The 105,791-nt window shown below is 44.8% G+C and overlaps 3 protein-coding genes across 7 annotated transcripts in view; 2 read left to right on the top strand and 1 right to left on the bottom strand.

The window, feature by feature from the left end:
* The first annotated feature begins 367 nt into the window (after window positions 1–367).
* On the top strand, window positions 368–17,318 carry LOC106588316 (centrosomal protein of 95 kDa). Of its 2 annotated transcripts, none has more exons than XM_045706031.1 (21): window positions 368–1,036; window positions 4,670–4,798; window positions 5,100–5,207; window positions 6,000–6,113; window positions 7,435–7,552; window positions 8,257–8,378; window positions 10,133–10,368; window positions 12,060–12,126; window positions 12,234–12,301; window positions 12,483–12,655; window positions 12,854–12,983; window positions 13,347–13,464; window positions 13,758–13,948; window positions 14,078–14,167; window positions 14,336–14,489; window positions 14,789–14,967; window positions 15,210–15,284; window positions 15,443–15,595; window positions 15,828–15,974; window positions 16,148–16,219; window positions 16,399–17,318. In XM_045706031.1, exons 1-21 carry the CDS (start codon window positions 1,012–1,014, stop codon window positions 16,573–16,575), a joined length of 2,646 nt encoding a protein of 881 aa, XP_045561987.1. In that variant the 5' UTR covers window positions 368–1,011; the 3' UTR covers window positions 16,576–17,318. The 2 variants fall into 2 exon arrangements, with proteins under 2 accessions (XP_045561987.1, XP_014032663.1); XM_014177188.2 differs by having other exon boundaries at window positions 369–1,036; window positions 12,851–12,983.
* A 1,622-nt stretch (window positions 17,319–18,940) lies between these two features.
* On the bottom strand, window positions 18,941–88,596 carry LOC106588327 (E3 ubiquitin-protein ligase SMURF2). Of its 4 annotated transcripts, none has more exons than XM_014177201.2 (20): window positions 88,166–88,596; window positions 60,642–60,680; window positions 57,573–57,720; window positions 52,582–52,715; window positions 49,660–49,725; window positions 49,053–49,137; window positions 48,387–48,470; window positions 47,148–47,365; window positions 41,536–41,620; window positions 39,446–39,604; window positions 39,064–39,147; window positions 32,558–32,774; window positions 30,384–30,487; window positions 29,930–30,044; window positions 29,386–29,564; window positions 27,603–27,740; window positions 24,924–25,044; window positions 24,466–24,667; window positions 22,123–22,198; window positions 18,941–21,649 (listed from the first exon to the last, which is right to left on the bottom strand). In XM_014177201.2, the coding sequence occupies exons 1-20, from the start codon at window positions 88,215–88,217 to the stop codon at window positions 21,550–21,552; spliced, it is 2,406 nt and encodes an 801-aa protein (XP_014032676.1). In that variant the 5' UTR covers window positions 88,218–88,596; the 3' UTR covers window positions 18,941–21,549. The 4 variants fall into 4 exon arrangements, with proteins under 4 accessions (XP_014032676.1, XP_014032685.1, XP_014032690.1 ...); XM_014177210.2 differs by having other exon boundaries at window positions 32,558–32,771; XM_014177215.2 differs by having other exon boundaries at window positions 57,573–57,681.
* A 14,225-nt stretch (window positions 88,597–102,821) lies between these two features.
* LOC106588356 (zinc finger protein 382) overlaps window positions 102,822–105,791 on the top strand; it is an 8,908-nt gene continuing 5,938 nt past the window's right edge. Inside the window, exon 1 of the mRNA XM_014177249.2 lies at window positions 102,822–103,078. Within this exon, the coding sequence (XP_014032724.1) occupies window positions 102,922–103,078 (157 nt within the window). The 5' untranslated portion in view covers window positions 102,822–102,921. The remainder of the gene's footprint in view (window positions 103,079–105,791) is intronic.

Genomic DNA, 105,791 nt, shown 5'->3' with positions numbered 1-105,791 from the left:
CATGTTGTTAAAAACAATAGAAACAACCATGAATAAAATTACTTTTCCTCGTAAAAACATCAAATCTGTAAAAGCCATTTAAACTGTGTACAAATTATTTAACAAAAGTAAAACATTTTTAAGACACGAAAACATCTAAAAAAAAAGTTACTTTGTTAGCAGGCAATTGTCGCATCTATTTTCTATGCGAACTTTCTGAATATCGACAAAAAAATCCCTGTAGTGTAGAATTTAATTTCTTCTCAAACCCCAAACCCAGTCCTGGTCTGCTTCGCTAGCCATCCCGGAAGTCTCGCGATGTTGGGCCTCTGGGCTTAGAAACTCTGGGAACTACTTTAAGACAGATACTCGGAAGAACACCCTGTCTACCGTGTGATATTTAAAAAATATATGGTTAATTTATTAAATGTCTGTCCGGGCTATCTTATAAAATAACAGAAGAGTCAACTGGACTAACTAGAAGAAAGAAAAAAAGAGGACAAGGAACCAATTTTCTCGATCGTTTATACGCTACTTCCGGAAACAAAGTACCAGTTTACCATGGTCGTCACTAGTTACCACAGCCACAAAGTCATAAACCCCGCCTATTTCTACAATGTATTTTCTTAAAATGTGATTTTAAACCTAACCCTAACATTGACCACACTGCTAAGCTCACGACCAACTCCAACCTTAAATGAAGGCCAAAAAGCAAATTTTAGTTTTCATGAATTTTTACAATATATCCATTTTGACTTTGTGTTTTGGGTAACTAGTGGAAACCGTTTACCACCCAATCAGAAAACACTTGCATTTTAAAATGTCGATTACTTTCTGGTTGGCAGCCGGCACCCTTTTTAATTTCTGTTCTCATGATGAAGGTTTATCAGTGAGTGACTAACCTCGACATTTGGAATACGTACTGCTGCTAGCTAGCAATGCGAGTAACTATTTTCAGAGGTCAAGGGAGCCAGTATTGTTGTCAGCTCGACTGATTACCACACAGCTAGCTAGCTCGCTAGTTAATGCCTAATGGGAACCCAAGAAGATGAGAGAGGTAAGCTAACGACGGTTAATTTACTAGCTAACTAAGAAGAAATAGCACCTAACTTGGTGGTTACTGTATTTAGTACCTAGCAATATCAATCAGGAGAAAAACTACATAGTAGGCTATTTAAGGAGTTATCCAGTACTTTTCTTGAAACTAGCTATCTAGTTACTATAACATACATAGCCAGTTTGCTAACTACAGTAGTGTTCTTTGCGTTAGTATTAGCTGGTTTACCACACTGTAGTTGGTGTTGCTAACATATCTAAACTTAGCTACTGTCAAGTTAGCTAGCATACTGTGCCTGCCAGCCCATGCCCACAAATTAGCCGCCAATATGTCAACAATCATGTTGGGATGGTTGCCACCAACTGAGCAGTTTTGTTGTGCATTGTCAACAAACTGAATCCAATCACATGCATTTATAAAGTCCTTTTTGCATCAGCAGATGTCACAAAGTGCTTATACAGAAACCCAGCCCAAAACCCTAAACAGCAAGCAATGCAGATGTAGAAGCACAGTGGCAAGGAAAAACTCCCTAGAAAGGCAGAAACCTAGGAAGAAACCTAGAGAGGAACCAGGCTCTGAGGGGTGGCCAGTCTTCTTCTGGCTGTTCAGGGTGGAGATTATAAGAGTACACGGCCATTAAGGCCAGATTGTTCTACAAGATGTTCATAGATGACCAGCATGGTCAAATAATAATACAAGTGGTTGTAGAGGGTGCAACAGGTCAGCACCCGAGGAGTAAATGTAATTTGGCTTTTCATAGCCAAGCATTCAGCAGGTGCGGTAGAGAGGGATTGGGAGAGAGAAAGGGTCAAAAACAGCAGTTCTGGGAGAAGGTAGCACGTGAAGTGAACAGATCAGGGATCCATAGCCGCAGGCAGAACAGTTGAAACTGGAGCAGCAGCACGACCAGGTGGACTGGGGACGGCGACAGCCAGGAGTCGTCAGGCCAGGTAGTCTTGAGGCAGTGTCCTAGGGCTCAGGTCGTCAGGGAGGGGAGAGGGAGATGACTTAAATTCACACAGAACACCAGATAAGACAGGAAAATTTCACCAGATAGGACAGACTGACACTAGCCCCCAGCACATAGACTATTGCAGCATAGATAATGGAGGCTGAGACAGGGGGGGTCGGAGGACACTGGACATGATACCCCCGGACAGGGCAGGGCCAACCAGGCAGGATATAATCCCACCCGCTTTGCCAAAGCACAGCCCCCACACCACTAGAGGGATATCAACAGACCACTAGCTTACTACCCTGAGACGAGGCCGAGTATAGCCCACGAAGATCTCCTCCACAGCACAAGCCCGTGGGGGCGCAAAACCGGACAGGAAGGTCATGTCAGTGACTCAACCCACTCAAGTCGAGTATAGCGGAAAAAAACCTGGCACAACGTGACGCACCCCTCCTAGGGACAGCATGGAAGAGCACTAGTAAGCCAGTGACTCAGCCCCCAATAGGTTCAGAGGCAGAGAATCCCAGTGGAGAGATGGGAGCCAGCCAGGCATAGACAGCAAGGCGGTTCGTCACTCCAGTGCCTTGCCGTTCACCTTCGCACCCCTGGGCCAGACTACACTCAATCATAGGACCTACTGAAGAGATGAGCCTTCAGTAAAGACTTAAAGGTTGAGACCGAGTCTGCGTCTCTCACAATGAGCTCAAATTGAGCTCAAAAGGAGAAAGACCTGCCTCCAGCTGTTTGAATCGAAATTCTAGGGACAATAAAAAGGCCTGTGACTTTTGACCATAGGTAGGAGCAAGTCGATATAGCAAGTCCATGTAATGCTTTGTAGGTTAGCAGTAAAACCTTGAAATCAGCCCTAGCCTTAACAGGAAGCCAGTGTAGAGAGGCTAGGAAGTTGAATAATATGATCACATTTTTTGGTTCTAGTCAAGATTCTAGCAGCTGTATTTAACATTAACTGAAGTTTTATTTAGTGCTTTATCGGGTTAGTCGGAGAGTAGAGCATTGTAGTAGTCTAAGCTGGAAGTGACAAAAGCATGGATTAGCTTCTCTGCATAATTTGGGGACAAAAAGATAGATTTTTGCAATGTTATGAAGATGGAAAAAAGCTGCCCTTAAATATTCTTGATATGTTCATCAAAAGAGAGATCGGTGTCCAGAGTAATGCAGAGGTCCTTCACAGTTTTATTTGAGACGACTGTACAACCATCAAGATAAATTGTAAAATCAAACAGCAGATCTCTTTGTTTCTTGGGACCTAGAACTAGCATCTCTGTTTTGTCCAAGTTTATTTTAATTTTTTTATTTAACCAGGTAGGCCAGTTGAGAACAAGTTCTCATTTACAACTGTGACCTGGCCAAGATAAAGCAGATTTAAAAGTAAAACATTTGCCGCCATCCACTTCCTTGTATCTGAAACAAACAAAGAAAGAATATATAATGAAAACAATAGTGGTTCTAAAACAGAACCTTGAGGAACACCAATACTTACCATTGATTTGTCAGAGGACAAACCATCCACAGAGATGAACAGATATCTTTCCAACAGATAAGATCTAAACCAGGCACAAACTTGTCCGTGTAGACCAGGTATTCCCAAACTGGGGTACGCGTACCCCTACCATCTTGGGTACGCCAAATAGAAATGTGATTAACATAAAAAAATTCTTCACATTTTCAAACAGCACAGAATTTAATCAGAAGCCACTGCCAGATTTCTGAATAGGGCTGCGCTCAGTTTCTTGCCTTGGCAAATTGCACTGTTAAGACACTGATGCTCTTTGTAACCACGTACCTATGCAAGAGTGGATTCTCGGCCCTCACTAGCATGAAACTAAATACAGGCACAGACTGTGTGTAGAAAATGATTTAAGACTGAGACTCTCTCCAATACAACATTACAGAGTTATGTGCATCCTTTCAAGCACACCCTTCTCATTAACCCGTGGTGAGTTATTCACCATTTTTGATGAACAAATAAGGTTTTATATGTAAGATGACTAAATAAAGAGCACAATTATTGACAATTATTATTTGTGCCCTGGTCCTATAAGAGCTCTTTGTCACTTCCCACGAGCCGGGTTGTGATGACTACTCACACTCATTCTTATGTTTAATAAATGTTTCTTATAGTGTGTGTGTGGCAGGCTTACAATGATGGCAAAAAACAACATTTGAGAGTGCGATGACCCTGGTGCTAGAGGGGGTACGCAGCTGTAGGTTGAATGTTTGATGGGGTACGGGACTATAAAAAGTTTGGGAACCATTAAGGTTTCCAATCTCTCCAAAAGAATGTGGTGATCGATGGTGTCACAAGCAGCACTAAGGTCTAGGAGCACGAGGACAGATACTTGGTCTGAAGCCATTAAAAGGTCATTTACCACCAGACTGGAGCATTTTGTATACATTATCTGGCTTCGGGAAGGCAGCGAGTTTCTGCTTAACAGCTTTGTCAAAACATTTTGAGAGGAATGGGAGGTTCGATGGAGGCCGGTAGTTTTAAACATTTTCCAGGTTAAGATTTGGCTTTTTCAGGAGAGGCTTTATTACTGCCACTTTTAGTTATAACGTAGTCTAGTTCATAACTGCTCCAAGAAGTATGATCTACACTATGCACTTTATTCATAAATTCAAGGTCTGCATTTAGTGTGTAATGGCCCTTTTTACAGATTGGGTGGACGTGGCGAATGATATCCTTAGCAAGTGTCACATTAACCTGAGACTGAGGAAGGTGACGGACTGTAATGCCAATGTTTTTGTCGCCCTGTATGAGGCCATCTTGGGGGAGAAAGTCCCAGGTAAGTTTACACCAAACATGACACAATAAACATGCCCACCAAAAGAGCAATATGTGTATTTTGAGACCTAATCAACCGTCTCATGTTAGTTCGTTTTTAAATTTTTATTCTGCGCTGCGTGCTAAGGCCAAGAATTGAGTGCTTTAGAGGAGAGTATTCTTACAATTTCAAGAATGCCACACAGTGCTACTTATGATCGTCAAACCTGTCAACACAAGACTGTGTTTGTCAATGAGCTAGTAAGTGGCCAAAGTGCACAAGAGGCTGTGATTTGGAACTGTGTGTGTGTGTGTGTGTGTAGACTACATCACCGCCCCGGGCAGTCAGGAGGATGATGTCCACAACATCCAGTCTGTGATCGACTCTCTGGCTCTAGATTACCTTCAGATCAGCCTTTCACACATCTCAGGTGAGCGGCTCTTACTCTTTATTCACTATTCACTAGTTAATTAACTAGTAACTACTCCTATATTCCCTAGGTATTCACTAGCTATTCAGTCAATCATCTGACCAAATCAAACGTTATTTGTCACATGCTTCGTAAACAGGTGTAGACTAACCATGAAAGGCTTACTTCCAAACAATGTAGAGAGAAATAAAATAAAAATAATGAGGAATAAATACAAAATGAGTAATAATAACTTGGCTATATACACGGGGTACCAGTACTGAGTCGTTGTGCAGGGATACAAGTTAATTGAGGTAGATGTGTACATATAGGTAGGGATACAGTGACTAGGCAACTGGATAGATACACTGCTGTTACTGTTTTATGTGATGAGTCAAAAGAGTTAGTGCAAAAAGGGTCAATGCAGATAACTAAATAGTTAACCAATAGCTAGCAGGACTAACTATTTAGCAGTCTTAATACATGGGGGTAGAAGCTGTTCAGGGTCCTGTTGGTTCCAGACTTGGTGCATCGGTACTGCTTGCCGTGCGGTAGCAGAGAGAACAGATGATGAATGCTGAAAGAAAATCAGGTGATCTATTTAGCTACAAGCAGAGGGTCTCGGGCTAAATTCCTGTTTAGATTTCAAAGCACAGCCTTGTTCAGAACAAACACAAGCCTCTTTGTTTAGGAAAATTCACCGTAAAAAGACGCAGACTGGTTGGTTCTATTAAAAGGACAACAATGTGGTGTTGATTATAGTTCCACTGATTCATGGCTTGTCCTAATGGGTTTTTCTCTCCCCGGCTCTAGGCGAGAACATTGTACGAGGGGACAAGGAGTCCATCAAGAACCTGTTGGAGATCTTTGACGGGCTGCTTGAGTACCTCACCGAGCAGATCAGTGAAGAGGAGTCGCAAAATGGAGGTAGACAAAAGAATCTTATTTTACTCCATTACCCTGTCAACTGTTACATTTAGGCTAACCTTTATTTAACCAGGAAGTCCTAATGAGGTCAGAAGACCTGTCTGATATCACCCCTGTTCTTCCTGATCTGATATCACCCCATCTCCCTCAAACTTTATCTGTGTCACTGAGTGAGACACATCCCTGTTTGGGTGAGATCACCCACACATGAAGTGGACATAATGGCCTTTCTAAACCCGGTTTAGAGGCGGCTGGCTCTGGGATTACTGGGAAGCGGTTGGCCCATTCAATTGGCAGCGCTCCGCAAGCCTTTGTGTCCGTCTATGGTGGAATGGTGGTCTGCTGGCCCTCTCTCCCATCGCAAAACACCAATTAGACTTTTAATGATCAGCTCTGGAAATTTAAATGACATGCATTGAAAGAAGGCTCTGGTGAAAAAGGCTGGTTTATCAAAATTGATAGGGTTGGTGGCTTGCCATGAATCCGAAAGGAGCTGTGAATGTTTGTCTGTGATGCTACAGACCGCGGTTCACCAATATTATCGATCGATACTGGCCTATTACAGCTATGTTGGTATTGGCTGATAATTCCACCGATTATTCAATATATATAGGATGAAAAAAAGGAATCTCATTCTTACTTAACACTTGCAGCCATTCTCATTGTCATTCATTTCACAATGTAAGAGATCAACATTTTGAACCATATTTCTTGGACAATTGTTCTTTTGAATAGCAATTTATGCGAATACAGTGTGGGAAAATAACACTTCTTAAAATTTTCCCGGCATAAAACAGTATATCGGCGGATACATTGGTATCAGTAAATTTTGCCCCCCCCCCCCAAAAAAACAATCTAAACCGGTATCGGACCCAGAATAACGTATCGGCCGGGCTCCAGTTTAAACCTGTTGATATTTCCAATTAGTGGGATAGGCTATGCATGAGTCACTACAGATAATGTTACTGTCACACTAGATGAACTCTTCGATGCACTTTCACAACAACATGGCTAGAACAGTTGCTTGTTTCACTTCAGCTTTCGGAAATGGGGTTGTATCATTAGTGTGTCTATGAGCTCCAATGTCTATGGATCACTATGTCCCGAGTGCTTATTCTACTACTCTAACCGACTGTGTTAATGTGACTTAAATATTTGCATAATTACGGACTGATTGGGGGTCTGAAAGTCGACTGGTAGCTTGTTCGTTTCCCCATTGCATCACAGCAGGAGCCTGTCAGCGTCACCACATTGCGGCACGCTGTAATCACCCATCCCTCTCTCCTCCCTTCTTCAAATCCTCCCCCTTTCCTCCCTCCAGACAAGGAACCAAACGGTGTTCCTGTGGAGGATGCCCCCCTCCCTACAGGGCCAGTGGTCCCCCAGACAGAGGAACAGATGTCCCTAATGGAGAGAGCCTCCCAGTATTCTAGTGTGCAGTGAGTGTTTCAAGATATTCCACGCTACAGGCTCTATGTACATTTCCATGGTTTCAGATTCAGTTCTGTGTTCAAGCAGAGTTCCAGTTCTGTTGATGCAACCAAAGACACTGCGTCACGAGACAAGACGCTTGTAAATGCCATTTAGCAGACGCTTTTATCCAAAGCGACTTAGTCATGCATGCATGCATTTTACGTACGGGTGGCCTTGGGAATCGAACCCACTACTCTGGCATTGCAAATGCCATGCTCTAGCAACTGAACCAGACAGGACCACTTCAAATGTCATCATCGTGCAGGGCAAGTCGGTACATCCTGTTGACACAACAGCCAGTCAGGGAACACCACACAACAGAAATGTCAACAGTAACTGCGAATGTTAAGGTTGGACACGGAACACAAACATCTGTGACATCACTATGTCTACTCAGCCTGTTCCGACGGCTGTCACACAGAAAGGCTGGCTGGAAAGTCAACAAAGCTGAATGAGTCATTGTGGGTGACGTAAACCTCTGTTCCTAAACCAGGAAACCCAATGCACTGTTTTGAAACGCGTGCAGGTTGTAGTTGTTCTGACTTGGACTGGTATCACACGAACCAGACACACTGATGCACTTTCCATTGAACTGTTTGGGTGGTCTGTTCTTTGATTTACTTTGATAGTGATACATCTGTAACTTTACAATGTTTCTTTGATCTTCCAGCTCTGCCGTCCAGTCTAGCAGCAAACATTCCCTCCACTCTTGGAATGCGGAGGAGACGGGCTCGACCAATGAGCTTATCCTCCTGGGAGACTCCGCCCGCACGTTCACGGCCAAACAAGAAGGTAGGCGGGAACCGAAAGCTTCTTCCTGGCCCATGACATAGAATGCTGAAAAAGGAAAACATTTCCTCTGTCTTTCTGGATTTACATTCAGATTCAAATCAAATCCCATTTTATTTGTCACATGCTTCGTACACAACCGGTGTAGAGTAACAGTGAAATGCTTACTAACGGGTCCTTTTCCAACAATGCAGAGTTAAAGATAAAAATGAGTAAAAATAACATGGCTATATACAGGGAGTACCTGTACCGAGTTGATGTGTAGGTGTACGAGGTATTTACATGGCATTCAGACGCCCTTATCCAGAGCGACTTACAGGATTAGGGTTAAGTACCTTGCTCAAGTGTAAATCAACAACATATATATTTTTTTTTTATAGCTATGTAGCTAATTGAGGTAGCTATGTACATAAAGGTAGGGGTGAAGTGACTAGGCAATAGGATAGATAATAGAGAGTAGCAGCAACATATGTGTTGCGTGTGACGTTAGCATTCATGTGTGTGTGTTTGGGTGTCAGTGTAAGTATGTGTGAATGTGTGGGTAGAGTCCAGTGTGTGTGCGCACAGAGTCGGTGCAAGAGAGTTGGTGCAGAAAAGGGTCAATGCAGGTAGTTTGGGTAGCCATTTGATGAGCTATGTAGCAGTCTAATGGCTTGGGTGTTAAAGCTGTTCAGGGTCCTGTTGGTTCCAGACTTGGTGCACTGGTACCGCTTGCCGTGTGGTAGCAGAGAGAACAGTCATTGGCTTGGGTGGCTGGAGTCTTTGACAATTCTTTGGGGCCTTCATCAGACACCGCCTGGTATAGAGGTCCTGAATGGTAGGGAGCTCGGCCCCAGTGATGTACTGGGCTGTACTCCCCACCCTCTGTAGCGCCTTGCGGTCTGATGCCTTGCAGTTGCCGTACCAAGCAGTTATGCAGCCAGTCAAGATGCTCTCAATGGTGCAGCTGTATAATTTTTTGAGGATCTGAGGGCCCATGCCAAATCTTTTCAGAGAGGTTGTTGTCCTTGCACCACACTGCCAGGTCTCTGACCTCCTCCCTGTAGGCTGCCTCGTCGTCGGTGATCAGTCCTACCACCGTTGTCGTCAGCAAACTTCATCCACCTTTCGCTTATCAAACAGCACATGATGCTGATGAGGTATCCAGTTTTTCCTGTCTTTTTTGTTGTCTTTCCTATGGAATTCTTTATGGAGACAGTGGGGAATGTTAAGTTATGTGGTCAGGGGGTTACTTTTTCCTCAAGTGGAAGTAAAAACCCCCAGGATTATGTCACCTTTTCCTTTTAAAAGCCCCCGTCCTCTCATTAGTTTCCACTAAGTCCCTCTCATGAGTCCCTACATTTGGTTTTAATGATAGTCTTCAACAACGGTTTAGGATATGAATGGCCTGTATATGTGTCTTTGTTCTGTGGTATGGATATTGTGTATATTCGCTAGACAATGCCAGGGTTATTGGTAAGGCATTAATAGCTAGGAGTACAGAACTGTATCTGAGAAAATAATTCAGAACTGTAGGCTACTTAAAGAACAGTGAACCAGTTAGAGGCAAATCTGATTTGTATAGAAAGAAAAATGAGATTTTACTTGAACCTTTTGTTCAAACATCCTGCATAACACTATTATAACATGACATGAATAGCCATAACATCTGTTAACCATGGGAACTTCAGTACTGAACAGTGTACACATACTCCTACAATACATTATCTACAAAATCTACACCTCTAACAGCTACCTATTTTACCCCTCCCTAACAGTGGAAGCCTCTTCACAAGCTTCGGGCCCCAGCACCACGGGTGCTCCGGGAACCCCAGGCACCCAGGCCACTCTACTGAGGGAGCCCCTGCGCTCGGCCATCCACCTGCAGCCCCCCTACCAGACTACCCCCCACAGGCCCGACAGAGCTCCCCGCTCGGGTAGCCAGTCTCCCCCAGCCAACGGTCTGGGCAGCGGGGCCGCAGTGGAGCAGGAGGCTCCCGCTGGCACCTCGGAGGTATGCCCATCTAGTCAAATATATCCATGCTGAATCCATTCAAATTACGCTTAACTCTTGTTCGTTGCTTTGTAATACAGTATCAACTTTCCGTTTTAATCAGTGTTTCAAAGCTCTCAGCAAACGACTGTGTTCTGAAACACGTTCTGAAGTGACCTCAGCCAAGTACAGTTCATAAAACTGTAGCTTCCTTCCTCCTCTGAAAAAGGATGAGCTGTTGCCGACTCATACAAAATGGCCACGAGACGCATCACAGGAGTCACTTTTCCAACTTGTCCCTCCTCTCTGTTTATGGGCGACAACACTCCTAACCTGGGAATGACGTCACATCCCACCTGCATGCCTCTGGCAAGTCCAGATACGCTAGCAGTTGCAAATGCTTTCCACTTGTTATTCCATTACCAACTGGGGCTCGCTCTGTCTGAAGACTAGCCAGTACTGTGACTGAGAAATTGGACATGGGTGCATCTAGAGTTGGAGAGAACTTTATGGTCTACGTATCATAACTCAACAAACTTGGCAAGCTCTGCCTCTAGCCAATGAGTTGACTGAGAAACAGTTCTCCATTCACATGCCATTTCCAATATGACCCAGGGCCATATGTCCCCACCAACACAAGTTTCCACCTTCTAGTCTCTCCACTGGGAAGAAAGACTGCATCAGTGCAACAGACCAGTGACGCAACCAAAGATATAGTCCCTGTCAGTCAGGATAGAAATATATATGTATGTATGTACAGTTGATTTTCCCATGATGTCAAGCAAAGAGGCACTGAGTTTGAATGTAGGTCTTGAAATACATCTACAGGTACACCTCCAATTGACTCAAATGATGTCAATTAGCCTATCAGAAGCTTCTAAAGCCATTACATAATTTTCTAGAATTTTCCAAGATGTTTAAAGGCACAGTCAACTTAGTGTATGTAAACTTCTGACCCATTGGATTTGTGATACAGTGAATTATAAGTGAACTAATCTGTCTGTAAACAATTGTTGGAAAAATGACTTGTGTCATGCACAAAGTAGGTGTCCTAACCGACTTGACAAAACTATAGTTTGTTAATAAGACATTTGTGGAGTGGTTGAAAAACGAGTTTTAATGACTCCAACCTAAGTGGATGTAAACTTCTGAGTTCAACTCTGTGTGTGTAATCCCCATGAGCTCACATATACCATTATAGGTGATGGTAAGGAGCTGTGTTATGGGTGAAATAAAGCATTTACCCAAATTGACCTGCACACACTACTGTTATTCTTTCTGTCTTTCTTGTTCTAATTCACTACAATGATAAGACGGTGTACTACTACTGTGCTACTGTATTCACTTAGCCTTGTCATTTAGCAGACTTACAGGCACAATTAGTATTAAGTGCCTTTCTTAAGGGCACATTGACAGATTGGGGATTCGAACCAGTGACCTTAACCGCTAGACGACCTGCCGCCTGTGACACTGGTATTTCAATGCGTTATATCGACTCCCGGTCATTTCCTGGTAGCGGTAGTTAACGCCGTGCATCTTTTGTGTGATATGTCGTTAGCATCCGCTAGCTAGCCACTGAGACTCCTCCTCCTGCTGGGTTCTCTTTTGTCAGTTTGATTGTGAATTCTCCCTCCCCCATTGAGTGGAAATGCATCCACCCCTTTTCTCTGTCTAATGAATGACCATCTTTCTCTTTTATTTTTTTTTTTCAGTCCCCAAGGCCAGTGGCTGACACAGTTACCAATGGAGTGCGCTCGCCAGCCTTCAACCACTCACCCGGTGATGCACGCTGTTCAATGCATCAGAAAATAAATGTGTAGCAGCTCCACACCATGTATCAATTTCACTTATTCAACCTCTTATTCCTCCATGCTTTTCATTTGTAGTGGAGAGTGAGAAGTCTGTGTCCAGTCAAACCAAGGCCAGGCTAGAGGAGGCCAAGGAGCAGCCGGAGGTAAGGCACGGCGAACCGCTCGCCCTCTAGAGTGTTGTAGTTACAATGCCTCAAATGAGGGCTAATTCAATAGTTGAAGTCTACCTCATGCCTCATTCAAATCTAATTATTTGCTAATGCATGTTCAATTTACAGCTAATTAAGGAGTAAATTGTTGCATTTTTTGCCTCTTTCTCTATAGCCTACCAGTGTGGGGCCCAGGAGGGTTCTATTCCGGACACAGCCAGACATTCATTTCCTCACCCGGCAGGATGAGCTGGAGGACAGGGCACCACTGGACACTGAGGAAGAAGTTGAGGAAGAGACCTTCACGCAGCAGGACAGCTGGGCTCACAGGGGGCGGACGGGGATCAGGTAAGAACAACACAATGGGAGGTGGTTAGAATAGCATTGTAGATGCATAGCGAGAAAAGCAATATACATGCACATAAGTTAGTTACACACAGAGGCCACTCAATCTAACATTCACCTCCCTGCCTCACCCTTACTCTTCCAATATCTCTTTCTACCTTTTGCTCCCTCTCTTTCCCCCTCCCTCTCTCCTGTCAGCAGTAGCAGGGTACTAGAGGAGGAGGATTGTGAGGAGCTTCTCTCCTGGCGTAGACAGAGAAACAGGAAGGCAGAACGGGAGCTGCACCACATGTCTGAGAAGCTGTCCCGACGACTAGAGGAGCTGGACCTGGTGAGTGGTACTCGTGTGTGTGTGTGTGTGTGTGTGTGTGTGTGTGTGTGAGACGCACTTGTCATTATGTGGACCTTACTGGTTAGTCTAATGACTGTGTGTCAAGCTATATTTACATTGTGGGGATACGAGACGAGTTCGGAGCAGTCTCACTGCGTGTCGGATGCCTTACATTCACCCGGAGAATCTTCCCACCCGACGTGCCTTCACTTTGCGTGCGTCCCGGCTGACCATTCATCGCACCACGAAATTGTGTGTGAGGAAAAACGGCTAAGGTGTCGGGAGCTGGGATTGTGTCACCCCCGGCATCTCAGCAATGTAAATCTAGGTTATAACGTCTGTGTGTGTGTTTCCACTCGTCAGATGTTAAAGAGAGCGCTAGGAGAGAGCGGAGAGCCCGACGAGGTCAAGGAGGAAGACAAACAGTCCCACCACAGTGACAGTGTCATGGAGTGTCGCAGGCCCCCAAGGAGGACAACGGGTACATACACTCCACCTCTTCAATCACGTCAGGGCCCGTATTCATACAGCATCTCAGATCTAGGATCAGTTTAACCTTTTAGATCAGAAGGAGTACGATTGTATGGGCAGATCCTAGATCAGCACTCCTCCTCTGAGATGCTTTGTGGATACGGTCCCAGATTGCACCACACTTCTCCAACAAAAGCACGGTTGACTAGCCTGAATGTCGAACTACAATAAGTCATTATTGACCAACTCTATGATTTAACATTTCCTCGGCTTTAACCTTTAAACCTCTGACCCTTCTCCCAGGTACGCCGCGAGCACCCACATCCCCCTGTACCCGCTCCGTGTCCCCCTCCCCTCCCAGGGCCCGCCGCTCCCTTTCAGGTCAGCTAGAGGGAGCCGTGAGAGAGGCGGTGAGTGGAGGGGTCACACAGAGACACACCCGTACGCGCCAACGACAACTCCGCCATCTACAGCCTCAACACAAACACCGCCAGGTCAGAGGGAATTGCCACATCATCACATTGACCAACGCCATATTCAGTATAAAGATGGTCACCTTTTTTAAAAAGAGACAAGTTGAACGGTCCAACATAGTTGGTGTGTACACATCTCTCTCTCTCTAGCTGGAAAAAGCCTATGAGGAGGAGCTGAAAGTGTACGAGGACAGAGAACGGGCTGCTATGGCCAAGGAACGAACCAGAGCGCAGGAGGCGGTAAGAGAGGGAGGGGGAGAGAGCATCAGATCTAGCCCCGGGGAGCTGTGTGCGTTAGACACCATGTGACTGTGTAGACAGCGGCCCTCTGGCAGAGACTGCAATAGAGAGACTGTGTGTCCCAATATTATCTACAGCAGACGGTCTATGTGTGCTTCTGCCCTGTAGGAGAGGGAGTACAGAGAGGCCATACTGAGAGATGTTCCCCGAACCACCAAACCGTCCCAGGTGTACACCACAGCAGCCCGACACCGCTCCCCTAGGACCAGACAACCAACTCCGGGCCGCAGGCGACAGGACAAAACCAGGAGAGCCCCACCAAGTAAGACCCCCAAGCTGGAGTCTCTGCCAGTGAGATGGAGACCGTATCAACTCAAATCTAATCAAAGTACAAAGTGGCTTCCTCTCCTTCATTTGCCCTGAACTAAAAACGCAGCATTGGCCTCGGTGAAACTAATATGGAGGATGCCTACGTGGCTGTCTATTCAATCCCCATCAAAACTACATATGCCTTAGGAGAAAGAGCTTGATATGGATTTGCGCATTAGTCTGAGTGCACGGTATGGATTTGTCCCTCTATATTAACCGTTTGTGCTTCTCTCTCTTTTCCCCGTCTTCCAGTGAAGGTGAAGGACAACGACCTGCTCCCCCTGCTCCTGGAGGAGTTCCCCCACCTGCACCTCTCTCCCCACGCCCTGGGCAGGATGTGGCAGCAGCAGCTGGGCCAGGTGGACCGCCTCAACGCCTCCCTCTCCCTGGACAGCCAGAGGCAGGGGCCACGCACTAAACTCACCAGCCAGGTGGGGGGCGCTATAACACACTATCCACCATATAAACCACAGGGAGAGCTGGGAGGTTTTAGCCTGGCTTGCCAGATGGATCTCTGCAAGTCTCCTACCTGTCTGTAACGTTAAAACAGATGTCTAAGTGCGGAGCCTGTGATTGGGCGAAGACCCCATAATACCCCCAGAGACCAGGGTTCACCATTGCAACTTTTCCACCTCGATCTCCTCCCGTTAACTCGTCAATGTTCTCTCTCCAGGTGGAAGAGGCTCAGAGGAGACATGACCTGCTTGGGGAGATCATCCGCAAAGAGCAAGAACACAACAGACGCCTGGTGAGCCACTCAAAACATGCACGAGCTTCAGCATACATGTAGGCTAGACACACACACATATTCCCAGTCTTATGTCTCTCACACATTCTCAAACACACCAAGCAGTAATACAAACAGCCCCTCTAACTGTACAGCCGTCTCGCTCCTCTCCCCTCCAGAGGGATTTTAAGGAGCGTATCCAGCAACAGAAGTCGACTCAGAACCGTCTGAAGGAGCAGAGGCAGCAGATCGCCCGGGCCAAGAAGTACCACGGTGACTACCACGTCCAGCTCCGCGCACGCATGATGAGGGCCCGCACGAAAGAGGAGAGGGTCAGTTAGTGACGCCGCGCTGAGCCTGGATCCCCCAACACGGTTTCAACGCTCCTAGAATTTCATGTTTCAACGCTTCAAACACTCTACTTTCCATTCCATTTTCCATCCATGTATTTTTTGAAGGGAAGATTTGTATTGTCATGTATTTAGCTCCATTGTAAAGTGAACAGGTCATGAACACAATGACTATACAAACACATGTAATGATTGTGTGTGTGTTGTGTTCCAGATGTTTAAGCAGGTGTTTGAGGAGGGCTTGGAGGTGCAGAAGGCTCGTCTCCGAGAGCAGAGGGCCTACGCCAAGGACCAGCGCCAGGAGCACCAGAACAAACACAGAGACCAGATCCAATCTATGGAGAACTATTACAAGGACCAGGTAGAACCAACACATGACCCTATTTCATATTAACACACATACGCTATACGGAAGTAGTAGGAGAGTAAGACCAAGAAACGGCTTCCTGATCTTGTTTCTGTTCCTCCATCTGCATTGATGTGAAAGAACTGGACAGCTGAAAGCTAATTCCACGCTGTTCTGCCGTCTTTCAGTTTTCATTATTGGCCGAAACTCTCGCTATAGAGAGACAGGATATCCAAGTACGGAAGAAGGCCCAAGAAAAGGTAAGTGCATGCTAATGCACACACAATTTACTACATATACCTGTACTTTGTCTGCACAATTTGGGGAGATTGAGATGAGTGATCATACTTTACAGGTGAACTTATTCAGGGTTCACCATGTGACTACTTCATACATCCTACGGTATTGGGTCAGGATATTAAAACGTTTCTCTCTGCAGGCCCTTCAGAAGATGAAGCGAGAGCTGCGCTCCAAGATGGAGAGGGAGATAGGCGAGCTGCAGAAGATTATCGTCCAGAACGACGACGACGACTACTTCCACGACCTGGAGGTTCAAAGGTTACGGGGTCGCGTGCAAATGGCTTCCTTCCAGTACAACACCAGCTGTCTGCACTGACCCCGCTAACGAGCTAGCAATCTATAGCTACCTACCGCTAACTTTCCTCCGGCTGCTAAAAAACAAACTGCAAAGTCTCTAAAACCCACGGATCGGAGTGCTACTCTTCGATTTGTTTTAAATACTTGATTATTTAAGAATGTTAAAAAAAAAATGCCTCCCTCACTGTGTATTTTGTGTGCTGTCGTTTTGATTTTGTCATGTGGCAATGTGTAGTCCAGTCTTCCGCAGCCAAACGGGACCATTGTGAAAATTGGATGCAACACTAATTATGAATGTCATGCCAGGACAAGATTCTTTCCCCCTCTTCCTTTTAATGGTATGCAGGATTTGTCTCCCGTAGCATTTTTTTTTAACAATGTTGATGAATGATTTATTTGATTGTACTGTAAATGACCTATTAGTCCGGTTTTTAGGTTATTGAACTAACCCGCTACGCTTTTCCAACACCAGAGAGTGTTGATAATCAGAATTCGGTAAAAGTTCCCTTTGCCAGTAAACTACCGCACTAACAAACAAATCGGACGGTTAAAAAGACATCCTAAGTTTACGAGGCCAGGTAGCATGAGAATAGGGTTTATGGGGCTGATTTCATAATCAGGAAATGTATGCCTTTCCTCTGCACTTCTCAGTAGTTGGTATGGAGGCGTATAAGGTCGTCTGCGGGAGCGGTTCCATTGCACACTGCATACGTTTGAATTAAACCCCAGACAGCACACCCACTGGGTGGCCTACCAATTTGATCAGGGAGTTTTTGTTCTATTCTTTTTATTTATTCAATCCTCTAAAACAATCCATTTCAAGAAGGTGTACCTTTTCTAATTTGAATTTGATCAAGGCAAGACTTGAATCTAGACTGAGAATGGTTCAGAATACAGAAAGATAGGCATGAAAACATATGCATGTCTCCATACAGTACCTCTGGGTAGATGTAAAAACACTTTTTACACATTTATTTTTAGGGAATGAATCCTAATGCCTACATAATTATAATATAGAGAATAGAATAGTTTGGTATAATACATATGCCTGCACTGATCATGAAACTGTGAAGTCTTCGAAGTAACGGTTTGAGCTCCATAATGATTAATAAGTCTATTGGTCCCCGATTGATTTTTACTACAATTCGCTTTTGGCCTTCATTAAATATTATCCACTATTACTTGACTCTCAGTCACAAGGATGTCACCGTGTTTACAGAGGAAAGAAATAAAGGTAGGTTAAATCAATTGATGGAATGATACGTATGTAGGAAGGGAACGAACACTAAATCGGCTGTTAAATATATTGCCCTACCTGGTTATTACTTATGGTCGCTACCGATTGTGGCTATGAATATTTAACATATGCTATAGCTTACAAATTAACAGGAAAAGTCGGCGGGCATATAATTAAAACATTCAAGGGAGCGCAAAGGTTACATTTGATGCTACTTTCCTTGTCATCCAATTTGGTTTGCGTCTCAATCCCTACAAATTATAAAGCCATGCATAATGACACACCTGTCATGTCAGTTTCCCATTCATTTCCAGCTAAAATAGATCTATAAGAATTGTCATTTATCCTATATTTACAATCCCCTTATTCAAACGGATTACTCATCGACCTACCAAGTATCAATAGTAGCAGTTTATATAATTATTAATTAGGACATGGATATTGCGGTCATTTATATCAGAAAATAAGAAAGTAGATGCTTTTCCCACTTGAAACTGGCAGGTTCTCGACCTTATTCATGATTGCGTATAAAGGCGGTGGAATTAAGTCAAGGTCAGAATATGGAGCATCTGTAGACAAGCAGCCACACCTCCATTTCTTTGCTCTCCAACCTAAACGCCTACCTTGCTGGCACTGGCATTTCCCCCATGTTTAAGTTCAAATTTAGAATAACAGAAAAGTTTATTAAAATAGGAATAAAGTTAATTTTACACACGCTAAACTCAGGTCTAAATGTCCCCTATATGAACCGACATTATATAGGCGTGAGAACATCACATCAATCCTGTGTGTTCTGTCAGTGTCAAGGACACTTGTTCCAGGGACCGGCGCTGATCTGTCCCTGGTACAGTGCACTGGTTTGAACTGACCAGGGCCCAGTTTCCCAAAAGCATGTTAAGGCTAAGTTCATGATGCTTTTGGGAAATGAGCCCTGGTGAAAGCCATCTTAATGAGCTTCCACTACATTGTTTTCACCTGTCAAGTCTTCAAATCATTGCAGATGAATGGGAGATGAGAGGATGGATTTTGAAATTGAGAGCCTTACATGGTAAATAATTGACCCTCATTTTGTGTGCAACTCACATGAAATGTCTTACCAATTCCCTTCATTTTATGAGACCTAGGAAAGAAAAAACATAACACTTTATTCTATGAAACATTATGCCGTGAGTTCCAAACAGCAGAGTTTATTGCTTATTTTCTGCAAGGGTACAAGAAGTTTATAATTTCCGCTTTTATTTTTCTTATTTACAGTGTCAGTTGAAGCTCACAGAGCAGCTGATGTGAAAAAACTATGAACACACTGTAATAAATACAAAATAGACTGAAAAATGAGAAATAAAAACATGTTAAAATTTCAGACAAAAGTTTAAATCAGAAGAAAACTAATTTACACACACAATACTTACATACACACAGAATAAAGGAAAGTGGGTTTTACACCATGTGAGAAATTGCACCGGTCGGCGACTAAAAGTCGCAGGGCTCGGCTGGCAAAGCATGCTACAAGAAGCAACAGTCCATATTGTCTGATCTATTATCCAGAAACAACTCCACCTCATCCAATACCATCTCATAAGACTGAGTGAAAGTCAATCATGTTAGACGTCGATAGCAGAAAACAGCACTGTGTGTGTGCACTGGATATGAGCTCTATGTGTGCATATCTACACGCGTATATATCTACATAGAAAGTCAATCAACCCATTAACTATTTTGTAAATAGATGGAAGTTGCTGATTATAAACGGCAACACAAGTCTGCGTGTGCAAAAAAATTCTTGTTTTTTTTAATGCATTTTATTCATTTTCTGTAAAATTAAAAGGTTGCTTGTGATCTACCACATGAACAATATCTTATACTGTACAAAAGCACAATTTCAGGATACTTGATAATTGTCTTTCTGAAGAGAATCTGCTTTACCTTTGATCACACTGGATTGGGTCTATTTTATTTTGCATGTACGCAGGTGAATACAGTCCATGGTCATAGTCTACGTCCATTGCTATTAAAACAGGCAGCATAAAAAAAACATTCAACAGAATTTTTCACGTCAACACACATTTTGCTCAGAAGGGACAAAATAATAGCAAATAAATATTGTTAAAAAAAAGTCCATTCATGCAAGGGTTGTGGTAGAGGCTCTATTAGGGTCATGTCTAGATGGGATACAGCATGTCAAAAGGTGATTTTTCTATGCGTTTTAGCTAACCCTAACCTAATTCTCATAACCTGCTAGGTTAATTCTCCTCAACCTTCTACGAAACGTCCATTTTGACAAAAGCTGTATCCCTTCTAGACAAAAAAAAACTCTTAGCAGGGAGAACGCTCTCTGGGCCCAACCTCAGTCTCTTAGTGGCCAAAAGGTTAAAGGTTATGAACTCAGCTCACATTCAAGGAGAGGGTCACAGGTTTGACCTGACAACGGCTTCCACAACCAGAAGATCCCCTTTCACAAGTCAGCCTCACAAAGAAAGATGACTTCACCTGAGAATACAGAGGTCTGTGATAACACCAACATGCTAGCATGTACATGAATAGAAAGAGGAACAAGCCATATACAAAATAGGTATGTATTTGTACACATATATAGTCAATATTACAGGTAGATATATTTTCTTATCTGTATATTTCCATTGAATAAAATTGGAATAAAATGTGGTATATTCATTTTAACTTAATAATATGAAGAAAGCACGTCCTTTAGTTTGTAAAGTGCTCTAGAGTGGCAACGGGAAAAAACATCCTGCCATCTTAGGTTGGATGTCACTTTTGAAAACACCGACATCTTTCTCAAATTGCTTTCAACTAGCCTGGTCCCTGGGACAGAGTTCCACTCAACAGACAACGACCCACTTTGAGCGTTTGATAAGGAATTTCTATGGTGTGATTTAAAGGTACAGTGTGATATAATGATGTTTAGCGTTAAGTTCAACTCAGACTTTCACCAAAGCGCAACAGGTCTACTCCGTGTGTAGCTGGGCGGAGTTAGGTGTTCAGGTTAGCGTGTCTATTAGCTTTTTGATGTCAAGAGGTGGCAGGAAGTTAGCTGTGTGAGACTGTATTGATCATCAGTAAGACCTAGTTTCTCCTGGTTAGCTCATGGTCAGGAACCCCCCCCCCCCCCGGCCCTAGTCATCTACTCAGCGTGGACCTTCATATTTCTCTCTCCCAGACCAAGCCAACATAACTTCTCTAAAATACTCTCGTTGCAGTCTGGACCTTGGTATTCGATCGCACCAGACGACCCAAAAAAATGGAGAAAAAAAAAAAGTGCTTTCACGGAACGCACATACTAGGGACCAGAGTTTTCTTCAGTCAGGAAAAACTCCTGGTCCAACACAAAACTGGCTGTTCTGTGGATTTCACCATTAGAATTACATACAAGCTATTACAAAAAGAAAACTTAAAAAACGAAATAAAAGCTGGCATTCTCACAGGGTTTCAAGGTAAGTAATCGTCACTCCTCTGTAGCAGCTGAAAAAGGAAGTGATATTTCTAAAAAAGAATGCAGTGAGAGAGAGGAGAGTGTTCCCGTGTGGTCTGCCTCTCAGTCTGTCCTTCTGCAGTCTGTCTCCATATTGTCCTGGGGAACTGGGCAGCAGAAAGGGGTGTGGTCACAATCCTCATGGGCGTTCCTGAACGTTGCAGGGTTCCCGTGGTGACAGCAGAGTCTATAGTCTTGCTGCGCTGACCGCACAAAATACACACACGCTGACACACACACATACACACACTGCCCCACTGATGTGTCACTCATTCCACCGCAAAGCCACACGTCTCCTCGATGGCTGTCAGCAGCTTGTCGTACAGCTTGTCATAGTGCTCGTAGGCGGGAACGTCAATCCGGTTAAAGCTGGACAGAGAGGAAAGGGGGACAGAGAGGGAAAGGGCAGAGGGGGAGAGAAAGAGTTTGGAAGAGAGAGGAGTACATTTTTAGTTTGAGTGGACAGTTTTGAAAAACCTTTAACTTTCCCTATCGATAAAGGAATTACATTTTATTTTCGTGTCAAAATCGGCAGTTGGCAACCCATCCACTACGGGATGAATTGACGCCAACAAGCATTTCAATAATTCTCTTTAAACTGTTCTACATACAAAACATTAATATTGGATTTGGACATGCATTTAAAACCGGTAAAACCATATTAGTTGGGAGATTAGACACCCTTTTCATAACATGGCTTCGCCTCATTGACAGGTCATTGTAATTAAGAATATCTTGTTAATTGACTAACCTGTATAAAGGTTAAATGTATGGAGTAGCAGTCTTATAGCAGGGTGTATCTGTGTGTCTAAGTAGAGCAGTGGTACTGTAACTGTACTCACCAGGTGTGGGCTTTGGGTAGATTGTTGGTGTTGGCATCGATCTGGTGGATGGTGAAGAGCCTGGGCCCCGCGGCACCTGGAGGGTCACACACACACACAGAGAGAGAGAGAGAAAAAGAGAGTCATCAAATTATATTTCTCGACACAGAAGTCAGACAGTTCAGGACAGTTGACCAGTTGAACTCAGTGTTTAGAATGTGAACAAACATGGCTGCTGTTTTAACACAAGACTGGGTGTATATTTTATATACTGTATATTTTCATACAGAAAGCCAGCTGGGTTGGCCTCAGACACAGACAGACAGACTGACAGAGACTCACAGGCAGGCACACACACGCACACACACACACACACACACACACACACACACACACAGACAGAGACGCACACGCACGGCTTGAACAGAAAGATCAACTCTCAAACACGCACACTCCGAAACACACACAGCTGCACTCTGAGGTCTTCTGTTCCCCCAGGGCTTCCTGTCTGTCTGGATTTAACCAAACCCACTGAGGTCGACCACGACTCTGTCATGAACACGGGTTCAACTCCGGCAGTCTGAGAGACACGCAGTGTTTTCCACTAGTGTCAGCTATATAGCCATTTAAAAACTCACTTTCAGTCAGGTACATTTTCCACTTCAATTAAGCAACTTATTTTTTTTATACAAATATATTAAAAACATTCTAGCGATCTATTGATAGGACAAGCACCTGTCAGTCACAAAGTGAGCGATGACAAGGAAGCCCTGCTTGTTTGATAATCTGCTGTCTGTCCCGCCTCCCAGTACCTGGGTGTGTGTTGTGTACACTGTGGTTACAGCTACACAGAGGGAGAGAGCCTGATGCTCTTTCATCGTCTACGAGTCAATTTGCACGTCCCATATAAAATGTGGTAACGATGAGTCGGAATCCACAGCCAATTGTTTCCTGGCACATTCATAGATTTTCTTTTGCGTGTTTCATATGCAGCCACGAAGTGCAAGGGCACAGGCTTACTGAGCCATTCATTTGGCTCCCTAATTTGCATACCGGTAGCCTTTTTGTCGATAATCTGCAGATAAATTATGAAAACAAATCGATGAAGATGGTGTATCCTATTCACTGTAGGTACAATTGGTAGGGTAGTGGAGAGATAGCCTCACTCTACCCCAAAATATGATAAAAGAAAACAGATCGAATTATTTTAAAAGATAACGATACTTACAGTGCCTTCAGAAAGTATTCACACCCCTTGACTTTTGACAGATTTTGATGGGTTATATCCTGAATTTAAAATGGATTAAATTGAGATTTTGTGTAACTAGCCTACACACAATACCCCATAACGTCAGAGGAATTTTTGACTAATTCATTAAAAAAACTAAAGCTGAAATGTCTTGTGTCAATAAGTATTCAACCCCTTTGTTATGTCAAGCCAATGGTGACTTTAAACAGTTAGAGTTAAATGGCTCTGACAGGAGAAAACTGAGGATGGCTCCACAACACTAACCTAATTGACAGAGTGGAAAGAAGGAAGCCTGTACAGAAAAAAATAAATAAAAATGCATCCTGTTCACAGTAAGGCACTAAAGTAAAACTGCAAAAAAATGTGGCAAAGAAATTAACTTTATGTCCTGATTACAAAGCGTTATGTTTGGGGCAAATCTAACATCTCCGAGGACCACTTCATATTTTCAAGCGTGGCGATGGCTGCATCATGTTATGGGTATGCTTGTCATCAGCAAGAACTAGGGAGTCCTTGCCGACGCACTGGCAAGATGCTAGAGGAAAACCTGGTTCAGTCTGCTTTCCACCAGACACTGGGAGATTAATTCACCTTTCAGCAGGACAATAACCTAAAACACAAGGCCAGATCTACACTGGAGGTGGCTTACCAAGACGTCATTGAATGTTCCTGAGTGACCTAGTTACAATTTTGACTTAAAAATCGGCTTTAAAATCTATAGCAAGACTTGAAAATGGCCGTCCAGCAATGATCAACTACCAACTTGACAGAGCCTGAAGAATCTAAAAAAATAATAATGTGCAAATATTATACAATCCAGATATGCAAATCTCTTACCCAGAAAGACTCAATGCTGTAATTGCTGCCAAAGGTGCATCTACAAAGTATTGACTCAGGGGTGTGAATACTTATGTAAATGAGCCATTTGATTTTCCATAACTTAACATTTCTAAAAACATATTTTCACTTAGTCATTATGGGGTATTGTGTGTATCATTTAATCAATTTTTGAATTCAGGCTGTAACAACAAAATGCGGAATAAGTCAAGGGGTATGAATACTTTCTGAAGGCACTGTAAACACATCACCCATTCTCCATCACCCCATCTCTTTACCTTGTAAAGCCTTGAATCCCTGCAGTGGGACTCTAGATGACCCGGTAACAAACTGCAGCAGTCTGGCTCTCCTCTCCTCGTCGTAGGACTCCACGGCCTTCCAGAACCACTTGACCACGTTGCTGTCCGTGGTGCAGTGCTTCAGGCGCGTGTTGCTCTTCCAGTCTGCTATGTCGATCTTCCCCAGGCCACACACTATCAACTGGGGTAGGGAGGAGAGGGGAGAACATAGCCGATTAGATGGTTTGAAGGGGTGTATATATTCGTGGGAAAAAGTATGATAGCTGTCACCATTCATTTCATTTAAAAAGTATATCCCAAGGTCTCAGATTCATCTTGGAACCCCCCCCCATTCAGGATACCCACACATAGATGTATGCTCTTGAGAAATGATGTCATGTTTCCAGTAAGTGAATCATTTCTTTCCTAAACCATGTTATATGCAACTGTCGACATACCTCTAGTTCCTTCTCGTCAAAGGACTTGAGCAGGTGCTGGGGGATGACCTCGTTGAAGCCCTTCTGCAGGGCCAGGAACTGAGCCTCGATGCCATGGAGGAAACGCCAGTTCACATACAGCCTATAAAGAGAGAAGACCTAAGTCAATATAACATTGCAACATGTGAAACCCCCACAGCAGTTCAACCAAAACCAGGACTGGGGGATAAGTATTTTTGGTGTGCTGGTAATCTTGGAAAGACAGAACCAAATTCAGATTTGGTTCCGGAGGGAAGGGTTGAGATTTGGCTCAGTGCAAGAGGCGTAGTCCTTTGAAATACTTGGCCATCTATGAGCCAATCGAATCCCTCCCCTTCTGAAATTCGAAAGATGCCAGGTAATAACCATCTCTGCTTAATCGTGATTCGTCCAAATAATCAGTGACGCAAAAACCAGCGCACCAGAGGAGTTATTCCTCTTCACCCTCATATCCCCTATGTTCCAGACAGATGTAACTTCGGTTACGGATGGGGGAGAGACTACTGCGCTGCTAACTGGCTGGCATGCAGCTGCTGTCTTGGTCGGACCAGGTCTCTCTTGAAAAATAGATTGTATCATAATGAGACCAACCTGGATAAATAAAGGTTCAATCAAATCAAATAATAAATGAACCCCATTGGTTCTAAGAGGAACGATGTCACTCCATCATCACAAGGTATGTTTCAGGTGTATACTTCAGACCTGAGGGGTGATGACGGTTGCTGTGTGTGTATCGCGTCGGCAGTGTGTGTGTGTGTGTGTATCGCGTCGGCAGTGTGTGTGTGTATCGCGTCGGCAGTGCGTGCGTGTGTGTATCGAGTCGGCAGTGCGTGCGCGTGTGTATCGAGTCGGCAGTGCGTGCGCGTGTGTATCGAGTCGGCAGTGCGTGCGCGTGTGTATCGAGTCGGCAGTGCGTGCGCGTGTGTATCGCGTCGGCTGTGCGTGTGTGTCGCGTCGGCTGTGCGTGTGTGTCGCGTCGGCTGTGCGTGTGTGTCGCGTCGGCTGTGCGTGTGTGTGTGTGTCGCGTCGGCTGTGTGTGTGTGTCGCGTCGGCTGTGTGTGTGTATCGCGTCGGCTGTGTGTGTGTGTGTCGCGTCGGCTGTGTGTGTGTGTGTCGCGTCGGCTGTGTGTGTGTGTGTGTGTGTGTGTATCGCGTCGGCTGTGTGTGTGTGTGTGTGTGTATCGCGTCGGCTGTGTGTGTGTGTGTGTGTGTGTATCGCGTCGGCTGTGTGTGTGTGTGTATCGCGTCGGCTGTGTGTGTGTGTGTGTGTGTATCGCGTCGGCTGTGTGTGTGTGTGTGTGTGTGTGTGTGTGTGTGTATCGCGTCGGCTGTGTGTGTGTGTGTGTGTGTGTATCGCGTCGGCTGTGCGTGTGTGTCGCGTCCGCTGTGCGTGTGTGTCGCGTCCGCTGTGCGTGTGTGTCGCGTCCGCTGTGCGTGTGTGTGTCGTCGGCTGTGCGTGTGTGTGTGTGTGTATCGCGTCGGCTGTGTGTGTGTGTATCGCGTCGGCTGTGTGTGTGTGTGTGTGTATCGCGTCGGCTGTGTGTGTGTGTGTGTGTGTGTGTGTGTGTGTGTGTATCGCGTCGGCTGTGTGTGTGTATCGCGTCGGCTGTGCGTGTGTGTCGCGTCGGCTGTGCGTGTGTGTGTCGCGTCGGCTGTGCGTGTGTGTCGCGTCGGCTGTGCGTGTGTGTGTGTCGCGTCGGCTGTGTGTGTGTGTGTGTGTGTATCGCGTCGGCTGTGTGTGTGTGTATCGCGTCGGCTGTGCGTGTGTATCGCGTCGGCTGTGTGTGTGTGTGTGTGTGTATCGCGTCGGCTGTGTGTGTGTGTATCGCGTCGGCTGTGTGTGTGTGTGTATCGCGTCGGCTGTGTGTGTGTGTGTATCGCGTCGGCTGTGTGTGTGTATCGCGTCGGCTGTGTGTGTGTGTGTGTGTGTATCGCGTCGGCTGTGTGTGTGTGTGTGTGTATCGCGTCGGCTGTGTGTGTGTGTGTGTGTGTGTGTGTGTGTATCGCGTCGGCTGTGTGTGTGTGTGTGTGTATCGCGTCGGCTGTGTGTGTGTGTGTGTGTGTGTATCGCGTCGGCTGTGTGTGTGTGTGTGTGTGTATCGCGTCGGCTGTGTGTGTGTGTGTGTGTGTATCGCGTCGGCTGTGTGTGTGTGTGTGTGTGTGTATCGCGTCGGCTGTGTGTGTGTGTGTGTGTGTGTATCGCGTCGGCTGTGTGTGTGTGTGTGTGTGTATCGCGTCGGCTGTGTGTGTGTGTGTGTGTATCGCGTCGGCTGTGTGTGTGTGTGTGTGTGTGTATCGCGTCGGCTGTGTGTGTGTGTGCGTATCGCGTCGGCTGTGTGTGTGTGCGTATCGCGTCGGCTGTGTGTGTGTGCGTATCGCGTCGGCTGTGTGTATCGCGTCGGCTGTGTGTGTGTGTGTATCGCGTCGGCTGTGTGTGTATCGCGTCGGCTGTGTGTGTGTGTGCGTATCGCGTCGGCTGTGTGTATCGTGTCGGCTGTGTGTATGTGCGTATCGCGTCGGCTGTGTGTATCGCGTCGGCTGTGTGTATCGTGTCGGCTGTGTGTATCGTGTCGGCTGTGTGTATCGCGTCGGCTGTGTGTATCGTGTCGGCTGTGTGTATGCGCGTGCGTGGGACCCAGGCGGCGGTCTCCTCCTCCGTACCTGACATACTCCTTCTTGGTGTCCTCGGAGACTGAGACAGTCTTGCCGTTGGGCTTCAGTTCATGCTGGATGATCTCGCCGTAGGCATTGTGCTCCACACAGAACGTATGGTCCAGCACCCCCGTGATGTCATTGTCCCTGGGGGACAGAAGACGGAAACGTTAGTCATCGGACATGTTAGCCTGTCTTGTCAACAGAGGGCGCTAGTCTTGATGGGAGAGTAACTGGTTCATGGTGGGGTTTTAGTGGCATTTCATGGATACAAAACAAACAAGTTGTCAGCTCACGGCCTCAAACATTACACATGCTATCCTGTGTGTATGAATATGTATGGCTGTGCTTGTACAGTATTGTATGTCTCCGGGGGTTCACGTAACTTCAATTGTGTCTGTGTGCAAGCGTCTGTATATGTATGCATCTGTGTGCGTGTGTGTGTGTGTGTGTGTGTGTGTGTGTGTGTGTGTGTGTAGATGTCTGCATCAACGCTGTGTATGTGTCCAGGTCTATACACCCCTTCAAATGAGTGGATTCGTCTATTTCAGCCACACATGTTGCTGACAGGTGTATAAAATCGAGTACACTGCCATGCAATCTCCATAGCCCAACATTGGCAGTAGAATGGCCTTACTGTAGAGCTCAGTGACTTTCAACGTGGCACTGTCATAGGATGCCACCTTTCCAACAAGTCAGTTTGTCAAATTTCTGCCCTGCTAGAGCAACCCGGGTCAACTGTAAGTGCTGTTATATTGAAGTTAAAACGTCTAGGTGCAACAAGCTCCCAGAACGGGACCACCGAGTGCTAAAGCACACAGAGCGTAAAAATCGTCTGTCACTACCGAGTTCCAAACTGCCTATGGAAGCAATGTCAGCCCAAGAACTGTTCGCCGGGAGCTTCATGAAATGGGTTTCCACGGCCGAGCAGCCGCACACAAGCCTAAGATCACCATGCGCAATGCCAAGAGTCGGCTGCAGTGGTGTAAAGCTCGCCGCCATTGGACTCTGGAGCAGCCTTTATTGGGCCGATATGAATTCCAGTTAGTTATTGAAGCACATGTCGTGCTCTTCAAACTAACATGTAACCCTGTAAAGGTATTTGTTTATTATAAAAGCTAAAATGTTGATACGAATCCCAGTCATTGAAATGACAAAGTAATTTATGGAATATTAGGTTTTTACATTGTGTAAAAAGCACCGTTTCCTACTGAGATGCATTACATTGAAAATTGTACACTGTCTCTTTAAGAATGTCAGTGACGTTCTGGAGTGACAACATGCAAATCAGTCATTCATTCATTGCTATGATCATTGATCTCCTGAAGAAGCTATTCCCTTTCCCATTCTTTCTGTGCCGCCGAATTGTTGCATATACTGGTAAAGTTACCAGGTTGTTAGCTAGCTAAGGTGTTAACGGCACGCGAGTCGTTTTAGAACGGCCCACGGTTTATGAACGTAAAATGCGTCCCGTCACTGGAGAAGCTTCCAGATGTAGCACCAATGCGCAATAGAAGGAAAAAACATTGCGCAGGTAATACGGGTCACAACTTTTGAACAGTTTGCGCTAGAGACAATAACCGTTTTTTTCTCTAGGCCACTCAGAAACAGCGGTACAGTGAAGTCTAATCATTACAACAATTATTATCTGGCAGTTTTTTTTTTAAACATTTTTTTTTCTTCCCTAGGTGCACTGATGCTCCCAGATTTAAATTTCCAAGTCGCACAGCAAAATATTTAGGAGCACATGCGACCAAAACGCGTCAGAGCCCTGTCGGTGTCTCCCACTCACAGGATCCAGACCAGGCTGTTGTGGAGGTCTGGGTCCACTGACTCCATGTCGTCCAGGGTGATGGGTTTCCCCAGCAGCTGTTTGTAGAAGGGCAGGGTGAAGCCCCCGTCTATGTAGTGGCCATGGAACACCGCCATGCCCATGATACGACCCACAAAGTGGAAGTAGGACAGGTGCTCCTGGAGGAAAAGATGGGAGAGATGAGTTTTGAGGTTGGCCATCGATGCATATTTGTGGTATTGACATGTGGTCACTATTGGGTTGTAGAGAAAAGCATAATATAAATGTTGCTTATCATCATTATTATACCGAGGTCCCTCCCCTCTGACTTTCTCATCCAATTGGCTTGAGAAGGTGGTGAGACGACACGAGGAATCAAGAAAATGTCATTGAGACTCTCCCCGTGTCTACTCCTCCACCTCCTTCAGTCTACAAGAACCTCCCTCTCTTAAGAATTCAGTTTGTGGCTCGTTCTCCTTCCTCCTCTCTGTTATTATGTGTCTCTCTCTGTGTATCCATTGATCCCTCTATTTCTCTCTCTCACCGGGTTGACGGCGCTGTCTGGGTTGATCTGCAGGGTGTAGATGTCGTCTCTGGAGTACTGGAACAGGCCGTAGTAGGGGTTCAACATCTCATGGGACAGCAGGTACAGCCACTCCCTATACGACAGACAGACATCCTGTTAGTCACGTGACACCGGCATTATAGAAACACCATTATTTTGGGTTGCATGTTGGCCACATGCCCCCCAGAATATTCTGTTTGACGTATCAAGCTTTTAGAATGTGAACTTCCACAGAGGTTGTTTCTTTCTGGACTACTGCCCTATGAGCAAAAGATGTTGGAAAGACGTTACAAATAGTTTGAAAGGGCATCTTTTTGGTTGAAAAGACGTTGAAGACCATTGACTGACTGATTAAAACAATTTTGTTCACTGGGTGGACCTCGTGGTATTATTAAACAGCGTTTGAGCCTGGAGGTGTGGACGACTGCAGTACCTGGCCACTCCTCCGTAGTCCAGGCCCTCCTCTCCTCTGAACTTGACCATTAGTCTCTTCCACAGGTCCTTGGGACGCATCTTCATCACCTGGCGGTACGACTCCTGCAACACAACAAACGAGCGTATGGGTCTGTTAACCTTGGGTGTATTCACTAGGAACCAAACGGAACCAAACAGGGAGGAACCTACCCGAATTGGTCCAATAGAAACTCTTGTTTTTGCTGCAAAATGTTTTGCACTTAGGAATTACACCCCTAATCTCAAAATGTGCCAACCTGCGGGCCATTCAACTTGACCCTCAATCATGCTGTTTCTGTTCTAAACAGCGCTTGTTGTTTTACGCAGCAGTAAGAGCAACAGTGGATTACAATATTCCAGATCCGAATTCCACAATTGATCATGTAAAGTCCGTTATTTTTTTATATATATGTATTTTTTTAAGTGGGGCAGAGTACAACAATATTCGGTCGACAATTTACCATTGTCATAATACTCCCTCAGATTAGTCAATTCACCATCCAGAACTGTTTGACAGCGCTGTACACCTCTCCCCTTTCTCGTTCTCTCCTGGTAGACTAGGCCCTAGTGGTGCCTGGGAGAAACCAGCAGGAATGCACCAACTCCATGACATATGTGCCTGGGAAAGAGAGTGAGTGCATGTGTGAGTTGGCTTTACGTGCACTAGCTCCGTTTACATTACGTAAGGGCTTTCTCTCGCTCTCTTTCTCCCCCCCCCCCCCCTCGCTCTCTCTCACTCCCTCCCTCTCCTCTATCAGGGTCCAGAGTAACTCAGGAGGGATGCCATCAAAAACAAACTCCTGCCACCACAGCACAGAGCTGTGAGGAGTGTTGCAACTGTGAACGCAGCAAAGCACAGGAAGCAGGCTCGAGGAGAAGCAGGAGAGTGAAGCGAGGGTTATTAGTTAGGAAATTACAGTACACTGGTCAGTGGCGAACAATGCCACCAGTCCCTGTTGAAATTGCAGGCAGGGCGCGCCACACACACGGGCGCACGCTCGCTTTGCTTTCTTGCACATCGTGTCCCCGTGGCTGTTACGTCCCGAGGATGAAGTCATTTCTTTTTTTCATTGCTCAAATTGTACCGGCAAAAGATGTCCGTCCCCAAAAATTGCTACTAGGTCCTTCCTCCCTCTCTCTCTCTCTCCTCCCCCCCCTCCTTCCCCCTACTTTTAACTGCTGAAATCATCCTGAAAGAATGCCTTGCCGTGGAAGAACAAATGATTGGAGGAGGCGAAAGAAAGAGGAAACTGTGGTGTTTGAAGGGGCCTTTTTCCTCTCTGGTTTTTACTGCGAATCGTAATGAATTTGGGGGTATTACTGCTCAGTTGTCATAGGCCTTTTCTTGCAGACTGTAAATGGATACAAAGCAACCTATAAACCGTATGGGTGTGCATGTTTGTAGACTTGTAACCGAGTGTGTTTTTGTGTTTATATATATATATATATAGATTTCTTTTTTTTCTTCAGTATAAGTGCTTGTTTGGGTGTACGAGCATGTACTATTGCATGTGTCATTTTTACATGTATGCCGGTGTACAAAACATTAAGAGCACCTGCTCTTTCCATGACAAAGTCAGCCAATAGTATGATCCATTATTGATGTCACTTGTTAATTCCACTTCAAATCAGCATAGGGGAGGAGTCAGGTTAAAGAAGGATGTTTAAGCCTTGTAGACATGGATTGTGTATGTGTGCCATTCAGCGGGTGAATGGGCAAGACAAAAAACTTAAGTGCCTTTGAACGGGGTATGGTAGTATGTGCCAAGAACTGCAGCGCTGGTGGGTTTTTCCACTCTCCCGCATCTATCAGGAATGGTCCTCCAGCCAACTTGACACAGCTGTGAGAAGCGTTGGAGTCAACATGCGTCAGCATCCTTGTGGAATGCTTTCGACACCTTCTAGAGTCCATGCCCTGACTAATTGAGGCTGTTCTGAGGGCAAAAGCATGGGGGGGCGCAACTCTATATTAGGAAGGTGTGTGTAGCCTACTTTAGAATGTATGCTTGATTTGTGGCGGATGACTGAGCTACGCCTCTCAATGTAAAGCACTACCTATATACATGAAAATGCAATCCATTACGATCCAGTATAAAATGAAGCCATCAATCACACACCTGGACAGGGTTCACACAGGGTCCCCCCTCAGTTTACCTCAAAGATCTCCTCGCGGCAGACGTCGATGCGACAGTGTCCTGCCTGGGGCTGCTGATTGGACAGCTCCTGCCGGAGGATCTTGAGCTTCTGGACCAGGTCCCTCTTGTACTTGGGCACGGTGAGGCACTCGGCCTCCTCGGGGAGCTGGGCCGGGGACAACGCCGGGACCTGCGGGGGGGGCTGCTGCTCCTTCAACTGGTTCGACTGACGACTACTGGGGAGGGAGACGAGCAGAAATGCTCAATGTTAAACAGTAAAAGACTGCAATATGAACTCAAACAAGACAATTGTAACACATGGAATGAAATGATGAACCCCATCTTTCTCTCTATTGAGTATTGTTTTGGCAATAGTGGACTGCTCCTTTAAATGGCAAGGCAGCTCGTTTTGAATTTGGATAGACAGAGAGCAAGAGAGAGGTAGTGTGGACTGTGGAGAACACGGGGTTAAACGTGTGTATGGGTGCAAATGAACCCCTTCAGGGAAACCTTGGGACTTCCGACAAGCCCTCTAAGCACTAACCTCTGACTGCAACTTCATAGAACCCCCCGCATCCCCCCTGCACCCTCATCCTCCACTCTGTCTCTTCCCCAAATCTCAGTCAATCTGAACTAAATCTCTGACTAGACTGGGACTTCACTGGGCGTCAAGGTGGTATTACTACAGGGCCAAGAGAAAGAGAGAGAGAGAAAATAGAGGCACACAAAGGCAAGTGTTGTGAGGTGCTGGTGGCTGGCGCCTCTGGGCTCTCAGCTCGTTGTAGACAGAGGGAGTTGTGGTCTGTCTGTGCCTTCTGCCGTCCGCCACCACCTCCTCTCCTTCCCTCTCATTTCGGTGCTGGCAGACTAATTAAACACGCAGCCTTCGCTTTGTAAGACACCTCCGTTTCCTCTTTAAAGCCTCAAAGTGCCTTCAAAGTGAAACTGGCGCCTTTCGTCGGTGCCCTCTGCCACCCTGCCCCTGGCTAACCGCGGCCACCGCTGCCCTGGCTCTGTACCCACGTCAGTCTATGCCCATATGGGATGGTTACACGCCTGGGTGGGCCTCGTAAAAACACAGTTCTCCCCCTAAAAAGGGCCAGAGTTTCCAACAGGACGGTACAGAAGACGGAGGTCCTAATAAAAAGACCTACTGTCCAGTAGCCGTACAGTTGCAGCCAAACAAAGATGGTTCACAGAGAGGAAGTTCTTTAAACCGGTGTCTGAGAGGGGAGGCCACAGGCAGAACAGAACATAGCCACCCAAACACCCACACTCTCTCACACACACACACACACACACACACACACACACACACACACCCTCGTTCACCCTGTCACTCCCTCATTCTTCAGGGGTGGAAAAAAGAAAAGGCGTGTTATATTTGGAGTTCTCCAAACTAAACGGGCCCAGTGTTCCGCCGGTCCGTATCCCTGTATAATCAAGTCAGCTGGTATTTATTTTATTGGCAGCGTCGAGGCCCTTCCATGTCAAAGTGAGGGTAAGGCTCGGCTCGCAGGGCTGAAAACCACTTTAGGAAGACACACACACACACACACACACACACACACACACAGAAAAGAGGCCCTTAAACAAAATGGAATGAGTTTCTCTTGGCTCGGGTTGGGAAGCCCTTGAACCATATAATAAAGCATAATTTGAGCGTTTTCGTTGAGGGCGCGCTGTGTAATTAAAAATACGTTTCAGGCATAGTTCGCCATCTCGGGTTCCCGATTCGGAATGACCTCGGCATATTTCTAACTGTAAATATAGCAGTACAAGTGCGGCTCAGTCGAAAATCACTGGCGCGGAGACACACGAGGGGAAAGAGTCGAGGGTTCCTTTCTGTGACCAGCCTCGATGAAATACGACTATCCGGGTACAAAGACAAATTTTCAAATTCAATCTAGGAGTATTATTGTTATTCCAAGGTAGAAGAACAAGGCGAGGCGAGAGCGAGCGTTGCCAGAACAGGATTCGCTGGACCGAAGCGGTCACAATCATGAAGTTGGCACAGGTTTGGTACCCGAGGTCCCAGCGAATCAAAAGCTCCTTTATTGAGCTGAGCGTACTACCTCGCTATAACCTCCCTCTCCCTGGCCCTTTACACTTCGCGTGAACAGCGGGGAGAAGGCTGCTAAGGGTCGTCCAAGCGGCGCTGTCGTGCTGACTACTACCCACAAAGGAGTGTGTGTTTGTGGCGTTGGAGCTCAACCCTCAAATCACCAATCATCTACCCAGGCTCCGGAAAGGAGGGGAGACGTTCCCTTTGGCAGTGGATGGCCAAGTTCTCCCTAAGGGCAGACAAGGGAAGTATTGCACTATATAGGGAATAAGATGTCAGCCAATCACTACCCTAGGACCACAAAGGTAGCTTTCACAAGCCTGGGGCTGCCTCCCTGTCTCACTCACACAGAGCCCCCATAGACACTGACAATAACACTCTGCTTACAGACAGGATGTTTACAGTATTTAGGCTACATAAAATGTGTCTATACGTCAAAGACACAAAACATGACAGACTAAAAATACATAGACCCATCCAAAGGCCTTGACAACGCTCTGTTTACAGACATGACGTTTACAGAATTTAAGCGACAAAAAGGTGTTTATATGGCACATATCGTGATAAACAAAACAAACTGCAAATACATAAAGACATTTAATTAATTCTCTCACCTTCATTTCACCAGGTAAGTTCGACGCCCCATTGCACACCAAATATAAACGACTTGCTTGAAAAATACAACGCAGACATTGACGTAATGCTGCAGAAATAAATAAATATATATATACATACATATATATATATATATATATACATATATATATACACATATACATACATACATACATATATATACATATATACACACACACATATATACCCACGTTTAGTCAGGAACATACATGTGAGAGACAGACGGACAGTGAGCCTGAGTGCAGACCACAGCAACGTGGATGTGAGAGACATGTCTAGCAGTCTGAAGGTCTTTTCCAGTCTGAGGCTGAACCAGCAACCAGTCAGTCAATTATAAACCGGTCAGTGCTGCGTTGACAAAACAGCAGGTAAATGCCACTCCACCCGATCACAGAAATAGCTTTTATTGTTTCTCTATTCTGTCGCTTATTTGTCCATCCCGCCGACCACCAAACCACTAGCAGTGGGCTAGTCTCATCTCACAGTCTCCTTGATTATCGGATTAAAATGAATTCATCTCTCCATCTTTCTACTCTTCTTTATTTGTTACTCTTTCATTTACTTCCTCTCCCTTTCCTCCACATCCAATCACACCCTACCTCTCTCACAAATCACATCTCAATCTACCCCTTACTATTCTACTCCTCTCCCCACTACAGCATCCCTTCATTTCCTGGCCACTAGTCTAGGCAGGGTGGAGAGCACAGGAGCGAAAGAAAGAGGAGAGCGAGATGGAGAGAGAGAGAAGAGAGCAAAGGTGAGAGAGCGCAAAAGTGAGAGAGCGAAGGAGAGGGAGAGCGAGAGAGGTGAGAGCGAGAGAGGTGAGAGCGAGAGAGGTGAGAGCGAGAGAGGTGAGCGAAGGAGAGAAAAAGGAGAGCGTGAGAGAAGGAGAAGAAGAGCGAGAAGAGAGGAACCTCATTGCAGAACAGTAGTCTTCACTTTGACGCATAACTCACATTCCTCTCCTTCCACATCCTCCTTTCTCTCTCTCGCTCTCTCTCATTCTCTAAATCTCTCCCTCGCTCTGGTATACAACTACGCATTCAATTCCTTCCTTCCCAACTTATTTCCAACCCTGTAAAGTGTGACAACTTAGCGATAGTGACAACATCCTATGTTAAACACCAATAAGTGGTCAGGCTATTGTCCTACCTTTTCCTTACATGGAATCAAATAAGAACTCGAAACCTGAATCAAAAACCAAAGCACCGCTAAGTAGGGGCTCCGTACCGTTCAGCTTTTCTAGGGGGTCACACACACTGGAACACAGCATACTGTCACCACACTGTCTCTAACAGCGAGGTAACGCTTATCGTACCATCATCAATAGCATGTCCTCTCTGACAAACTTAAATGGCCCGAGGAATCCCGGCGAAAAACATTTATCAAGCGTGTTGTGGGCCACGGCGGTTGTTGGGTGAAATATTCTGAAATCCTGGGGCTGATCGAAGACAGATGTGCTGCTGATGGCAGGCCAGGCCTGGCTGCAGCACCGCTAGGCTAGCTAGCTAATATGTTTTCCAGCAGCTTAGCGCAGAGCGTTCTGGGATGGGCCAGTAGGGGTGTTACTGGAGCCAGGGGAGCTCTCAATGTTTGGAGGGGGTGACACACACACACACACACACACACACACACACACACACACACTGATGACCCTCCCACTCTGTCTGCCGAATTCTCTCTTTGCTCTTGTTTTCCTTCATAGGATGTCGGTGGGCGGAGTCGGGAAGGTCATCAGCGAAATGGGACACACCTGGGCCCAGGTGTGTCCCGGGATAAATACACCTCTTCCCCATTCATGGAGGAGACTCTCTCCATGCAGACACACTGTTGGATTTTGGTTGTTTGCTTTGGCACCTTTCAACACCCCTCATTATCACATTTATGCACGCAACCCCTCACTTACACTACTGACTACGTACACCATTGTTAATTGTATATAGGATACTTCAGTTATTAAATCTATTTTTGTTATTCCTTGATCTCTACGTTGTCTCCCTTTTGGTTACGGGCTACGAGCCTGTTCCTGACAACACTTGCATACATACACTCAATTCATAAACAGGGTTCACACACACGTTGTCCTCCCTCCCAGTCCAAGATAGCTCACTCTCCTCCCCAGACAGACTAACGTCTCCATCACACACACCCTTCTATCAGCTGCATCTGGTCTCACTTTGCCTGTTTACTTGCCTGTTGTCAGTCAGTACGGACTGTTTATAGTTCCGGCTGAGAACCAGTCAGCAATCAAACAAGATGTCCGTGTTCTGCTAAGTGCCTTTAATACCCAATAAAACACGATTGTGAGAGCGCCAACAAAGCCATAAAAAGAAAGAAAAAAACTGTGTCTTCATAGAAGTGTGCTGACTTGAGGGGGGTGGAAGAAATGTTGCCGTCATAGAAGTGTGCTGACTGAGGGGGGTGGAAGAAATGTTGCCGTCATAGAAGTGTGCTGACTGAGGGGGGTGGAAGAAATATTGCCACATTGCAGCCTTGTTTAAATGGAGTCTGGGGGTTAAATTCCAGGGAGAGAGACGATTGGCTCCTGACTAACTGCCATGTGAGGAGAACAGTAAACACACACACACACACACACACAGGTGCTCAGCACCCTACTCAAATCTACTTACACAGCTATACAGACAGCTCTAACAGCAATTTTGTAAAAATACTAAACAGCACTAAAACACTAGAATGCGATAGGGTAGTGCCTTGTGGCGTAACACACGTCGAGGTACAACAAAGGCCTATACATAGCCAATTAAATAAGACACTATTGGATCTGACTGCTGCCACCAAGTGTATATTATGCAAGTCAACAGTGTGTGGGAGTTTATTGCTTTGGTTTGCATTGCTTTACTTTTCCCTCATCCGTGAAGAAAAACCACATTCCAAGTGTCCAAAAGCAGCTTCTTTCAGAGTGCTGCAAATCTTGCCCTCAAAAGGGAATAAGACAGTGTTGTGCATCAGCGTAAACTCACCAAGCTAGCTCCACTACCGGGGGGGCCATTTTGACACATACGGATACTATTCATGCCGAATGGACCAGATGTTGATTTCACAAACACGCGTCTCGTGCCAGGCGCTGTTATTGCAAGGTTTCAACTGAGAATTCATATTAAAATGCTTTTTCTTAGTAAAAGAAAAACAAAGAATGTGTAATTTTTTTAAGACAAGAAATTCAAGCTCCCTATATCATAGCTGAGATTTACCTCGTTCCCAACTGGGTTTAGCTACTGCCCCTTCACCTGCTCCAGCCGTGTCCACCTTACTGTGTGCAAAGCAGCGTGGGTAATAGCATGTGGTAACTGGACTGTTCCACTGGGGCGCACGGTACACGGCTGGTGTTTGAACAGCTGCTCAGAGGGGGGGTACCGGCATGCACGCACCACATACACCTGCTGGCTTACTGCAGAGAGAGGTCTAGCCTAGTGTTTCCTCAGTAGTGGGACGGCTCCAGCCCAGAGGCCTTTCAAGGCAGGCCACTACCTGAGGTTCAGCTGATGCAGCTCGCTGACAAACTGTTTGCGCACAGACAGACTGCCAGGAGTGTGTGTGCATGTTTAGTGAACATGAATGGCATACGTGAAAATCAACAGTGGCGAAGCTACACACACACACACACACGTAGGGTCACACGTTGTCAGCATTCTTTTTCAGTCTGCTGTTGTGATGTGTGTTTGTCAGCGTGTGTGTGTGTGGTGAAAGGTTGCCGAGTTTGCACACACACACACACACACGTGTGTGGTTGAGTGGTGTGTGTCAGTATTGTTGTTTGTCTCCCCCTGTGGTGTGTGTATGTTTGTGTGTGTGTGTAGGGTTACCTGAGGTTAGTGTTCTGGCTCTGGCTCTCCATGGCCACGCGGGAACCGTTTGGACCAGGGCTGTTTGGACCAGGGCCGTTTGGACTAGGGAGGAAAAGAGGGAGAGAGAGAGAGCGAGAGAGAGAGAGCAACAAACCAACAGTGATATAAAATAGGACATAAAGATCTGATGCCATCACACAGCAGATGGATTCACTAGCAGCAGGTAGAATGCCCCCGACATTTTTGCTACCATGATATTTGACTGTGATCGAGAAAGTAAGCAAACCCAGTGTTTTCAGCTACAAAAGGCATGACCCCTGAGTAGACCACCAGATTAACAGTAAAGACCCCAGCTCGAGTCAAAGGTCACAGCCTGAACAGTGACAGGGTTTGCACTCACTTGAGGACCAGGTGGAGGTTGGCGGAGAGGCGCGGGTCGGTGAACTGCGTGGTTCGGTTGTTGTGGTCCACAAAGTAGACGCGTCCCGTTGCCGTGTTGCGGATCTCCCAGCCCGGCGGCAGAGGACCCAGCTCCTCACAGTTGACGTTGCTCAGATCCCTGGGCATGAAAATAGGACCACAGGAGTCCGTGAACACAACTAAACCATAACCACGTAAACTCCATTGCTCACTCAACATAGGGTGCTAAAACAACAAGGGTATAAACACAATGAGTATAACACTACAGTATTTACTACTATTATCATCATTATACTTGATTGAGTATTAATCATCTAGGTTAATGAGAGTATATTATCTTTTATAGTGTAAGAACCAGGCTATTATAGTACGACTTGTAAACACAGTCACTTTTATTTATTTATTTATTTTTATTTCACCTTTATTTAACCAGGTAGGCTAGTTGAGAACAAGTTCTCATTTACCACTGCGACCTGGCCAAGATAAAGCATAGCAATTCGACACATAAAACAGAGTTACACACGGAATAAACAAAACATACAGTCAATAATACAGTAGGACAAAAGAAAACAAAAAGTCTATATACAGTGAGTGCAAATGAGGTAAGTTAAGGCAATAAATAGGTCATGGTGGCGAAGTAATTACAATATAGCAATTAAACACTGGAATGGTAGATGTCCAGAAGATGAATGTGCACTACTGTTTGACGTCTTTATTCTACCAGTTAGTTAGGATTATTGAGCGCAAATTGTCTTTCTAAGTATACAACAATCTTTTCTCTAAGTATAAAAAGGACATCCCAGAGGCGTGCCTAAATTCAACTCAGCAGAGTCGGATCGATCGCAAAACATCTGAGGAAACACTTTGAATAAATTCCAAAAATTCCTTATCGGTCTCTACTCCCCCATGGACCTAACATTCTTTTCTGTTGAAACCTAAAACCCTGAAGTGGGATGTTAACTGTCCACTAAGGACTCATCGTTAAAACAGTCTGCACATGCCTGGCTAAGCTGTTTCATGACATAATGGGTGTTTGTAACTCGTTCTGGGCCAAATGACCATGATTCAAGGTTGAATCTTAAGGACATTGAATCTCTGAAGATCAAGACTTCGATATGTTCATTATTTGGGATAAATCGGTGTGTGTGTGTGTGTGTGTGTGTGTGTGTGTGTGTGTGTGTGTGTGTGTGTGTGTGTGTGTGTATTAGCGTATCACTGAACAAGAAATATTCAGTGGAGTGTTCGATTGAACCTTTGTGCAAAACAGTTCAGGAAGGTGAGGAAAGGTCAGGGCACACAACCAGGTTGTGTTCATTAGGCATCAGAAGAAAACGGACTGAAATAGGGAGGTCTACCTGAACTTAAGAGACATTTTAAAATGTTTTCCATTGCATGCCTTAATGAACACGACCCAGAAGACAGACCAAAAAAAGGCTAACAGCGAAAGGTCAATTGTCAAAGTTACTAGTCTGTGTGAAGGAGAGAGAGCGAGAGAGGGAGTGACAGATTGTTATTATGTCAATATTGTAAATCTCCAAAGTAAGCTTTGGCAAATGTACATTGTTACCTCATGTCAATAAAGCAAATTGAATTGAGAGACAGACAGAGACAGACAGACAGACAGAGACAGACAGACAGACAGAGACACAGACAGACAGACAGACAGAGAGACACAGAGACAGACAGACAGACAGACAGACAGACAGACAGAGACACAGACAGACAGAGACAGACAGACAGAGACACAGGCAGACAGAGACACAGGCAGACAGAGACACAGGCAGACAGAGACACAGGCAGACAGAGACACAGGCAGACAGAGACACAGGCAGACAGAGACACAGGCAGACAGAGACACAGGCAGACAGAGACACAGGCAGACAGAGACACAGGCAGACAGAGACACAGGCAGACAGAGACACAGGCAGACAGAGACACAGGCAGACAGAGACACAGGCAGACAGAGACACAGGCAGACAGAGACACAGGCAGACAGAGACACAGGCAGACAGAGACACAGGCAGACAGGCGGAGGTGAGTGTGAGTGTGTGTGTTCATAGCATTGTGTACCTGGGCACTCGGGGGTCGTGCCATGTGCTGACGCCCGTCTGGGTGTGGAGGAAGTACACCTGGCCCTGCTGCGTGGTTCTCTGCTCTGTGAGGGGGGGGACACAAAGACAACACCGTGAGAAAAGCTGAGGGAATATTAAAAATGGCACACCCTTTTGTTCTTCAATTCTTTCAACTTAAAACGGAACACAAATTAGTATTTATGTTCTAAAAATATGGACACCCGGTATGTGCACACTGACGGCGACAGGGCACCGGTGTGTGTGCAAGGTGCATGCACATGTAGTCCCTCATTCACCCCCATTATCCGTTGCCGCTTGGTATAGACCACCCTCTGGCCCCAGCTGTGCTCTGGACACCATATGTGAATTGATTGCCCCCCATCTATCTTCAGAGCTCGTGCTGCTAGATGACCTAAACTGGGACATGCTTAACACCCTGGCCATCCTACAATCTAAGCTTGATGCCCTCAATCTCACACAAATTATCAATGAACCTACCAGGTACAACCCCAAATCCATAAACACAGGCACCCTCATAGATGTCATCCTAACCAACTTGCCCTCCAAATACACCTCTGCTGTTTTCAACCAAGATCTCAGCGATCACTGCCTCATTGCCTGCATCCGTAATGGGTCTGCGGTCAAACAACCACCCCTCATCATTGTCAAACGCTCCCTAAAACACTTCTGCGAGCAGGCCTTTCTAATCAATCTGGCCCGGGTATCCTGGAAGGATATTGACCTCATCCCGTCAGTAGAGGATGCCTGGTTATTCTTTAAAAGTGCCTTCCTCACCATCCTAAATAAGCATGCCCCATTCAAAAAATGTTGAACCAGGAACAGATATAGCCCTTGGTTCATTCCAGACCTGACTGCCCTTGACCAGCACAAAAACATCCTGTGGCGTACTGCATTAGCATTGAATGGCCCCCGTGATATGCAACTTTTCAGGGAAGTTAGGAACAAATACACAGGCAGATAGGAAAGCTAAGGCTAGCTTTTTCAAACAGAAATTTGCATCCTGTAGCACAAACTCAAAAAAGTTCTGTGACACTAAAGTCCATGGATAATAAGAGCACCTCCTCTCAGCTGCCCACTGCACTGAGGCTAGGAAACACTGTCACCACCGATAAATCCACTATAATTGAGAATTTCAATAAGCATTTTTCTACGGCTGGCCATGCTTTCCACCTGGCTACCCCTACCCCGGTCAACAGCACTGCACCCCCCACAACATCTCACCCAAGCCTCCTCCATTTCTCCTTCACCCAAATCCAGATAGCTGATGTTCTGAAAGAGCTGCAAAATCTGGACCCCTTCAAATCAGCCAGGCTAGACAATCTGGACCCTCTATTTCTAAAATGATCTGCCGAAATTGTTGCAACCCCTATTACTAGCCTGTTCAACCTCTCTTTCGTATCGTCTGAGATTCCCAAAGATTGGAAAGCTGCCGCGGTCATCACCCTCTTCAAAGGGGGAGACACGCTAGACCCAACCTGCTACAGACCTATATCTATCCTACCCTGTCTTTCTAAGGTCTTCGAAAGCCAAGTCAACAAACAGATTACCGACCATTTCGAATCCCACCGTAACTTCTCCGCTATACAATCTGGTTTCAGAGCTGGTCATGGGTGCACCTCAGCCACGCTCAAGGTCCTAAACGATATCATAACCGCCATCGATAAGAGACATTACTGTGCAGCTGTATTCATCGACCTGGCCAAGGCTTTCAACTCTGTCAATCACTACATTCTTATCGGCAGACTCAACAGCCTTGGTTTCTCAAATAACTGCCTCGCCTGGTTCACCAACTACTTCTCAGACAGAGTTCAGTATGTCAAATTGGAGGGCCTGTTGTCCGGACCTCTGGCAGTCTCTATGGGGGTGCCACAGGGTTCAATTCTTGGGCCACCTCTTTTCTCTGTATATATCAATGATGTCGCTCCTGCTGCTGGTGATTCTCTGATCCACCTCTACGCAGACGACACCATTCTGTATACTTCTGGCCTTTCTTTGGACACTGTGTTAACTAACCTCCAGACGAGCTTCAATGCCATACAACTCTCCTTCCGTGGCCTCCAACTGCTCTTAAATGCTAGTAAAACTAAATGCATGCTCCTCAACCGATCTCTGCCCGCACCCGCCCGCCCGACTAGCATCACTACTCTGGACGGTTCTGACTTAGAATATGTGGACAACTACAAATACCTAGGTGTCTGGCTAGACTGTAAACTCTCCTTCCAGACTCACATTAAGCATCTCCAATCCAAAATTAAATCTAGAATCGGCTTCCTATTTCGCAACAAAGCATCCTTCACTCATGCTGCCAGACTTCGGCGATGTCATTTACAAAATAGCCTCCAACACTCTACTCAACAAATTGGATGCAGTCTATCACAGTGCCATCCGCTTTGTCACCAAAGCCCCATATACTACCCACCACTGCGACCTGTACGCTCTCGTTGGCTGGCCCTCGCTTCATATTCATCGCCAAACCCACTGGCTCCAGGTCATCTACACGTCTTTGCTAGGTAAAGTCCCGCCTTATCTCAGCTCACTGGTCACCATAGCAGCACCCACTCGTAGCACGCGCTCCAGCAGGTATATCTCACTGGTCACCCCCAAAGCCAATTCCTCCTTTGGCCGCCTTCCAGTTCTCTGCTGCCAATGACTGGAACGAACTGCAAAAATCACTGAAGCTGGAGACTCATATCTCCCCCACTAGCTTTAAGCACCAGCTGTCAGAGCAGCTCACTGCACCTGTACATAGCCCATCCAACTACCTTATCCCCATACTGTATCTATCTATCCATCTATCTTGCTCCTTTGCACCCCAGTATCTCTACTTGCACACTCATCTATCACTCGTGTTTAATTGGTATATTGTAATTACTTCGCCACCATGGCCTATTTATTGCCTTACCTCCCTTATCTTACCTCATTTGCTCACACTGTATATAGACTTTTTCTATTGTATTATTGACTATGTTTTATTTATTCCATGTGTAACTCTGTGTTGTTGTAGGTGTCGAACTGCTTTGCTTTATCTTGGCCAGGTCGCAGTTGTAAATAAGAACTTGTTCTCAACTAGCCTACCTGCTTAAATAAAAGATGAAAATATATATATATATTATATCTCTCACCTCTCACTCCCTCAGGTCTTGGGAACCCCACACAACCAGACAGAGACTGAGTCGAAGGAGAAAAACGCCCTCTGGCCTTAAGTGAGTCACCTCTGCCAAGAACACCGGGCATTTTCAGGGGCATGGATCACCGGCATTCTAACTGAATGCCATTCATCACCAACCGTATCGTTTCCTTCACAGACTCTCTGGTTCAGTTTTTCTACAGAGCTCAGTGTGGAGCCTTGAGTTTATGCAGTTCAACACAGAGGCCCAAGAGCACTGCAGGAGATGTACAAAACGTTCCATGACAGACAGACTGACCAGGTGAAAGTTATGATCCCTTATTGACGTCACTTGTTAAATCCACTTCAAAACAGTGTAGATGAAGGGGAGGAGACGGGTTAAAGGAAGATTTTTTTTAAGCCTTCAGACATGGATTGTGTATGTGTGCCATTCAAAGGGTGAATGGGCAAGACGAAAGATTGAAGGTGCCTTTGAACGGAGTATGGTAGCAGGTGCCTGGCGCACCGGTTTGTGTCAAAGAACTGCAACGCAGCTGGGTCTTTCACGCTCAACAGTTTCCCGCGTGTATCAAGACGGGTCCACCACCCAAAGGACATCCAGACAACTGTGGGAAGCATTGGAGTCAACATGGGTCAGCATCCCTGTGGAACACTTTCGACACCTTGTAGAGTCCATGCCCCGATGAATGTTTGGTATACTCAGTATATACTCATCATTTATGAATTTGCTAAGTTGTGTCGTATATAAAAATAGGAGTTAGAAAGAGAGGATGGGGAACTTCCACAGAACAGGAAGATTGTGGTGGCTGGTGGCCTGGCGCTGTGAACCAGTGTACTTGTTTCAGCATATCAACAATGGTGCAATACACTCGCCTGTTGACATCCAATGTTTTTAAATTGTATCTCGTCCTCAGGCCAACCGCTATCACATACACAGAGAGAGAGAGAGAGAGAGAGAGAGAGAGAGAGAGAGAGAATCGGCTGGCGGACCAGACTACAAGCAAATAAGCTATTAAATACATAAATGAACTAACTGTGTGTTGGTCTCCGGCTGCGAAAGTCAAACTGGTCCAACACTGTGCACGGGGTGCTCGAAATAGCTGCACTCCGTAGCAACAGCCTAGCAACCACCAGCCTGTAGTACTTAAATCTTATTGCATAATGTATGTAATACGTTCCATCTGCATGTATAATGTATACAAGACTGAACAGAGGGAACAATAATATCTGACGCTTCGACAAGGGCAGACGTGGGGGTTGACCAAAAACACACAAATGAAAACCAGTTCCCCTCGAATGCACCCTTTCCTGCCCTCCACATGAGGGAAATGTTCTCTCTCCCTTCCCCTCAAGCGTTCTCGCTCTCCTCCTCTTGGGCTCACTCTCTCCTTCTCTCGCCCCCCCCCCCTCAAGCGTTCTCGCTCTCCTCCTCTTGGGCTCACTCTCTCCTTCTCTCGCCCCCCCCCCCTCAAGCGTTCTCGCTCTCCTCCTCTTGGGCTCACTCTCTCCTTCTCTCGCCCCCCCCCCTCCGTCTTTCCTTTGTGAGAATATCACTCGGCACTGCAAGAACACTTTGGAGCGCTGGGAAGTGTTGGCAAACATGGGGAAGTGAGGAGAGGAGAAGAGGTGAGGAGAGAAGAGGGGCCTTGAAAGCACAGCCTGCGCTGATTGCAGCTGTTATGTGGTGCTGTGGGAAGAGGGAAGCCGAGAGAGGGAGGGAGGAAAGGAAGGAGAGAGAGGGAGGGAACTGAGAAAAGTAAGGAGGGACAGAGGGATCTAGAGAGACAGGGAGGGGGACAGGGGGAAGGAGGGGTAAAGGCTGTGGTTGTAGCAGCAGGGAGATTGTTCTACTACCCTCTCAAAGGCTGATAACAAAGCCATGTTTGCCCTGGTACTACCCTGCTACATGGAAACTGCAAGGTCCATTCATTCCTTTCACTGATAATTAGTGTGTGCGTTCATGTGTGCGTACGTGTGTTCGTGTGACTCTGTAGCTCTGAGTCAGGTCAGTTGAGGTGTGTTTATGTAAGCATGTTACTGTGCTTACAGAAGCCTTTGGCACATCATGCTGGCTGAGTGAGCGAACGGTTCTCTCTCTCTCTCCTCGATAATGAGTAACTATACACATATTCCTTAGGTAGGTCAGGCAGAGGGTGTTGTGTGTCTGACTGCACCCCTGTCCTCTCCATATCCCTTGGGTAGGTCATGTGGCTTTGTAGGCTAGTGTGTGTGTGTGTGTGTGTGTGTGTGTGTGTGTGTGTGTGTGTGTGTGTGTGTGGTGCGGGTGTGTTTCTGTAACCACATCACCTGACCACCATATCACCCAGGCAGGTCAGGCAGTGTGAAAATTAGTATGTATACATTAGTTATGTGACTGTGTGTGTGTTAGTGTATATACTTGTACGCAGGTCTTTGTATGCCGGTATGTCGGTTGTTGTTGTTGTTGTTGTTGTGTGTCTCACCGTATCCCTCTGGCAGGTCCGGCGGGGTGTGGAGGTGGGTCCTGCTCATGTAGTTCCTGTGTCTCTGGGAGCGGACGCGTCTCTCCTGGACCCGCGGGTCACTGCCACTGCTGGGCAGCACACCGATGGCCGCCCCGTTGGGCGTCATGACCGGCGTGTTCTCATCCACCACGCAGCTGAGGGGCCGCCCGGAGGGGCTGGAGTACTCAGACGCCGGCCTGGAAAGGAAGGGGGGGGGGACAAAGGTTGAGACAATATCTAAGAAAGTGTGCACATTTGACGGGGTATTGTTTGTGTGTAAACGTGCGATGGCGTCGGACTGTGTTTGTCCCCCTGCCTGTGTGTGTGTGTGTGTCTTAGTGGCAGCCTAGTCCATGAGAGTGGCAGGAAAGCAACTGATAAGATGACTGGTCAAAGGGAGGAAGAAAAGGAGAGGAGACGAGACAGAGCCCCCCCCCCCACTGACCCAGACCACTTTGTCTGGCCATCCAGGGCCACTGACGCCTTGGTTATCTCCCTCGACAACCCCCCCCCGCCTTAACCCCTGCCTCACCCACCTCCTCTCCCCTAACCCAATCCCACAGCACACCCCTCCCCAGCCAGCTTAAAGAAAAATAGGAAGGCCAGCTCCAGAGGGGTAATTTATTTGTTTGCTTACTTCCCTAATCGGCTCCACTGATACGGGGGCCATGTAAGGAAGGCGACAGTTGTTCCAGGAGAAAGGTGGGCCAAGCCAAACCTGGCTGGCCCTATTTATGGGACTGAGCCTTTCAGGAAATTGATAGAAACTCACTCATTAGGCTGCCCAGTGACTGGTTTGTTTTCCTTTTACAATAGTGCATAGTGCAAGGCACAATATACTACTAGACAAGCTTGATTTGCAAGGGGAGGTTGTAGTTGTGGCATATAAGCAACAGTTTCCCTTAGGACTTAGTTGGAGAGGTTGGGTGCCCTTTTAAAGGGCAACGTAAGGAAGACACACTAATAAACAGGCCAGAGGTGAAGAGGGAGATTGATGATGTGTTGTATAAGAAATGTCTGGACTGTTTATGTAAATTACAGATGATGGATCTGATCTTTGGTACTCAGTGTGTGAACAAACGGCCTGCTGGATGTTGGCAGCACTCCAGGGTCAGTAGCTTCCGAGGGAGATTCTATCCGGCGCAAAGGTGTGTGTGGACGTACCGGGTGGGCCTCTCCCATTGCGTGGTGTGTGTGTGTGTGTGTGTATTGACGTACCGGGTGGGCCTCTCCCATTGCGTGGTGCGTGTGATGTGGTTAAGGTACTGGATCCGACCAGAGGCTGTTCTCCTCTCCTCCCAGCTGATACAGATACACACAGGAAGACCGACACAGTGAGCAACAGACCAAGGAACAAGTATTTCCATATGCATTATCATTTCTTTTATCCAACCAACCTATTCAATATGCCCCTATTCCAATGAGATTCAGATCAACCGTCAAGCTAAACCTTATTTTTTTATTGTATAACTCTCTACATAAGAAAATGATCTAATAGCTGATTTAGGCTTGATCTGGCAATGCGGTCTGGAGGCTCTGTATGAAGGGTGTGACGCAATTGCAGAGCCTCCAGAGGCTTGCAGAATCCAAATCGAGCCCCTCAAAATGTTCTAACAACGCAGAGAGTTCCGTATAACTTTGACATGACTGGTTGATGGGTAGGTGGGGGCAGGATGTCCTGTATAAACACAAACCCACTTCCTTGACAACAGTTCTTGCTCAACAGCTCCGCTACACGAAGTGCAAGAAGTATGAAAGCCCTGACTTAAAATGCTGTACGGCCGATGCAGGCGCCGGATTGGCCATGCAGAGCCTCTCTCATTGGATACACGCAAACTGGTACATAATGTAGCTTTAGTCTTAAGAAACATCCGGAGGCCTTACCCGTCAGGTAAATCATTATCAAACAGACGGCTGCAGTCCACCACGGGGCCTCCTGTGCCGATACGGTCTCTGGACTGTAGACTCACTGGAGACAACAGCAGCAGTTAGTTATACAGAATCGCATGATATTGGTCTAAGGCCATGAGAATGAGATTATCCTAACCGTAACCTGACCAAGGAAAACTCTCGACCCTAGTTGAACTGGGGCTCAGAGTTCTTCCTGGTCAGGTGCCAGTCTGGAAAAGATCTCCAACACTAAAGCAGTGGGGTGGTGAGGTAAACCCAGAGTACTGAGACACCGGATCCAGATAGACCCGTCTGTGTTGTGCAAACAGACTCTGTGGAAACCTAAGAGGAGACGACGAGCTACTCAGACAGACGTGGCTTTCCTTTCAGACAGTCCGATGATGGTGGCGAAACATCCACCAGACCTGCGGATGTGTCAGACAGAACCGCAGTCTGCAAACTCGGACCAAAGTGTGTTTTTGTGTGTGTGTGTGTGTGTGTGCGTGCGTGCTTGCTTCTGTGGGTGTGCGTGCGGAGTTGTGTGTGTGTGTGACGCGCGCGTACTTGTGTGCGGTCCACAGCACTGCACAGATCTACTCACCAACTATCTGGCCTCTCACTGTGTCGTTGTCATTGGGGCCCAGCTTGTTCAGGTCCAGTCTCTGATCTGTGGGTTTAGAAGAGAACAATATTCATGAGCAAAGAATAACTTATCAAAGCTTTATTTTTCCCCAAGGGAATTTATAAAGCTTAAAGGAATTATATCTGTCTGGCCTTAATATTGAGTAAGGACAAGACAAACACTGTTATTACAATAGCGTTATGTCATCACCACAAGAGGAACACAATACCCCGCAACACCATACTACCCTGCATCCCACTGCTGGCTTGCCTCTGAAGCTAAGCAGGGTTGGTCCCTGGATGGGAGACCAGATGCTGCTGGAAGTGGTGTTGGAGGGACAGTAGGAGGCACTCTTTCCTCTGTTCTAAAAAAAAAGATCCCAGGGCTGTAATTGGGGACATTGCCCTGTGTAGGGTGCCATCTTTCTGAGGGACGTTAAACGGGTGTCCTGACTCTTTGTGGTCACTACAAATCCCATGGCACTTATCGTAAGAGTAGGGGTGTTAACCCTGGTGTCCTGGCTAAATTCCCAAGCTGTCCCTCATACCATCACGGTCACCTATTCATCCCCCTCCTCTCCCCTGTAACTATTCCCCAGGTCGTTGCTGTAAATCAGAATGGGTTCTCAGTCAACTTACCTGGTAAAATAAGTGCCAATTTTTTTTTTTTATAATCCTCATACAACATATCACTTTGCCTTCAAAACAAGAGGTGACGAAAACTAATACCTTGGACAACAAGAGAAATATGAAAAGATGAAGACAAGGAGTCAGAAAACTACATCAAATCTGCCTATGAACAAGACCGTCAGCCAATGTAGGCCTACACTAGTAAAGGGATCTCCATTTCACAGTGCAGGTTAAGACCTGATCCCAAATCAGCCATAGCTGCTCTCCCTCTACTCATCCTAAAACATCCTAGACATATATGTCAGCTCCTATTAGCTAACTCTTTGGTCTGGGTCAGGGGGAGCAGAAAGTGAGAGTAGACCCTAGGTTGTTTCCAGACTACGGGAGACAGGTGGGTATGTGGGGGGTGTAGTGAGACTATCCGCTCCCCGGTGTCTTCCTGACAGACAGCACTGTGGATCTGTTCCGGATACGTGTCCAGACTAAACAGGGACGGTCTAGGGGTTACAAGGCTGGAATAGTAAGCAGCTTTCAGAAGAGGAAAAAAAAGAGACTTAGTGAAACTGGATCCTGGCCCTGCAAACATCTGAGGTGCATTTAAAAAACGAAAGGAAAGGGCGGGGGGGGACAGGCTCAGACGAAAGGAAAGAGCGGGGGAATACAAAGGATACGGGAACCAAAACGACCACAAAGAAAGGACACTGTCTACACAACACATGTAGGCTTAATTACCAGTGTATCAACAGTATATGTCGCTCTGTATACAAGTCTTGCCACCCAGACAGTGCATAGCCGATATAATACTAAAATGACTGATCCATGTATACATTCTATACATTACTGTCCGCCATCACAGACGCACTAAAACCAGTTTAAATAATCTATGGGAAAATAAGACAACAACAACAACAAAAAAGGACAGAATCCGGAGGCCTGCGATTTGTAACTAGGACAAAGGGCTCTGAGGTTTGTGTCAGTGTGCGTGTGATGCTACAGTAAGTTACAGGAAGTTGTAGAGCTGTACCGGGCCAGATTGTTAGGAAACGGTGCGGCAGCAGAAGAAGAAGAGGCCCCTAGAGACTGTGGTGGCTGGACCACAGACAGACAGACAGGCAGGTGGGCGGGGGGGGGGGGCCTTGTTGTCCACATCAGCAGCATCTACCCATACTGACTGGCTTCAGTGCCACTCTGTCTGACTGACAATTTCTAGAGGACTCTCATTGTCACAGCCAGTTATGGCTCCAATTCTAAACCACTTAGGGAGAAAACCGCTGAGTGGTATAGATTAGATATACATATATCCTATAGACGGAGGGTGAGGAAAGTAGGGCAGTTAGACAGATGTACAAATAGGCCTACATCATAGCATAGGCAATATACTGTAAGTGGAGCCAGGTAGTTTAACAGCCTAGCTAGTATCTGTTAACTGTTATAGTTTGCTGAAAAGAGAAATGCTCTATACCTACGGTTGTTCACTGCTAATGCTAGTAGTCGGGATAGGACCCAGTCTGAACGCAGCAGCTAACGGCTAACAAGCCAGGTAAAACAAAGGAAATAGACTTTCCAGTAAGTACTCAAGAGTAGAGAAGGGAGACGGCACGTCTACTTCACATACAGTTAGTCTGTGTCTGAAGAGACAGCAGGACGTGTGTGTGTGTTTCCCTTCACGCTACAGAGGTGGAAACCCCGGGGAGTGTGTTTGAGCTGGCAGCAGCAGGCGTGGGCGAGACTCCCAACTCCCAGGAGCCCCCTATCCCGCTCTCGATGGCGTCCGTCTCACCAGGCCAGGCAGCGCCAACATGCTCCGGACCCTAGCCAGCCAGACTGGCACCTGATACCCAGGGAGGGAGCGGGCAGAGCGGGGCAGCGACAGCCTCCCAGATGGTCGTCAATCAATGGGTTTAATGGCAGGTGTGTGTGTGTGTGTGTGTGTGTGTAATAGGGCCTTCTAGGTAGTGGGGCAGGACAGAAGCCTGTCTTGTCTTTGATGTGGTCTATAAATCAGATCATGCATTGCGTAATAGGAGTGGAATAATGATGAATAGAGGGGGGAATGTGTGTCTGGGTTTGAGTAATCGTTGGGAGTTTTTTTTTTGCTGTCTCACACTAGACTGAGACCACCTCCAGACAGACACACACTGTGTAAAGCACACTCACACGTTCACATACACACATTCATTTCTGCTCAAACATGCACAGGAACATTTTTTATTAATGCTCTAATACATGCTTGAACGCGCGCACACACACACACACACACACACACACTTACAGCCGGTGTCTTTGAGGCGGTTGATGGCGTTGGAGAGAAGGCGTACACAGCCCAGGAAGCCGGCCCCCTGCTTCTTGTGAATCTTCTTGTGGTTCCACACACTAATGGTGATGGAGTCAGACTTCCCAATGTACCTATGGAGAAAGTGACAAATTCCCTTTAATATGTGTCCCCAAATACATGACATCAGACCAACTGATGTCAGTGAGAGAGTGAGAGAATGTGAGCGAGCGAGCTAGTCTCTTTAATACACACAATTTAAGATCTTTAAATGCATCGCGTACAACACTGAGTGGCCCTTTATTTAACCAGGTAGGCCCTTTATTTAACCCGGTAGGCCCTTTATTTAACCCGGTAGGCCCTTTATTTAACCCGGTAGGCCCTTTATTTAACCCGGTAGGCCCTTTATTTAACCCGGTAGGCCCTTTATTTAACCCGGTAGGCCCTTTATTTAACCCGGTAGGCCCTTTATTTAACCCGGTAGGCCCTTTATTTAACCCGGTAGGCCCTTTATTTAACCAGGTAGGCCCTTTATTTAACCAGGTAGGCCCTTTATTTAACCAGGTAGGCCCTTTATTTAACCAGGTAGGCCCTTTATTTAACCAGGTAGGCCCTTTATTTAACCAGGTAGGCCCTTTATTTAACCAGGTAGGCCCTGTATTTAACCCGGTAGGCCCTTTATTTAACCCGGTAGGCCCTTTATTTAACCCGGTAGGCCCTTTATTTAACCCGGTAGGCCCTGTATCCAACCCGGTAGGCCAGTTGAGAACAAGGTCTCATTTGCAACTGCGACCTGGCCAAGATAAAGCAAAGCATTGCGACACAAACAACAGAGTTACACATGGAATAAACAAGCGAATCACACAATAGAAAAAAAAGAAAGTCTATATACAGTGTGTGCAAATGGCGTGAGGAGGTAAGGCAATAAATAGGCCATAGTAATGAAGTAATTACAATATAGCGAATTAACACTGGAGTGATAGACGAGTAGATGATGATGTGCAAGTAGAAATACTGCTGTGCAAAAGAGCAGAAAAGTAAATAAAAACAATATGGGGATGAGGTAGGTAGATTGGATGGGCAATTTACAGATGGACTATGTACAGATGCAGCGATCGGATAGCTGATCAGATAGCTGATGTTTAAAGTTAGTGAGAGAAATACAAGTCTCCAGCTTCAGCGGTTTTTGCAATTCGTTCCAGTCATTGGCAGCAGAGAACTGGAAGGGAGAGACGTACATCTCATACACTCCGAAGAGGATGACCTACTAAAGAAACAAGTGTGTACACAAAGTCACAGAATGTACGGATGGGGTTCTGAGGTCTAAATGACTCTGATTACAGGTTGCTAACTGTCCACGATGACGAAGCTGCTTGTCTGGCTATAAGGTCAGCCTAGTCATCATGAATCAGACAGGAGAATCCCTCGTCTCCCCTCTCTCTCTCCTGCACCACAGTCCCCCAGACAGACAGCACTTACAGTAACACACACCGACTGGTCTAATTACAGCTTTCCCAACTCAGCCCTCTTCCATGGGTACGTATATATCATGAAGAGAAAGATTTCCAGGAGAAGGGTTTCCCAGAGCGCACATAGAAAATGCACATAGCCCATACTGTTATAGGGAGAGGGAAGAGGTAGTCTAGTCAGTTTTCACATTTGCTCACCTCACAGTGTCTCCTTTTGTCAATAGACAAGTCTGCTCAAATATCTGATAATAATTTCACTAGCAACTGATGTCCGTGGACAAAATAAATGCTTCCATAGAGGCGTATGTCTTTTTGCATTGTTCCGTCTTTAAAAGGAGTGACGGACAGAAATGAAATAAAACTTTAATCTAAGCACATTAAATCTAAACTGTTTTTTTTTTCATATTAAAAGCCTTGCATTGTGGGTTGAAATTTCCGCCTGCTGTCTGATCTAGATCCGGATAAAGGCTTCAGACTAAGCCAAGTTACTCCACCTCTGCACTGTGGTGGTAATGTATGGGCCAACAACATGATTTGGAGTGTGTGTGTGTGTGTGTGTGTGTGTGTGTGTGTGTGTGTGTGTGTGTGTGTGTGTGTGTGTGTTGCAAACCCAGGCTGCGTTTAAGGGGAAATGAGAGAGCAGACCAGACAGTGACCTAGCGTCTGGGGCTTTGAAAATGAAGACAGGTAAACACAATTTCCTCAGTCAAAATGACTTGAGGAAGACACACGTGTACACACACACACGGTCATAAACACACGTTCACACACACGCATTTGTGGAACCATGTGCAGTCTGGCTTTGCAGGTAGAGCCGGTGATTAGAACCGTGCTTACCGCAGCAAATTAAGGAGGAGAAAAAAACCACAGAGAGAGAGAGAAGAAAACCCACTTGTCCGAGCATATGGCTAAGTATACCTATATGATAACACCACAGTATGAGGTAAGTATTACTTATTGAGCCTCAGTCTAGCTAGTCTGAAGAGATTTTCAATGTAAGTATCACAGATCTCGGATCAGTTTACTCTCCCAAATCCCTTACCTCAACCATTAGGGTGGAACACTCAACACTGGCCTTAGATCACTTTATAGGCTGATGACGCAACAAGTTAGCCAATTTACTGGTTTGTGACTAATGGTGACTGGTGAGCTGGGGTGGCACAATGGGAGACATCTAGTCATGCCAGTGGGTGCCCAGTCACGCCAGTCTATCTAGTCATGCCAGTGGGTGCCCAGTCACGCCAGTCTGACAGCTCAGACTGGGTTAAAAGTAATGAGGCTAGATATAGACATCTAGACTAATCAACGGCCCAGACAGACGACACGGTCACACTTCCTCCCCTGACGGCTGGCGAGACCAGCACGGCCGGCCACCTGCTGTGGGTTTCCTGGGCCGAGAGGGACGAGCGATTAGGGACCGGGGAGGAGTCTGGTGAGGCGTGGTTGGTGCAGTGAGAGAAGGAGTGGGAATAGGTTTTCACCAATCAAGGCCTCTGAAGAATACAACCATCAGTCGTATCAATTGGCTTTCTCTATAGAAATATGAGATACCACCTACTGTATAAATTGATCAAGGGCTCTAACATACAGTATGAAGCTAAAATGGGTCACGGCTACACCCGGATTGGGTCCTACAGAGGGCAGCGAGAGCGCCTACGGGCCTTGCGCTCTAAAACAACCCCTTCACTATTCATGACATCTCTAGCTTGCCTAAGGGATATACAGTGCATTAGCATCACATTAGCATCCCGTTAGCATCCCATTGGGAGCTACATGACCTGGCGCTCTAATGCCGCCTGCCCTGCTGCAGGCGCTGACGCAGCGAATATGAAAACAGAGCGGGGCAGAATGTATGCTCCTCAAGCTCCAAACACGGTCTGAACTGATACATGTTTTGACTGCGCTCTCTATTCGGGTTTAATGGCCCCTGTCTGCAAACGTATAGCTCCATAAGTTACGCAATAATTGCAAACTCACTGACTGTATTTGTGAAACCTGCAACGACAATACTCAGGCTGAGTTTTCCTGTACACAAGCACGAGTCAATGGTTGTATGTCACACACTCATACAATCAACCCAATGCATTTCAAACTAAAAGCATTGGATTGGTGTATTTCATACACCAGTACAGTCCCTTCCATGAATGTGCACATGTAGGGCGGATGAAGAATGTATTCTGCTGTAACGCTCTGTAGTCCAGAGGGGGTTAGACTACACTACACTAGCAGACCCACAGAGAGTGGGCTGCTGGGTTGCCTGTGTGCTGAGCACTTAGCTTGGCCTGGTGTGGAGGAGGGAGGTGTGGAGAGCAGTGGCAACCTGCCAGCCAACAGGCATAGGCTGAAGGCTCCATCTGTGGCTGTGCTCCTTGGCATGTCAGCCATTTCCTGTGACAGAGCCCTGGGGTCACTGGCAGGGAAGACTCCCTCAGGACCAGTGGAGAGGAGAGTGTTTGAAGACAAGCATGGGGGGGGGGAACAGGTGTGCAAACACACAGCGAGAGACTGACAGAGACATCTATATGTGTGCTCAAAGCTAGCAAATAGGTATTCCCGCTGCAGTGCCCAACTTCATGATTTTCTTTCTTTTTTGGGGACCTAATTGATGATGTAACCCACATTCCCTGTATTATTCAATCTGTGCATAGTGGTTTGGTGCCAAGACACCCACATCTCTGCATAGTTTCCCAATGCTTTTTGTAACACACACACACCCCTCTCTCCCCATGTCTAGCTTTCTCTCCTCTTCTCCCGCCCTCTACATCCCTCTCTTCCCCCTCCTGTAACGCATTGCCAGTAGGTCCTTTGGGTCCTGTGGCAATTACTCCCAAGAAGAGCACGTAAAGCTTGCTGCTCAACATTCACAACACATGGCTCATTTCAGTCCAAATATTTCAGTCGGACAGTCCCAATGGTTAGACTAGAGCTGTGTCAAATGGCACCCTATTCACTATATTGTGCACTACTTTTGACCAGGACTTTAGTCAAAAGCAGTGCACTACATAGGAAATAGGGTGCCATTTCAGACTAGCCTTAGAGTGAGCGTGCAGCAGCCCAGTCAAAAGGCCTCAAATGGTTTATGGTGGGTGTTCCTGCACATTAGCACGGGAAGGGAGGGTGACCTGCTGCATTCCTTGCACGCTTATCATAGCAGCGCATGGAGATCGGAGACGCCACAGCTTAGTCAATGAAACCAGAACAGTGTGACAATGTTGAAAACCATAGACAACAAGAATGTGTTAACAGATATCTGTGGTTCTTTGGCATCCATTTTAGGAAGTGGTTTCTTCAGGAGTTGACAGCGAGTTTCACCAAATCCAGACCCTAGTCCCTTACTTTCTTAGTCTCACACACCAGACGTTCTCCCTGGGGACGAGGTTATGCTACTACTTCCTACTAGGCACGTTTGTAGGTCGGAAAGGATAAATTGTCGAGGCAAGCTGGAACTAGGAAGACATGGTGAAACAAGGGTTTATTGGTCTAAGGTGGTCCCCCAGTTTAGAGACTACCCTGGTGACTTACAGGTCGTAATGTTGGTTCCACTTGGGGTCCAGCGTGTTCCTTACGGTGTCTGTGGAGTGGCATTGCCCCGAGCCGTCCACCACCACTTTGGCAAAGGGGTCAGGCAGCCCTGTGGAGGAGGAGCCAAAATGGAGGATTGTATTCACAACTGTGGATGGCATAGAAACAATGGAGTCAATGGAACTACAGTCACAGTATGGTTCATTTATCTAGCATGGAAAATAAATGTTTATATGAAATGGAGATATGTTGCAAATGGAGACAAAAATGGAGGATGTATGCCTGAATTAGTTTCTAGGTAACTGTATTCACAAGCTGATGGCATAGAAACAATGACTATCAAAAGACATAAATTCACATAATATTAATTATCTAACATGAAGATATGTTATAGCTGAAATTGGATACAAAACATGAGCTGGCGCACACCCAGAGAAATGTATTTTAAGTAGAGGTGCTGACTAACAGTGAATAAACTATAAAAATAGAGTCGCACAACTCTATATATAAACTCCCTGTAAATTGGGTAAATCAACATTTCGGCATCACTGTGCCTTCTTCAGGGTGATGCCGAAACGTTGGTGATTTAACCCAATAAATTACTGGGAGTTTATATATAGTGTGCGACAATTTTTTATAGCTGAAATTGGAGCCAAAATGGAGTTAACGACCGGTATGTGCACGTCAAAATGATAGCTGTTGTATTTGAATAAGGTGGCACACAAAACATTCATTGTCAATGGACCTATATTTACACTGTGACTAATAAAGAAAGCGAAAGAGATTGTGTGTGTGTATATATATATATGAAATATTGTGTGTAGTTGAGCAAGCAGCTCAGAAGCATGTCGTTCCACGCCAGTCTATTATAGTCTTTGGAAATCTGATAAGGGACGGTACACACACACACACACACACACACACACACACACACCTAGGCAGGATCAACATATCCCGCCCGTTTCATGTATAGTATAAAGATTTGGAATGGATTGATAGACTAGAGTAATGACGTGTATTTCAGTTGAGCTTATTCAGTAGTACTTGGAAACAAAACATCGTTGCCAACTATTCATATCGTAGAGTTACAATGTTGTAATCACTAGGCAGCCAACTGCCTATTGTAGGAAACAGAGTTCTCAATAAACAACGTGTCACGACCTCACAATAGTTCAAATTACAATAAACATAACATTTTTTAAGCATCACGCAGTAGAACTGTAAATAGAGATATCATTTGAGCTTTGGAAACAAGTGCTTTCATAAATGCATGGCGCGGGCCTCGTTTCGCAGGAGCATTGGAATAAGCTTTCTCACAATGAACAAGCCTTAATAAATGTTGTTTATTTGCATATGGAATTTGATTGTTCAACATCAGCTTTAAAATTCCTCAATTTTGTGGCCGCCTAGGATGTCCTCTTTCCACTGATGTGGTGCTGAATAACAGCGGGAATGGGGAATGGTGCGGGCCGGCCCAGTCATGACTAGAAGGCATCCAGCTTTTGTCAAATTAACATAAAAAGTTGAATTGTTTTGCATTTTAGCTAACCCTTTCCCTAACCTTAACCTAATTTTCCTAACTTGCTACGTAAAATTCTCCTAACCTGCTACAAAAAGTCAAATCTGCCGTTAATTTGACAAAAGCTGGATGGTTTCTAGTCATAACCGGCCGGCCCTGGTGTTCGTAGACAGCCATGTTTTCTTAGTTATTAGGCTTACTTACAATGTTCATGCCTAAGCTGAATTAAATTAGAAAGGCTAGATTGTATTTGAAAACAGCTGTGTTATGCTATTTATTAATTAAAGTGGTCATACAAATAGCCTATAGGTCAGGTCGTTCGCAAATTATATTATACAAATATGATATTTTGAAGTTGTGTTTTACTTAGTAGGAGGCTTGTTGTTCTACACTAAATGTTTTAATATTTTTTTTAATGATATTCATTGATGATTTATAGTAGGGATGAATACGCAATGAGTAATGTTTTTCTTTTCAATAAAACCTGTCATGTTGGTAGAAGAACATTGTTCTACTTTAAACCTTTACAGGCCCTTTCCAATCTGTTAAGATGAATAATCTAAAATGTGATTTTGAGCACCGTGGGTGGACACCCTAACGAGTTACGTATCCAATGCATATGGATGTCTGGGAAATTAAAAATCTTGCCGGTCACGTTGTTCGGCGCCAAATAGTCCTGACGGAAACTTGGTACGCACACACACACACACACACAGACTGTGCTCCATAGAAATGACATACTGTGTGTGACTATAGTTAGGAGTGTGTGTGGCTCCAGGCAATGATACCACCCACAGGTCAAACTTGTTGAGTCACATTCACCCCAATGCCATACTGGCAGAGGAAGCAAGGACTTCCCTCTGCAGGTGTGTGTGTGTGTGTGTGTGTGTGTGTGTGTGTGTGTGTGTGTGTGTGTGTGTCATTTACAGGAAACTGTGCCTTAAAGCCCACAGTAATCCAACCCATGTTCTCAAGGGAGATGTGCAACTATATAGCCTAAAGAATGTTCCAATTCACTCTCTTACCAAAATCCTACACTATGATAATTAGCCTACGAAGGGGACGTGCCTGTGCTTTGTGTTCCATCAGAGGTATTTATTTGTGGTGAGTATCTCCGTCTCGCCATGATATAAAACTACACCAGACCCTCTGGCACAAAGCCAATGTGAAGATAAGTAAGATACAGGAACTTCACAGTTAACGACCGGTAGCTTTTCACAGTCAGCCTAATGACCGAGTAACATTAAAACTACATTCAAATGGCTCATCCGTGTCGGTCATAACAGCATGCGTCAGGCATTACCAGCTCATCACCGATGCTCTTCCACCTCATTGGATAGCATTGGGGACAAGCGTCGATGTGCATCATGTGTTCTATCTGTAATCTGTATTCGTCAGCCAATACTGCAGGCAGATTGAGCTCCTATGGGACTCCATCTACAGAATGCTTCAAAGCCAGCCAGCTAGCTGACTATCCCATACCAATGCACAGCAGGGGGGGCAAGACAGAAATAGCACTGATGCAAAAAAATAAATGGGTTACTACTCACGGAAGAAGTCTTTCTTCGACAAGTTCTTCGCACACAGCACTGGAAGGGAAGGGAAGAGAAGAAGAAACGTTAGATGAGTAAAATGATCGGTGTGCTACAATGGAAGAGCAATATTAGTGAATTCCCAATTCAAAGCAACTGTGGGGGAAATAAACCCTATGAGCTTACATATTAAACAACCAAAAGCACAAGAGACAGCATGTGGGTCAAATTTGGGGCACGCCTATATGACAAGGCAAAGTCCAGTTTAGGCCTACACAAATAGCCTAAGCTACACTCCATTTCAAACCTTCACTCCAGGTATTTGAAATCAGACAGATATTATGAAATAAGAACCAACTTCAGCTTGGAATCTCATCCCTGCCAGTGCCTTGGATTCCTGCTCGGAATCCCAGTCCCCTTTTGCGATAACCTCACTTTTGGGTGGTGCTCCCTCAAAACATTTAACAGCTCAATTATTGGAGGATTTCTGGCTTGGCTCTACTTTGTCGTCTTCACGGTTGCCCTGGGTAACCCCTGTTGTCTGTCAGTTTGTCCGCCCATTACGGGCTAGCAGAGAGAGTGGTTAGAGAGGCTTCCCTTGTAAAATATTGAGCAGACAAGCATTCTTTCCAATACGGAGTGAGTCCCTGAGGTAAGCATCACAGCCAAGAGCCAACACACAATGGCTTCCAGAAGAGAAGCAAAGATGAGTTGCAGGAGCACTACGCTCTCTCGCTCGCATACACAGTTCTCTCTACCATCTCTGTAAATCTCTCTCCTGTTGTAATGGGGTCCAGGTGAGCCAAAGTGGGCCAAAGTTATGGAATGTCTTCCTAGTACTGCCAAGTTCTTTTAGGTAGCAATAGAACTCAGTAGGGTTGGGCGCTATACTGTATACACCGTATACTGGGGTATTTGGAAAAAGCCACAGGATGTTTTTCAATACCGTTGAAACTATGTTTGAATTTTTTTATTTTTTTAAATACATTTTAATATTTGTAGCTACTTAAGTAAAATACCTGCAGTCAACTTGTGCAATATGGTAGGAGATTAAGAATATTACGTTCTTCAGTTTACTTGTCACATTATGAAGCTTACTGGTAGTCCCCAGTCACATGGTGTTTATTTACAAGCACACAATGACAAGAGACCGGAGTCTTCTGTGTTACTCACTGTTCTGCAACATGCGGCAGGTGATCTAATAACAGTATGGAATTCACAACTAAATGTTTGCCAGTTAGATATCTTATAACTATTAAGTTAACTGTCTAATACATGCCAAATGCTCTGCAGTTGTTCATTTGGTTTGCTAATTTAGTTGGTTAGCTTCTTCAGAGCTAACCACAGAACAGCAGAAAATACCCTTGTGGATCAAAAGCCTTGCTGGGAAGTATTTGTTTTGTGCTTGCAGCAAACTGGAGTAGCATTTGAGTTACTTGTATAGTACAGTTTCTGACCTAAACAAAATGTTGACAATGCACTCGTTAGCATTTTCTATGGGATTTTACATTTACTTGTTAGCTTTGATAACCTTCGGATTACAGAGTATCAGTGGGGTTTGAAAACAGCACCCCTTGTGTTCTGTGTGAATATTACAGAATATCCCAGTATGAAGGTTTGACAATCTGGATACAACACTACACTTAGTTCTACCCCCCATCCCCTCCCAGCAGCCAGATAGCAGGCTACTACCCAGCCAGGCCCCTACAGATTAGCCAGAGGAGTGGAAAGACATTCCAAGGAGATGTTTCTGGACCCTGGAGGTACCCAGTTGGCTGGTCTCGTCAAGACCACTGGTGCTGATTGGGGGACATTAAGGGTGGAACAGTAGAGCAATAGAGGGGGGAAGGGATTGTTGAGGTAAGGCTGTAGCAGCCCCAGTGTAGTCTAGGAGTCTGACCTCCATGACGACTTAGCTCACCGCGAGCCTGGAGGAGTCTGGGTCAGATAGATGGATGACCCTGGAGAATGTGAGGACACAAAATGGAGGAGGGGAGAAGAGAGGAGAGGGGTGTCTTGGTCTCCTTCCATCATATCACTGCTATGTCTCAGTGTCTTGGCTACTTTCCTATGCCCGCAAAGTGACAGGTGAAATGTAACAGTCGAGCCGACAGAGACGAGATGAGAGATGATACTTTATTAATCCCCAAAGGGAAATGATCGTCATGGTATCCAACCTGTCTGGTATCCAACACCACAAAAACCTATTGACTCAGAAACATATGCCTAGACGACACACGTACAAAATTTGACTACCTAAATTAGCGTAACTAAAATGCTCCCCATACTGACAAGAGACAGGAAAGGTATTTTCCCTTGCAGGCGCTGGGAGGACACAGACTGGGGGGGGGGGTATCCTTTACACAGCTGCGCGGTCCTGGGGAATGCACTACTCTCAAAGCCCACCTCATTACTCAAAACTGTGGTATGCACTCACTCAATGTCTGCAGTGTCTGTCACGACACACTCATTTCAACGCCCCACCGACTCAACGGTCATTATTTATGCAGGGTGAGGAGTAGGGAGCAGGTGATGGGGTAACTTTCCATTCCCATACCGCAACACACACACGAACACTCAGAGACATGCACACACACGAGCCAGAGACAGGATCCTGAGAGAGACGTATAGCCATAACACAGACCTGCCTGCATTCTCTTACGCTATCTTTCAAATGTCTGCCAGTTTCATATACAGGCTGTCATGGAGGAAGAGTGCTATAACATGTATGGCAGACACACACACACAAGTTCTGGATGAGGTCAGAAAGTTGGTGGTTTGTGTGATTCTGTCTGTTTTGGGAAAGAGGAAAAGGAATAGCAGGGTGGGTAGTGGAACGAACCAGTGGAGTTATGTATGGTGGCTGGGGAGAAGCGCACTAAGCACTGACAGAGTCATGATACTGCCAGGAAAAGCCAGTCTGTCACACACACACACTGTCACGCTTACCAGTCCCCAACAGACAGGCTGCCGGGCCAGACAACACACACACACACGTCCCGGAGACAACGTGAAAATTGATTACACACTCAAGAATTTCGAGGGAGGAAAAAGACAGCCACCAAAATACTAGGAAAATTACACAGTGAAGCACAAAGCAAGGAAGTTACGGCTCAAATCACACCCGTTTAATCCGGACACCAGGACAGCGACCAAAATTACACAGCCAATCCAACAGAATCACAACATCATGACACAGACAATCACGACACCAATCAAATGACACCGTGAAGACTACCAATCAGCTCGTCAGGGGAAATTACACAGTGAGAGCCGACAGTTTGGCTGTGAGCCAAGAACACAAGACAGACTAAACTGATCCTGCAGGGATCAAATGGACATGTCGTCAGGATGAAATGAGGAGAAAACGAGCATCATAAGAGGTCACAGTCTTGGCTAAAGCAAGTGTAGGCTTATATACTGAAAATGGATTTGTGATTCTAAACGCTCGCAACATGCTGTCAAACTGATTCTAAGGAACACAAAATCCCACGAATTTCACAGTCAAATTGCCCATTTTTTAAATTTTTTTATTAAATAGCTAGCTTAGCCTTAGTGAATTCAGTCACTGTAAGGTTAGTGACAGGCTGGATAGCCAGATCCTTAGGGTGCCCCTAACCACTGATACAGGATAAGATATTTGTTAATTCCCGTAATGTTAAGGTTAGGATTATGACCTGGTTAAGGTTAGGATTTTGACCTGGTTAAGGTTAGGATTACTCTGAGTTAAATCTCAGTGGGACATGTCACAGTGACCTCCAGGAGAAGTCATAACCCATGAAGATGGGACTCGGGAGGTCGTAACCCATGGAGACTTGACCAACCCTGAGCCCTTCCATTCAGCACACCGTAGTAAAGTCTGTGCCAGTAGATCTCATGTTACCCTAATGCTAATGGAGAAAAACGGATTACCTGCGCCCTGCTCCAATGTCTGACCATGCTAAAATAAAAGCCTCTTTCCCCAATCACCACATCATTGACCTCCCAGATGCACTGTTACCAGGCAGAATTGTCCATGAAGCTTCCAATGAATGGAGGCACTCACAGGATGAAGAGGATGTTGTGAGAAGTCGAGTGAAAGGAAACGCCAAAATTCAAGAATTTCTCTGACGTGAGCGGCTTCTCATCAAATATGGAAACCATGTAAAAATTCTAGCAATTCTAAATGGGAGACAGCAGACACCATTCTTGTCTAGAATGTTAATTCAGATGAATGCTGAAGTTCTGCCTTCAAAGAGGCCTGTATATCCCCATCATCTTCAAGGCGTAAACACCAAGTTTAGTTTTTGTGGCACCCTGCCGAGTAGGGCCATCATAGGGTGTCAAGGCGTGTACTTCCATGCCTCTGAAAGCAACCATGCATGCCAACGGGATATCTTGAATGTGTAAGTGTGTGTCCACACACACACACACACCTCTGATAATAGTGTGAAGGCCTAGATAACATATGGCACTACGGACCACCCTCATGACAGCCGTGCTGCGAGGGACTTCAAGCCTCAAACTCCATTTGACCTCTCTGGGTGAAGCTACACTCAGACAGAATACGTATCTAACATGCAGAGATGTTATGGAAACATCTAGATAGGAGAGAAAGTAGCACTCACACTGTCTTTAACACCAACTCACCAGACAGCTGTCTGTTGCGTCTCCTTCACACCAACATGCTGCATTATTAATAAACTGGTGAACTTTTCACCCCCGAAAATAAGCCATCCCCAATTCCTCAGTTCAGATGAACTTTTCAACCCGGGATGGGTTACGTTTTCTGGAAAGCAATATCAGCGATTGACTTCATAGGAAACACTTTTGGATAATGAGTGGGGATACAGAATTAAATGGCGTGATCGGGGCTGGGAAATGTCAAGACGACAACCTTCCAGTACAGTAGCCTACAGGCCTATTGCCTAATACATTCAATTTTATTTCAAGAAATTAAATCAACATTATTTAAATTCAGCATTAGGTCGGCAGCTATACATTTTACAAAAACAGAATAGGCTGCAGCTTCCATGGGTTAAAGCGGCGTTTCCCAAACTCAGTTCTCGTTTTGGTTTTTGCCCTAGCACTACACAGCTGACTCAAATCAAAGCTTGACGATTAGTTGATTATTTGAATCAGCTGTGTAGTGCTAGAGCAAAAAAATGAGCAACCCTTGGGGTCCCTAGGACCGAGTTTAGGAAACTGAGGTGACCACTTCTCAGCCCAGCCTGAGGACCAAGCGTTCTCTGATGTTGACCTGGGAAACAGGGGTCAGTGGAGCCTCTTGTAAACACAGAACCTGCTGACAGCCCATGTCAAACTAGCAGGAATCCTCTTTAAGCCTTTTCTGAAGGGGATACCCTGAAGATCAGGATTTCCCAACCCTCTCCTTCACATTTTTGTTATAACCCTAAACTGGCACACCCAATTCAATTAGTCAACTTATCAACAAGCCTTTGACTAATTGAATCAGGTGTGCCAGTTTAGGGTTAAAACAAACATTTGAAAGGTCTGGTGGGGCCCCAAGGAGAGGGTTGGGAAACCCTGCTGTAGATGGTCACCCCTAAAATGTGATTTATGCTTGATCCGGAAATGCAGTGCGGAGGCTCCGTACGGAGGGTGTGACGCAATTGCGGAGCCTCCGGATACCAAATCTAACTCGGTCGGTAGATGCCGTGCGCCTCCCAAATTTTGCAACAATGTGGAGGGCTCCGTATAGCTCAGCATTGATATGATTGGTTGACAGTAGTTCGGGGCGGTACCTCCTGTATAAACACAAACTCACTTTCTTTGCAACTTCCTTCACAACAAACATTTAGAACTTTGACAAAAGGCTATCAGAACAAGTTCGTAAATATAAAACATCTTTATGACACCTCGTGTAGGGATTGTTTGACCTCTTGGAAAGAGGTAATGGGGAGAAATGCGGTAAAGACGTCAATGGAACGCAAACCGTGGGGGATAGGACGCCGAAATGGCGCACATTCAACAAATATGATCTAACAAAGTGGATATCTGTCAAATCCGTCATGATTGATGTATTGTAACAGACCCACAATGTGCTTACTAAAGTCGGATTTGGATATATTTGGCTGTTATCGCTGCATAACATTTAGAAGTTGTCCCCTTTAAGGTTTAGACTGCTATATGCTAACTCCCGTTCGTAAAAGGTGGTAGCATATCTAGCATACAGAAATTGGTGGTGGTAGTCAGTTGTTTTTAACTAATGCAGTGTGAAATACACAAACAATAGCCTAAAATGTAGGCTAATTTTGCTTGGGAGCAATGAAGAGATTCAGGATCTTCCCTCACCCATTTCCATGGCATTTCCATTGATTTGGTTGAGTTCCATTGACAGTGTGTGTTACCGCATCTATGGAAGGGGATGCCTGCCACAAGAGGAGGCAGTTGCGGGGCAAAAAAAATATTAAGGGTTAAAGTGGAGATGCAGGTGGGGAAAAAATGGAACCGCCTTTTTACTTCACGCTATATTGGCTGAGCTATGTCAAGCACTGGGAAACCGACTCCAGCGTCTCAGAAGAAGTAAGGTCTTGGCTGGCTACGGAGATTAGTCCTGAATCACTACAAGTGATGCAGACCAAATGTGTTGGATGCGTATGTCACACTCCGCTCTGCTCAAAGAATCTCAATAAGTATGAATGCTCTGACTTCTGCGGAGGCTGCATCACTGTAAATGCTGTACGGCCACTGCAGATGCCGGACCATAAATCGGCTTTCAGTCTTTACTGCTCCTGTGTGTGCTTAAATGTATCTACTCCTTTTCTGCACTTTAGGCCTAAATAGGTACTAGTAGCTAAGATCATGTATCATAGCTTTACAAGAACTTGGCCTACGAATGGATGAATAAATCATGGCCTAAAGAAAAATATTGCACATGCTTCATGTTCAAGAATCCCAAACCATATGTTCAACCACCATAACGTTTGCACATGTTTGACTAGGCCTACCTCCTAGCCAAACCAGTAAAGAGAAGGTTAACAACTTTATCTTCCAACTGAGGGTGAGGTGGCAAGAGACAGTGGCCACTCAATGCATTGTCCAGACACTGAGTCATCAACATCCACCACAGAGGTCAACTAAGAGGTCCTCTCCCCTCCATTGTGTCTCCCTGAGGAGTTATACCTGAGGGCCACGTCACTGCAGGCAGCCCGTCACCCGACTACTGACTCAGAGTATTGAAGTAGCCAAGGGCATTGATCTCACCGTCTGAAACAATGGCCATTGTGGATGTGGACATTTACCCCTCATACAGGGCTAAGGGTCATTATAGAGCCAGGAGTTTTTCCTGAACACAAAAAATAAATAAATAGTCCCTCTGGCAGACACAGGACAGAAATTCTCCCTCTGTCTCTTTGCTGACAGTGTACCTCACTATAAGCTTTGTGAAGTCGAGTGGGGACCATATGTTGCAATAAGCCTACTCAAGAAAAAAAAAAGGACACATCCACACTGCACAATGGAATAATGTTCAAATAGCCTTGTAGGACATCTGTGTTGTTCAACATGATGAAATTGGGATAATCACCCCAGGCCTCTTAAAATTGTGATTACGGTATGACGAAACCATACCGGGCTGAGTCAACCATACCGGGCTGAGTCAAAGGTTTGTTGGCTGCCTGGTAGGTAGCTGGTGGAGATTGCGTGACTGGGCAAGTCTCCCACAGTCAACTAGGCCATTTTATGGTCCATTTGTTCACGTTAGAATACAATTGCTGGCGGGCTGAGAAGGGATTGCAGTGAAGCGAGTGTAGGCAAAAGGGCCGATCAGCCTCCAAAGATGCCTTATTGTTGGTAGAGCAATGCTTAGATAGTAGAGCCTCAAACCATGAAAGGAATGCTTATTGTATTGAAGTGACTTCATCCCTGCAGTCAGCATTCTTAAATCCCATCATCCGGTTCAGGAGCAACACACAAGTTATTTTTACGCCTAATGCATGATTTCTAAATTATTCATGCTAACAAAACTCTGCTTGTAGGCAATTTTTGTACCTTTATCTAACTAGGCAAGTCAGTTAAGAACAAATTCTTATTTACAATGACACCTAGGAACAGTGGGTTAACTGCCTTGTTCAGGGGCAGAACGACAGATTTTTACCTTGTCAGCTCGGGGATTCGATCTAGCAACCTTTCAGTTACTGGCCCAACTCTCTAACCACTAGGCTACCTGCCACCCCACAATAGATCATTGACAGGTATCAATTTCAGTCCAGTTGAAGTAGGCCTATTGGCTTTGCCATTTTACATTCTCTAGCTCTAGGTGTGACTAGACACTGTCAAACGTAATCCCATACAGTGTTTGTCCATAGAGGGCTGACATTGAGAGAAACTGGCACCATATTGACAGTTTGCATCTGGATGGACAAGTAGAACGCGTTTTAGGGAAGCTTTTAGAGGATTGTCTTTTCAAACTACCAAAGAAAATTATATTGTGTAAGAAACTGTCAACTTAGTTTTTCAATTTCAATTATACAAAATTCTTGCAGCCAATAAAATGTTATATATATGGGGGATACAACCATTCCAGCTCTGCAGATTTTGCTGCGAAGACAATCATTAGAACATTTGTTTTGGTACTGTACATATCTAGCTTGTTTTTGATCGCAGGTTCAGGAATGGCTGAAAAGAAATAGCAAATTTATCTGGAGCTAACCCTGCAAATTTATCTGGAGCTAACCCTGCAAATAGCACTGCTGGGTGATTAGAAAAGTCATAGTCAACCGATCAATAATATAATAATACTCTTCGAAAAAAATGGTATCTACCGTAAATTCCGGACTATAAGCCGCAACTTTTTTCCCACGCTTTGAACTTCGCGGCTTAAACAATGACGCGGCTAATATATGGATTTCTCCCGCTTTCCAATTTGTGGGTCCTGACAGCGTGGAGCATTGTCAAAAAATCCACTATCATCAACGGATTTCAAAAGGCTGGACTGCTGCGTGTTGAAGAGGGCTCAGCGGGGGATTTGCGGTTTATATTCAGGTGCGCTTAATAGTCCGGAAATTACGGTAGAAACTAATCAGAACAGAAAGGTTCAGAACTTTTGTGAAACATCACAGCACAGTTGAAAGATATATGGCAAATAGAAACCAAAACTGGATGGTGTTCATAGATAGATGGGAGGGGTGCTGAAGGGAGGGACTAAACATAACAAGACAACGTAAAATATACTGTGACCGTAAAAATGTATATAGGTATAGAACTTTTGTGAAACAGCACAGTTGGAAAATCTACAGTAAGTTTGGACACACCTACTCATTCAAGGGTTTTTATTTTTTACTACATTGTAGAATAATAGTGAAGACATCAAAACTATGAAATACACATATGGAATCATGTAGTAACTCAAAAAGTGTTAAATAAATCAAAATATATTTTATATTTGAGATTCTTTGAAGTAGCCACCCTTTGCCTTGATGACAGCGTTGCACACTTGTCATTCTCTCAACCAGCTTCATGAGGTAGTCACCTGGAATACATTTCAATTAACAGGTGTGCCTGGTTAAAAGTTAATTTGTGGAATTTCTTTCCTTCTTTAATATGGACTTGGTCTTTTACCAAATAGGGCTTTCTTCTGTATACCACCTCTAGTTGTCACAACATCTGATTGGCTCAAACGCATTAACGAAGGATCGAAATTCACACACACAGTAAAAAAACAGTGGATTAGAGATGATGCAAAGGATTGCATTGATGAAGCCACAATCTGCAATATTAAAGCTGATCTACCCACAAAAAAAAAATGGTGGAAAAATTAAATAGACTGTCAACACATTGTTTCACACGTGAAACGCAAACTTGCATTTCCGTCCCTCAGTTCTCTCTACTGCCATGCTAAATTAAATAAATTCGCACATTTGCTTCTATAAATGTTATGGCGGTAGTAAATATTAGCACGGTCAATACACTACGGCTAAGAAGCTGTTTACAAGGAAGTCTTCTACTTTGGAGCGCGGATTTAGCGATTTTATAGCATGAAACATTGCAGCAATTGGCAGCAATATGAATAGCCTATAAGCTAGGCTAAGTGCTGTAAGATCTAGGCTAGCCGAACTTAAAAGGCAAAGTAACAAATCAAATTACATTAGAATGTTATTTTATTCATAAATAGAGTTCTCTTGGAGACAGACGGTTGCAGTGCAACCAGACGCTGCAGGCCCGCAGAACAAACAAAATGGTTCAATGTCCTCAGAGTCACAGAGACCCAGCTCCCCCCTGCAAGCAGGAACCAACCAACAGTAATAACCAGAGGAGGAAGAGATTAAAATGTAACACGAAGTGCATGATATCGGCATTTTATGGCATGATTTTATGGCGTTGCGCTAAAAAAAATTTTTAAAAAAAAAAACACTGCTCACTGAGGTGTCAAGTTAGATATGACTTAAGGCATAAAATGCCTTCAGAAAGTATTCACCCCCCTTGACTTTCCACATACAGCCCGAATTTAAAATTAATTAAAATTGAGATTTGTCGTCACTGGCCTACACACAATGCCAGTGGAATTATGTTTTAATGAAAAGCTGAAATGTCTTGAATTAACCCCTTTGTTATGGCAAGCCTAAATACGTTCAGTAGGAAAAATGTGCTTAACAAGTCTAATAATAAGTTGCATGGACTCACTGTGTGCAATAATAGTGTTTTACATGATTTTTGAATGACTACCTCATCTCTGTACCTGACACATACAGATAATTGTAAGGTCCCCTCATTCGAGCAGTGAATTTCAAACACAGATTCAACCTAAGACCAAGGAGGTTTTCCAATGTATTGCGAAGAAGGGCACCTGCAGGTACTGTAGATGGGTAAAATAAAATGTCAAAGCAGACACTGAATATCCCTTTGAGCATGAAGTTATTAATTACACTTTGGATGGTATATCAATACACCAAGTCACAACAAATATACAGGCGTCCTTCCTAGCTCAGTTGCTGGAGAGGAAGGAAACCGCTCAGGGATTTCACCATGAGGCCAATGGTGACTTTAAAACAGTTAAAGAGTTTAATGACTGTGATAGGTTTATCCTGAGGATGGATCAACAACATTGTAGTTACTCCACAATACTAACCTAATTGACAGAATGAAAAGGAAGCCTGCACAGAATAAAAAATATTCCAAAACATGCATCCTGTTTGCAACAAGGCACTAAAGTAATACTGCAAAAAAAGTGGCAGAGGCCTGCCGAGTGGTGCAGTGGTCTAAGGCACTGCATCACAGTTCTAGCTGTGCCACTGGAGATTCTGGGTTCGAGTCCAGGCTCTGTCGTAGCCGGCCACGACCGGGATACCCATTGGGCGGCACACAATTGGCCCAGCGTAGTCCGGGTTAGGGGAGGGTATGGCCGGCAGGGATGTCCTTGTCCCATCGCGCACTAGATGAGACAAGACTAACTACCAATTGGATACCACAAAATTGGGGTGAAAACGGATTAACAAACAAAAATAAAATAAGCTATTCACTTTGTCCTGAATACAAGTGTTGTTTGGGGCAAATCCAATACATAACACATTACTGAGTAACACACTCCATATTTTTAAGCATAGTGGTGGCTGCATCATGATATGGACATGCTTGTAGTCGTTAAGAACTGTGGAGTTTTTCCAGCATAAAAATAAACGGAATGGAGCTAAGCACAGGTCAAAACCTAGAGGAAAACCTGGTTCAGTCTGCTTTCCACCAGACACTGGGAGATTAATTCACCTTTCAGCAGGACAATAACCTAAAACGAGGCCAAATCTACACTGGAGTTGCTTACCAAGTGGACAGCGAATGTTCGAGTGACCAAGTTACAGTTTTGACTTGAATCTACTTGAAAGTCTATGGCACTAGCAATGATGAAAAAAACAATTTAACAAAGCTTGAAAAATTTTGAAAAGAAAAAATGGGTAAATGTTGCACAATCCAGGTGTGGAAAGCTCTTAGAGACTTACAGCTGTAATCGATGCCAAAGATGCTTCGGCAAAGTACTGAATCAGGGTTGTGAATACTTATGTAAATTAGATATTTCTGAATGTATTTTTCAATCATTTACACACATTTCTAAAAACATGTTTTCATTTTGTCATTGTAGATGGGTGAGAGAATGATTTCATCAATTCAGGCTGTAACAACATAATGTGGAATAAATCAAGGCGTATGAATACTTTCTGAAGGCACTGTATGTGAAATCTTTACAGCCATCTATACAGTCAGACATTACCCTGTCAACTCAACTGTATATTAGCCTAATGAGACAGCAGAACACTGATCCAACGTTAGTTCAGCTATTGACCTCCAATGGATTGGGATAGGATAACCGGAATGTTCTAGACTTCTAGTCTGGAGAGCTTTGGTGACACTGTCATAGTCTTTCACACACTGTGGTCAAAGTGGGCTGGGATGGAAAACTACTGGGAAGGGGGAAGAACGGGCTGCTTTTGAGGAAGCGGGGGTGTGTGAAAACAAGGGAGAAAAGGAGTGCGTGTATGCAGCTGCCGAGAGAGAGACACACCTCACCCACCTCCCTGCAATGGGCTCTGTGTTATGACCCAGGCCATGCTTTGCTGTCGAACAAGACTCTTCCCCCAACACACCACCCACGTTGCAAACCTCATTACCGACAGGCCTGTAGACGCCCATCAGTCACCTCTGTCCTGTTTGGGCTCCTGTTTCAGCCCCACACTGTCTCATTCACAGCATTGTTCCAGTACAAACAAAAGGCTTCCTCTTCCCCTCCACCACGGCTCCCTCCCTAGCCTGTCGGCTTTCAGTGGAGAAACCTACCCAATCCCACCGCACTCCTAGACATACAGGCATGTACGTATGAAGTTTAGGGTAGTAAACTGACACAGAAGCTAGAACGACCCGGGCCGTCTAGACACATACAAACTGATGCGGAGGACATCAAACCAGAGTTCTAATCTACAGCACACTTCATTTGGCCCGCCATGACTCCCTCGTAGAGCCTCCCAGCTCTACGAATGCTCAGGATGCCAATTATGTCATCTGTTAAAATAGCCCCGCCTCAACCATGGCTCCCTGCTCCAGAGCTGCTCCAGCTGACACGCCCCTCATCAGCGCCCAGACGCTAATCTGGAATCTGGAGTGGAACACAGAGCAGCGCCGCCGCTCACAACAAGCTGGCACGCTGCCTGACAAACGGGAGGACGGCAGGGGGGGGAGGGTTTGTTCATTGGGAGAGCAGAGGAGAGAGGGAGGTGAGTGAGCTAGGCTAGTGTAAATACAGAGTATTACAGAATACACTCAGTAGGAGAAGTATGCTAGCTGATGGTTGTTATCAGGTAAAATAATAGACGCTAAATTAGAGCTCTATCATTTGTACTTTCCAAATTAAGGTTTCATGCTTCGGCTGTTCAATGATACATTTTCTGGTTAGGCTAGATGAACCATATCAAATCACGTGCCAGAGCGCTTTGTGGTTTTGTCTAAAAACGAATAGGATATGACGCTCTTTGGAATGCTGCTCTACCTGTGACCAATGACAAAGTCATTTCCTGCGGGGGCCTCTCTGGTTGAGGCTCTGCCCGGCTGAAGCTGTGAGGGAGAGCCTCAGAGATACATGACTCAAGGTTCGACCAACTCTGCTATTCTTCCTTGACCTGGAACGGTGTCAGAGGCTGGGACTGGACAGGAAGAGAGTGGATGTGTGTGGGTGTCGGTCCTACTGTGCACGTTTGCAGTCTGTAAGAGCACCATACGTGTTGTATGTACAGACGCCGTAGTTCTCCCTGTACGCATCCACTTGACTTCCCATTTTTCCCGTGATATCAACATAATCCCTAAAGCAGGAGCGGCTGGGGAGGAAAGGAGGGAGGTTTGGGAATAGCGTTGGTCGCGTTACATGTTGGCTTACATACATTTCATCTCGTTTGGGCCTTTCCAAACCAAACAGTCTGACTTTTCATCAATCCCCAGGCGTGCACACACACAGGCCCATACGCAAATGCACTTGCACACACACACACACACACACTCACACACGCACACACAGCGGCCCATACAGAGACGATGAATCATTTCCCATCTGGCGCTGCAGATCTGCCCCGGGAACGTGGGAAGAGGAAGAAAGAAGAGGAGGCCTAGCCCTGGGAAATGGATGTGCCAGTATTTCAATTCAAAACCCCTACGACAGGGATGAGCCACTTTGGGGTTGGAGGGAGAGCACTGAAGAGGGAGCTCTGTTAAGGGGACCTAGTGTGTTAATAAATACATTTGTGAAAATGTGGCTGGGGAGGAATCTGTGGACACATTCTGTATCAAGTAAGCCTATATAGTAGATTGAGCTGAGACGAGATAAGGGGTACGGGTGAGCAGCGAGAGTGCAAGACGAGAGTTAGTTATCTGGCTTCCGGGGAATTTTAGGGACACATATCAAGTCTCTCTCTATAGCAAACAGAGACGAGAAGAGAGAATGGGGGAGCGGGAGCCGTGAGAGTGCTAGACGAGAGACAACTTTCGCCTGAGAGGAAGTGCACTGGTAGTGACATCACATCTAGCTCGTCATTCACGCTAACGATAACGTGTGGGGGTTATGGGCCGCATGGACGGATGCTCGGGCAGACTGGCACACTATGGAGGGGAACAGATTCTCGCCACCAGCTCACATGATGCATACCTCCCCCCCTTGACAATATGGCAGTGGAACTGGTGGGAGGGTGTTACAGCACTTTGCGCTTCTAGTACGGATGAGAGCCCACTCTCGTCTGACATCCGTCATCATCATCAACGTTAAGATGGGTGGAGAAAGAGAGAGAAGAGAGCCAGACGGAGCGAACGAGACAGACAGAGCGAGCGACACACATACACACAGAGCGAGCGACACACACAGAAAGAGCGAGACACACAGAGAGAGACACAGAAAGACAGCACAGACTGTCATGTTCTCCAGCCGTCTGTGTAATTCCCCGAGAGAGAGAAAGGTTACACAGGCTGCAGTTCCTGATAGTCTCCGTGTACACATAAATATTGGGCTAAGCTTGGCAGACTTTCACTGGAGTCCAGGGCTGTTGTGGTCATGAGAGCTTGAATCAGTTCAAACAGTGTGATCGTGTTTCAGGTAAATCGTCTGTGCTTCTGTATTGTACTCGTCAGGTCTATCGGTGCCATGCATTAACATGCTGTGCTCTCCACTGAAGGAACGATACTGCATGCGAAGCTCTCGTAATGGAGGCCACCTAGTCTAACTGAGGGACAGTAGCTGAAATGCTAACTAGAATTACAACATTGAAGGAAATGGGGACCCCTGATATTGACTGTTACGGAGAGAAGAAAGCCAGGCATCTCAGCGAGAAAACCAAAAGATCCCACAGAAGTACAGCGCTACGTGGTGAAAGGAAGAAAAAGGAAAAGAGGGATGTCATTAGAGCAGGAGAGGAAACTGGAAGAGAGGGGGGAAAGTACAGTAGCTAGACATGCTGCTGAGTGGCATAACAGACACGCAGTGGTGTGGTGGTAAGCATTTCACTGTAAGGTGACCTGTTACCTGTTGTATTCGGCGCATGTGACAAATACATTTGATTTGGTGGACAGTGAGACACAACCGCCAAACAGAAACAGTGAGTGTTGGACAGCCTCAATTTCACCACTTCCTCAAGGGTTTGGAGACCCACCCCTCCCCCCCAGAGTCACGCCCTGTCTGCTACATCCAACAACCGGACCATAGAATGACTGGGAAAGTCAATTCACAGAGGACAGCCAATGCACTCTCTCTAGTATACATAGGCTCTACATATCCTCAAGAAACCCTCTCTGTGCTTGAATACCCAAAACGGCTAGTCAGATAAGTTGAGCGACATTTGAAGCTTTACTGAAGCTACACTGTTCCAACACCTTCATGCAAAGATGTTATCAATGACGGTCTCTCATGTCATGTCACCAGCAGTTCTTAGAAGCAGCAGAACCTTCGCTTGGCAAGTTGGCCACAACTCTTACACCTTTTCACGAATGACGTCAGCTTCATCAACAGTTCTGTCTAAGAAGCCATGCTAGGTCGCGGCGGCTAGGTATCTGTTGTGTTGCGGTGGCGGCGGTGCGCGGGGTTGAGACAGGAAGAGAGACTGAGGAGAGAAGCCGCCGGCAGCGGTGTCTGTACGCCGTCTGGGCCAGATCCGGCGAGCGATCGCAAACAGCAGAGAGAGAGAGAGAGAGACAGGATACAGTATCGCTTGTCATCTTACAGGGCACTGAGGTCTGAGGGTAAAAATAGCTCAAAGTGAAGCAGCATCAGCACCTGCAAACTGACTTGGCTGCATCTTGACATTGTGACCACATGTATTGAGATACATTTGGGCGAATGCACAGCAAGATACTATATGCTTTTTTAATATTCTAAGACACACTAAGGTGGTTCTTCTTCCAGATGATATTAGCGTACACTAAGACATAAGCCCAAGAATTCACTTTTAGAAAGATGAATGTATTTGCATATTGAGTGTGGTCTTTAAGCCCACCTCAAACTCTCCTCCCGGCCTCCACTCCCACCCATAATATTGTTATGCAAGTCATGAGGTGTGCACTCTTTCCACTGTCCTACTCTAAAGCACACGAATGCCACAAAGTTCAAGTATAATTTGAATAACAGATAAAGCTTCCTCTTGCTCTCCTTTGTGCAGACCTGGACGAAGAGAGGATTTAACCAACCGTGATCTACCACTGTAAAAAGTGCTTTGTAGCTGGTGGGCCCTGAAGCACCAGACACTTCAACCAAACTTGATGCATGCTGTGCTGCTCTTCTGCTTGCCAAACCTGGGCTTCGCCCTTATGAAACCTTAGTTGAAGGAGAATGAACATCGGACTGCTTCTGGTTCGGTGAGCAGGTGCTATTGTCAGTTGGACCAATAGGGGAGTCCGTTTCAATATGGTGAGAATGTCGATCTGAGAACCAGCCACGGCAACCATGATTAAGAGGGTTGAATGATGCCTTGGAAAGAGCCTGGCAAAAGATCTAGGCCAATGTTTTTAACTTTGAATAAGAAACCAACTGTGAGACAATATTCTGTAACAGAATATCTGCATTATTGAGACCAAGGCACAATTACATTTCCTTGAGACTTCATGGGCCAGCCTTGGTTCAAATGATGCTTTAAATCATATAATCAAAACCCTATCGAATATCAAGAGCATCCATCTTGGGCTAAATCACGTGCAAATCCCCTACTTGCTGACAGCAGACTTCTCTCTGCAGAGCAGTGTTCCACACAAATGCGTCCACTCTATACTTGTGCAGTCGGAAAGTATTCATCCCTTGACCTTTTTCCAAACGTTGTTACGTTACAACCTTATTCTAAATGTATTAAAATAAAAATATTCCTCAATCTACACACTATAAAGCAAAAACAGGTTTAGAAACGTTTGCAAATGTATTAAAAAAATAAAAAAACAGAAATACCTCATGTAATTAAGTATTCAGACACTTTGCTATGAGACTCGAAACTGAGCTCAGGTGCATCCGGTTTCCATTGATCACCCTTGTGATGTTTCTACAACTTGATTTGACTTCACCGGTGATAAATGTAATTGTTTGGACATGATTTGGAAAGTCACACCTGTCTATATAAAGTCCCACAGTTGACAGTGCATGTCAGAGCAAAAACCAAGCCATGAGGTTGAAGGAATTGTTCCTAGAACTCCGAGACAGGATAGAATCGAGGTACAGATTTGGGGAAGGGTACCAAAACATTTCTGCAGCATTGAAGGTCCTCAAGAACACAGTGGCCTCCATCATTCTTAAATGGAAGAAGTTTGGAACCACTAAGACTCTTCCTTCAACTGGCCGCCTGGCCAAACTGAGAAATCGGGGGAGAAGGGCCTTGAAAATAACCCAATGATCACTGACAGAGCTCCAGAGTTCCTCTGTGGAAATGAAGAATATTCCTGAAAGTACAACCATCTCTGCAGCTCTCCACTAATCAGGCCTTTATGGTAGAGTGGCCAGACGGAAGCCACTCCTCCGTAAAAGCCAAATGACAGCCCACTTGGACTTTACAAAAAGCACCTAAAGGACTCAGACCATGAGAAACAAGATTCTCTGGTCTGATGAAACCAAGATTGAACTCTTTGGCCTGAATGCCAAGTGTCACGTCTGGAAGAAACCCTGCACCATCTCTACGGTGAAGCACGGTGGTAGCAGCATCATGCTGTGGGGATGTTTTTCAGCGGCAGGGACTAGGAGGCTAGTCAGGATTAAGGGATGATGAACGGAGCAAAGTACTGAGAGATCCTTGATGAAAACCTGCTCCAGAGCACTAAGGACCTCAGACTGGGGCGAAGGTTCACCTTCCAACAGGACAACGACCCTAAGCAAACAGCCAAGACAATGCAGGAGTGGCTTCGGGAGTCTTTGAGTGGCCGAGCCAGAGCTGAACCCGATCAAACTTCTCTGGAGAGACCTGAAAATAGCTGTGCAGCGATGCTCCCCATCCAACCTGACAGAGCTTGAGAGGATCTGCAGAGAAGCATGGGAGAAACTCCCCAAATACAGGATGTGCCAAGCTTGTAGCGCCATACACAAGAAGAATGGAGGCTGTAATCGTTGCCAAAGGTGCTAAAACAAAGAACTGAGTAAAGGGTCTGAATACTTATGTAAATGTGATATTTCAGTTTATTTGTAAAACATTTGCAAATGGTTATTTTTTTTTTTTACGGTTTTTGCTTTCAAATTGAGTATTGTGTGTAGATTGAGGGAAAAAAATTTTTTTATTCCATTTCAGAATAGGGCTGTAACGTAACAAAATGTGGAAAAAGTCAAGCGGTCTGAATACTTTCCGAATGCACTGTATGTCTGTGTAAACTGAAAACAAATGTATCAATGAAACACAAGCCATAATCTTACACACCATACCGGGGCTCCCTCGCAGCATGAAAACCAAGAGAATGAAACTGAGTTAGCCACAAACAGCATGGTGCTCCGTTCCCCGCCCGCAATATGAGACATGCCAGAATCAACAACAAAAAAAACACAGGACCTTGTGAGACCGTACCAATCCCCCACTTCTGGGGGTTATTCTTAAATCCTAGGATTCAGGGCTATAATAACAATAACATTATTTGCTTGTTGTCTAGACCGAAGTTTGGTGTCTGCCAGAATTCTTAAGCCATAATTCGAAGAGTGCACAGCGCAGAACTTGCATGAATCATCAAAATGAGTAGAAACTCAGCACCAGAGAGGTTGAAGGTGCAGGTAGTTTTACAGATGCTTGGTATGCGTCCCAAATGGCAACCTATCGCCTTTCTAGTCCTATGGGCCATGGTCAAAATAAGTGCACTATGTAGGGAATAGGTTGCCATTTCAGACACAACCTTGGTTTAAAAACAGCCACATTAGGCTAGACTACATTTTCCAACGACATGGCAAAACATTCAGCAGACGTTTAGACAATCACTCCCTTTTAACGACTGAAACGCTTCATCTGTTAAACTGAAAAATCTAAGGGAAGTTGAATGGAGAACCATTGCTAAAGGAAACAGCTTCCTCAAAGGGTCCTAAATCTATGTACCTCTGTCTAAACCGCCTACACCTGCTTGCTCTGAGAAAAATCTAAGTATTTTTTGTGTGGTATCAACATGACAAAAATACATTTAGTCTACCCAACCTCCCTCCCTGTCTTGTCTGGCCAGGTGAACCGCGGATAAACGTATGCGTGTACACACACACACACACACACACACACGACTACACCACGTTGACGCTCCTTCAGAGCCTTTCAATTCCCCACTGAAAAATGTCAAACCAGAGCGGCTAACTGAACTGTGAACAAGACACGTCATCTTCTATCCAGAAAACACAGTTTGGCAAAAAAGCAATCAACTGCCCAATTGCCAGTGATGTGCCAATTTCCAAACGGTCCAGTCAGACAGCTGTAGATTACAAATCCATTAGGCAGATAAAAACAGTCAGACCCCATCAGCTAAGAGACGGGAAGACTAAAGTGGAACTGTCTAGAGGACTCGTGATGATTAGACTTACGAATAACGTGAGCACCGTCAAGGAATTTTAACATCTGCAAAGTCGTAAAGGATTTCAGACAAAACCCTCTTATCTGTTATTGGTAAGTGAATTCCCTGAAGTGCATAATTCGAACAAATGTCTAACCAAAGCACGCCACAGATTAGCCTAACTGCCAGTGCCAGCCAGGCAGCATGCATTAAACCCCACCAGACATGTGGTCTCGCGCTAATGCAGAATTCACGAAAAAAATAAATATACACACACATATAAGAAGTATCTTGCTGCATTTTGTAAATACAGATAAAATGCTTCTTATTGTAATTTCTTCTCAGCATCAGACGAATTGTCACAAATTAAAATGTTTAAAAAAAACACCTGACTTTCAATATAAAACGCAAGGGGAATTGTTTAAAACAGATTTTTGGAAGGTCTGTTTTGAAAACGCAGATTTTTAAAACTGTAACACGACCCCTGACCAGACAATTAAGACACAATAAAGCCAATGACTGTACGTACAACAACTAGTAATGAAGATAACCAACCCATTAAATCATTATTATTGCTCTGGGTTATCATTTGCTCTTTTTGTCGGCTCACAGAGCAACATATATAAAGCAGACAGGCAGCGTAGGCATACTGCCAGATAGAGACAGGATATGAAGGTTTCCATGTAAGAGGGGGCAGCTCTGCCGTGGAGCCCGGTCATCTGGAGTGAAGAGTGGAGTGGGGGGGGCCTCCTGGGGCAGCTCTGCGTCGGAGCCCAGTCATCTAGAGTGGTGTGAGAGTGGCCGGGGCAGACTAAACAGAGCCGAGGAAGTCTGGATGTGCATAGCAGCACCTGGACGCAACACAAGCCCTCTCTCTTTCCATCCATCTACAGATCACTGAGAAAAAAAGCTCTGGCTCAGACAAGGGCCTTGCACACAGACTACACTATAAGGCTACAGACTACACTGCACTATTCAGACTTTAATGCAGATGACACAGGACTCCTTACACAGCCGCTTACTGACCACAGCCAACACACATCGCTAACTGCTCTTGGTCCTTTGTAGCTCAGTTGGTGCCAGCGGTAGAAAACTCTGCCAGTGGTAGACAGTGCATTCGTTAAGTATTCAGACCCATTCACTTTTTCCACATTTAGCTCAGTCACATGGTGCTTGTAACACCAGGGAAGTGGGTTCGATTCCCGGGACCACCCATATGAAAAACGTATGCATGCATGACTAAGTCGCTTTGGATAACAGCGTCTACTAAATGGCCGATTACAAGGGCCATGCACACAGACTACACAATTCGGCTATAGACTACACCGTTCAGACAGGGGTCTATTCAACGCAGATGACACAAGACCTCCTAAGTTACTGCTAACTGACCATAGCCCACACACTCAAACAGACCTGCTCACTATATACCACTCCCAAAGGGGCCATTCATTCACAGGTTAGAAAGACTAGCTCTGGTCTCCACCACACTACTACTCTGACTGACATTCCTGGGGTTACTGATAAACTAGAGCAGGGGCATCAAACACATTTTCCCCCCCAGGGGGCCACAGTCCGTCTTGAACGAGTTCAGGAGGGTTGCACTGAAAAGTGGTTATATTTCCTTGCCGGCAAAATAATTGTCCTCTCCACATTGTTTTGGTCATTTTCAATGCTCCCTGACTGTCTACTGATTGTTAGCGAGCTGGACAGTCAAGAAACTGTTTGAAAATAGGTTGATTATCATTTCTGCACAGTTTTGAGTTGGTTTTAGTCACTTGAAAGTATATTGAGTTCATTTCCCCCCCCAACATTTTTTCCCCCACAATTTATTACTTTTTTACTCAAACCCCCCCCCCCCCCCACCAGCCATATGTTTTACACCCTGACATAGACATCCGGAGTCTAGATCCTGGGTTGACAATCACTGCAGCTAGGAGGATACATGCTCTACAATATCATATAGGCATAATAGTGAGTGAGTCATTTGATGATTACATTAAAACAGTCGAGATTGACGATGACTGAGCTTTTGACAGGAGCCTTCAGGTCATTCTCTACTAAACCTTACCGATTCTCCATTCCTCTGTGTCTCTCGCAGCTTGAATGGGAGCATAATGCATGTATGAAGCAGACAGAGGCAACATGAAAAGACAACCTCGACTGAGGAAAGACTCGGGTAGGAAAAACCAGAGAGGAACAGACACGGCAGGCCATCCCAGATGGGCTGCTTCGCTTCAGTAGGCTACAATGAGTGTGAAATGTTTGCGCAGACACACATACACGCCATCCCTCCTCCGCTAGACACTTCTCACACAGAAGGGTTGTCATAGGGGGAACGTTGTCCTGACGTACAGAAAACTGAGTGACAGCCCATAGAAGTAACATGAAAAAGAACAGAGAGAGGAGAGACAGAAAAATAAAGCCAACTGTATGCAGTATGGAAAGGAGCATGTAGGCTGGTTTACAATACGTACTAGGACCCTTGTGACTTACAGAAAGGCATCAAACCCCACATTTCAAGGCAGTGAACCGTACGTAATAGAGCCAATTCATCTGACTCTCGTCCCATTGATATTCAGCTGGAGAGGCAAGGCAACACTGAGAAGCATTTTCATTCCAACACAGAAACTTAGAAGAGATTGCTGCAATGGATTTCTGACAAACGCCTATTGATTGTGCCTTAAAATGGGTCAGACTGCTCTGCAGAGCCGGGTGGGTGGAGAGAGCCGCGTGGCCAAATTAAGCCTCTGTCTGGACGGATGCCGTGCTGCCTTATCTTAAAATGTTTTTGCGAATCAATATGGCTGCTACGTATTTGCAGCGGCCTTCGCCTTGCACGTAGGATCTAGTTTGACCCGGGAGAATGGGTTTCACGCGGCGGTATACAACTAGCCAACACCAAGTGACAACAATAACACACGGGCATGGCCTCTTCTCACTGTGTCGATTTAGATTAACAGCAAACAAATGCCTCTAATCTGCTTTCATTCAAAACATCTGGCCCAGCCTGCTAGACTGTGTAAACCAGCATTAACTTAATCCTGCTAGGACGGAGGGTGGGACAGGACAGCGCTGAGGGCAGTAAAACCAGCTCCCAACGCCATTTAAAATTGTCTTGTTGGCGTACCTTTTACCAGATGTTGGTTACCCTTCACAAAACACAATCAAATACATTTCCTTCATTTTAGGGGCAGGAGTCAACAGGGCTCCTAATTTAGCTCGGTGCTGACAATACATCCTGTGGAGAGTGTGTGTGTTCCCTTTGAGGACACACACACACACAAACTTTATTTTCTGACCGCTGACTGAGTGAATGCTGAGACAGTGGCCTCTGCTAACTTTCCAAAAATGCATTCTCTCGCTCTCTCCCCCCACCGGCTAATGATCGGCCTAGGAAGGACGGAGGCGGGGCCTTTATCTTAAAATCGCCAGCTTCCTGGCTTTTCCCCACTCGCTCTTACTCAGCTCCTCCAGGCCCACTTCCCAAAATGCTAGAGAGAGACTCAACAGTCTAAAGTGGCTTCCTCGTCTGCACTGACCTTTAGTCATGGGGTAGATTCATGTAATACAGATGAAGTCAGAAGTTTACATACACTTACGTTGGAGTCAATAAAACTCTTTTTTTCAACCACTCCACAAATTTCTTCTTAAACTATAGTTTTGGCAAGTCGGTTAGGACACCTACTTTGTGCATGACACAAGTCATTTTTCCAACAATTGTTTACAGACAGATTATTTCACTTATAATTCACTGTATCACAAATCCAATGGGTCAGAAGTTTACATACACTAAGTTGACTGTGCCTTTAAACAGCTTGGAAAATTCTAGAAAATTATGTAATGGCTTTAAAAGCTTCTGATAGGCTAATTGACATCATTTGAGTCAATAGGAGGTGTACCTGTGGATGTATTTCAAAGCCTACCTTCAAACTCAGTGCCTCTTTCCTTAACATCATGGGAAAATCAAAAGAAATCATCCAAGACCTCCACAAGTCTGGTTCATCCTTGGGAGCAAGTTCCAAACGCCTGAAGGTACCACGTTCATCTGTACAAACAATAGTACGCATGTATAAACAGCATGGGACCACGCAGCCATCATACCGCTCAGGAAGGAGACACGTTCTGTCTCCTAGAGATGAACGTACTTTGGTGCGAAAAGTGCAAATCAATCCCAGAACAACAGAAAAGAACCTTGTGAAGATGCTGGAGGAAACGGGTACAAAAGTATCTATATCCACAGTAAAACGAGTCCTACATCGACATAACCTGAAAGGCCGCTCAGCAAGAAAGAAGCCACAGCTCCAAAACCGCCATAAAAAAAGCCAGACTACGGTTTGCAACTGCACATGGGGACAAAGATCATACTTTTTGGAGAAACGTCCTCTGGTCTGATGAAACAAAAATAGAACTGTTTGGCCATAATGACCATCGTTATGTTTGGAGGAAAAAGAGGGATGCTTGCAAGCCGAAGAACACCATCCCAACCGTGAAGCACGGGGTGGTAGCATCATGTTGTGGGGGTGTTTTGCTGCAGGAGGGACTGGTGCACTTCACAAAATAGATGGCATCATGAGGAAAGGAAAATGATGTGGATATGTTGAAGCAACATCTCAAGACATCAGTCAGGAAGTTAAAGCTTGGTCGCAAATGGGTCTTCCAAATACTAATTGAGTGTATGTAAACTTCTGACCCACTGAGAATGTAATGAAAGAAATAAAAGCTGAAATAAATCACTCTATTATTCTGAGATTTCACATTTTTTAAATAAAGTGGTGATCCTAACTGACCTGAGACAGGGAATTTTTACTAGGATTAAATGTCTGGAACTGTGCTAAACTGAGTATAAATGTATTTGGCTAACGTGTATGTAAACTTCCGACTTCAACTGTATATTAGATGCCTACTAAGTAGTCTAGGCTAATAGCTTTCACCAGTAAATTTGTGTCATATCGGTGCATTAGGAAGAGGCCTAGATGGTGAGAAAAAGCCACTTATGACAGCTGAGATGCACCCGGTGTGATTACAGACTGTGCTGCATAAGAGAGATCTGAAACAATTCTTCCAGGCTGGCACTACATGCTCACGGTGCCAACTGGAGGCGAAGGAGCAAATGGAGTTGGAATAGCTAGCCATTTAGTAGTTAGCTCACAGCAGCAGGCTGTTCGCTAGCGGTGCGAACAGCAGCAATTGTCACCTCCCGGTAGTGTTGGGAGTAGCGGCTTAGCGCCAGACTGTTCCCCATTTACTGCTTGGCAACGGCATTCCGTTCAAAACGGCAGGTGACTTCATCAGACAGCGAGTGAAGGAAAAAGCCCAGTGAGCAAACAACAGGACCGGGTCACACTAAATAATCCATCAATCCTGATCTGTGACCAGCAGTCGGGTGCCAAAGACTGTGGCTGGTGGAAAACAGTGCAGGAAAACACCCCGGCGTCTCCCCTCACAGACTAGCACTGATCTTAGATGTCTGTGGAATGCGGCCTAACCGCTAGGCCTTGATTAGCTCTAGCTATTCCTTGAGCGAAATTGCATCTGAGACGAGAGGAAATGGCAAATAAATTGCAAGGCAAAGCTGCAACTACTGACAGTTTGAATGTGGCCTCTAAATGGCAAACGCACAGACAAATGGCCTGAGAATACCTTCAGGCGTCTCCCAGACTGCTAGTAGCAGACACAGTAGTTTATTGACAATTACATTACGATTAGACAATAATGGCGGCTCAGGTCTGAATAGAGTCAATAGACCCAAGGAAGCTATAAGTGCTTAAGAGTAACCCAGAAAACTCTACTGATCGAGCTCTACTGTCTGCAAGCCATCCCTTTCCCTATCCTAAATGACAAGCGAGCATTCAGTGAGACCACAGAGCAGACAGACAGATCGGGGTGGAGAGGCCCGTCTACGACACACACACACGCAAAAAATGTGCAACATTAAAATGTGTGGTGGTGTTCCTCAGTTTGAAAGGAGCAGTGGTTTGAAGCGTTCTTGCCCTCCTCTATGGCGTGAACGAGACAGAGGATGTTCCTAAGATCTGGAGACTCACGTTTCCTCTCCGTTTCACATTCCTGGGATTCCGAGTGAAGACTACTGCAGCAGCCCATTTAAAACCATTTCACATATGGAAAAAAAAATTACAAAAGAGACCCAGGCCTTCACTGCACTAATCAAGATTTGTTTTGTATTATTATTGCATGACGCCTCATTATTGAAGAATAGCCTTGGCTAACTGCATCATAGAGGACTTGGGCAAAATATAAATGTACAGCCTTTTAAAAATGTCACACTAAGTACTTGTTTTTCTACAATGAAGATAGCATTTGTATGGACAGAGGTAACATTACAGGCTACTTTGTTAGTAACAAGTGATTACCTTGGTATTACGCAATTAGGTCTGTATGGTAAACACTTTCAAAGTAATGGAATATTCCAAACAACTCTTGCCGGACCGCGAGGAACTCTTGTTCACTCAGTGCTTTTTTCCAGCTAGTACATTACAAGATTAAATATTTAATTTGGCAGGTCCCAGGAGATAGAGGGGTCAGGAATTTGATCTGATCATGGAAAAACATGAAACGCAGGGCATGCTATCGCCTCCTCTCCCCAGTCAAAACACAGCTTTCTCAAGTAAACAGACAAATGTTTGGGTTGTAAGAAACCGTGAATAGGACAGAAAGTTAAGGGGGCTCATGCTGGCTCCTTTCCCTAAGGGATAGTGTCTTAAAACAGGAGGGAATGCAATACAAGCTGAGGCTATATAGGGGTGCTGAAAGTTCATTACCAACACAAATCAAAGTACTGATGGAACATTTTGAAACACTAGAAATATTAGCTACAAAAGCAAACTATTTGGAACAGGCATACAAGTTGCTGGTCTAAATCAATACTACATTTGGTAATGGTGTCAGTCTGCAGAGCTCTGGCTACTATGGGCAGTCTCTGCACACTCGGGCGGCAGGTAGCCTAGCGGTTAATAGCGTTGGGCAAGTAACCGAGAGGTCGCTAGTTCGAATCTCAGCGCTGATTATGTGAAAAATATGTTGATGTGCCCTTGAGCAAGGCACTTAGCCCGAATTCGCTCCTGAATGACTCAAATGTGTAACTAACGTTACCTATGTATAATAATGTCACTGATAATTGAATTTAGTAGTACTGTAATTCAGATTATAGGACAACCCATGCAAGTAGTGACGATGGGTGGGCAAACAAAACTGTTGTAACAATTAACTAATGCAGTCATTGTGATGACCCCAAATGTTTTAAATTGGAGAGTTCGCTAGCTAGCTAACTTAGCTAACGGTAAATCAACGTTAATCACGACTATGTCAGCTAACTAGCTAACTGACTAGGTAGGTAAACTAACGTTGGCTAGTATTACAAACTGAAAAAAGACACAATTACTTGTTAGAAAACAGTATGCTTATTCGAAGCGTAGCTAACGACATTTGATCAGTTTGTAAATATAACATCGCGTTGTTGTGGATAACAAAGTGTAAACATTCACGCAGAAAACTAGCCAACTACTGTAGCTAGCTAGTAACGTTAGCTTGATAGCGCCATTAGCTAACAAGCCAGTGAAGCTAGAGACAGCGAGGGTGTTTTACATTCTTACCTGTCAACCGCAGTTTCACTGGGCCATTTCTCCTAACTCCTTGATTAGACATGCCCGTTTGTTTTCCAGCTTGACGTGGGTTATCAAAAATATGTATAATACAGGTGTCTAGCTATTTCACAGAAATGAATCCCTATTTAACTCCTATGGCTATGGCAGTTTCACGGTGAATGAAGAAGAATGGAGTCACGGCACAGTGGCCCGGATGAGCACAGCTCTAGTGCTATACACCACCGTCTCGAGCGCATACTCTGAAATCAAATAAAATAAAAAGCTAATTTCCAATAAACCAGGATCTCCTCCCGAAAGAAACAGTGCTATATGACGTCCAAGGCTGCTTCAAAAGCCAAGGGTGAGCTCCTCTCCCGCTGGGGGTGGCATTTCTGCTTGAAGTGGGGGTAGCTGAAATTTCCAAGCAGAGATGTCTTGCTGGTCTCAATTTTTGGAAAGTGACCCTCCCCTCTAGTGACATCACTCACAAGGTTAAAACACAAGCACTAAATTGATGTACAATGTTTATTTAAATGAGAGGAAATTATTGGACATATTAAACTGTTTTTATGTTGTGTTCATCAATATGGTAGACAACCACGGCCTCTGTCCCTGGACTGCCTCACTAGACTGATCTAAGGTCAGTTTTATGTTTCACCGTCCTCATGGTTATGAATAGGTTTTGTGGAGCCAGTGGAGGGTAAACTGATCCTACACTTGTGTGTTCATGAAAGCATTTTCTGGACGTTTATGACACAGGACTGTGGACATACCCCACTTTCTGTCCGTTTCCCTTGAACCACTACATTACCAAACATAGCACAAGTCTGCAGCACTAACTGGAGAGACCTAACTGGAGAGAAGGGGGCTGATATGTAGAGGTCTGCATCAGTGTTTCTCAATCGGGAATAGTAAACTTCTGGCAGAACATAATGTGATTGGAGGTAGGCCTACATTAACCAAAAAGAACCACTGGTCTACATGTCTGGGGCTCCCGAGTGGTGCAGCGGTCTAGAGGCATCACTACAGACCCTGGTTCGATTCCAGGCTGTATCACAACCGGACGTGATTGCTGGTTGATTTACGTACCTGCCTGGTACGGCAATTGCTCGGCCTCTGACCCCAAGGCACTACAGAGGGTAGTGCGTACGGCCCAGTACATCATTGGGGCAAGGCTGCCTGCCATCCAAGACCTCTGCACCAGGCGGTGTCAGAGGAAGGCCCTAAAAATTGTCAAAGACCCCAGCCACCCCAGTCATAGACTGTTCTCTCTACTACCGCATGGCAAGCGGTACCGGAGTGCCAAGTCTAGGACAAAAAGGCTTCTCAATAGTTTTTACCCCAAAGCCATAAGACTCCTGAACAGGTAAGGTAATCAAATGGCTACCCGGACTATTTGCATTGTGTGCCCCCCCCCCCAACCCCTCTTTTTACGCTGCTGCTACTCTCTGTTTATCAAATATGCATAGTCACTTTAACCATACATTCATGTACATACTACCACAATTGGCCCGACCAACCAGTGCTCCCGCACATTGGCTAACCGGGCTATCTGCATTGTGTCCCGCCACCCGCCAACCCCTCTTTTAGCTACTGCTACTCTCTGTTTATCATATATGCATAGTCACTTTAACCATATCTACATGTACATACTACTTCAATCAGCCTGACTAACCGGTGTCTGTATGTAGCCTCGCTACTTTTATAGCCTCGCTACTGTATATAGCCTGTCTTTTTACTGTTGTTTTCTTTCTTTACTTACCTATTGTTCACCTAATACTTTTTTTGCACTATTGGTTAGAGCCTGTAAGTAAGCATTTCACTGTAAGGTCTACACCTGTTGTATTTGGCGCACGTTACAAATAAACTTTGATTTGATTTGATTGGAAGTCCCATAGGGCGGCGAACAATTGGTCCAGCGTCGTCCAGGTTAGGGTTTGGCCGGGGTTGGCCATCATTGTAAATAAGAATTTGTTCCTAACTGACTTGCCTAGTTAAATACAATAAAGAAATGTAAAATGTCATTGCCACTTTTTTCCTAGACACAAAATAGTTTATATCGCCATCTACTGGCTGCTTTCAAAAGTGCATGAGACAAGCTAGAAGCCATATCACAGAACATATCACATTCAATGAACAGCATAGGGAAAGTTTGGCCCACACAAAGACAGCAGGTCAGGTCATAAACCCGCAGGGAGCCCTCTTGCCCAGGTCAAAATTGCACGAAAAATAAGCCTTTACTGGGGATGTAAACTGTGCCTCCAAATAAGACTATGACGTTCCAGAATACATAAACTGTGTTATCCTTTGACGTGTGTGTGTGTGTGTGTGTGTGTGTGTGTGTGTGTGTGTGTGTGTGTGTGTTGACCCAGCTTTACTATCATGTTAAACGTCTGGGTCTACGCTCTGTCCATGCTCAATCAAACATGATGATTACATGAATTATTTAGTTTCTCTTTAGTTTGCACAATTGTGCAAACACATAGCCATTGGTTCTTGAAGAATACATGAATTTGAGCATGTTTGCATTTCTCAGGACCCATCCCTCAGCTGTTTCCCCAAAAAGTGGCCGGGTGCTCACTTTGTTGTAGTTTTAATCTCAGATTTATCCTTTAAATTGGTAAAAAAAAAATATTGGTTAAAGGCCAGATGCAGATGTTTTTATATCAATATCAAAAAATGTCTGGGTAACAGTTAAGTACCCCACTTTAATAGATTTCCATTAAAATTGACAAAATTAGCTTTTTAGCAAAAATATATTTCTCAAGCTAGAATTTTGCTAGGACTGTCTGGGAGTGGTCTGAGTGGGGAGGGGAAAACTGAAAACTAGCTGTCAGAGGTTTGGAACTCTCTTTGTTATTGGTCTATTAATCAATTTACTGCATGGTGATGTCACCATGGAAAGCTGAAACTCCCGTCTATGCAAACCTGCTGATTGGAAGGTCCTGTGTAGATTGTATTTTCAACCAGCAACTATCAGGAAATAACACTGTTGTACAATATGATATAAAATACATGAAAAACAGAATGTTGACTGCACTGGGCCTTTAAAATTTGGCATCAATATGAACATCAACAGGCTATATCATAGTTTACTTTTTAATAGAACTTTAATAGAAAACTCACACTTTTATTGAATTTAGTTAAAGGCACAATCTGTAATATCAACAGCCTGAGTATCACTTTATTTGGTAAACTGAGGGATGAAGCTGGACACAAAACACACACACACACACACACACACACACACACACACACACACACACACACACACACACACACACACACACACAAATAAGGACATTGTAGGCAGTTATAAGGACATTGCAAGAGTAATGTTCTCCTACAATCTCTAAAAACAGGAATAGAGCCACCACCAACCACATCACTAGATAGGGTACTGACTTTCATATACACCTTTGGCAGGGACAGGAAGACACTTTGTTAGAGCCAATTTGGACATATTTGTATAAAAGACAGAACATACAGAGCTCCATGTACGTTTGTGTAAATGTATATGATGAAATATTAGGTACGTATCTTTATGATTTATATTTACCTGATTGAGATGTATTCATTTTTTGTTAGTTTAACTTAGTTTTTGGCCCCCCTCTTGCCATTCAGTGTACTGTGGTAAGTGTGTTAGGATAAAGGCAGTAAGTTGGGCCTTCGGGGGAGGAGTCCTAGCTAAACGTGGGAGCGGTATAGTCTTTTGACCATACAGATATACAAACAGGTCATATTATGTATTTTCCATGTCAATTAATCTATGATTTCAGTTGATTGGAGAATCAATTTTTTTGTTAGATATGAGAAGAATAAACCTTTTTGTTGCACCAAATCCCTGGATCTCATTTAATGTTTTGGCTGTTTGGAAACCTTGAATGTGGACTGTATGCGTACGAAGCAACCCCGCTTTCAGGCTAGGGCAATGGCTAAGGTAAAGAGGAAAGGAAGCCACTACACACTTATCTATCTACTGTAATTAAATTCAATACATCTTTATTCTCCCCGAAGGGCAATTCTTGTGTACTGTAGAAATATGTTTACATACATAAAAAAACATGCACACAGTAAATATCCATCGACAAGGGAAGATTAAAAAGCCTTGAAAATAGAGTCACGCATGTACAAAATATACAGTAAATATATATTTTATATATACACATACAGAAACATATGTACATGACTGTAGGTCAGTCAGATAGGTCTATACACATTGCACTACCAGCAACAGGCGAGAGCTACAGGAAGAGACCATTGATGGCAGCTATAGCCTTCATGACAATGGAGCCACGCAGCTGGAACTTCTGTGACAGGGGGTGAGAGGGGTCCCCCAAAATAGAGGTAGCCTTACATGCTTGTTAAACAGGTCCGTTAGACTGGATTGAGTGACACCTGTCATCTTAGAACAAAGGTCGTTTAACATTATGTAGCCTAGGACTACTTTCTGATGACAAGATTTGAAGGTGTGCCTAGATTTTGAAAAAGTTTATAGGAAAGGAGAAATGTGATTTGTGTGTGTCTGAGATGCGCTGTTGGATTTGATTGGTGGGTCAAATCAAATCAAATTGTATTAGTCACATGCACCGAATACAACAGGGGTAAACCTTACAGTGAAATGCTTACTTACGAGCCCCTAACCAAAACTGCTGTAAAAAATTAAAAATATGAATAAGAATGAGAAATAAAAGTAACAAGTAATTAAAGAGCAGCAGTAAAATAACAATAGCGAGACTATATACAGGGGGGTACCGGTACAGAGCCAATGTGCGGGGACACCAGTTACTCGAGGTAATTGAGGTAATATGTACATGTAGGTACAGTTATTAAAGTGACTATAGATAGATGATAACAACAGAGAGTAGTAGTGGTGTAAAAGAGGGGAGGGGGGGCAATGCAAATAGTCTGGGTAGCCATTTCATTAGATGTTCAGGAGTCTTATCGCTTGGAGGTAGAAGCTGTTTAGAAGCCTCTTGGACCTAGACTTGGCACTCAGGTACCGCTTGCCGTGTGGTAGCAGAGAGAACAGTCTATGACTAGGGTGGCTGGAGTCTTTGACAATTTTTAGGGCCTTCCTCTGACACCGCCTGGTATAGAGGTCCTGGATGGCAGGAAGCTTTGCACCACTGATATGCTGGGCCATACACACTACCCTCTGTAGTGCCTTGCGGTCGAAGGCCAAGCAGTTGCCATACCAGGCAGTGATGCAACCAGTCAGGATGCTCTCGATGGTGCAGCTGTAGAAACTATTGAGGATCTGAGGACCCATTCCAAGTCTTTTCAGTCTCCTGAGAGGGAATAGGTTTTGTCGTGCCCGCTTCACGACTGTCTTGGTGTGCTTGGAACATGTTAGTTTGTTGGTAATGTGGACACCAAGGAACTTGAAGCTCTCAACCTGCTCCACTACAGCCCCGTCGATGAGAATGGGGGCGTGCTTGGTCCTCTTTTTCTTGTAGTCCACAATCATCTCCTTTGTCTTGATCACATTGAGGGAGAGGTTGTTGTCCTGGCACCACATGACCAGGTCTCTGACCTCCTCCCTATAGGCTGTCTTGTTGTTGATCAGACCTACCACTGTTGTGTCATCTGCAAACTTAATGATGGTGTTGGAGTCGTGCCTGGCCATGCAGTCATGAGTGAACAGGGAGTACAGGAGGGGACTGAGCACACACCCCTGAGGGGCCCCCATGTTGAGGATCAACGTGGCGGATGTGTTGTTACCTAACCTTACCACCTGGGGGTGGCCCGTTAGGAAGTCCAGGATCCAGTTGCAGAGGGAGGTGTTTAGTCCCAGGGTCCTTAGCTTATTGATGAGCTCTGAGGGCACTATGGTGTTGAACGCTGAGCTGTAGTCAATGAATAGCATTCTCACATAGGTGTTCCTTTTGTCCAGGTGGGAAAGGGCAGTGTGGAGTGCAATAGAGATTGCATCATCTGTGGATCTGTTAGGGCGGTATGCAAATTGGAGTGGGTCTAGGGTTTCTGGGATAATGGTGTTGATGTGAGCCATGACCAGCCTTTCAAAGCACTTCATGGCTACAGACGTGAGTGCTATGGGTCGGTAGTCATTTAGGCAGGCTTCCTTAGTGTTCTTCGGCACAGGGACAATGGTGGTTTGGTTTAAACATGTTGGTATTACAGACTCGGACAGGGAGACGTTGAAAATGGCAGTGAAGACACTTGACAGTTGGTCAGCGCATGCTCGCAGTACATATCCTGGTAATCCATCTGGCCCTGCGGCCTTGTGAATGTTGACCTGTTTAAAGGTCTTACTCACATTGGCTGCAGAGAGTGTGATCACACAGTCTCCCGGAACAGCTGGTGCTCTCATGCATGTTTCAGTGTTATTTGCCTTGAAGCGAGCATAGAAGTAGTTTAGCTCGTCGGGTAGGCTCGTGTTACTGGGCAGCTCTCGGCTGTGCTTCCCATTGTAGTCTGTAATGGTTTGCAAGCCCTGCCACATCCAACGAGCATCAGAGCCGGTGTAGTACGATTCGATCTTAGTCCTGTATTGACTCTTTGCCTGTTTGATGGTTTGTCGGAGGGCATAGCGGGATTTCTTATACGCTTCCGGGTTAGTGTCCCTCTCTTTGAAAGCGGCAGCTCTAGCCTTTAGCTCAGTGTGGATGTTGCCTGTAATACATGGCTTCTGGTTGGGGTATGTACAGTACGTATGGTCACTGTGGGGACGATGTCATCGATGCACTTATTGATGAAGCCAATGACTGATGTGGTGTACTCCTCAATGCCATTGGAGAAATCCCAGAACATATTCCAGTCTATGCTAGCAAATCAGTCCAGTAGCTTAGCATCTGCTTCATCTGACCACTTTATTGATCGAGTCACTGGTGCTTCCTGCTTACATTTTTGTTTGTAAGCAGGAATCAGGAGGATAGAATCATGGTCAGATTTGCCAAATGGAGGGTGACGGAAAGCTTTGTATGCGTCTCTGTGTGTGGGGTAAAAGTGGTTCCGAGTTTTTCTTTTGCTGATTAAAATTGGTTAAGACCGATTTAAGTTTCCCTGCATTCATTTCCCTGGTCACATGGAGCGCCACCTCTGGGTGAGCATTTTCCTGTTTGCTTATGGTGGAATACAGCTCATTGAGTGCGGTTTTAGTGCCAGCCTCAGTCTGTGGTGGTATGTAGACAACTACAAAAAATACAGATGAAAACACCCTGGTTAGATAGTATGGTCTACAGCTTATCATGAGATTCTCTACCTCAGGCGAGCAAAACCTCGAGACTTCCTTAGATATCGTGCACCAGCTGATATCGTGCACCAGCTGTCCTTTTAGCATTTGTGTGTGTGTGTGTGTGTGTGTGTGTGTGTGTGTGTGTGTGTGTGTGTGTGTGTGTGTGTGTGTGTGTGTGTGTGTGTGTGTGTGTGTGTGTAATTCGCTAATTCTCTTCTCTTTATGTCCATTCAGAAAGTTTCCTAAAGTAGCCTGTCTGGATTCCATAATATAATGGAAATGATTTTAACAACATTCTTTAAATTTAAGCAAATCAGGATGATCATCATATGTGTGAGGAATGACGGCAGCTGACAATTTCGTGTTTCTTTCGAGTCCTTAATGCAATGCAACTGAAGCTGGGATTGAGGGGGAATTTTGGTCTGAAGAGTATTTTTCTCTGCTCATACCAGAGTAATAAAGGACAAATTATTATTGTATATATATATATATAATTATTTTTTTTTTTCTGCGCTCCTACTTCCCGCGCTATGCATATTGAACACTGACAGCAGTGGCAAGGAGTGGAATGTTCATGAAAAAGACTGCTAACCAGACCATATTATATATAGGCTATGCAACTCTTCTGCCAGGCCCTGGAGCTGCTGATACCTATGAGAATATTACAGCTGACCCAGGCAACACAGCTACAGAGAGAACCCCAGAGAGTATAGGTCCAATTAAATGAGAGATGCGTATGCGTGGTAATTTGTTGTATGGCTACTTCGGGAATATGAACCCATCATGGCCAGAAAAGGTGAGGAATGTATTCTGCAATGGTTATGAAAAGAAAAGAAATAGGAAAAATACTATATTTCTATATTTTAGATTCAGAAAATCAAACAGATAGACTTTCACTGTTCTCAATAATGGCAAATGGCTGCATTCTTGTTTGTATGTTTTCCTGTTTTGTTTTTATGAATAAACGTATTTTTATCAAATCCCCGTTTGCACAGAATACCTACTTGCCAGCTTACAATACACTATTTTAACCACAAGCGTACACATGGTCTAAAGTTTGCAGGGAGATGAAGGTGAGCACATTCTAATGTCAAGATACATTTTTATAAATGCCAATTTTAGCGTGAAATCTGGTGCATACACAATTTGAGGTATATTTTGTATGCAAGCACGGTTTATAAATGAGGCCCCTGAAGCCTGTATTGAGAGATTTGGTGGAACTGCTAGCTTCCTCTCTGGGTTTTGACCTTGTCTTGAATCCATCAATAGCCTAAGCCTAGGTGTCTTGTAGGCTACAACATTAGGAGGAAATTACAGTCCTAAAAATGCTTTCCAGTTGCACTGACTCACCCAATGATGCACAGCTCACTCACTTGCTTGATGGCAAATGTGTTCTTGCCAAACATATTTGTTGTTATAGGCTACTTCTTTGCAGTGGCACAACTTTTGCATTTTTGTCCCCCCCTATTTTTTTTAAAGAAACTTTTGATCCTCTGAGGCTAAATTATAGGCCTCGTGATGTAGTAGGATATTCTGAATTATTTCATTTCTTTCTGGATAGCAGTAATTCTATACCTTTGGACAACTTATTTTTTTTAAATTCAGGGGTGCTGCAGCTCCTCGAGAACCCTTCGCACGGCTATGATTCTATAAGGAAATAAATGAAGTGCAATGCTGGAGAGATGAGAGTTGCAAAGTCATGTCTATCAGAGCTGAGGGAGAGAGACAATAGAAAATGTTCCAACCATAAACCCAAGCTGACCCAACCCAAATCAACTATGAAAATCCATTTTTTCACATTATTTTTTTTTTTTGGAGGGGCCAGGAGAATTAAGGAAGAGGCAACACAAATTAACTTTGATCGCTTTTGTTATAATTTGTACATTGCAAAAAGTGCAAGAAAAAAATGCATGCCAAGAGAGGTACCAGATCCGGCTCAAATTAAGCACTGGGGAAAAGTCATGCAAAACATTGTTGAATTCAAACGTTCTGCTGACAGGTCCACAACAATTTGCCATTGTTTTCTCTTTCAGAAATAGACACAGTTCTTTCCTAGATACAGCATAAATTAATGCAAAAGATTAAAGCATTCTGCCAACACAGTAAATTGACCAGTAGCTTATGTTAAATATTTTACAGTAGCCTATAGGCTACAGTATTGCTGTGCGATAGGAGAGTGACATCATTGCCTATTTAGTCTCAGAGAGTAAAGCAAGGCAGGACATACAGTTGAAGTCAGAAGTTTATATACACTTAGGTTGGAGTCAATAAAACTCGTTTTTCAACCACTCCACAAATGTCTTGTTAACAAACTATAGTTTTGGCAAGTCGGTTGGGACAACTACTTTGTGCATGACACAAGTAATTTTTCCAACAATTGTTTACAGACAGATTATTTCACTTATAATTCACTGTATCACAATTCCAGTGGGTCAGAAGTTTACATACACTAAGTTGACTGTGCCTTTAAACAGCATGGAAAATTCCAGAAAATGATGTCAAGGCTTTAGAAGCTTCTGATAGGCTAATTGACATCATTTGAGTCATTTGGAGGTGTACCTGTCTATATATTTCAAGGCCTACCTTCAAACTCAGTGCCTCTTTGCTTGACATCATGGGAAAATCAAAAGAAATCAGCCAAGACCTCAGCAAAAAACTTGTAGACCTCCACAAGTCTGGTTCATCCTTGGGAGCAATTTCCAAATGACTGAAGGTACCACGTTCATCTGTACAAACAATAGTACGCAAGTATAAACACCATGGGACCATGCAGCCATCATACCACTCAGGAAAGAGACGCGTTCTGTCTGCTAGAGATGAACGTACTTTGGTGCGAAAAAGTGCAAATCCATCCCAGAACAACAGCAAAGGACCTTGTGAAGATGCTGGAGGAAACAGGTACAAAAGTATCTATATCCACAGTAAAACAAGTCCTATATCGACATAACCTGAAAGGCCGCTCAGCAAGGAAGAAGCCACTGCTCCAAAACCGCCATAAAAAAGTCAGACTACAGTTTGCAAGTGCACATCGGGACAAAGATCGTACTTTTTTGAGAAATGTCCTCTGGTCTGATGAAACAAAAATAGAACTGTTTGGCTATAATGACCATCATTATGTTTGGAGGAAAAAGGGAGAGGCTTGCAAGCTGAAGAACACCATCCCAACCGTGAAGCACGGGGGTGGCAGCATCATGTTGTGGGGGTGCTTTGCTGCAGGAGGGACTGGTGCACTTCACAAAATAGATGGCATCATGAGGTAGAAAAATTATGTGGATATATTGAAGCAGCATCTCAAGACATCAGTCAAGAACTTAAAGCTTGGTCGCAAATGGGTCTTCCAAATGGACAATGACCCCAAGCATATTTCCAAAGTTGTGGCAAAATGGCTTAAGGACAACAAAGTCAAGGTATTGGAGTGGCCATCACAAAGCCCTGACCTCAATCCCATAGAAAATGTGTGGGTAGAACTGAAAAAGCGTGTGCGAGCAAGGAGGCCTACAAACCTGACTCAGTTACACCAGCTCTGTCAGGAGGAATGGGCCAAAATTCACCCAACTTATTGTGGGAAGCTTGTGGAAGGCTACCCGATACATTTGACCCAAGTAAAACAATTTAAAGGCAATGCTAACAAATAACGTTTGACATAAGTTAAACATTTTAAAGGCAACGCTACCAAATACTAATTGAGTGTATGTAAACTTCTGACCCACTGGGAATGTGATGAAAGAAATAAAAGCTGAAATAAATCATTCTCTCTACTATTATTCTGACATTTCACATTCTTAAAATAAAGTGGGGATCCTAACTGACCTAAGACAGGGACTTTTTACTAGGATTAAATGTCAGGAATTGTCAGTATTTGGGTAAACTTCCAATTTCAACTGTATAAACCCAATAATCTCTTGATTAACTAAATATTGAAAAACAATTTGTCTTTTGCATAGAAGTGTGTGCTGTAGCATTTAGCCTACTTTTAAATTATTTTGAATATACCATAAATCTTGCAGAATGCATAGACAGGCACTTGCTATGAACAGCATGCATGTTTTAGATGAAGTCACTGCAAAATATTAAAACCTTCTGCCCACCTCTACAGAAATGTGATCAAAATTACCATTGTGCTTTCTTTTTGAAACTGCCTTAGCTCAATTACGAATAGTTCCAAATTATACAACAAATAAAGTGCATTATTGACACCATTAAAGGTGAATGGAAGACATTTTCCAGGCGCGGTTTTAATGCTGATTCATGCCTGCAGTTATAGGACAGGTATCAATCACAATATTATTGTACATGTGCAAACTTTTCATAAATGGCACACACAGGAATTGAGTGTGACATTTACGTAACAGTTATAAATGAGGTGCCTGTGGAGGAGACAGATATACGAATATCTAGCTCTGCAGTCCTGTGCATGGAGGCAGCTGAGTCAATTCCACTGGTAGCTCCACTGCACTGATCCCCTGCTTTCTATCTATCACAATTTTCCAGCTCTTAGTTCTAGTCTCTGCCATCTCTGCATGTGCTAAATAAACAGAAAATACTACATATCTTCTCTGTCGGTGTCCTTGCCGAGTCCTAATGTAACCTGTTTTATAACAGCAGCTCCACTAACTGCTCCAAACAGACTCCACAGCTGATCACCTCACTCTGTCTTTGGACCCAGAGAGAGCCTACACATATGAAAGAGGAACAGGAGGAACTCAGGACCAGTCAGGAAAAAGAGCAGCTTCAATGGCTGGAGGCGGATATCACAGAGTTTATATTCACTGCTTCCTGTGTGAAAAGTGAATGTGATGTTACGAAACCAATATCTAGCCTACTGATGATTTGGCTCCACTTATTATATCTAGGGGTAAAAGCGTATGCAACTAGGTGATGAATGTACAGTATCAAATCAAATCAAATGTATTTGTCACATACACATGGTTAGCAGGTGTTAATGCAAGTGTAGCGAAATGCTTGTGCTTCTAGTTCCGACCATGCAGTAATATCTAACAAGTAATCTACCAATTCCACAACAACTACCTTGTACACACAAGTGTAAAGGAATGAATATGAATATGTACATAAAAATATATAAATGAGTGATGGCCGAACGGCATAGGCAAGATGTAATAGATGGTATGGAGTACAGTATATACATATGAGATGAGTATTGTAGGGTATGAAAACATATAAAGCAGAATTGTTTAAGGTGGCTAGTGATACATTACATCAGGATGGCAAGATGCAGTAGATGGTATAGAGTACAGTATATACATATGAGATGAGAAATGTAGGTTATGAAAACATTATATAAAGTGGCATTGTTTAAAGTGGCTAGTGATGCATCTAATTACATCAAGATGGCAAGATGCAGTAGATGGTATGGCGTACAGTATATACATATGAGATGAATAATGTAGGTTATGTAAACATTATCTAATATAAATAATATAAAGTGGCAAGTGATAAATTGATTACATCAATTTTCCCATTATTAAAGTGGCTTGAGTTGAGTCAGTATGTTAGCAGCAGCCACTCAATGTTAGTGATGGCTGTTTAACATTTTTCACATTTTTTGTCATTTAGCAGACGCTCTTATCCAGAGCGACTTACAGTAGTGAATGCATACATTTCATACATGTTTTTCCGTACTGATCCCCCGTGGGAATCGAACCCACAACCCTGGCGTTGCAAACACCATGCTCTACCAACTGAGCCACACGGGACTGATGGCCTTGAGATAGAAGCTGTTTTTCAGTCTCTCGGTTCCAGCTTTGATGCACCTGTACTGACCTCACCTTCTGGATGATAGCGGTGTGAACAGGCAGTGGCTCGGGTGGTTATTGTCCTTGACGATCTTTTTGGCCTTCCTGTGACATTGGGTGGTGTAGGTGTCCTGGAGGGCAGGTAGTTTGCACCCGGTGATGCGTTGTGCAGACCTCACTACCCTCTGGAGAGCCTTACGGTTATGGGAGGAGCAGCTGCCGTACCAGGCGGTGATACAGCCCGACAGGATGCTCTCGATTGTGCATCTGTAAAAGTTTGTGAGTGTTTTTGGTGACAAGCCGAATTTCTTCAGCCTCCTGAGGTTGAAGAGGCGCTGCTGCGCCTTCTTCACCACGCTGTCTGTGTGGGTGGACCATTTCAGTTTGTCCGTGATGTGTACGCCGAGGAACTTAAAACTCTCCACCCTCTCCACTACTGTCCCGTCAATGTAGATAGGGGGCTGCTCCTTCTGCTGTTTCCTGAAGTCCACGATCATTTCTATTGTTTTGTTGACATTGAGTGCAAGGTTATTTTCCTGACACCACACTCCGAGGGCCCTCACCTCCTCCCTGTAGGCCGTCTCGTCGTTGTTGGTAATCAAGCCTACCACTGTAGTGTCGTCTGCAAACTTGATGATTGAGTTGGATGTGTGCATGGCCACACAGTCGTGGGTGAACAGGGAGTACAGGTGAGGGCTGAGAACGCACCCTTGTGGGGACCCAGTGTTGAGGATCAGCGGGGTGGAGATGTTGTTACCTACCCTCACCACCTGGGGGCGGCCCGTCAGGAAGTCCAGGACCCAGTTGCACAGGGCGGGCTCGAGACCCAGGGTCTACCAGGGAGCCAGCAACCTTACCTTAGGTCCAGGGATAGCTCAGTCAGTACTCCCATGTTAGGCCAGTTATTTATTCAGATGGTGCCAAAACATAAATATATACAAAAAGGAAAAAAATACAAAAAGGCATGCAAAAAGCAGCAATACAAAACAAACCAAGGCAGGCTGAGAGGCTTCCTGCCACCTCTCTCACACTAGGTCACAATCCTCTTGATGGCTTGACAGGTGAGTTTGAACAAAAAATAAAGCTAGATCATAGCAAGTGTTTCTGGACTTTTACTGTGGTCAAATAGCTTAATGGACACTATACGGTACAAATATTGCACTGTACAGAAATAAATATTGATTGTGTCTCCAAGAAAACATGGTGCAATCTACACCGTAGAGTCCCTAGAATACAACACATGTAAATTGAACAAATAGCTAGGTCATAGCAACTGTTGCTGGACTTTTACTGTGGTCAAATAGATGTGTGTATGGCCCCTGGACACTATATGGAACAAATATTGCACTGTACAGAACAAATATTGATTGTATGTCCATAAAACCATGTTCCAGTCTACTCACTAAAGTCCCTAGAATACAAAACAGGTGAGGTCATAGCATTTTAATAACTGCATTCTCTGGTTTAATGCACGCTTTCACATCAGTCCCAAGCCGTTGCAGTTGTCAGGAGTCGCCTGTATTACAATGTGTTGTCTTTCAGTTCATGCAAGAAATGATCATCCAAGATCACCCTTTTACTAATTAAAACTTCCCCACATTAAGTTATCTATTTCCGTCATCACTGGTATGTAGTGAAACTCCATCCACATGGGGGGGGCTGTGATGTTTTTATGGGTTCACCACCCACTGATACAAACAGAAGAAGACAATACGGAAGTAAAACGGGGAGCGGGTTTGTTTTGTTTGTGGCAACCATTCTTTCCGTGTGAAAGAAGCGAATACTAGCTGAAAATCCAACTCTGTCGACTGAAAATGTCTAAATTACAGTTGTTGCATGTGTTTTTAAATGAACGTTTAACGGCGGCTGCTGTGGAGATTTTCGGAGCAGTTGAGAAAACGGTAGCGGAGTACCAGGAGGAGAATTATCGTCTACGGAGACTACTGCGGATAACACCGGACGTAAAACAATGTAAAATAGCTCGTATCATTTAGATCTATTCTGCCGTACAATTGCAAACAGCAGTAACTACACTTTTGGTCAACATTTTGTTGAGACCCAAATCAAGCTTTGTAATATATGTTTTATCTTGTTAAAGTGTCCTGGTTAAATTATTTTCTGTTTAAGAGAAACTGGAGTTTACAATTTGCAATAACTAACGTTAGTTGTTCAGAGAAGGGTGCAATTGCGTCCCGCAATTCGGGGCGTTTCTGCATCTGGATGAATCTTGCTTCGTTCTGCAACGCCATTGTTTACAGACAGCTCGTTGCTGACGCTTCCTTAGCCAGGCGTCCTTGATAAGCCAAATCGAAACTATTCGGATTCACCATAAAGGTTTCCAGTCAAGAAGCATATTTAGTATATCTACGAACAATACTTACTATTAGACGTGTTGAATGTGCTCTTCCGTTTAAAACGGTTTATCTAGGGTCTCCCCATATTCCGCCTGTGGTCTGCCATTCTAGACCAAACAGTAACGCGAGAGTAAATTACCGTGTAATCTCTCACTTCTACAGGCGGAAAATTAGAGGCCCTGGATAAAACGCAGTTTTAAACGCATACTTGTTAGCGAAGGACACATTCAACACATCAAATTGTAATTATTGTTATATGCCTCTGTTGAGTGTAAACGTTTTTGGGGTGAAACCAAATAGTTTAGATTTGGTTGATTTAAGGACGCCAGGGTAGGAGACACTTCCACAGCAAACTGTCCGTAAACAATGTCATGGGAGGATGCAACAGGAACCCCTCTTTATACTTCTATTAGGCCATTTTTTTAGGTGCCACTGATGTGTTGCTCTTGGAGGTGTGTTTCCTGACTGATTCCTCGTTTGGTTAATGATGTTTGTCCCTCATGAGACACTCTAGACGCGGAAGCCTATTTCACTTCTTCAAAATCCCCAGAATGAATCTAACTTAACTAACGAAATCTGTAATAAATGTGGATATTTTTGCAGAGGCTGTTTTAGATCTAGGTAAGGTGTTTGATGCAGTATTTCTCACGATAAGACAAAACATCGCAATTTTTTTTTAAATGTAGGTAAACAAAGCTGGGCAGGTCTGTCTCACTGTCTGTACTATTGGATAGAGCGCAATCACCGCAGCTGTTCATCCCATGTTAGTGGGAAAATGTACATCGTCAAATCAAAACTCAACCTTCATTTACCCCGTTGTGACGCACGGATGTTCCAAATTCAGTTTTAGACCAGACTGGCTTTATGACTAAAATGATCCTATTTACACTTTGTAGTACATTTTGACACTGGCTGTTTTGGACTCGTCGTTTTCAAAGGGATTCGTTGCTTTTTAAAGGCAATCGCTCTTTAAGCTAGGACTCTGGTACACAGGCGGGAGCAGTACAGTTTGTGGCGGTAATGCACCAAAATGTTGGATGTAACCGCCGATAAACCCCACAGAAGATGACTAGGCGGGGGTGACAACACTAGCTAGTGTACTGATAGACCTTCGCCCCCACCTGTCGGGCACTGCTTTCCCGCAGTTCTGGTAATGACAGCGAGGGCAGGCGGCGGGAGTGAAGGACATTGTGCGAGCAATGAGGACTGGTACACAGGAGGAGGGGGCGACACCGGTAGATAGGAAATCCAGTATATCAAAAGTTTTACACAAGCATGAAGATGTCGCGATCGTCGGGGGGGCGTTCATGCAGAAACCAATGGGAGCCACATGCAGGATCCCTACGAATTGTGCTCCGCAATCACACACACTTGGTTCAGAGTGCAGTAACTTCACTTACAGCTATTTGCCTTGTTTTTTACTTAGATTATGAACTACATTTTTCATTAAGAGCTTTAAAAACATGCGACAATAGCAAGCCTATCCTCTCATATTATTGAACATGCAATTACTGTAATGAAGCAGAGAATGGAATGCATCATTTTCAAACCTTTGCCAAAATGCAATTTGCGGGAAAACACTCTTCTAAAAGATGCACCTGATAAGAACAGTTTCATGTGACCGAGATTAACATCTTCATTAGAAATTTAGAGGGAAAATGTAAATATGCAACAACTAGGAAGGGTTGTTAATATGACTAGGATTGTGACTTTGGCATCTTGACAATGAAAGAAAGTTGATATAAAAACCAGTAGAACATGAAAGGCTGTGAAACGTTTAGTTTAGCTGCTTTTTGCACCTCTCGCCCAATGCTCCCTGTAGCCTGCCTAGCAACTAGTCTCCGCTCTCGGCTCACTGACAGCCATTAGTTGACATAAGAAGGCTACTTTCTAACTAGCTGTACATTAATATTTTCGGCTAAATAACAATTCCCGTCGACCAAGACACAGTGGCTGTTTTTTAAGACCGATTTTGTTCAATTCGGACACCAATTTAATTCCACAAAATTATGCAAATTAACCGATAGAATGATAAGCATGACGGTCAGATGTATTTTCGGTGACTAATGGTTAACCTTTATGAACATCCTTACTGCAGTTACTGTGGTCTGCCTTGCTATTCTACCGGGCTCCGAGTTCAGGCCATCCTGATCATAATCACGCACACACCATAATACTGGTAGTGATCCAGTTATCACCAGAATAAACATACCACAGTCCTGCGAAACAATTACGATAAAACTGCAAATACCCATAAATGGTAAGAAAGATAAAACAAAATATGTAAAAGCTAGCTAGCTAAGATAAAGCAAATGACAAGGTTATAATGA

Source organism: Salmo salar, chromosome ssa02 (genome assembly GCF_905237065.1).
Source record: "Salmo salar chromosome ssa02, Ssal_v3.1, whole genome shotgun sequence".
In the NCBI taxonomy this organism is placed as follows: domain Eukaryota; kingdom Metazoa; phylum Chordata; class Actinopteri; order Salmoniformes; family Salmonidae; genus Salmo; species Salmo salar.
Note: the sequence above shows the minus strand (reverse complement) of the source record. Positions and strands in the feature narration are given on the sequence as shown.

Coding starts and splice junctions, on each gene's coding strand:
- LOC106588316 (XM_014177188.2), top strand. CDS start 1,012: ATGGGAACCCAAGAAGATGAGAGAG. Junction 7,553..8,256: donor TCCCAGTATTCTAGTGTGCA/GTGAGTGTTTCA, acceptor TTGATCTTCCAG/CTCTGCCGTCCAGTCTAGCA. Junction 15,285..15,442: donor AAGAACACAACAGACGCCTG/GTGAGCCACTCA, acceptor TCTCCCCTCCAG/AGGGATTTTAAGGAGCGTAT.
- LOC106588327 (XM_014177201.2), bottom strand. CDS start 88,217: ATGTCTAATCAAGGAGTTAGGAGAAATGGCCCAGTGAAACTGCGGTTG. Junction 49,138..49,659: donor AGTGAGAGGCCAGATAGTTG/GTGAGTAGATCT, acceptor TGTTGTCTCCAG/TGAGTCTACAGTCCAGAGAC. Junction 29,565..29,929: donor CAGACAGCGCCGTCAACCCG/GTGAGAGAGAGA, acceptor CTTTTCCTCCAG/GAGCACCTGTCCTACTTCCA.